The 120,002-nt window shown below is 42.3% G+C and overlaps 1 protein-coding gene and 1 long non-coding RNA gene across 3 annotated transcripts; one reads left to right on the top strand and one right to left on the bottom strand.

The window, feature by feature from the left end:
• Positions 1 to 57,277: 57,277 nt before the first annotated feature.
• LOC116512215 lies at positions 57,278 to 59,500 on the bottom strand. The gene is made up of 2 exons (XR_004255853.1): positions 58,653 to 59,500; positions 57,278 to 57,605 (listed from the first exon to the last, which is right to left on the bottom strand). It is a non-coding gene; the product is annotated as an uncharacterized LOC116512215 (long non-coding RNA).
• A 1,568-nt stretch (positions 59,501 to 61,068) lies between these two features.
• Positions 61,069 to 104,545, top strand: FAM91A1 (family with sequence similarity 91 member A1). 2 transcript variants are annotated; one of them, XM_032222565.1, is made up of 24 exons: positions 61,071 to 61,402; positions 64,925 to 65,009; positions 66,371 to 66,522; positions 67,464 to 67,521; positions 68,448 to 68,515; positions 70,403 to 70,516; positions 73,312 to 73,402; positions 75,630 to 75,692; positions 78,233 to 78,339; positions 83,009 to 83,047; positions 83,171 to 83,283; positions 84,515 to 84,633; positions 85,755 to 85,867; positions 86,075 to 86,161; positions 87,531 to 87,663; positions 88,960 to 89,108; positions 90,448 to 90,582; positions 92,748 to 92,861; positions 94,820 to 94,892; positions 95,314 to 95,463; positions 98,584 to 98,691; positions 100,848 to 100,971; positions 101,084 to 101,153; positions 102,161 to 104,545. In XM_032222565.1, the coding sequence occupies exons 1-24, from the start codon at positions 61,331 to 61,333 to the stop codon at positions 102,365 to 102,367; spliced, it is 2,544 nt and encodes an 847-aa protein (XP_032078456.1). In that variant the 5' UTR covers positions 61,071 to 61,330; the 3' UTR covers positions 102,368 to 104,545. The 2 variants fall into 2 exon arrangements, with proteins under 2 accessions (XP_032078457.1, XP_032078456.1); XM_032222566.1 differs by lacking the exon at positions 101,084 to 101,153 and having other exon boundaries at positions 61,069 to 61,402; positions 102,161 to 102,321.
• The last annotated feature ends 15,457 nt before the right edge of the window (positions 104,546 to 120,002 follow it).

Here is a 120,002-nt window from a genome sequence, read left to right as displayed (position 1 = left end):
TTATTTTATCAATTTCATATATACATTCACAATTATATGATCTCATAACTGTTATTAATAATATGTATTTATAACAAATTTTCCCTACTGTTGACAATATATTTGAAGATTGCTTTTTTATTATCCCATAGATCCATCTTATCTTACAACGGTCCTACTTCTTCTTCCCTCCCTCCCTCTTTCCTTCCCTCGTTTCTTCTCTCCTACTCCCCTTCCTTCCCCCCTCCTTCCCCTTCCCTCCTTCTCTCCTTCCCTCCTTCCTTCCCTCCTTCCTTCCTTCCCTCCTTTCTTTTCTCCTTCTCTCCTTCCTTTCCCCCTTCCTTTCCTCCTTCCTTCCCCCCTTCCTTCTCTCCTACATTCCCTCCTTCCTTCCCTCCTTCCTTCCCTCCTTTCTTCTCTCCAAAAGGTGGTTTTTCAAAAGGCAACTGCAGAGGTGGTATTCTACCAGTTGGGACCAGTTCTCTCTATGGCATCCCATTCGGGCCCTTTTTAGCAAAAAGTACATGCACATTCACATTTGCGAATCGGTAGGGAAGGTATGTAAATGCCACCCCTGGGCAACTGGACTTTCTTTGTTTATTTTTCCTTTTTGAAGAAGTTTCACTTCTCATCCAAGAAACTTTTTCAGTTCTTCAGACTCAACTGAAGAAAGAACTGAAGCAAGTCCAGTTGCAAAGAAACAAAGAAAGTCCAGTTGCCTCTTGAAAAAGCAGCTTTGGGACAACCATGACCTGGATGACTGAGAATCTCCATAGACATTGTAGGAAGTTATCACCCGGCCCTCTCCCAGAAAAAATGAAATAGCCTAGGAAATATTGAAAAGGCAGAATATGTCTCTGGATGTGAAAAGAAAGAAACATGTTTTAAAAGACAGAATAGCTGCCTGCAGCTTCCTGCCCATCCCCCTTTGTCAATGAGGCATTAAAGCCTGAGCTGGACCACTTTACATAATAAAGAGTTCTCCCCTTCAGCTCGAGAGTGATGGGATTAAGGCATGATAATATTGGCCCTTTACCCAACTTGCCACATGGCATCTGAGAACTCAACCAAACCTGGATTCAAAACGCAGCCTAGAGAGTTGCCCCTGCATGGCCCCATGGGAGTCTGACAACCAATCAGAATACAAGCTCAAGATCAAAGTTCAGAGAGGGCATAAAACCAGGGACTCAGCTTCTCTTCCTCCTTTTCCTTCCCTTCTCTTCTCCACCAACATTGAAGCATGTGATCACCTTTTCTGTTCAGGAGCTCAAGCCATGTGGTCCTGTCCACCATTAAAATCATCTTTCCAAGCAGCCTCCATGTCTCCAGTGTCTTTTTCCCCACTTGGAGCCGAACCCAGAAGGACATTTCTTCCAACACTATATCATTAATATCTCAGCAAAAACCATAGGGGACAAAACAAGCATCTTGCTGATCCAAGGTGAAGATTCCAAACTATACTAAGAGCTACCCACCCAACTGAGCATTTTGCTTTTGGGGCAACTCAAAGCACATTTGCAGAACAAATGGCATGTTTGGGCAAAACAGTTGGAAAACATGCCTGCAATCCCACCATCTCCGTTCCCGAGAATTAGAACAGCCGGTAGCTTAGCAGTTCTTTCTAATGTTGTAAAAATGTAAAGAACACACCCTGATGATTAGAAATAGAGGAGCGGAAACAGATGAAGCAGCACGGAAGCACAAATCCCTTTTCTCTGTTTCTATTTATTTTTTTATTTATATTATACAACTTAGGCACTACCCAACAACTGATGACATTTAACCTTTAAAAAGGAGGAAATAATAGCATAGAAAAACAGATTGTGTACATACAGAAGGAGAAAAAAAAACATACACCTTAAGCATACACAGACACATTGTATGACAATGGCTACTGCATAGAAGGAAAATCTTTATAAAATGTTTTACAGGTGGCATTTGCCACCGGCAAGACTAGCATAGGAAATTAGCACCCACCCCTCTCCTAGAAAAATGAAATATCCTAGGAAATATCAAAAAGGCAGAATATTATATTTCCCTGAATCAGAAATGGAGAAACATGTTTTTAGGCAGGAAACAGACTCACTCTTAATAGCCCTCACTTTCCTTAATGGGCCATTAAAATGCCCAAGCCACTCTATTCTACATAACAAACAGTTCCCCCCTTCAGCTCCAGGGTGATGGGATTAAGGCATGATAGTATTAGCCCTTTACCCATTTCACCACAGGGCACCTGGGAAAAAGCAATGCTCAACCAAACTTGGACTCAAAGCACAACCTAAAAAGTTGCCCCTGCATGGCGCCATTGGAAGTCTGACAACCAATCAGAATACATTTCTTACACAGGAACAGGAAACAAAGAGGTGGGGCCAAACAGAGAGTATAAAGTCAGGAACTTTCTCTCTTTTCTTCCTCACCCAACATCTTGTGATCCCCCTTTTCTGTTCAGGAGCTCAAGCCATGTGATCCTGTCCACCGTTAAACCATCTTTCCAAGCAGCCTCCATGTTTCCAGTGTCTTTTTCCCCACTTGGAGCCGAACCCAGAAGGACATTTCTTCCAACTTTAGCAAAAATATTTAACAATGTGTCCATCAAATGTTGGACATGTAATCAGACTCCGGGTACTTATTATCATCTGTGGTGGACATGTATGAAAGCAAGAAAATATTGGATGATAATACACACCTGGTTGGAAAAGATGATTAAGCTGCATATAGATTTAAAACCAAATTTTTTTTTGTTAGGTATAATATCAGAAAGTTATGATAAAGGGATTATATACAATGTTACATATATTAATAGCAGTGAAAATTGTATTTGCACAATATTGGAAAAATGAGAACACCCCACCCTATTATGAAAATATTATCTGGAAAATAATGGACTGTACAGAGATGGACAGGTTGACATTGAAAATAAAAGATAAAGGAGATACAGAGAACTACTCAATGTGGAATAGGTTTTATCAATAGAGATAAAATTAGGTAGAAATTAGATGAAAGATTAATGTTATGTGTAAGTAAAATATGAATGTTGTCTATAACTAAGTATGTTAGTATAATTAATATGATCATAAATACGCTAGTATACTTATAAATATGGTTATAATTATTACATGTATTATCATTAACACTATATCACTATATCTGTTACTTTTTTCTTCTTCTGTAAAACAAAATGCCTGGACAATACTCTTTCTTCAAAATATTTGCCGTGTTTTCCCGAAAATTAGACAGGGTCTTATTTTCTTTTCACCGCCGAAATAAGAGCTTGGCCTTATTTTCGGGGAGGTCTTATTATTTTTGAGGTGCAGCAGGCAGCAAGCATGGTCACCTCATGACTGCTGCTGTGTTGCAATATTTTTAGGAAGGGCTTATTTTCAGGGGAGGGCTTATTTTAGCATCTGCACTCAAAAGCCCGATTGGGCTTATTATCCGGGGAAGTCTTATTTTCAGGGAAACAGGGTATATATAAATAAAAAAACTTGACTTAAAAAAAAACACAGATGCTCACAACACCCTACTCCATGATTTGGGAGAATAAGTTTGAAATACTTTTTCATACCTCTCTTACTTTTTCTGAGGAAAACGCTCAAATAACTCAAACCCCATTTTCATTCAATTTCTTGCACAATGTAATCAAAAGTCAAACAAATAGTAATGGATTCATATTGCTGGGATATCTGCAAAAGCTTACTGTAAGGAGAATTTATAATATCCAGGTCTTTTTTTAAAAGCTGCTTTAAATGACTATGTGCAGATCTTAATCATTTTTATTATTCTGGCCGTATCTTGCATTTTTGCTTCCAACTGTACACCGGAAGAAAGTTTTAATGTGAATAAAACTTCTTCCAAGGAAAGATAGGAAGGTGAGGAGAAAGGAGAGGAATAGGAGAGAGGGAAAAGCAGAGGAAGAATTGGAGGGAATGTAAGAGTAGGAGAGAGGGGAGATAAGGGAGGATGAGGGGAAAGGTAAAGGGGAGGAAGGGGAAGGAGAGAAGGGAAAGGAGAGGAGGAAGGAAGGAAGGAGAGAAGAAAGAGAAGAAAGGGGGGAAGGAAGGAGGGAAGCAAGGAGGGAAGGAAGGAGAGAAGAAAGGGGGGAAGGAAGGAGGGAATGTAGGAGAGAAGGAAGGGGGAAGGTAGGAGGAAAGGAAGGGGGAAAGGAAGGAGAGGAGGAGAGAAGAAAGGAGGGAAGGAAGCAGGGAAGGAAGCAGGGAAGGAAGAGGGAAGGAGAGAAGGAGAGAAGAAAGGGGGGAGGGAAGGAGGGAAGGGGGAAGGAGGGAGGGAAGGAAGGAGGGAAGAAAGGAGAGTAGGAGAGAAGAGAGGGAAGGAAGGAGGGAAGGAAGGAAGAAGAAGTAGGAATGTTGTAAGATAAGATGGAGTTATGGGATGGTAAGAAAGTAATCTCAAGTATATTGTCAACTGTAGGGGAAAAAATTGTTATAAATACATATTATTAATAACAGTTATGAGATCATATAATTGTGAATGTATATATGAAATTAATAAAATTTTCAAAAAAAAAAACTTCTTCCAAACGTTTTATTATGTTGCAAACAAAAATTTGATTCGCCAGCTGGAAAATACAGCCGATTGTGGGCTTTTGCTGGTAGTCCTGCACAATGCATATGCCTTTTAGATGAATACGCTATTCTATAGCGTTTTTCAGTCTTAGCAAGATGGTTAGCTGGGGAATTGTGGAATTGAAGTCCATACATCATAAAGTTGCTGTGATTGAAAAATATTGCATCCATTCCATCACTTATGTACTTCAGGACTAGTGCATAGCTTCGCTGACTATAAAAAGAAAAATAAAGCAAGCAGAAAAATATATATTGCTATGTCTTAGAAAGTGTGTTTCCTTAATTTTAATAATGCTAAATACTGATTTTAGAAAATTCTAGCATTTATTTTTCTTAAAGTTCCTAGAAAGTTCCCACAAATTCAAAGTATATAGGAAATATTTAGCTTAGTGAATTTATTACAGGTGAGTCCAAAATGTCCATTGCTGAGCAAGGCAGTTGTTAAGTGAGTCTTGCCCCAGTTTATGACCTTTCTTGCCACAGTTGTTAAGTGAATCACTGCAATTGTTAAATTAGTTACATGGTTGTTAAAGGAAACATACTTCCCTACTGTCTTTGCTAGTCAGAAGGTCGCAAAAGATGATCACATGACTCCGGGACCCTTCAACCATCATAAATACATGCCAGTTGCCAAGCATCCCAATTTCGATCATGTGACCGTGGGGATGTTGCAATGGTCGTAAGTGTGAAAAATGGTCACCTCACTTTTCTCAGTGCTTTTGTAACTTTGAGCAGTCGCTAAAGTAAAGGTTGTAAATTAAGAGCTACCTGTAGTCATTCGGGGATTAAGGATGTTTCCAAAAGGAAGCAACAGGGTAGAATTAATTGTTGAATGCAAATGCATGCCATTGTGAATGAAATTTAGTTACATTAGAACAAAGCTTATTCGCGAACAATCCAGATGTTCTTCTCATTGTCCTCCTTCTCCTAAACAAAATTCTACAGATCAAGAATCCTGAAACCTACGCTGAGTAGTGTATAGCCCTATTTAATTCATATTTCCACCATTTATTTCAGGAAGTTGGAATAAATTCAGACTTCAAATCAGTGGTGGATTGCCCACCGTTTTACTACCGGTTTGCTCGTGCTTGCGCACAACACTTCCGTGCATGCGCAGAAACGTCCGGGCGGGTGCGCGGAGCCTCCCACCGCCACCACTATCGGTTTGGCCAAACTGGGCCGAACCGGCAGAAACCCACCTCTGGTCTGAATACAGTAAGAGTCACAATTTATTAAATAAACTTGAAAAGGAAGAAATTCCTTATGACCAAGAGCATGTATTTTCATATTTAGATACCTAATTTACACATTTAAAGTCAACATTTAAAGTCAACAACTTCCTTAACATTCTTAACATACATTCTGACAGTTTGGTAAATGTTAGCAAGAAGTACAGTTTGTTTTTTCAAGTAACTTGTTCAGATAAATTGGAAATCTCAGTTATTTACTAATTCAGAATATATTGTTGCATATACTGTATATATAAAAATAGGTCCAACCCCTACATAAGTAGATTAAATCAAGCCAGTCTTAATGGGCAGCTCAAAACTTAAGAAAATGGCTAGAATGGAACAGTGAGAAAATTAGATTATTAAATTTATAAAGTAGTAAGGCTGGATTCACACATTAACTCTTTTTTTAAAAAAAAAAACTACGGTTTACTAAGTATATTTCAATTACGGGTTCACCACAATGCTAGTCATAAATAATACTTTAAAAGCCACAACTGTTGAATTCCCACATCCCCAAACCAATCCAGGACAATATTGGATTAAAAGGCATCATCTGCTTGCTTGTAACAAGTTTATCTATATTTGATGAAGCTTAGTCTTAAATAATTACCCAGTGGGCTGTAATCATCATTAGATACACACAGAACAACTAAAAAATCACTGAATAATTCTAACATTCACCTGTGGGATTCGGGGCTGTTTCCTGAAGAATCCATCTTCCTTGTGGATGGTTGTCTTTCTTGCCTTGTCTGTTACATCGGGCACAGGTTTTCCAATTAATATATTTGCATTTGAACATAGCTCTGCCTCTCAGTGATAAGTCAGTGAGATCTAAGAACAACTCCCTACAAAGTTTAACCTGTTTCTTGTGCAAACAACAGGCTTCCTCAGGTTGGTACAGCTGAAAACTTGTATTCTTCAAACATTAAATATATAATTTTCAGCTCAGCTTTTCTTCCTAATCATGTTAAAGTAAAGGTAAAGTTCCCCTTATATATATTTGCTAGTCGTCTCCGACTCTAGGGGGCAGTGCTCATCTCTGTTTCAAAGCCGAAGAGCCAGCGCCATCCAAAGATGTCTCCATGGTCATGTGGCCAGCATGACTAAACGCCAAAGGCGCATGGAATGCTGTTACCTTCCCACCAAAGGTGGTCCCTATTTTTCTACTTGCATTTTTACATGCTTTTGAACTGCTACGTTAGCAGAAGCTGGGACAAGTAACACGGCGCTAGGAATTCAAACCGCTGAACTGCTGACCTTTCTGATCGACAAATTCAGTGTCTTAGCCACTGAGCCACCACATCCCTGATCATGTTAAATACGGTTCCACCACAAAACCGCGGAGGACAAAATCGCGGTTGACGAAAGCGCGTATGTGACGTCATCACAGCGCGACGAAAAAGATAGAAAAATGTAAAAATAAAGCGAAAACCTTACCCTAACCCCCCCAAACCTAACCCTAAACCTAACCCTAAACCTAACCCTTAACCTAACCCTAAACCTAACCCTAAACCTAACCCTTAACCTAACGAAAAACCTAACGCTAACCCTTAACCTAACGCTAAACGTAACGCTAACGCTCTAAACCTAACCCTAACCCTAACCCTTAACCTAACCCTAACCCTAACCCTAACCCTAACCCTTACCTTTATGTGAATCGGCTTGCTGTAATTTAATTTTTATTTCAATTTTTCGATCTTTTTCATCGCGCTGTGATGACGTCACATACGCGCTTTCGTCGACCGCGCTTTTGTGGAACGCGGTTTTGACGGGTCACGGTTAAATACATGGGTAAATCCCATTGGACAATAAACCCACTAAGAGTTATGCATAGGTTCCCTTGAACTTGGAGAGCAAAATGGATGCCATCAATGAACTTACAGCACATTGATATACTTAGGAGGCGGTTGACATTTTTAGCCCAACATTTCTACCTGTCCATGTCAAATACATGGGAAAATCCCATTGTAGGGTAAACCCATAAACTCATAGAAGAAAATGGATGTTGCCAATGAATTTGCAGTGCACAGTATCGTTAGGAGGGAGCATAGTTTTAACACCACCTTTTTCTACCTGTACATGTCAATTACACAGGAAAATCCCATTGGACAGTAAACCCACTTAGAGTTAGGGTTAGGTCTCCCCTTGAACTCGGAGAGCAAAGTGGATGTTCCAATGATTTCACAGCACATCATTATCTTTAGGACAGGGCATAGTTTTTTAGCCCTGTATTTAACTTAGGCAGGTAAAAAAGGTTGGCTAAAAAACTATGCTCCGTAATAACCATACCAATCAGCTATGAATTCATTGATGAAATCCATCTTGCTCTCTGGGTTCACGTGGACCTAACCCTAAGTGAGATTTTTCCCATGTAATTGACATGGACAGCTACAAAAGTTGGGCTGAAAACTATGCCCCTTCTAAATATACTGATACGCTGCAATTCATTGGCAACATCCATTTTGCTCTCTGAGTTCATGGGGACCTAACCCTTACCCTAAGTGGGTTTTCCCTCCAATGGCATTTTGCCATATATTTAACATGGACAGGAAGAAAAGGTGAGAGTTGAAGTCCACAAGTCTTCAAGTTACCACGTTTGGAGAGCCCTGCGTTAAGGCATCAGGCTAGAAACCAGGAAGCTGAATTCTAGTCCCACCTGAAGCATGAGGCCGACGAGATCACATTGGATCAGTTGCTCGCTCTCTCAGTCTTGGGAAAGAGGCAAGGACCAACCACTTTTGCATTATGACAAGAAAATTACCTGCTTTTCTTATAATCACAGAAACTCAAGGGAGACATATCACTAAAAGAGAACCAGTTTGGTGTAGTAGTTAAGGCACCAGATTACAAGGCAGGAGACTGCGACTTCTAGTCCCACCTTGGACACAAAACCAGCCAGGTGACTTTGGGACAGTCACTCTCTCTCAGCTCTAAGAAGGAGGCAAGGACAAACCACTTCTAAGAAATCTTGGGGGGAAAAACCCTGCAGGGATTAATCCAGGCAGTCTCCAGGAGTCCAAAACTGACTCAAAATTAGAAAAAAAGAATGTTAGCATCTAGACCAGGGGTTGGCAATCTTAAACACTCAATGAGCCATAAAGGTCCTAACCGGAAGCTCTCTGTCCAGTTCTGGAGCTGACCGGAAGTCCGGTTCCCCCACCATAGAGTGTCCTCCTAATGCGGCATCCTTTTTCCACTACCTGTCCTAACCGGAAGCCCTATCAATTGTGGAGCTGACTGGGAACAGGGAGCCGCAGCAGAGGGATGAAAGAGCCACATGCAGCTCCAGAGCCACAGATTGCTGATCCAGACTATTTTGCCTTGTTCATTGTCTATTGGAAAAGAAAACCTTTGGCATGAATTCAGACCTATTCACTGTCATTCCACGGCGAGAAACAGAATAATGGATTTAAATTCTGGAGAGATGGAGTATGAAGGCTGGGGAAAAAAGAGTAACTTCCTAACAAAGCAAGGCAAATTAGCCAGAAAAACAGTGGGGTTCCTCTTTATTAGACAGCCGTCTGCATCTTTGATGTTTTAGGATTTTTTAAAAAGAACTCTGTGATTCCATCAGTTGACAGAGTTATTTGAAAGAACGGAATGAAGTGTCATGGCAATGTTGCAATTATCTCTGCTCCCCCCCCCAAATTCCTGCTGATTAAGCAGATTAAAAATCAGTTAATTATACAATGATGAATTAATCCCTGCCATTCATCACCATAAATGCAGGTGAATCTCATTCTATTATTTTATATTCTTCCCCTCTGTTTTTGCAGAGCGAGAGAGGTGAATACGAAAGTTGAACAGAAATTTCTTTGTTGACAAAGGAGGCGTTTCATTAGGCGCTATGATAAATTTAAGTGGGGGGGTTCCACCCAGCCACAAGTCATGGGCTGTGAAATTGAAAAAACTTTGTCACGAAATAGTGTTCCCACCAAAACCGAAAGATGAATATCAAATTATGAATGCCTGAGGAGTTCTATATTGCATTACATCATAGTTCTGCAACATCTTTTACCAGTCTGCCTAAAGTATACAGCACTTCTGGAAAAAGGGTGCTTACCTTCATTAAAGTAGATATTATTGATTAAGAAACTAATCTAGCTGTATACTACATGAAAGAAAGAAAAGCCATGGGATCTACTAGATCAGCGGTCACAACTTTTGTGGCTTGGTGGCCTGAGGGGGGGGGAGGGAGGGAACCGGGCCACATGAGAGATGGACCAGCATGTACACACATATGAAATTCAACTTGTTGAAGCAATGGGTCAGCAAGCATGTGCATGCGCAAACAGGTCAACCTGCGTAAGTTCAGCTGTGCATGAGTGTGCATACACACCAGCCCACTGCTCATGCAAATTGAGCTATGCACATGTGCACACCAGCCTGTCAATCTCAGGGCCTGGTTCCAAATAGGGCCTGGGGGTTGGGGATCCCTGTACTAGATTACTTAAACCTGACATTGTATTTATTCCGGTATGCAAAGAGAGAGAAGATATGGCAATAAGAACTGGAAAAGGTGACAACCCTAAAAACAGAAGCATCCATTTTTTAAAAATATATATATATTTATTTGTGTTGCTTTTAAAATAATAACAACAATAACAATAACAATAATATAAAAATAAAAAGAAGAAAGCATTAAATAGTTATTATGCAAAAAAAATACTTAAGAAGGGCTTTTAAAAAGTTTAAAAATACAATTAGAAAAGAAATCTATATCACTGTTAGTTATAATTCATATATACAGTACTTATCTAATGTAAATATTATTCAGGCACATATGAGAATAGAATAGAATAGAATAGAACGAGAGAAGGGGAGGAGAGAAGAAGGGAAAGGAAGGAAAGGGGAGAAGAGAAGAGAAGAGAAGAGAAGAGAAGAGAAGAGAAGAGAAGAGAAGATAAAAAATGGTTATTGGCTAAGTGTGATTGGACACACACAAGGAATTTGTCTCCGGTGCATAATCATAATCATAAAATACTGTATAATCATCATAAATCATGGATACAACACCCAGTAGTAGTCGTAACAATCAACATAAATACTAATGGGATACTAAATAAAAGCAATCAACCTAAATCATGAGATACAACAAGAAGTTATAATCATAAGAATCTAAGGAAATAGGTAATGGGGCAGATGAGAAGGTTACTAAGTAATACAGCCCTACAGGTGATTTGTTTCACCGACAATGCGCGCATAATAAATGCGTGCTGACAAAACCGCAGCGAGAAAACCGCGACGTCGAAATTGCGCCCACAACAGCGCGCTGACAAAAGCACAACATCAGCAAACAACGCGAAAACAAAGTAATAACCCTAACCCTAACCCTAAACCTAACCCTAAATCTAACCCTAACCCTTACCTTAACCCTAATCGTGCATTTGTCGGCGCGCTGTTGTGGGTGCGATTTTGACATCGCGGTTTTCTCGCTGCAGTTTTGTCGGCGCGCATTTGTCGGGTCACGAGGTGATTTAACATCCCATGGCATAGACAATGTTGTGGGAATTAGTTATTCAACAGAGTGATCATTCTTTTTTAACCTGTTGTATTTTGTATAAATGAGTACCATATTTCATCCTACTTGTCCATACACGAAGTCTACATCAATGGTCAAGCCATAGAAGCATATCAAGTTAGTTTGTGTTAAATAGTATCAAGAGAAGCAATATAAAGGAATCATAGAGGGTTAGGGAACCTTAAAGATCTATAGGAAAGATACAATAAGATAATGCAGAAATGAGTCTTCTAATACAGGTAGTCCTCAACTTATAACCACTCATTTAGTGACCATTCAAAGGTACAACAGCCCTGGAAAAAGCGACTTATGATTGATTTTCACACAACCATTGCAGCATCAAAATCCGGGTGCTTGGCAACTGGCATGTATTTATGACAGTTGCTGTGTCCCAGGTCATGTAATCACCATTTGTAACCTTCCAACAAGCAAAACCAATGGGGGAAGCCAGATTTACTTAACAACTACAATGATTCACTTAACAACTGTGGGGGGAGGAGGTCGAAAAATGAGGCACAGCTCATTTAACACCTGCTTCTTTTAGCAGTGGAAGTTCCGGACACGATTGTGGTCATAAGTTGAGCACTACCTATATATCATCCCTTCCTTATTTTTGAATTACATTTTCAATGGAATGGACCGTATCCTCCATAGTGTTGGAGGATGAAGAATCACTGTTAAAAGCCTCTGTCAGGCCTTCAAGGTAGACTAGACTAGGAAACCAGAGTCGTATGTGCTAGTGCTACTTTTATGATAAGGTTATAATAACAGAATCTTAGAAGTCTGAATGCTTCCAAAAGGTGCTTTTTCAAGAGACAACTGCAGAGGTGGTATTCTACCGGTTGGGACCAGTTCTCTCTATGGCATCCCATTTGGGCCCTTTTTAGCAAAAAGCACATGCACATTCACCTTTGCGAACCGGTAGGGAAGGTACGTAAATGTCACCCCTGGGCAACTGGACTTTCTTTGTTTATTTTTCCTTTTTTGAAGAAGTTTCACTTCTCATCCAAGAAACTTTTTCAGTTCTTCAGACTCAACTGAAGAAAGAAGGACAAAGCAAGTCCAGTTGCAAAGAAACAAAGAAAGTCCAGTTGCCTCTTGAAAAAGCAGCTTTGGGACAACCATGATCTGGATGACTGAGAATCTCCATAACATTGTAGGAAGTTATCACCCAGCCCTCTCCCAGAAAAATGAAAAATCCTAGGAAATATTGAAAAGGCAGAATATGTCTCTGGATGTGAAAAGAAAGAAACATGTTTTAAAAGACAGAATAGCTGCCTGCAGCTTCCTGCCCATCCCCCTTTGTCAATGAGCCATTAAAGCCTGAGCTGGACCACTTTACATACTAAAGAGTTCTCCCCTTCAGCTCCAGAGTGATGGGATTAAGGCATGCTAATTTTGGCCCTTTACTCAACTGACCACATGGCATCTGAGAACTCAACCAAACCTGGATTCAAAACGCAGCCTAGAGAGTTGCCCCTGCATGGCCCCATGGGAGTCTGACAACCAATCAGAATGCAAGCTCAAGATCAAAGGCCAGAGAAGGCATAAAACCATGGATTCAGCATCTCAGTCTTTCCTTCTCTTTTCTCCACCAACATTGAAGCATGTGATGACCTTTTCTGTTCAGGACTCAAGCCATGTGGTCCTGTCCACCAATAAACCATCTTTCCAAGCAGCCTCCATGTCTCCAGTGTCTTTTTCCCCACTCGGAGCCGAACCCGGAAGGTCGTTTCTTTCATCAACATTAAGTCTGAATGTGCTTCTACCCTCTCTCCCTTAATCTTTGTGAGAACCAGGAAGTATCTTGTCTGAGATGTTTACTCAGGCTACAATTCTAGCCCAGACTCCATTTTCTTTTATGTGACTGTTGACTAAGTTGCGGCTTTTCCTCCTCCAGGTTATTCCTTCTTCCCATTACAGTACAGTTTCTGCTAAGTATATAGGGATCACTTTATTCCCCATAGACAAACAACCAAAGATGGGTTGTTCCCGGTTGGGGCCGGATCGGGGGAACCGGTAGTGGCGGCTCCGTCTACCCGCCTGGACGCTTCTGCACAGAAGCATTGTGTGCACAAGCAAACCAGTATTAAAAAAACGGAAGCCCACCACTGCAAAAAACAATAATAAGATCTGGTGAAATGTCCCAGCTAGTTTGTCTTTTCACCCGCATAAGCTAGCCATGAATTAAAGCTCTCCATTTTGTAAGGTGCATAGAATTCATTTATGTAAAGATAAAGACCACATCTAGAATACTGCATCCCGTTTTGGTCATCACATTACAAAAAAGATGTTGAGACTTTGGGAAAAGTGCAAAGAAGAGCAACTATATAGAGCCGAGGTGGCGCAGTGGTTAGGGTGCAGTACTGCAGGCCACTTCAGTACTTTTATCTGTAAGATAAAAATAAAAGTTACCTATCCTGCTAATTTAGACACAGCACAGCGAAATAAAGATCTCATCATTTGCTGAATAATAAGAAACCTCAATCTGGAATTATTTCCGGCCTGGGCAAAGACTCTACTTAGAAGAGCCCTCAACACAACTGAGGAAATTTGGTTGCTGTCTTCCATTTTGGAAGTGTGAAATGTAAAATCATGTCTTAGAAAAGCTGAGGTATCTTTGCGCCAAGCAGAGGTTAAAGCTTTGTGCCAAGCAGAGGTGAAAGAGCCGAGGTGGCGCAGTGGTTAAAGTGCTGTACTGCAGCCACTTCAGCTGACTGCTATCTGCAGTTCAGCGGTTCTAATCTCACCGGCTCAAGGTTGACTCAGCCTTCCATCCTTCCGAGGTGGGTGAAATGAGGACCCAGACTGTGGGGGCAATATGCTGACTCTGTAAACTGCTTAGAGAGGGCTGAAAGCCCTATGAAGCGGCATATAAGTCTAACTGCTATTGCTATTGCTATTGCTAACTAAGATGATTAAGGGCCTGGAGACAAAAATAAAAACATATGAAGAACAGTTGTAGGAACTGGGTATGGCTGGTCTAGAGAAAAGAAAAAATAGGTGAAATGATAGCAATATTCCAGTATTTGAGGAGGGGGTGTCACAAAGAAGAGGGGGTCAACTTGTTTTCCAAAGCACCAGAAAGTAAGGCAAGAAATAATGGATGGAAACTACTCAAGGAGAAAAACAACTTGGAATTAAAAAGAAACTTCCTAATAGTGAGGATAAGTTGCAGATGCTTCATCACTGGAGGTTTTTAAGGAGAGGCTGAACAGCCCCTTGTCTGAAATGGTCTAAGGTCTCCTGTTTGAGCAGGGGGGGTTGGACTTGAAAACCTCCAAGGTTCCTTCCAGATCTATTCTGATTGATTGATTGATTGTGCTCTTTGGTATAAGATGGTTCTTCATGCATGGGAAGTAAATGGTTCTCCTCCTACTTACTCTACAACAAGAGATTGCTCCTGCAGGATTTTGAAAAAAAACATTCACATAATCTAATCTTCTCCAATTGTGGACACTTCATATGTGAATACGTCAACTCCTAGAATTCCCCGGTCAGCAAATGATCTATTTTCCTCAAATTTATGGGGAAACTGCAATAGAATATCATCTTATCAGTCAATAAGTTTACTTCTCTGTAGCAGCTCCGGCCCTTTGGAATGAACTCCCCGCGGAGATCCGGACCCTCACCTCTCTCCAGGCCTTCCGGAAAGCCGTCAAAACCTGGCTGTGCCAGCAGGCCTGGGGTTGATGAGTTCCCCTCCCCTCTCGACTTGTATGGCTGTGTGATTTTCATGTATTTTAATTATGTGTACTGTGTTTATGTCCCCTTTCCCCACTGAGTTGTTCGCCGCCCTGAGTCCCTCCTGGAGAAGGGCGGCATACAAATAAACTAAATACAAATACAAATACATTGAAGCTCTGCATCAGTGCTCCTGAGAACAGAGGTGAAATTAAATCTACTGTTGTCATGTCTTCTTTGTGCATGTCATATACGTATACCATGAAGTATATCTACTGCTCTCTAAGTCTCCCAAAAGAAAATTGACAACTACAAGACATTTAAGGTCATTATGAGTATAGGCTTGTAGACTGAATTATTAACCCATCTCAGTCCATCCCTAAATCAAATAAAGGCTAAACCAAACAAACATGCCATCACTTTTGATTAAGGGGACATCTGTCATCAGCATTACCACATTGCTGTGAAAAGACAAGAACTGAAGTACCGTATAATGAGCCATCTCTTGACATTGCTATGTTTTTTTTATCTCATCCAATGGGGGAATAGCAATAGCAGTTAGACTTATATGGAAATGTCAATATTCTTGATTTTCAAGTGCGCAGACTGATGAGTAAGCCAAGGGGGTAAGATAGAGCTAAAGGTTTATAGATATTTCAAATCACACTGCACAAATATTTTGAAAATGAAAAGAAGGGCTAGATAACAGTGTTCCAATATCTAAGGGGCTGGCATAAAGAAGAGGGAGACAATTTAACCTCCAAAGGGCAGGACAAGAAGCAATGGATAGAAACTGATCAAGGAGAGAAGCAACCTACAATTAAGGAGAAATTTCCTGACAGCTAGAATAACTAATCAGTGAAACGACTTGGCTCCAGAAGTTGTGAATGCTTCAACACTGGAAGTTTTTCAGAAGATGTTGGGCATTTGTCTGAAATGATATAGGACCATAATGACAAACCTATGGCATGCGTGCCAGAGGTGCAGAGGTGGGTTCCTACCAGTTCGCACCTATTCAGTAGAACCGGTTCATCAAATCTACCGAACCGGTTAGAAGAGGTTCCACCAGTGGACCCAGAAAGCAGGCCACACCTACAGAAGAGGTTCCAAAAAATTTTGAAACCCACCACTGCAGAGGTGGCACACAGAGCCCTCTCTGTGGGCATATGCACAGTCACCAGCTCCTCTTCCAGGTTTCATCATGCCCATGCGTGCCAGACAGCTGGTCTTTGCGCAAAGACCAGCTGGTCAGTGTGCATGTGCATGCCAGGCCCTGGAAGAGAGCAGCTGACTGGCGCGCATGTATGACAAACCAGTTGTCTGGCATGCATGTGTACGACGGGACCCGGAAGAGCAACTGGCCACTGAGTGCATTTGCACCAGCCAGCTGCTCTCTTCCATGTTCCAGTGCTCCAGCGCATGCACATGCACACATGTGTTCCAGTTTTGGCACTTGGTGCCGAAAAGGTTAACCATCACTGGTATAGGATTTCCTGCCTGAGCAGGGGGTTGGACTAGAAGACCTCCAAGTTTCCTTCAATTCTGTTATTTTGTTCTGTTAATTTCATCACCCTTATTTAACATGAAATCAATGGGGAGATAAAACCTCCTATCAAACAGATGAGAAACACACTCCAAGTCCCTTCCCTTAAATATTATCATCTATAGCATATTTACTCAGGATTATTTTTCTCTGTTTCCTGGACTCTTCAGCAGAATGCAGCAGGTCCCAACCCTCTTTATCTTATGGAAGGCCTTGAAAAGGTGCTTCTTCCCACAGGCTTTGGGATAGGATGAAGTTGGAGCCCACCAAGATGGTGCGTGGTTGTGTGGAACAGTGCTGCCTTGGGATGCCATAAGTTTTTATGGAGTTTTATTTTGATGGTTGGGGGTTTTCTATTATGTTTATTCTTTTGTTCCTCACACAGAGCTGCTGTGTCAATAAGGGTGGTTCTTTTAAAACAAATAAACAATATTACTGTTTGTTGATAAAAGCAACAGCCACAATTTTTTTTCCTCCAGATACACATATGGAGCAGAATACACACACACACACACATGTATGTATATGTATATGTATAGAGACCGTCTTCTGCCACGTACCTCCCAATGACCGATAAGATCGCACAGGGTAGGGCCTTCTCCAGGTGCCGTCAGCCAGACAATGTCAGCTGGCGACCACCCGGGGGAAGGCCTTCTCTGTAGCTGCTCCGACCCTATGGAACGAACTGCCCCCAGAGATCCAGACCCTACCCACTCTCATGGCATTCCGAAAGGCTATTAAGACCTGGCTATTCCGGCAGGCCCCGGGCTGTTGACCCCAATACTGAGGTCCAGCCCCGATTAGTTTGGGTGTATGTTGTGGTTTTTTTTAATCTATGTTTCTCTGTTTTTTAACTTTTCTATTTTTTAAATGTATTTGTTGTAAGCCGCCCGGAGTCCTTCGGGATTGGGTGGCCTATAAATTCATTAAATCTAATCTAATCTAATCTATACAGTATGTGTATGTATATGTATAGGTATAGGTATAGGTATAGATATAAGTGGTGGGTTACGACCCATACGCCCCTGTACGGGCATACCGGTGCCTGCCGGGAGCATCAGGTACTGTTCTGGTATGGTGCTCCAGAGGGCCCACCTGCCTGCCTGTGCTCCTTACCAGTATTTGAGCTGTTTGGGGCTTCCACGCACACGCATGGAGCATACGGTGCCTGTGTGACACTCCGCCGAGCAGCTGGAGCATCACGGAGGCATCGCGGAGCTGTGAGTGTGTGCCCGCGTGCTGCGTGTGTTTATGTGGTGGACGCCTGTCCCCGTTGAACTGTACTGGTTGCAACGGGATCCAAAATCTACCACTGATATATAGAAGTATGTAGAGGGAGAGTTAGTTTCAGAAGAAAATGAAAAAATAAGAAACAGTATTTTCTCTTTAGATTCACTTCATGTTTTAAGATGGCCAAATCCGATTGGTTATTTGGGATTATGAATCATCTTCATGAGGTAATCTCTACATAGATCAGGCACCCCTTGGAGTCTGAAAGAACCCCAAAAATCAGGAAACTAAAGGACCGTTAAAATAAAGGATCATGTAAATCCTGATGATCTATATAGATCAGTGTTTCTCAATGTTGATAACTTTAAGATGAGCCGACTTCATCTCCCAGAATTCCCCAGCCATTTTCATGTTGTGGATTTCAGCACCCATTATAATGTTCCAATCTAATGCAATACCAAGAGAATGTAACACCCCAGAGCTTGAAAGCTGCAGCAACACATATATTTTAATATCTAGAAGACAGCAGTGCATTCTTTAAGCAAGCGGGTACAAAATATTCGCTCTTATTTATTTCCCTCTTGCCTTTTCATTGTCCCATTGCAAAATTACTCTCTTGCACCCCCAAGGGGCCTCAGACAAGCAAAGAAAACCAGCTAACTTTTCATGCGCTTTTGCTGTTGCGCCTTCTCAAGGAAAATGTGTTAATAACTTGCCTTAGATGACAAGAGTCTAGTTGTTTTGCTATAAATCACATGAGTCAGGCGGTCATATTTTTCTTTCATTCAGTCTATCAGTTCTGTTTGTTTGCTATTAGCCAAAGCCACTCAGTAAGTATGAATTGCTGAAAACACCGTCAGCACAATTAGACAAAGAGGAAAAGGAGCACATGGGGAACAACCAACCTTTCTCACTAGAAATGTAAGAACTTTTTCTAACCAAGAAAGAAACCACTCAACTCCATTTTGCAGAATTAAGAGTAGTTTTACTGGTTATGAGTAGATAGTAGCTAAGCAAAGCAGGATCTGAGGCAAAAGTGTGCGTAACCATAGATATCAATATGTGACCCATTCCCCTCCCCTTGGTAACCCCATCCCATAGTCCAATCCAAACACTCCACAGGTGTTATGTGGGAGACATCTTCAAAAATCATCATCAGGTTGGTATGCTGGAGAGTTGGCCTTGGAGGGAACTCTTCTCCCTGCCACATGCGCAGTAGATGGTGAGAACAACTCCGTTCTTACAGTCACTTCTGCACAGAACATTTAGCAATAGCAATAGCAGTTAGACTTACATACCGCTTCATAGGGCTTTCAGCCCTCTCTAAGCGGTTTACAGAGTCAGCATATCACCCCCACAGTCTGGGTCCTCATTTCACCCACCTCGGAAGGATGGAAGGCTGAGTCAACCTTGAGCCGGTGAGATTAGAACCGCTGAACTGCAGATAACAGTCAGCTGAAGTGGCCTGCAGTACTGCACCCTAACCATTGCGCCACCTCGGCTCTTCCCACCCCCAAATACCATGCCCCCCTCCCCATTTCAATGGCAGCCGAAAAGCAAGCAGCAAAACAGAGGCTGACAATGACATCTCACATGCCTTTTCTTCAAATCTTGATAGTTCTTGGGGACCCTGGGATGACCCCTATTACATGGCTGTTCCATAAACTAATTTGGTTCCTCGTTTGCTTCAAGGTACAATTCAATATGTTGGTAATTACTTTTAAAGCCCTTCATGGCATGGATCCAGGCTATCTGAGGAACTGTCCACATTGCCACCTGTGCCAGCAAGTAGGGCATGTTGTGGATCCCATTATTCAAGAAATTTCAGCTGGCAGAGTCCAAGAGAAGATACTTTTCTGCTGTGGCTCTTTGAGACATCGTGTTCCCCAAGGTGAGATCTGGTGCCTCCACCATTCTGACCTCCCATAATGGCCAGAAGACCTGGCTCTGCCAGTAGGTCTGGGGTCCCAATGAGAGTGCACCATCCTGAAGGTGGCAATCAGATGAAGAGAAGATTCCACCTCTAGATATCTTGACCATGGTAGATAAGCTGAGAAGGAAAGATCTTTTCCACTCTACAGCTCCCAAAGCTGCTATTTCAAGAGGCAACTGGTCTTTCTGGTTTTTCTTTGGAGACGTTTCGCTTGTCATCCAAGAAGCTTCTTCAACTCTGACTGGATGGTGGGGAATTTCTTCAGTCAGAGCTGAAGAAACTTCTTGGATGAGAAGCGAAACATCTTCAAAGAAAAACCAAAGAGTCCCGTTGCCTCTTGAAAAAAGCACCCTTGGGACAACCATGACCTGGATGACTAAGAGTCTCCACAGACACTCTACAGCTCCAAAACTCTTGTCAATGCTACACTAAACTTTGCACATATTACTTACATCTAAGTATTCTTTTTTTTTCTATGCAAAGTGTCAATTTAGATTGGGGCTATAAAGCAGGATAAAAGTTAAACATAGTTTCTCCTCTTTCCTCGCTCCCTTCTTCAGGAAAATAGAGTGGCAAAAGCTCATTCTTAGATTAGATTATTTGTTGACAATATTCAACCTCAGAAGGAGTTTCCTCTTCTCTGTTAATTTCTGATTCCCTCACTACAATAACGTCAAGATCAATTAGATGCTGCAGGTATGTCTAATCACCCCCACTCTTCAAAGCCATCAGATTATATTAAATATGAGGAACCCCTAACTCTCTAGGTCAGGAGTCTCCACGCTTGGCAATTTTCAGGAGGTATTTCACACATTTCACGAGAAGAGTACTCCACTCCTCTGCTCACAATAGAATCCCTTACGCCACCAGGCTTGAAATTTTAGGCTTGGACAACCTGGAACTAGTCCGCCTACAGTCTAACCCTAAGCATAGTACTTCAGCTTCAACCTCAATAATACATGGGCAAACAATAGATACAAACTCAAGGTAAACCGCTCCAAACTTGATTGCAGAAAATATGACTTCAGCAACAGAGTGATCAATGCCTGGAATGCACTACATGATTCTATTGTTACATCCTCAAACCCCCATAACTTTAACCTTAAACTGTCTAGCGTGGATCTCATCCAGAGGTGGGTTCCTATCGGTTCGCACCAGTTCGGTAGAACCGGTTCGTCAAATCTACTGAATTGGTTAGAAGAGGTTCCACCAGTGGACCAGGAAAGCAGGCCACACCTAAAGAAGAGGTTCCAAATTTTTTTGAAATCCACCACTGATTTCATCCTATTCCTAAGAGGTCCATAAAGGGGACGTGCATAAGCGCACCAGGGTGCCTACCATCCCTGTCCTACTATTCCCATTTATTTGTACTCATTTCCTTGCTCGTGTCCTTTTTATACTTGTACCTGCTATCTTGTACATGTTCGAGAAACTGAATAAATAAATATAAATAAATAAACTTTAAGACTTCAATTCCAAAATTCCTTAGCCAGTTTAGTCCACAAGTTTTAAAGTTGTCAATTTTGGAAACCCTTGCTCTAGCGGTTGCTGACCAACATGTTGCAGCATTCTAGGTCAAGATAACCAAGAATAAAGTATGGTGAGAATTTTCATCTGATAACTCCAGGAACTAACAGGCTTCTTTCCTCTAATGTATGCCGAGAAATCTACTTAATAAGAAGAAAAGTATTAAGTCACTATTTTTATCAGAGCCAGACTGGTTGAACAGGTACAGCTACTTCAGCAATTCTATTATTCTAGAATCCAGTCTAAAACCACAGAACTATACAGAATCTCTTAGAGAACATCTACAGTACATTAAAATGCTCTCTTTAGTGTTATGCAATTCAGAAGAAAGTCCCAGTTATATTACGCTCGAATAACATGCTTCCTTTCAGCTAATTGAACCCTGCTTTATTCAACCTAATTTTTTATCTGTACACAATACATTAAGCCATAAAGAAACCAGGTGGGCCAGCTGTATATCACAAGATGGGCTAAATTTTTTCTCAATTGTGGTACCAGCAGAACAGAGCCACAGAATGCATTCAACCTAAGCTGGCCACTCTAAAGCATCTACCTACCCTTGTATTCTTTAACTATAGCTGTGTGCCTTTGTTTTGCTATGGGTATCATACAGGAGCCATGCAGACACTGCAATTATTATGAGAGTCTTGCCCAGCCTACTTAATTCCAAATGTGAGGACTGCAAGTCTCAGTGTTCCCATCCAGGATGTTGTAGTGCCTCCTAACACTTGTAGATGGCTAAGTTGGGCTGATTCCTCTTCTTAAACTCCCAAGGCAGATTGCAATCACCAATGCATTCACTTACTTTGCTGACTTCTCCATGGTCCTCCTGAATTCCACACTTACTTCCCAGTAGCCCACTCCAGACAGAATCTCCTGTGACTAATTCAAGGAACAAGTCATTCTTTTTCTGCTCCCGTTCGTAATTAAGTTCCCAAAGAATCAGCTGCTGCAACAGGGTGGGGCTGTTCAAACATACAGTTATTTTCAAGCCTTTTGACCTTAAGCCCAAGAGCATCCAAGACCATGCAGTTAAATGAGGCAAAGCACAACTGTTTGATATTTGCTTTCAGTGAAAAAGCAAAACAGAAACCAGTCACATTTCTCCAAACAGTTCCAACTTTATTTTGAGGGGGATGACACCAGATAAATCTGTCTGTCTGTCTGTCTGTGTCTGTCTGTCTGCCTGCCTGCCTGCCTGTGTCTGCCTGCCTGCCTGCCTGCCTGCCTGCCTACCTACCTACCTACCTACCTACCTACCTATCTATCTATCTATCTATCTATCTAGTATCATATTATCTGTTTGTTTGTTCGTCTGTCTGTCATCTGCATCTATCTATGATGATAGGGGAAAGGGCGGCCTATAAATGTTAATAAAATAAAAATAAAAATAAATAAAATCTATCTATCTATCATCTCTGTCACTATCTATCTCTTTCTAACATCTATCATATTATCTATCTATCTTTCTATCATCTATTATCTATCATCTATCTATCTATCATCTCTGTCTCTATCTCTTTCTAACATCTATCATATTATCTATCTATCTTTCTATCATCTATTATCTATCTATCTATCTATCTATACCTTTCTTTCTATCATTTATCATATTATATCTATCTATCATCATCAGTCTGTCTATATCTATCTATCATATTGTCTGTATATCTATCATATCTATCTATCTATCTATCTATCTATCTATCTATCTATCTATCTATCTATCTATCTACCTTTGTTTCTATCATCTATCATATTATATCTATCTATCATCGTCAGTCTGTCTATATCTATCTATCATTTATCATATTGTCTGTATATCTATCATATATCTATCTATCTATCTATCTATCATCTATCTATCTATCTATCTATCTTATCTATCTATCTATCTTATCTATCTATCATTTATCTTTCTATCTATCATCTATCATGGATCAGATACTTAAAAATGGAGATAGGGATTTTGTGCCTTCTGATTTGCAAGTTTCTATAAATGTAGCCTTACAATTAAGTAGAATTAGTTCATCTACTCATGTTTCCTGTCTGCTTTACCCAGGAGGACTGATGGGGAGCAAAGAATCATGACTACCACCTTGCGATAGGATTATTATTATTACTTGCCTAGGCAACCAATACTTCTAAAGGGTCCAGCTTTTTTTGTACAGCTCAAATGTAGTAGATTTCTTTGTAAAAAAAAATGGAAAGCCATTGAAATTTTAAATACTGAAATAAGAAAGGAAAACTATCAGATTTACAGTTTTTAGCTCTAACTGCAAGCAAGGCAGGTTGATGGAGAAGAAGTAAAGAAAAAGGAAGGGAAATTTGTATCCAGCTTTTTAAACCTTTTTTTTTTAAATTCAAAATACACTATTTTAAGAAAAGGGAGTGTGCTATCTTTACTTGCCCTAATCAAACAGGAGAGGGAAGATTAACACAACAGGTGTTGAGCGCAACCCACAATCACCATTCCTGACATGAATACCTGTTCACTTTTTATTGCACCATAAAAGCAATTTAGAAGAAATCCAGCACCATCCCTGGGAATCCATGGGTGGGTATCAACCCTTCTAGGTAAATCAAATTAGGAATCCATTATCACATAATTCAGAGATGGGGGGCTATGGCCCCGTTATGACTTGTGGACTTTAACTCCCAGAGTACAAAGCATGGCTAGGTCAGGAATTCTGGGAGTTGAAGTCCACAAGTGATAAAGGGGCCATAATTCCCCACCTCTGAATACATCAATGCTATTTTTATTGTAAAACTATAATAACAGAATCTTGCAAATCTGAACCCACTTTCCTTCTCCCTCCCTTTATCTTTGTGTGAACCAGGGAGATTCTTGTCTGAGATGTTTTTTTCAGATTACATGTTCATTCCAGATTCAGACCTCTTTTATCTGACCATTGTTTTGGCAGCAGTTCTTCCTTCTATCCCCCAAAGCTGCCCTCTACAGTGGAAGAAAAGTATAAGAAAAAATCAGTTTTAGTTGGAACTCTAAACCGTCTTTGGAGACGCAGCCACAGTGGTGTCCATGACAGTTCAAGGTTATGTTTTGGTGGCAAATTCTAGATGGGCTCTGCAGTAACGTTCAAGTGATTTGGAGGCTGCAAATATCTCTTGAGGTTTCTGGTTATGTACCCACAGCACTAAATACAAATTTTGGTTTTGCAGGGAGCTCTGGAGAAAGTTAAACAAGCTGCAATGTGGCCAAGAAACAAGTCACGCATTTCATGGAATTTCCCAGAGATTAACAGCTGTCTTTGCCAATCTGGTGCCTTTCAAATGGTTGTATTGTGAGTATAATTTTTCAGAATGTTGCATGCTGGGGAATCGAGAGGCTATTAATCTCAGCCTCATAATGGGGAAGACTGCTCTAATAGGCACAACTAATATGCACAAGCATGAATACTAACTTATGTTTAGGTCAAGGTGACATTAACAAAATCTTTCAAGCTTAAAAAGTATTTCTCACTTCCTCTCCTTTTATTCTGTGGACAACTAGGGAGGGTCCCTTCTGAAATACTTCCCACACCCTCTCTGTTTCTGTGGACTGAGATGTCTTTTGCAAGATCGTTGCCTAGTCTATGATTCTTCCTCCTGTCTCCCAAGGTCATTCCCACATAACATTACATCTCCTGGGAAGCCCTGCAATTCCATAATTGCCCACAGAGGCGCACAACTTCCCATATAGTTCCAACAGAGGTGCACAATTCTCAAGGGTAGCTGCTACGTGAATTTTCATGTCACATGGAAATTAAATGGAAATTCACGTAGCAGCTACCCATGAGAATTGAGAATGAAACAATGGATGGATGGATGGATGGATGGATGCTCATTAGCTAGGGTTAAGATCTGACTGGTACATATTTCTCTTTCTAGGATGACCCTTACTTCTGTGACAGAGAGACCCACATAAAAATGATGATGTGCCTGCTACTTCCAAATGCCTTTCATGTTGTATTACAGCATGCAATAAATAAGAAAGACATTTTTTTCTTTTAACCCAGCTTTCCCAGACTTTGTGCCCTTCAAATATGTGCAATTCCTATTATCCTCAGCCACAATGGCCTATTTAGTTGCATTCTGGAAAGTAGTGAGATGACTTCACTAATGAATTGAGCACGCACACAACCCACTCTCTATGTTGGCTAGAAATGATGGAGATAGTGGTCTGACGTAAATCAGGGTTGAGATATTTGTTCTAAAAATTTTGACTATGTTGCAGAATTGACACTGATTTTAACATGTCATAGGGGAAGGGGTGAAATCCAGCAGGTTCTGACAGGTTCTGGAGAACTGGTAGAAGAAATTTTGAGTAGTTTGGCGAACTGGCAAATATCACCTCTGGCTGGCCCCAGAGTTGGGTAAGAATGGAGATTTTGCAGTATCCTTCCCCTGCCACACCCATCAAATCACACCACACCCACCAAGCCACGCCCACAGAACTGGTAATAAAAAAATTGCATTTCACCACTGCCTCGGGTGACATTTCCATTCCTATAAGACAAAGCAATTCAATCCAGTTTCAATGCAATGCAATGCAATGTCAAGCTGGCTTTGTGTGTGAGATAGACAGTCTCTAAAGTTGATAAATAAATAAATAAATAAATAAATAAATAAATAAATAAATAAATAAATAAATAAATAAATAAATAAATTCGGTATCTCTTGTAGATCATCCCTTTCAAGTGCAATCTCCCAAGCCTCTATTTCAGCCAAACGGGAAAAACATGATAATATTGATTTCAATTCTATCTGCCACCTGTTGTTGTTTCTGGAAAACCAGATATTTCCTCCCACCTAATATCAGCCCAGTTAATAATCTCTTGTTTAAAAATGATCACAGCTGAGTCAGTTGTAGGCATGAAGACAATACTCTTTCCCCCCTCAGACAATTATATACATAGTGTGGTTAACCTTTAAGTCGCTTCTACTATAGCTTATTGCTCTTTTGCACTCCTACAGATGCCTCTTTGAAAATGGCAAAATCAGAACAAGTTGGGTGGTAACTCTTGGACAAATTCAATTTAAAAAAATCAAGAAGTTCATGTCAGATTTTCAGGCTTCTTGCAACAATATCAAAGGATTTATTGAATTCCACCACTGGTTTTTTTGATTTGACACATCTCCAATATCTGCAAAAACAAAAGAAAACACGCATTTGGAATGCTTAATCTTATTCTAAGGATATGAATCTCACCCCCGCCCTATTATCCTGTATTTTGTATTTATATTCTCTGAAATGCCTTCCCCTTCATTAGTTTTTGAACCAGAAGAAAAAGTGGGCCAGGTCGCTGCAGTGATAAAAAGAGATTTATTTCTCAAACTGGACAATTCAGATACATTTGGAGCTATATCTCCTATTGCCATATAGAGAACCAGACCATTAGCCTACCTAGAACAAGGCTACAGTGCAGGCAATCCTCAAAATTCAGGTTGCTAAGCAAGGTATTTGTTACGTGAATTTTGTCCCATTTTACGACATTTGTTGTCATAGTTGTTAAGTGAATCACTGCAGTTATTAATAATAATGTGAATCTTGAGCTCAGCAGTTTAAATCTCACTGGCTCAAGGTTGACTCGGCTTTCCATCCTTCCAAGGTGGGAGAATCCATTCAAGAGAAAAAACGGAGAGGAGAGAAGATTAAATAGCAGCGATGGGCAACTTGGCATTTCAGGGCTGTGCACGGACTGAATCTTCCTTGGCGATGATTATTCCATCATCTTCTGGCAGGAAATATATGAAAACAATGAAAGAATGCAGATGCAACTATCCTCAACAGCTGTTTGTCCAGCCTCTAACTGAACATATCCCTGGAAGAGAAGCTCACAACCTCCAGTTAGGAAATTAGTTCTACAAGCAACTTGTCATTACCTTTAAGAGGCCTTTATTAATATTCTTGGAATATGTCTTCCTATAAAATTTGTACCCTGAGACTATAACAAGGGGAAAAAATATTGAAAACTCTGAAGTATTTGAAGAGCATTATCATACTCCACATTATTTTTTAAAAAACCTAAATTTACTCAATTTAGTGATAATAATCACTAAATTTAGTGATAATTTAATAATGATAATCATCATCATCATCATCATCATCATCATCAAGAATTGGACATCACCTGGAAAGGACCAATTACATGGTTTCTGGCTCAAATATCTGACCAGTTTACATGCAATATTGGCCAGGCAACTGAATGAAATTTTACAAAAGGGCCAAATTGATGAATGGTTGACAACTGGAAAAACATACTTGATTCAGAAAGATGCAACTAAAGGAACAACACCTGAAAACTACAGACCAATAACATGCTTGCCAACAACCTTCAAATTACTCACAGGCATTATTGCAGATAACATGATGGATTATTTGGAAACAAACAACATCTTGCCAGTAGAGCAAAAAGGCAACAAAAGAAGGAGCAGGGGCACAAAAGATCAGCTCCTAATTGATAAAATGATATTAGAAAATTGTAAGAACAGAAAAACGAACTTGAATATGGTCTGGATTGATTACAAAAAGGCATTTGACTCACTGCCACATAGTTGGATCATAAAATGCTTAGAAATAACTGGCATTAGCAAAAATATTACATCCTTTACTGAAAAGGAGATGAAACAGTGGAGAACTGAGTTGGCAGTAGGGAATGAGAACTATGGAATGGTTAATATCAAGCGAGGAATTTTCCAGGGTGATTCACTTTCACCTCTTCTCTTCATCATCGTGATGATCCCACTATCAGTAATCTTAAAAAAAATGAAATTAGGCTACCAAACAGCCAAAGAAGCTGAAAAAATTTCGCATTTACTATATATGGATGATTTGAAACTCTATGGAAAGTCAGAAATAGAAATCCAATCATTGACAAACACAGTCCAAGTATTCAGCACCGATATTTCAATGCAGTTTGGCATGGAAAAATGCACCACTGTATCCATAAAAAGGGGCAAAATCACTACATGTGAGGGAATTGAAATGCCCAATGGCCAACTAATTAAATGCAACAAAAATGAAGCCTACAAATATTTAGGCATTCTACAGTTGGATAACATCAAGCAAGGAGAAGTAAAAACTATTGTCAGGCGAGAGTACACCAACAGAGTTAGGAAAATTTTGAAATCTAAATTGAATGGTGGAAATACAATTAAGGCCATAAATACCTGGGCAATACCAGTTATGAGATACATAGCTGGTATAGTTAACTGGACACAAGCTGATTTGGACATTTTGGATCGAAAAACCAGGAAACTAATGACAATGCACTACAGTTTACATCCACGTGGTGATACTGATAGTCTGTACCTGAAAATCAGGTGGCAGAGGATTATTACAAGTGAAGCAAATAGTTGAAGAAGAAAAACATGCACTGAATGATTATTTAAAAGAAAGTCAAGAACATCTATTAATCGAAGTAAAGAACAAAAATCTATTGAAGGTCCAACAGACGAAACAAGAATACAGAAAAGATGTGATAAAATCAAGAATGGAGAGTTGGCAGAACAAAGCATTGCATGGCCAATTTCTGGAAAAAATAAAAGATAAAGTGGACAGTGAACAAGGATTAGGATTTAGGATTAGGATTTATTTCATTTATATGCCGCCCTTTTCCCCGAAGGGGACTCAGGGCAGCTCACAATTCGGTCAGGGAAGGGGGTACAGACAGGGGATAAAAAGACGAAACATAACAATACATAATTTAAAAACACACAACAACCATACCATTCGAGGAGGGGGGCAAAAGCTCTTTAGCCCCAGGCCTGTCGGAACAGCCAGGTTTTAAGGGCTTTGCGGAAGGCCTGGACAAACTTGGCTATGGTTAACAACAGGTACATTAAAGAAAGAAACAGAATCACTAATCCTGGCTGCGCAAGAACAAGCTATCCGCACAAATGCCATTAAGGCCAAAATCGAAAAATCCTCTGATGATGCCAAATGCAGACTTTGCAAAGAAGCTGATGAAACTGTTGATCACATACTCAGCTGCTGTAAAAAAATTGATTATAAATTGTGGCACAATTCAGTAGCACAAATGATCCATTGGAATTTGTGCAAAAATTATAATATTAAAACAGCAACAAACTGGAGGGAACATCAGCCTGAAAAAGTCACCGAAAATCAAATGGTCAAGATCTTGTGGGATTTCCGCATACAAACGGACAAAATACTGGCACATAATACACCAGACATCACACTGGTTGAGAAAAATAAGGTCACAATCATAGACATCGCAATACCAGGTGATAGCAGGGTCGCCGAGAAGGAACATGAAAAAAATTGCAAAATACCAGGACTTAAAAATTGAAATTTAACGACTATGGCACAAACCAGCAGTGGTATTCCAGTGGTAATTGGCACACTGTGTGTTATTCCAAAAGCACTGGAATTACATTTAAAACAGTTAAAAATTGACAAAATCACCATCAGTCAAATGCAAAAAGCCGCACTGCTTGGATCTGCACGCATATTACGAAAATACATTACGACGTCCTAGGCCCCTGGGTGAGGCCCGACTAGTAACCAATGCCAAATCCGGCGAAACAACTGGCCGCTGTGATACAATTGTATAATAATAATAATGTGAATCTTGCTTTCACATTGACTTTGTTTGTCAGAAGGTTGCAAAATGTGATCACATGACCCCAGGACACTACAATGGTCATAAATATGAGCCAGTGGCCAAGCATTTGAATTTTGATTACTTGACCTTGGGAATGTTGCAATAGGTATGTGAAAAACGGTCATCTCATTTTTTTCCAGTGCCACTGTAACATTGAACAGTCGCTAAATGAATTGCGGTAAGCAGGGGTGGGTTACGGCTGCCGCTACTGCCAGTTCGCTCAGGGACGTGCCCCGCACGCACATGCTTCACACACTTGATGTGCGTTTTATGCGCATGCGCAGTACAACAAGAAATTGCTCTGCACATGCACAGAAGGCAAAAACAAGATTGCGGCACCTATGGCGCCACCCAGATAACTGGTTTGGGGATGTGGCAGGCCTGGGTCGCTGCCAGTTCCAGTGACCCAGGCCACCAAGTTACTACCGGTTTGGCTGAACTGGTCCAAACTGGTAGGAACCCACCTCTGGTTGTAAGTTAGAAAGGCCTTTAATCTCATTTACCAGTTTCTTCTTTTGTTTATCAACAATATGTACCTTAGTGTTTCTGTGCTTTTTCATATCTTTGTTTATCAAGTATATTCTATTTTTGCCTGTATATTTTCTTTTTATTTCTATAGCTCTCCCCCCCCACACACCCAGGGGTGGGTTCCTGCCAGTTCTAAGCTCTTCTACAGAAGACGTTCCACAAATCTACAGTGCCGTTTAGAACCAGTTCCAGCTCCCTCCCTCCTCCCATCTACACATCATCAAGATGAAGAGCGAGAGGATGAATTCTGGGAATTGAAGTCCACAAGTCTTAACGCTGTCAAGTTTGAACACCCCTGGGGGGTTTTTCCTAAAGGGTTAGGGGTGCGAGGGTCTTGTAGCTTGGCAGCTTTAAGACTTGCATGCTTCAAATGCCAGAGTTCCTGAGCCAACATTTTGGTTGCTAAGCAAGAGCGTTGTTAAGTGAGTTTTACCACATTTTACAAGTTAGCCATGCCCACCCAGTCACATGGCTGGCAAGCCACTCCCACCCAGTCACATGGCTGGCAAGCCACTCCCACAAAGCAGGCCACACTTACAGAAGAGGTTCCAAAAATTTTTGAAACCCAGCACTGCACACCCCCGTAATCCCGTGACACTCTTATTTTAATTTTATGCATTCTTTTTCAAAAGGTCTGCAATCTTAAAGGAATAGGGATCTGAAACGAACTGAGATATATACAGAAAAAAACACACCATGCATCATTTTAGGGAACTTCCGCTACATGGCAGCTAGTTTCAAGAGTCACCTGATTCTTCTTTTTTTGTTGAACATATCAGCATTAATTTCTTGCTGCATCTTTAGCATAATACAGGATTAATACTGAGAAAAAAATGAAGACGCTGAAAATAAATGAAGCATTTCAGAAGCCTAAAAAGCCAGTACATATTTTGATTTGCAATTCCCAGGCATCTTTACAGAAATTGTCCAAAATATATATGAAGCAGAAGTGTCTCATTCATTTTTAGTACTTACTTTCCAAAGGCCATCTCCTACACCCTACACCCTATAGAGCCGTGATGGCGACCCTATGGCATATGTGCTAGAGGTGGCACCCAGAGCAGTAGGTAGTATTCAGTAGGTACCGACCTGGAGAACTGGTAGTGGAAATTTTGAGTCATTCAGAGAACCAGTAAATAGCACCTCTGGCTGGCCCCGCCCCCATCTATTCTCTGCCTCTCGAGTTCGACCTGATCGGGAGGGAATGGGGATTTTGCAGTAACCTTCCCCTGCCATGCCTACCATGCCACGCCCTCAGAACCGATAGTAAACATTTTTGAATTCCACCACTGATGCAGAGCCCTCTCTATGGGCACATGCGCCGTTGCCAGCTGCACTTCCGGGTTCTGTCATGCATGCATGCGCGCCAAGCTGCTCTCTTCCAGGATGCATTGCACGCATGTGCACTGGCCAGCTAGTCTTCGTGTATGCATGCGACGGAACCTGGAAGTGCAGCTAGCAATGGAACACATGCATGCATGGCCAGCCACTCTCTTCTGGCTTCCATCGTGCACATGCGCAAAGACCAGTTGGTCAGCATGCAAGTGCACAATGGAACCCGGAAGTGCAGCTGGCCGCCACACACATGCGCACCAGCCAACTTCTCTTTTCTGGGTTTCGGCGCTCTGACACATGCACACACACATGCTCCTGTTTTGGCACCCCATGCCAAACAGTTAGCCACCACTGCTATAGAATACATGAATTCTGATCATTTATTTGTACTACAGAGCTGGTGGATATCTGTGCATTCATTTGTGCAAGAAATAATACATGAAAACCTTCCCTATGTGCAAGACTTTCCTTGTATGTTTCAGCCCTAGTAAATCTTACATCAATCTATCAACGTTAGAAGCACTTTAAGAATTCAGAGAAAAGGGGGAAAATACCTGCCCTTCCAAAGAGGTCAATGGTATGTGAACCTCTTCAGGATTGTAAGTACAAGGACATGATCCAAGTCGACCCTTTTTGAAGAGGCTTTCAAAATTGTTATCAGCCCTTCGAGACAGGCAAAGTCAAGAAACAAGCATAGCCGAGATTCCGGGAATATCACTTCATTACTGTAAGGTAGAATCACAGAATGTTGACGTTTTCTCTCTGTGACTGTCCCGTCTCCTACCAAACAAAATCAAGGTGGAGCTATGTTGAGTTTCTTTTTCACGCTTCCCCTTTTCCTGGACTGAATAGTTATTTTCTGTCGTTCCCTCCTTAATGGATTGCTCATTCCTTCCTTGTCCTCCACCCCCACCCCCACCCCAGGTCAGAGCCACGTACTTTCAGAAATGGGAAAGAAAATTAGAAATCTGTAAACCAATAAATGCTTTATAGATCCTCCTGTCAATTCATGGCTATTTTGAAAATGATTTATATAACTTTGCTGCAGGGATAGCACCATTTCTGCCCCTCCTACAGCATTTTACCTGCACCACTGTTCTGATTGGGACCAGAAACCCCTTGTCTGCATTTTCAGTTCCAGTCATGCATGAAACCAGGTCATTATCTAGTCCGCCTCACATGGAGCCTGACAGATCACAGATGAAAAGGGGGAGTGAAGGAGATGTTTTCATCGAATGCATTCTCTGGGTCTATCTGTTAGCTATTTTTTGGACATATTCAACACTCTTCTGAAAGATTGAACACCTATGTGGAGAAATAGCCTAACATAGCGAGGATAGACCTGTCCCAAAGGTGCTTTTTCAGGAAGCAACTGGACTTTCTTGTTTTTTACTTTTCAAGATGTTTTGCTTCTCATCCAAGAAGCTTCTTCAGCTCTGACAGGATAGTGGGGAATGGAAGGATTTAGATTCCTTGCAGACAGCTGGTCATTTGCATCCTTTTAGAAGGTCGTTGAAGCACTTGGAGGTTTATCTGTGTCTTCAGGGTCACCTGAGTGGGGCTTCGTACCCTCACCACCCTCCAGACCTTCCGCACAGCCCTTAAAAACTGGCTATCCCATCAGGCCTGGGATTAAAGACTGTAACCCACCCGAATAGTATGAATGTCGTGCTTTTAATGATGTATTGTCTTATGTGTCAATTGTTTGTTTCCCTCCCTTTTCGAGTTGTAAGCCGCCCTGAGTCCCCTCAGGGAAAAGGGCGGCATATAAATAAATTACTCTAAACTCTAAACTCTAAACTCCTGGTTCCTGTAATCTGCAATCCCCCCACTCTGAAAATCCATTCCTACTCCCACACATTCCAAGGGTGTTCATCCCAAATTGTACAGCTAAAAGTCTACAGATTCTCAGTCATTCTGGTCATGCTTGTCCCAAGGGTGCTTTTCTCAGGAGGCAACTGGACTTTCTGTTTTTTTCTTTTTCTTTTGGAAGACTAACCCATGGGTGTCAAACTCAAGGCCTGGGGGCCGGATCCAACCCACAGGGTGCTTAGATCTGGCCTACGGGGCCGCCCTGGAAACAGTGAGGATTGGCCGGTGGTACCTCTGCCAGAAAAAACGGCAGAGAGCTGCACGCAGCCTTCCTGGGCTTTGTTTTTTTCTGGCAGAGGGTTGCAGGAGGCCGTCACGGCTAAAAACAGAGTTCAGGAGCCCATTTTCACTGGCAGAGTGCTGGGGTCGCCACAGACACCCCCGATACAAGCTGGCCATGCCTACCCTGTCCACGCCCACTCTGGACCCCCAGGCCAAACACAACCCTCAATGAAATCGAGTTTGACACCCCTGCCCCCTAACCCTATCCTGTCAGAGCTGAAGAAGCTTCTTGGATGAGAAGCAAAACATCTTCAAAAGAAAAAAAAACAAGAAAGTCAGTTGCCTCCTGAAAAAAAGCACCTTTGGGACAACCATGACCTGGATAACTGAGAATCTCTACCTGTTCATTGCATAACTTAACAAGAGGCTAAATCCATTTTTTTTTTATTTTAAACACATAAACACATCAACAAAAACAAACACATGACTTAAAACAACATAGGAACAAGAAGTTCCATCGTATATCATACAGCAGTTCCGTATCGGTTTCTTTACAGTTAGTGTTTTCCCTTCTATACATTTCTATCTTGCGTTCATGGTCCCCTTAATCGTTATCCATTTTTATGTGCTATTCAATATTTATTTATACTTAGCTATTTATAACAAAATATTGTTTACCTATATTATGCTTTATATTCTTACTATCATTTATTCTCCTACATACAATTATAGATATACTTTCCCATGGTTATTCTTTTTCTTTGCCATTCTTATACTTTTGTTATTCCATTTAAAAGGTTATAATATACAGTTTGGGTTGCTTTGTTTGCTATCCCTAGCACCTGTTGTAACACCATCTTATTTTCCCTTTCTTTTCTCCCTTCCTTCCTTATCTACTTCCTTCCTTCCTCCTCTCCTTCCCCTTCCTTCTTCCCTTACCTCTTCCCTACTCCTACCCTCTCTCTTTCCCTTCCTGCCCTCTCTCCTTCTCTTTCTCTTCCTTCCACCCACCTCTCCTTACCTCTTTCTTCTTCCCTTGCCTCTCCTCCACTCTTCCTCTTCCCTTCTTACTATCTCTCCTTCTCTTTCTCTCCCTTCCACCCTCCTCTTCTTTCCCTTCCTTCTTCCCTCCCTTCCCTACTTCCTTCCTCCTCTCCTTCTCCTCCCTTCTTCCCTTACCTCTTCCCTACTCCTGCTCTCTCTCTTCCTCTTCCTACCCACTCTCCTTCTCTTTCTCTCTCTTCTACCTCCTCTCGTAAATCCATTTTTTAAAAGCACCTACCAACACTTGTCACTACCCATTAAGGCAAACAACCAGTGATTTTTTTCTCTCTCACCAGCAGTTGCTGATTTAATAGGAGGGAAAATGATATCAGAGATCCACCGATCACTTTCCTTGTCTCCCATTAATGACAGACTCACTTATTGGGTTTGTTATTGATGGAGAACATGCTGAGGCATCAAGAAAGCAGATTTTATGATGACAGTTCAGATTGTCCAGATAAGATGGACTGCAAATCTTGGACTTTTTATAGCTCAGCACTTAGATTTGTTGCCCAGCATATGCAGAGGGCACCAAGACCAGAAAAAGCAATATAAGGACTCAGTTGTGACATTCTGGCCAATCTTCGGTCTTATCCAGGCAGAGGTGGGTTCCTACCAGTTCGCACCTATTCAGTAGAACCAGTTCGTCAAATCTACCGAACCAGTTAGAAGAGGTTCCACCAGTGGACCCGGAAAGCAGGCCACACCTACAGAAGAGGTTCCAAAAAATTTTGAAACCCACCACTGGCAAGGATCTTGTAACTTGACAGCTTTAAGACTTGCATGCTTCAATGCCAGAGTTTCTGAATAGCTACTTGGACCGACCTAAGTACTAATTCATAATTTCATATCCGGTCACATGGGCGGCAAGCCATTCCCATCTGGTCACATGGGTGGCAAGCCACTCCCACAAAGGAGGCCACACCCACAGAGTAGGTTCCAACAATTTTTGAAACCCACCACTGTATCTAGGGTACGGAAGGGCTTAGCCTTCATGTGTAGATAAGCATCAGAATGCCAGAGGAAAATGTTTTAGACTGGAAAACGTTAGTAACACCACAAACCATTTCCTGTTTTGGACAATGTACTTTGGGAAACACACAAAACACACCAGGATTGCTAGGATTGTCCTATTTTGATGTTGGTGGTGAAAAAGGAAACATTTCAGAGGGGAGGAAAAGGAAGGTTGCAGAGCAGAGGTGTCAAACTCACAGCCCACGGGCCAGATGCATTACGCGCTGGCCACGCCCACCCCTAGTTTAGCAAAGGGGGGGAATTGTGATACGTCATGTGATGACAATGTGACTGCGCGATTTTGACACCCCTGTTCTAAAATCAGATTCCTCCAACACATAATCTTTTGCATGTCTCTAGTGAACATAGTGTGTTCACTATACAGTACATTAGACGGTATTTTTCTCCCTTTTAGTTGCTGAGCCATCAGTTGACTTCATACAGCTGCATCTGGATCTTCCAAGCAATGCTTTCTTTCCCAGCCAGTAGCATCAATGGAGGAAGCAGAGCAAGGAACAAATGAATCAGAATACGGTTGGAAGGGACCTTGGAGGTCCTCTAGACTCTATACCAGTAGTGGCGAACCTATGGCACGCATGCCAGAGATGGCACTCAGAGCCCCCTCTGTGAGCACATGTGCCATCGCCCCAGCCAGCTCCATCGCATTTCTCCCACAGCGGGGGGGAGAGAGAGAGAGAGGAAGGAGAGAGAGGGGGAGGGAGGGAAAAAGAGAGAGTGAAGGGAAGAGAGAGAGTGAAAAAGAAAGAGAGAAAGGGGAAAAGTGAAGTGGGAGGGAGGGAAAGAGAGGGGGAAGAGAGAGAGAGAGAGAAAGAGAGACGGAGGGAAAGAGAGAAATGATATTACTTTTTTTATTTTTTATTGTTGCTAAATGTAATATTTCAAAAGCAGAAAAAAATGAAGGGGCGTAAAAGTGCCTTTATCACATTTTCTTAGAACAATTAGCTGAACTCTGCCCTGTTTATCATTCTTTTAGATAGTAAAATCTCATTATTCAGGTTAAATTGCCATGCTGGCACTTTGAGATAAATAAGTGGGTTTTGGGTTGCAGTTAGGACACTCGGTCTCTAAAAGGTTAACCATCACTGCTCTATACCATTTCAGATAGTGGCTCTCCACCGTCCAGTCTTTTCTTAAAAGCCTCCAATGATGGAGCGTCCACAACCTCTAGTGGCAAGCTGTTCCACTGGTTAATTGTCCTCACTGTTAGGACTTAATTCCAGGTTCCCTCTCTCCTTGATTTGTTTCCATCATTGTTTCTTCTTTTTTTCCCCTTCTGGTGCTTTGGAAAGTAAGTTGGACCCCTCTTTAAGTTTTAGCTATCTCTGAAGGTATCTAAAACTATGCTTTGTGCAGAGAAGATAAAGCTTTTCTCCTTCTGTAACAATAGGAATTCAGAAGTGTATGAAAAAGAGAACATTCTTCACCAAAGGCTGATTACACTCTGGAGTCCAACTGAATGATAGATAGATAGATAGATAGATAGATAGATAGATAGACAGACAGACAGATAGATAGATAGATAGATAGATAGATAGATAGATAGATAGATAGATAGATAGATAGATATCAAAAGCTTATGCAACAATAGGAATTCAGAAGCGTATGAAAAAGTCAACATTCTTCACCAAAGGCTGATTACACTCTGGAGTCAAACTGAAAGATAGATAGATAGATAGATAGATAGATAGATAGATAGATAGATAGATAGATAGATAGATAGATAGATAGATAGATAGATATCAAAAGCTTATGCAACAATAGGAATTCAGAAGCGTATGAAAAAGTCAACATTCTTCACCAAAGGCTGATTACACTCTGGAGTCAAACTGAAAGATAGATAGATAGATAGATAGATAGATAGATAGATAGATGATAGATAGATAGATAGATAGATAGATAGATAGATAGATAGATAGATAGATAGATAGATAGATAGATAGATAGATAGATAGATAGATAGATAGATAGATAGATAGATAGATAGATAGATATCAAAAGCTTCTGCAACAATAGGAATTCAGAAGCGTATGAAAAAGTCAACATTCTTCACCAAAGGCTGATTACACTCTGGAGTCCAACTGAATGATAGATAGATAGATAGATAGATAGATAGATAGATAGATAGATAGATAGATAGATAGATAGATAGATAGATAGATAGATAGATATCAAAAGCTTCTGCAACAATAGGAATTCAGAAGCGTATGAAAAAGTCAACATTCTTCACCAAAGGCTGATTACACTCTGGAGTCCAACTGAAAGATAGATAGATAGATAGATAGATAGATAGATAGATAGATAGATAGATAGATAGATAGATAGATAGATAGATAGATAGATATCAAAAGCTTCTGCAACAATAGGAATTCAGAAGCGTATGAAAAAGTCAACATTCTTCACCAAAGGCTGATTACACTCTGGAGTCAAACTGAAAGATAGATAGATAGATAGATAGATAGATAGATAGATAGATAGATAGATAGATAGATAGATAGACAGACAGACAGACAGACAGACAGACAGACAGACAGACAGACAGACAGACAGATGATAGATAGATAGATAGATAGATAGATAGATAGATAGATAGATAGATAGATAGATAGATTGATGATAGATGATAGAGAGATAGATGATAGATAGATGATAGATAGATAGATAGATAGATAGATAGATAGATAGATAGATAGATAGATAGATAGATAGATAGAGATAGATAGATAGATAGATAGATAGATAGATAGATAGATGATAGATAGAGAGATAGATGATAGATAGATGATAGATGATAGATGATAGATAGATAGATGATAGATGATAGATGATAGATGATAGATGATAGATGATAGATGATAGATAGATGATAGATGATAGATGATAGATGATAGATGATAGATGATAGATGATAGATAGAGAGATGATAGATAGATAGATAGATAGATAGATAGATAGATAGATAGATAGATAGATAGATAGATAGATATCAAAAGCTGGGACCAAAGCATGGCAGAGAAGACCCAGCGGCTACTAGATGTTGCTTTTAGTATCAGAGGCCATATCTCAGTGAAAGAGTTTTGGTATAATCTCGTGATGGCAAATCTATGGCACACGTGCCACAGGTGGCATGCAGTGCCCTCTCTGCGGGCATGCCAGCCGTTGCCCCAGCCCAGTTCCACCACACATGCATGCGCCCCTCCCACCAGCAAGCTGTTCCTTGGGTCTATGTCATGTATGGGGGGGGCGCATGTGGGGATGCATATGCATGGGATCCATGCATGGGGGTGTCAAGTGGAGGTGTCGCACACACATGCACAGGGGGCACGGGGCGGGGGTTGCTGACACATTGCATTATGGGTGTGGGGGCCTGCACGCACGCTTTCAGCACACACTGACAAAAAGGTTAGCCATTACTGGTCTAATCCCATCATGGCTGTGTTTACATTCTGGTTTGAAAATAATGAAGTAGTTTAGTCCCTTCCAACTCTGCTATTGTATTGTATTGTATTGTAATTTAAACTCTGCAAATGTGATGGCATTTTTTCCTATGGGAAGAGGGTAAAAAGAAAGAAAAAAATACTTTCACAGACACTATATTAGAGATGCACTGATACAGGTCTGTAATAAAATTAGAGAAAAACATTACATGAAAGTACTAACATGGCTTTTCACTATGGAAGCCACGACACATCCCAATACACTAGATCTATCAAAAATGGTTAGATATAGTGAAATTTTAGACAGCCAAGGGAATTTGAAAACAAATCAAGAATTAAAGGAGCAAAATATAAATATAGATTGGTGGCCATATCTCCAACTACAATCAAAATACAAAAAAGATGTAAAAGAATATGGAATATACACTAAGGTGACCAGATTTTCAGATTGGTAAAGAGGGACACCATTGACCGGGGGGGGGGAGGGCGGGGGGGGGGGGGGCTTGAATAAAAATTTTATATTTTGTCAAACATGACCCCAGGACACTGAAACCATCATAAATACGAATCTGTTGCCAAACATCAAAATTTTGATCACGTGACCATGAGGATGCTGCAACGGTCGCTAAGTGTGAAAATGGTCATCAGACACTTTTTTCAATGCCATTGTAACTTTGGTCACTAAATGAACTGTTTGAGGCTTGCATTATAATGCCTTATGCCAGCTTACATTTTCAAGAGAGAGAAGCTAAACTCCTTGTTAGAATTGAAATAGAAATGAATAGAGTAGAGTAAAATAGAATAGAATAGTTTATTAGCCAAGTGTGATTGGACACACAAGGAATTTGTCTTTGGTGAATATGCTCTCAGTGTACATAAAGAAAAATAAAATAGTAAGATAGTGGGATCCTTGCTGCACCAAGCCTTCACTAATCCTCTCACTTTCATCAAAAACAGTAAAAATCAATCATGCTTTTTTATTTCTATTTATTATTTTGCTATGGCCACATATGAATATATATGCACATTCCAAACAGATTTTCTTACTAAACAGCCACCATTCTCATCCATAGGCCAATAAATGCCTCACCAACCTTTTCTGTATTCTTTCATTTCCTTCCATCCATTTTATTTATTTAATACAGAGTAGATTAGGCTGTCAGACTTAGTCATTCTTCTAACATGACAACAATTCTTACCAACAAGGATGGTATTGGCACATTTTAGCTAATGCAACCTAAACATAACCAAAGCCTATTTCACTTCAAGTATGCTAACTTTATTCTATGCCTTCCCACGCATTACATGGCTTGAACGTTCGCGGATCGCCACCAAATTGCACAGGTGGTTGTTCTACCAGATGGACATCCTTACTTTTTCTTGAAAATGGGAGAGAGGCTGCCTTTCCTAGTCTAGCCCCGTAACAACAACCCTACGAGGTAGGCTGGGTTTAAAAAAAAAGCGAGTGTCGGGGAATTCTGTGACTGCACCACCTCTTTGCTGCTCTTGCTTCTCAGGGAGCCCCCTTTCCTCTCGCCGAGCAGCCCGTTCTCGGAACAAAACGCTTCCCCGCCACCGCTGTCCTTCCACCAAAACGGAGGGAGAGAGCTTGCACGGTCCGCCGCACGCCGCCCTTCCCAGCGCAACCCCTCTCGGCACCGTCCCCACCAACTGCCAGGCGTATCCGCCTCTGAGCTCTCCGCGCAGTCACCCCCTTCCCCGCCGTGCCCCCCCACCCCAAAAACAAACCACCAGTGCTCCTCCCGCTCCCCCACTCCCCAGGCCTGCAGCGCCCTGAAGCACGCCTCGCTCTTCAGCTGGATGCCGCCGCACATTTCCCCCCGAAGTTCTGCACGCGAGGGCTCCACCCAGCTTCTAGCTCCGGAGACTGCCGGAGCCCGAGAGCCGAGAAGGAAAAGACCGGAGGGAAGCCTCCAAGCCTAAGACTTTTCAGCAGCTGCCCGCCTCTGAGTTCTCGGCGGCGGATGGGCAAGAGGAAGCGGGCAGGCTAGCTCGGAGCGCAAGAACCACCCTCCGCGCCGCAGCCGTGTCTGGATCAGCCCTCTGGAATTCTGCTCACTTTCTGCCTACTTTCTCCTCCGCTGGACCCCAAAGTTCAAATCCTCCCTGCTGGAGGAATTCCACTTATGGCCTCAGGTCTATTTACCAGTTAGAGGGTCTGGAATTGATCGTTGCCAGTTGGGGGGCGCAGAGGAACCCAGCAGACAGATGGGAGACCTGGGGAGGGGGGAAGGAAGAGATCCCATCCAGGGTAAAAAGAGGGAAAAGCGGAGAGCCTACCCTGGACGGGATCTCTTCCTCCCCCATCCCCCGGTCTCCCGTCTGTCTGCTGGGTTCCTCTGCGCCCTGCGATGCCCGTCTGGGTTGGCTTCCTTGGACACTCAGCCTCCACCCCCACCTTCCCTCCGAACTGTCAGTTTATTCTTCGCTACAAACAAAACACGGGGAAGCTGGCATCGACTTTTCGGTGACTCCGAGGTGTGCTAACTGAAATGCGGTCTTCCTTCAGTCTCTGCTTGGAGCCTCTGGGATGATCGTTGGCGGGTGGGGGAAGCGAGGGCGCAGCTGAGCCGGGGAGGCAGAGATGAGAAGTGAGGGCTAAATGCAAAGCGCGCCGAAGAGAGCAAGCGAAGCATCCCCAAAGCGAAGGACAAGCGGGAAGCGCTTGGCCAATATGTGGGGAGGCAGGCTGGAAGTGGCTACGGAAGGGAAAAGAGGCGGCCACGGGTATCGGTTCTCCTTGCGGTAGATAAGGGAGGTTCATAGCAAGGGTCCACCGGCAGGTAGGCTTGGGCGGGGCGAAGGCCTCAGGTTGGGGGAGCGAGAATTGGCAGGGAGGAAACAGAGATGGCCAAGCCTGGGGAAAGCACCGGGGAAAAAAGAGATCCCGTCCAGGGTAGGCTCTCCGCTTTTCCCTCTTTTTACCCTGGACGGGATCTCTTCCTCCCCCCCCCCGTCTCCCATCTGTCTGCTGAGTTCCTCTGTGCCCTGCGATGCCTGACGCCTCGTGAACATGGGTGGTGTCGATGTGATGCCTTTGCAGGTGCCTCAGTTGCCCCTGATCGTGGGCGGATCTCAATTGATGAGGAACTCAATAATCCTGGCACATAAAGCTTTTTTCCCCCCTCGGAAACTGAAGCTCGTTTAAAGAAAAAGGGAAGGACGGGCAGCTTTACATGAGTGAGTATTTTCGGCGGTGGGAATCGGGAGGCTTCGGGTGGGTGGCAGCTCTTCCCTTGCAAATGGGGATCAGTGCACTCGCCGCCTCCCCCTCCCCCGGGAGGAGCTCTGCAGCAGGACAGACGAATGGAGGGGGAGATCACCCCTTCCTCCTCCGAGCCCCCAAACCCTGTCTTCCCTGGCCTGCACCCCTGTGCCCAGGCTCCTTTGGGTTTGGGGCTAATCCGAATGGGTGGAGCGGGGGATCCCCGGGGCGGAGGCCTCCCGGTGCAACGGTCTTCTGCAGCTCCGGAGCTAACCTTCGCCTTCCCCGCCCAGGATTGCAAGGCTGGAGGCCTCGGCAGCAGCCACCCCCACCCCCAGCCGGCCAACCCTCGCCCGTACCATGAGTTTACTGGCCAGGTATCCATTGAGCTGGAGGGCAGGCACCGTGGCTTCCTCGCGGCTAGTCTCGCTGCTTTACCGGGCTCGGCTCTGTTTCCTCCCCGCCCATTCTCGCTCCCCCGACCTGAGGCCTTCGCCCCGCCCAAGCCTACCTGCCAGCGGACCCTTGCTACGAACCTCCCTTATCTACCGCAAGGAGAACCGATACACGTGGCCACCTCTTTTCCCTTCCGCGGCCACTTCCAGCCTGCCTTCTCACATGCTGGTCAAGCGCTTCCCGCCCGTCCTTCGCTTTGGGGATGCTTCGCTTGCTCTCTTCGGCGCTCTTTGCATTTTAGCCCTCACTTCTCATCTCTGCCTCCCCGGCTCAGCTGCGCCCTCGCTTCCCCCACCCACCAACGATCATCACAGAGGCTGCAAGCAGAGACTGAAGGAAGACCGCATTTCAGTTAGCGCACCTCGGAGTCACCGATGCCGGCTTCCCCGCTGCGACTGGCGGGAACGGCAATGAAAGCTCGGGCTTCGCTCCTCCATCTGGGGCTGCGGCTAACAGGGACGGCCAAGCGCTTTCCTCAAAAACCCCGCCTTCCACACACACCCGGCTTCCAAAATCCGGGGAGTTGCGGGGAGGGACGATCTTCTTCCCCTCTCTCAGGTTGCCCGGTTCCCCCCCAGTTCCTCTCATGAGTAGCTCGCAAGGGAAGGCCTTCCCTTCCCTTGCTAAAGGCCGCCGCCGCCCACCCGAAGCGGCGAAGCCTCCCGATTCCCACCGGCACCGGAGTTACTCACCAGGGCAGTGCAGCAAAAACAAACAGCGAAGGTGAAATGAAATAGAGACTCGTGAGAGTCACGACTCGCACGGCGTGCTTAAGCGGACTCCAGCCAATCAGTGAGCTGGCTGGGATGGAAAATTTTAAACACGCCTCGTGCGTGCTTAAAGTTTTCCATCCCAGCCAGCTCACTGATTGGCTGGCATCCAGGCCAATCAGTGAGGGGCAGGCTGGGCTGGCTTAGATTGTTAGTGTAGATAGAATAGATTGGGGAACGGAACGAGCGAGCTAGCGGCAGCTGATGATGGGCGGGGGAGCCAGCGAGCGCCGAAATAAAGCGGGGTTTTTTGAGAAGCGGGCGGGACGCGGGAAAAATGATGAAAAATCGTGCCTGTCCCGCCAAATGCGGGACGTCTGGTCACCCTAATATATACAGAATTACAACAAATAGATAAAATTTTAATTGGCCCGGAAAATAAATTCATAACAAAAATTTACAAATATTTATTAGAAGTAACATTAGAAGAAGAAAAAGTTAATGGTTGCATGATAGCGTGGGCCAAAAACTTTGGTTACAACATAGAACTAGTGGATTGGGAAAGAATTCGGAACACAAATTATAAACTAACACAATCAGCAGCACTTAAAGAAAATATGTACAAAATGTTTTATCGTTGGCATTTGCCACCAACAAGATTGGCTAAAATGTACCCAAACATGAATCCGACCTGCTGGAAGTGTAAAAAAGTACAAGGGACTTTTTATCACATATGGTGGGCCTGCCCGGAAACACAAAAATATTGGACAAAAATTTGGAAATGGGTGCAAGAAATTACAGGAGAACAGATAAAATACAAACCCGAAATCTTTCTGCTGGGAATAATCAAAGGGAAATATACAAAGAAAATTAAGTACATATTAACACATCTGCTAACCACAGCTAGAATAGCATTTGCCCAATGCTGGAAACAAAATAATACTCCCTCGGACGAATTAGTGATACAAAAAACTTTGGATTGTGCAGAGATGGACAAATTAACACTGAAATTAAAAGATAAAGAAAAGTCAGAATATTATGAAATTTGGAACAATTGGTACAAATGGCTGCAAAACAAGAATAAAATTAAGCCAAAAAACAATATATATATATAAATATTTATAGAACTGTGTATAAAAGTGTGTAAATATAGAAGCAAAATATTATATACATGTACAAGTATGATGACATAATAATGTTGATATAATGACTGTAAGGTGTTGTAGAAGGGAAAAAATAAAAAAAAATCTTCTAAAAATAAAGAAATAAATAAACTGCACAATCCCTTCCCTTGGCAGTTTTCCAAATCTACCTGCTATAACAGAAGCTCAAAAAGCTCCTTATCGGCAGAATCCTTCTTGTGCTAGAATTATTTTCCACACATTTCTGTAGATGTAGGCACCGATACATTCTGATAAAGCTTACCGATCTCAGCAGCACTTTCTTCTAGGAAAAAAAATATGGATAGAACTGGGCTCTTATCAATGTTATTTACTAAATCATTAACTCCAAATTACTACCAACTGATTGCAATATAAAAAATAGGACAAAAATCTGATGAGAGCCGTGGTGGCACAGTGGTTAGAATGCAGTATTGCTAACTGCCAATTACCAGCAGTGGCAGATCAAATCTCACCAGGCTTAAGGTTGACTCAGCCTTCTATCCTTCGGAGGTGGGTAAAATGAGGACCCAAATTGTTGGGGGCAATAGGCTGATTCTATAAACCGCTTAGAGAGGGCTATAAAGCACTGTGAAGTGGTATAGAAGCCTATTGCTATTGCTATGATGATATTGGTGATGATTATAACAATTACAACAAAGTATTTGAGTTGGTTTTACACAGTATACTAAATCAAAACTCAACCACATTATGGATTAGCAGCCCATTAAAACCCAATAGTATAGGTGCATTTATGCAACATTATTATCTTCCATTATATACATGTTGTTGTACACACAGCAGTTGTGCAACAATATTTGACTGGTATATAGACAGAACCCTTCATCTGAATGCTCCTTATTTCATCCATATTGTTATTAACCATCCCTACCTCCATCCTAAATTTAAGAACAGTATATCTGTACTGCAAACCAAAGGCAGAGCTAAAATTAGAAATTTACTTTACAGTTTCTATCCCAAAGTTTCTTTCCAGAGGACGAGACACTATTAAAAGATTAGAAATTTGACCATTGTGATAAGGTGACAGCAGAAAGGAAGAAGGGAGATAGTACAGTTATTCTTTTTGAGAGAAAGAATGAAGGCAGAAAATGATTTTTTTCCCAGTTGCATTTTGGGTTGTGAAGGAGTCTAGAAAGAAAGTGTTGGCTGAACATGAAGATAATTTTTATCAGAACTAGAGCTGAACCTTTAGAATGAATGAGTTGGAAGGGACCTTGGAGGTCTTCTAGTCTAGCCCCCTGCTCAAGCAGGAGAACCTATATTATTTCAGATAAGTGACTGTAGACTCTTCTTAAAAACAGCCAATGATGGAGTGCCCGTGATTTCTGGAGGCAAGCTGTTCCACTGGTTAATTGTTAACCTGTTAGGAAGTTTCTCCTTAATTCCTTGTTGCTTCTCCCTTTGATTAGTTTCCAACCATTGTTTCTTGTCCTGCCCTTCAGTGCTTGGAAAATAATTTGACCCCCTCTTCTTTGTGGCAGCCCTTCAAGTACCTGAATACTGCTATCATGTCACCCCGAATTCTTCTTTTCTTTAGACTAGCCCAGGGGTCGGCAACCTTAAACACTCAAAGAGCCACAAAGGTCCTAACTAGAAACTCCCTGTTCAATTCTGGACCAACTGGAAGCCTGGTTCCCCCACCATAGAGTCTCCTCGTAGCACAGCATCCTTTTTCCTCTGCTGACCAGAGGTCCGGTTCCTCCACCATAGAGTCTCTTCCTACCACGGTGTCTTTTTTCCTCTACCTGTCCTAACCAAAAGCCCTATCAATTGTGGAGCCGACTGGCGACAGGGAGCCACAGCAGAGGGCTGAAAGAGCCACAGGCAGCTCCAGAACCACAGGTTGCTGACCCCTGGACTAGCCAAACCCAAATCCTGCAGCTGTTCTTCATATTTTTTTAGTCTCCAGGCCTTTGATCATTTTGGTTGCTCTTCTCTAAACTTTTTCCAAGATCTCAACCTATTTTCTGTACTATGATGACCAAAATTGATTGCAGTATTGCAGGTGGTTCCACCACAAAACCGTGCTCAACTAAACAGCGTCCGACTTAACCTCGTCGCTGACATCATCAACAGGGCGACAACAGCGCGGAGACAGAAGCACTCTGTAAACCCTAAACCTAAAATTAACCCCTAAACCTAACCCCCCTAAACCTAACCCTTAACCTAACCCTAAACCTAATCCTAACCCTTAACCTAACCCTAAACCTAACCCTAACCCTAACCCTAACCCTTAACCTAACCCTAACCCTAACCCTAACCCTAACCCTAACCCTAACCCTAACCCTTAACCTACCCTAAACCTAACCCTAAAGCTAACCCTAAACCTAACCGTTACCTTAAGTTGAATCGGCTTGCTTTCAAAGTGCTATTTAAAGCGCCCTTCTTTGTCCACGCTGGCTGTTGTCGCCCTGTTGATGATGTCAGCGACGCGGTTTAATCGGGCGCGGTTTAGTCGAGCACGGTTTTGACGGGTCACGTTGCAGGTGTAGTCTGAATAGGGTTCTATATAGTGGTTGTAATATTTCACGTGATCTTGGCCTTAACTGGGACATTCTTTGTTTTCTGTCCCAAGAAGCAGGAATATTACAGTTCTTAGATCTTATGAGTAGTCTGAACAGCTGGCGGGGAGGCGCTTATAATTAGTATTGTACCAGTGGTGGGTTGCAGGCGGTACGCCCCGGTACGGGCATACCGGAACTTGCCTGGAGCACCAGGTACTGTTCCTGTATGGTGCTCCGGAGGGCCCACCTGCCCGCCTGCGCTCCTTCCCGTGTTTTAAAGCTGTCGACGCTTCTGAGCACATGCATGGCGCCTACAGCACCTGCGTGACACTCCGCTGAGCAGCTGGAGCGTCACGGAGGCTTGCAGAAGCGTCATTTCCAGCTACAACGCATGCGCGCGCTGGAACCCACCACTGTATTGTACCATACTTGAGAGAACAATCTGCAAGTTTTTCTTAACCATCAAAATCTGGAGATTTCAAGTCAGTGACAACTTCTTAACCCCATCATGGCGAACCTACGTCATGCGCTGGCCAGCTGATTTCGGCCTTCTTTTTTGGCTATTTTTTGCCCTCTGGAGGGCGAAAAACAACCCAACGTGCAAACCGGAAGTTCAGGAACAGACGTCCAGTTTGCGCATTGGGCCGTTTTTTGCCCTCCGGAGGGCAAAAAATAGCCCCGTGGGCAAACCAGAAATCACTTCCGGGTTGCCCATAGCGCTGTTTTTCGCCCTCTGTAGGCTTCCAGGAAGCCTTCTGAAGCCTCCAGGGGAGTGGGGAAGGCTGTTTTCACCCTCCTCAGGCTCCTAGAAAGCCTCTGGAGGCTGGGGAGGGTGAAAAACAGATCCATCGCGCATCAAAAGCGGGGGAAGGATGGCGGGGGTCGCATGTGCATACACACGAGGGGGGAGTCACATGCATAGCATTATGGGTGTGAGTACACCTCGCACGACCCCCCTGCGCTCCCCCTGCTTTTGGCATGTGATGGGAAAATCGTTAGCCATCACTGTCTTAGCCTAATATATCTCCCAGAGCTATTGTTATAAATATAGAATTGGAAAAGGGAATACAGGAAGCCCTCAATTTATGACCACAATTGAACCCCAAATTTATGTTGTTAAGTGAAATGTTAAGTGAGTTTCGCCCCACTTTACAACCTTTTTTGCCACAGTTGTTAAGTGAATCCCTGCAGTTGATAAGTGAGTGAGATAAGTGAGAATCTGGCTTCCCCATTGACTTCACTTGTCAGAAGGTCGCAAAAGAGGATCACATGACCTTGGGACACTGCAACCGTTGTAAGTATGAGTCAGTTGCCAAGCATCTGGGATTTTGATCATGTCATCATGGGGAAGCTGCAAAGGCTGTAAGTGTCAAAAACAGTCATACGTTTTTCAGTGGCATTGTAACGTCGAACGGTCACTAAACTAAATTGTTGTAAGTTGAGGACTACCTATACTCTGTATATCGCTGTGGGCTTCTAGTGGAAAGGAGGAAGTAGGAAGGGGGAGAAGGAGGAAGAAGAGGAGGACTAAGACCCATATGAAATAAAACCCAAGAGTTGTATAGAGCTGTGGAACAAGGGGTCTTCAACCTTGGCAACTTTAATAATACAATAAAATACAATAGTAGAGTTAGAAGGGACCTTGGAGGTCTTCTAGTCCAACCCCCTGCCTAGGCAGGAAACCCTATACCGTTTCAGACAGATGACCATCCAACATCTTCTTAAAGACTTCCAGTGTTGGGGCATTCACAACTTCTGGAGGCAAATTGTTCCACTGATTAATTGTTCTAACTGTCAGGAAATTTCTCCTCAGTTCTAAGTTGCTTCTCTCCTTGATTAGTTTCCACCCAAAATAGTTTGACTCCCTCTTCTTTGTGGCAGCCTGGAGGACTTTAAAGCTGGCTGGGGAATTCTGGGAGTTGAAGTCCTCCAGCCTTAAAGTTGCCAAGATTGGAGACCTCTGTTCTAGAATACTCAACTGCCCAATTCAAAGGGAAATCTATAAACTAAAAAGAGAAAATTTCTCTCCTGATAGCTACCTAAGTGGAACCATCTATGTATAGTAGGTTTTTTGGGGTGGGGGGTGAAATATGGAAATGCTTCCCATTACCCCTGGGGAATTTCAAGTTTCCAATCTGCTTTATTATCTCTAGGGCTTCCACAGTCTCCCCTCCAAATCCTGATCAGATCTGAAGCTTTAACAACTTTCCATCTATTCTTTTCTCTCCTGTTTTAGTTCTGCCTTTGTAGTTTTTAATGCTTGTTTAATAGCTATTATATAATGGCTTTAGGCAATGAATGTTTCATATATTTGCTGTTTTATTGGATGGTTGGATGCCACCCAGGTCACTTTCCATGAGATAAACAGCCATATAAAATTGATGAATAAATAAAATCAGTCAAGGTCAGCTAGATGCTGCCACCTGCTGCAACAACTGAGACTTTTAGAATATAAACTTCCACAAAAAAAGTTTTATGGCTTACCAGAGAAAAGTGCAGATATTTTTGTCATGATTAATAGTTCTTCTTAAAAATAAGAAAAAGCTTAGGTGCTGTGGGGGAAAATTGAGGAAGAGTGGTAGGCAAATTGCACTGTTTAGTTTATTGCTGTTCACTTTAGCTCAAAGTCTGTCTTCCAACTTCTAACCTTGACATACACATTATAATTGTAATAAATTATTTTATATATCCATGTGTATGATACTATTTTCCCAATTTGTGCTCATAAAAATTACTCAATGTTCCACTATAATTCTGATCGGTCCGGATCAGGCCAACTGGTAGTAGCGGAAGTGGGAGACTCCTCCCACCTACCCGGATGCTTCTGCGCATGTGCAACATGCACGCGGGCGTGTGCAGGAGTGTACCTGAACCGGTAGTAGAAAAATTGGCAACCCACCTCTGATGTATGGATGATGGAAGTTAAAGGAAAATTACAAATAATATATAGATACACACACACACACACACACACACACACGAACTCACCAATATGAAACCCCACACTTGGGTCATGTTTAAAGAAAGCATAGATCAATTAGGTGAATGTGCCATGTAAACACAGCAACATCTGGTAAGGGGAAGAAGAGACAACATTGCAGTTAGATAAACACAGTACAATTAATACACCCTTGTGCCTCTATTAGGGAAAGACATTATTGCAGCTGCACACTGGATAATTGAGAAAGAAAAAAAAAACCTACCCCAAAGAAACACTAACTGGAAATCCATATGTGCTTCACAATTATGAAAAGCCTTTGTTGTGTCAACAATGTCAAACTGTGGAATATCTAGGAGAACTAAGGAGAAATGTTCTGACAGTTAGAACAATTAATCAGTGGATAGAGTTGCTTCCAGAAGTTATAGGTGGAGGCTTTCAAGAAGAGACTGGATAATCATTTGTCTGAAACTATATAGGGTTTCCTGTGTGATGACCCAAGGCACCGCACAGAGGTAACACAGGCAGCTGGCAGTTCAAACCAGCCCATTATTGCTCCAAATTTCCCTGAACACTCCAGGGGTGGGTTCCTGTCAGTTCTAACCTCTTCTATAGAAGAGGTTCCACAAATCTACAGTGCCGTTTAGAACCAGTTCCAGCTCTCTCCCCCCGCCCATCCATACATCATCAAGATGAAGAGCGAGAGGAGGAATTTTGGGAGTTGAAGTCCACAAGTCTTAAAGCTATCAAGTTTGAACACCCCTGTTTTTTTTCTCTAAACGGTTAGGGGTGCAAGCAGGGACGTGCAGGCAGGGGAGGCAGGGGAGGCAGAGCTCACCACTGTCATCATGAAAAGAAAACAATGTAAAAGGAAAAAGGCTGAGGTAGTTGCTGCCAGAATCACAGTGGATGACTCTGCTTAGTGCTTAACTGTTTAAAAAAGCCTCTAAAAAAGTGCCCTCTACAGGAGGAGGCGGGAGAACCACATGCCTCATTTAGTCTATCTTTATGATCACGGGAGCAGAGTTAAGCAAGGGTTAAAAGCCAAAAAATTCCTTATGTAGATGAGGCACGTGATTCTCTCGCCTCCTCCTGTAGAGGGCACTCTTTTTAGAGGCTTTTTTAAACCGTTAAGCAGAGTCATCCATTGGAGATTCTGGCAGCAGCTAACCCAGCCTTTTTTCTTTTACATTTTTACATTTTACATGGCAGGCAAGAGCAGAGTTGAAATCCTCTGTGATTGTGAAACAGCTGGAAAAGATACGTGGGTCGGAGGAAGGGGAAGGAATTCAAAATTAATGTAATTTTTAAGTAATTGTATTATTGTAAGTAATTTGTGTGTGTGTGTGTGCGTATGCGCACGTGCGTGTTTGTTTCTTCACTTCACTCAAACAAACTCTCTCTCAATTTGAGAGTTTGTTTGAGAATAGAGGGAAGGGGTAGGAGTCTGAGAGACAGGGAGGGCAGCCTTGTTTGAGAAGAGAGGGGCAGCTGGTGGGTACACCTACTGGCGGGCTGGCGCTTTCTTTCTTTTGCCGCAATATATAACATATCTCACACACACACACACACACACACACACACACACACACACACACACACACATATATATATATATATATATATATATATGTTGTATTTGTGCTGATAAATAAATAAAGGGAGACTAGTATAGATCTAGCTCTCATCAGCTAGCCATACCCTTACTGGGATTTGAACCTGGGCTGTATTACATATTAGGCAGATGTGTTAACCACTAAGCCACAAGGTTCTCCTCCTTTATCAGCTGAGCCAGGGAAATAGATATGTATTTAGTTTCACAACCCCTGGTATGCCCAAATATGGGAGGAAGTCTACTGCTTCCTATCTCTGTCTATCGGCTCGTCACAAGAGACCCACACAAATGTAACAAAGGCAACAGTAAAAATATTGGGTTTCTGTCTGGATGGTCTCTTGTGACGAGCTGATAGACAGAGATAGGAAGCAATAGACTTCCTCCCATATTTGGGCATACCAGGGGTTGTGACACTAAATACATACATATATATGGATATATATATGTATTTAGTGGGGTATGATGGAAGGAAAGAAAGAGGATGACCAGCAACAAGATGGATGGACTCAGTTACTGTGGATAATTAATTGATAATTAGGATAAAAGAACTGGAAAATCAGAAGGGCCACTTTGAGGTAGATCAACCTGGAGAAAATCTATCTAGTTGATTGCCAAGAGTTGACACTGACTTGATGGCACATCTTCTGTCACTGACTGTGCACTTTCTGATAGCCCCTCATTCATATATGACCGCGTGAATTTGTTTGTTAGAAGACATTCATGAAACCCTTAAAATTATAATGCTTTTCCATTCACCCACAGTTCAGTTAAAATTGCTCAATGAAGGGGAAAATCTATTTTCTGGGATTAATTATTCGGGGACATAAGAATCTGTCTATGGGAATTAGGATGGATTACATTAATTCAAGGTCCCAAACTGCTCCTTCAGTTCTTTCTAAGTGGAGCAGAAGCCCAAATGAGCCTATTTCAGAGGGCGTCTTCGAAGGACAAGGCTTTTATCCTGAAAGATGGGTTAGGTTTTCACCTAACGATTAAATTAATTAAACTGAATGGTTAAACCTTAGTGCATACTAGGCAACTCTGACCCACTGGGTCATCCTTTGTCAGTATTTACTTACCTAAACAGAATCACAACAGGCAGACCAAAAAATAAAAATGGGAGCAGAAGCGACTTCTGACTTCCTGCTGGCTTTCCCATTGATTTTGCTTGTGGGAAGTTGGCAGGGAATATCAGAAATCATGACCACATGGGCGTGGCTGACCACGACAGCACCGCAGGGGCCACAGTTTTATGAACACAACTGCTCTGAATATCCTTGAAATTTCAATTCCATAGGAATCACAGGTCCTGGATTTTGGATGCATTTTTTAAGTTAGTGTATTTGAGGTACCTTGATTCAAAAATTGCTGTCCTGTGATACAACGTTTTGGCTAATTAAAGGCTACAAACAGACAGCACCAAGACTTTTAGTAGTAACTAGGGAGAAAATGTAGGGACGCGGTGGCTGTGGCTAAGACGCTGAGCTTGTCGATCAGAAAGGTAAGCAGTTCGAATCCCTAGCACCGCGTAATGGAGTGAGCTGGTTGCAGCTTCTGCCAACCTAGCAGTTCAAAAGCATGTAAAAATGCAAGTAGAAAAATAAGGACCACCTTTGGTGGGAAGGTAACAGTGTTCCGTGCGCCTTTGGCATTTAGTCGTGCCGGCCACATCACCATGGAGACGTCTTCAGACAGTGCTGGCTCTTTGGCTTTGAAACTGAGATGAGCACCGCCCCCTAGAGTCAGGAACAACTAGCACATATGTGCAAGGGGAACCTTTACCTTTAGAGAGAAAATGGATAGTGGGAAGAGAAGCATTGATCATCAGAAGGATGGTGTTATATAGGTTTCCTTCCAACATCATCTGAGAATCCCGTGACAATATTTATTTTAATCCTGCCTTTATTATTTTTTAAATAAATAACTCAAGGTTATTTATTTCCCCGCAATAACCCTGGGTTGAGCTGGGAGGGAGTGACTGGTCCAAAGTCATCCAGCTGGGGCTTGATATCTAAGATAGGACTAGAACTCATTCCCCTGCTTTCACTACTAACAATAGCAATAGCAATATTACTTAGACTTATATAGAATAGAATAGAATAGAATAGAATAAGTTTATTTATAGGCCGCCCTTTTCCCTGAGGGGACTCAGGGCGGCTAACAACTTATATGGGAGGGGATACATACAATGACATATAACATAACATGTAATTAAAAAATAAGCAACATTCATTCAGCATTCGGGTGGGGGGGAATTATAATCTTTACCCCCAGGCCTGAAGGGATAGCCAGATCTTGAGGGCTGTGCGGAAGGTCTGGAGGGTGGTGAGGGTACGAATCTCCACGGGGAGATCGTTCACACTGCTTTACAGCCCTCTTTAAGCAATTTACAGAGTCAGCATATTGCCCCCAACAATCTAGAACCTCATTTTAACAAAGGATGGAAGGAGGAGTCAACCTTGAGCCACATAGGATCAAACTATTGGCAGTGGGCAGAGTTAGCCTACAATACAACATTCTAACCACTGTGCAACCACTGATGGCTGTTGACAATAGTTTCCCAAAGGCTGGATGCTGGAGCCACAATGAAGTATTTTATAGCTAGTGAATACATTAACGCTCAGAAATATAAATTCTGCATTTAGAAAGAAGGCCTGGAATGGCTGGAGATTTGTGAACTTCCCAGCCAATGTCTCACAAGCAAAGTGCATGGAAAAGGCCAGATTCACTTAATGACTGTGTGATTCGCTTAACTGCAGTGATTCGATTAGCCTAGTTAGCCTTCTCCAATCTGCTCCTTTGTAAAATATAGTGAGAATGCAAGTCTATCAAGCTAGTTAGGACTTCTGAAAACTTGTAGCCCAGACGCATCTTGACAACATCAGTTTCAGGAAGATTGGCCTAATAGGCAGTTTGTGTGCTGTAAATATTTAGTAGTATATGCAGCACAAGTATTGCTCTTTGCTCAATGCTTCCTGAGAAAGCTATAAATCTTAATAAATTATTACATCCCAGTTGTCAACCACCATTATGGCCAGCAGTCCAACCAGAACATATTGCTATAGATTTATGCTTCACTGACTCTGCAGCTGGAAGTGCTCCAAAAGTGTTCATTATACTTGCACTTCTAATGGCTTATCCGCATCTTTTTAGTGTGCATCAATCACTTACACATTTCAACAGCTGCAGAGCATGACTGCAGCATAGCTCCAGAATGGGGAAATGAGAGGGCTGCAGTTGTCCTAAAAATAGACTGATGCACATCAAGATTCTTGAAATCCGGAACAGCAATGGGAAGCAAGAAGTTTCATTTCCCATCTACGACTGGGTTGCTCCAAAATACACACACACACACACACACACACACACACACACACACACACACACACACACATCTCCATCGTGTGATCCCCTTTCTAAGAAAGCAACATTATGCAAAGTGCAGAAAGGAACTAAGGGATACTAATCCAAAGAAATTCAGATGACAGATAGATAAGAAAACACAGCTAAACCCAATTTATACCAAGACCCCCTAATACCTATGCCTAAGCAGGGGGGCGGACTAGAAGACCTCCAAGGTCCTTTCCAGCTCTTATTCTATTTTATTGCTTGCTTCAACCACCTCCACACTCTGCTTTGTAACATTTTCTTTTATTGATTAAACTTCTCACTTCTCCTTTGTCCAATCATGATTTTCTGTTTCCCTCTTCCTTCCTGTCCACATATTCATCAATTCTACTTGCAGGATCAGAGCCTCATTTAAATCACTTACGGTGCATCCTTCCCTTTCTTTTAATTTCCCAGGTACTCATTGAACCTACTTTTATTCATCTTATTCATTCATTGATGCTCTTCGTCATTCATCTACTCCTCTTACATTACAAAGCTGTAATCATCCATTGTCATCTTCAGATAATCGTATGTGCTGAAAAGCCACATAACCTTGCCCAGGCTTTTCAAGTTGGAGACAAGTTAGAAATCCAAGCACAAAAATACATGTTGTTGCTGGATGTTTCCAGCATGCTCTGATTCTCACAAATGAAATACTATATACAGTATTTTGTGGGTAACCTTCCCAATTATTTTGCTATTGGTGCACATTGAAATATATTAATCAGCCGCAGGTTGAAAAGCAACATTCCAAGTCCAACCTTGATAAAATGAACTGAGATGAATGTGGATCAGCCTGTTGTGGCCCGACAGCAGCCAACGGAGCTGGTAGCAGATTCGGACAGTGAGGAGGTTGGGGAGGAACATGGGCCAGTCCTGGAGTCTGGGGAAGGCTCTGATGAGGGCTCTGTGTCAGAGGAAGAGAGGGGGCCAGGGCCAAATGCCAGTTATCAGCTGCCTTCAGAGTCAGACATCAGTGAGGCAGACGAACAGCTGGAGCCTGTTCCCAGTGTGCTCATGTGCAGAGTTGCCAGATTAAGGAAACAGCTAAAGGAAAGGGGTCGACTTGGGAGTAAGGCCACAGGTAGACCATGAATGTCCCCTCCCAGAAGAAATAAAAGAGGAGCGAAAAGGGAGTGGAGTTTGCAGGAGACAATTAGCTCGTTTAATTGGTTCGTGATTTTCCGAGACTCCTTGACAAGTTTTGCAGATATCGGCCTGTCAGCTCTCCAAGCCAGATAAGGTCTGTGACTATAAATCCTTCCTTGGAAGACTTTGCTGGATGTGAATGAGCAGAGGGCTGCAGAAAGCTGTCACAGACAAAAACAGAGTCTCGAGTGAGTTCGAGCTCAACACACCCACCCTCGCCACTGCCACCCCTACACCCACAAGGTCAAATATTACCCTGATGCGGCCCTCAATGAAATCGAGTTTGACACCCCTATTTCTACTTCTGCTCAATGCAGGAATGCACAAGTGCAGCATCTCTGAAAGATGGCTGCTCAGCTATCTTTGAACCCCTCCAGCAAAGGAGAGTCCACCTCCCTGCCAAGGCAGGTTGATTTACTACGGAAGAGTTCTTACCCCTTACTGCAAGATTCTGTTTCTGCTGCTCAAGCATAAATTACTCCCTTGTCATTTCTTATCCGGCCCTATGGAACAATTCTGTCCTGGTTTTACATAACAACCATTCAGATACCTGTAATCGGTTATCCTATTTCAGTGTACGGTAGTATTCTTGTATCCAGGCAAAAGATACCCAATGACTCCAACTATTCTTAATTTTTTTTCCTCCTTTTGGATTGTTTATTCAATTCTCTGGATATGCTCTAATAATTAAGTCAATTTCCTTCCCAGAATTCAGTGCCCAGAGCTGAGTGGTATTTTTATGTCTCCTCTCAATTATCGAATGACTGAGGAGACGGTGGTTGAAGCAAAACTATTTATTAACCTTAATTCAATCAGTAACAGGACAACAACACACTCCCATCTGACAGCTATTTATACGGAGGCTGTCAGACGGGGAACCAATAGAAAAGCTGCACTTCTTCCGCCAGCCCGACAGCGCGTCACAGTCAATCCGGATTTTCTCTGCATTTCTTGACAGGCGCCGGTCGTATCTCCGAGGACACAACAGGTATATTTTAGATTTGGTCTAAATTATCCAGAAGAAAGAAGACAATGACTTCCCTTGATGCTTTGTTAATGTATCAAGCCATCTTTTGCATTGGGCCTTCCAGCCTGCCACATTTTCTGCTGTGGGAAAATAGGAGGGGGAATTATATGGAGTATGGGAGATATATAGTCAAAATAACATTCCTGTCAGCCTCTGCTTCGCTTACTTGCTATCGGCTGCCATAGAAATGGGGAGGGTGGGGCCATGGTATGGGAATAAATGGTACAGGAGGTGATATGAAAAAGGGAGTTTTCTTCTCACCATCTTCTGAGCATGCTAGTGGCGGGTGTTTGGACCTGGTCAAGGTCAACTGTCCTGCATACCAACATGATGTTGCCTTATGGAGATGCAATCCACAAGACACCTAAGGGAGTAGCAGATTGGACACTGGGGTGGGGTCATTGGAGAGCGGGCCCTGGGTTATCATTTGATATGTACTTGTTCGCGCCTTTCTGGCTCAGATCTTGCTTTACTTTCGCTGCTATCTTTTCATAACCAATCAAAGTATTTTAATTCCATGAACAATGGAATTGGGAGTTTTCTTTCTTGGTTATTGATGGAGGCACGCCTGACATTAAGCAAGATCTGAACCAGAAGGCACGAACATGTACATATCAAATGATAACCCAGCCCTCTCCATGCCTGACAATTCCTTTCTCAGAGAGCCTCAGAGTATCAGGGACATTTTTCCCTGCACTTGGAGTGGTGTGATTGGGAGGCATCTCCATTTGGGACAGGGTCTGATTGGACCATGTAATGGACATGTGGGCAGGGAATTGAATTTTCACTTGGGTGGGGAAAACCTGGAAGCTTTCAGATTCGGGTTTTCCCAAATGTGCCAAAATGACATCTCTAATAAAATGGAACTTTTAGGAAATTCAAGCCTCCGAGTCTTCTTTCGTTGGGGGTGTTACTTGGAACCCTGGCATAATGCATGCCAAGATTTTATCTTGGGAGGTGTTTTTTTGCATCTGCCTTCCTGTGATGACTCATGTTCATCAAAGCCATTCTCTGTATGCTGCCACCCAACATGTTCTCCCCACCATCCGACTTTGGTTTGTGCAAACGCTGTGCAAGTCATTCCATTTTTAATTTGAAAAATAAAATAACACTTTTAAACAACACACCATTCAGGACTGCTTCCACAAGAGTAGCTGATGGTAGTTTGAAAACAGGCCTGAAGAAACAGGTGGCAGCTATCTGCAATTTCCAGTTATGGGAAGCAAATCATCAAGTAGGAGACTATGAAATATGCTTTGTACTTCACTGCCACCAGTCCTGGGGTGCTACATTCATGTGCTCCAAAGAAATAGGAATGGAACGGAGCAGAACATAACAGGATAGAATTCTTGATTGGCCAAGTGTGACCATTTTTTAAAACCTTGCCATGAAAACTGCAGGGATTTGTCCAGGGAGTCATCAAGACTGACTCAAAGGCACACCTACAAGATATACAAAACCAAAATGAGTTTCACTGGGATTTAGTATATTGCCATAGGCTACACAATAAGATATAATACAATTTGCTTGATTTGGACTTAGTCACTGAGCTTTTTAAAGTATGAATTATGGTTTTGCAAACCGTCGTTATTAGGTAATATTCAAAGAGCAAGTCTTTTTTAATCTTTTAAGTCATTCTGACTAATTTGTATATGTGCCTATATCAGAGTGAGGAAAACTCTATGAACAAGCAAAGAAAACTATCAGCATTTCCATTAGAACACTTTTTTTTAAAGATTTATTTATGAACATTATCTCTTGAGGGACAACAGCATCTCTGCACTTCTCTCTGTACATGCAACTATAGAAAACACCTGTATTTGCTTTGCCTCTTTCTGCAGGAAGCAGAACACTTGTTCTCTAGCTCATCCTTGAATTTGTAACATTTCTTTCAAAGTCTTTAAAGGAAAACAAGAAAGTCCAGATGCCTCTTGAAAAAGCACCTTTGAAACAATCATGACCTGGATGACTAAGAATCATGGTGTGTTTTTTTTTAAACTATTGGCATAGAAACATAATATGCAAACAGAGCAATAAGCCTGTCAGTTTTCAACAGCCTGACAGACCATAATGCCCTCAGTCAAGCATGACAGGACTAGTACTCCAAAGAATACAGGTAGTCCCCAATTTACGGCCACAAATGAGCCCAAAATTTATGTTGCTAACTGAGAAGCGTCTGAAGAGAGCTTTTTTAATTAAGCCCCATTTTATTACTTTTCTTGTCACATTTGTTAAATGAATCACTTCACTTCTTAAATTAGTAACCCTGTTGTTAAGTGAATCTGTTTTCCCGTTGACTTTTGCTTGTCAGGAGATCGCAAAAGGGGATCATCACATAATGACACTGCAATCATCATAAATGTGAGTCAGTTGTCAAGCATCAGAAGGTAAATCACATGACCTACGGGGAAGCTGCAATGGTCATAAGTTTGAAAGATGTTCATGTCACTTTTTTCAGTGTCGTTAACTTTGAACAGTCACTAGATGAACTGTTGTAAGACAAGGACTACTTGTAAAGGTGAAATAAGGCCCTTAGATTCCACCTTCCTTCCATTCTCTACTACTTCACAAATAAAAGGGCGGAGGATGCCCCAAGCATCATGGGAAACATAGTTTCACAGATATCATGTTGAGAGACGTTCCACCGGTCCCATTTCTCGGCTTCTCATTCTCATAAAGTTAAAGGGTATGCATTTTTTGTTCGTTATTCAGGTTCTCCTGCTTGAACAGGGAGCTGGACTAGAAGACCTCCAAGGTTCTGTTCCGTTCCATTCCTAGTCTTCCTATTCTATTATTCTTATTCTATTCCATTCCATTCCTTACGTTACCTTTCTTCTTCATATTCTATTCTATTCTATTCTACTCTATTCCTATTATTTCTATTCTATTTCTATTCCTATTATTCCTATTCTATTCTATTCCTATTATCCCTAATCTATTCTATTCCTATTATTCCTAATCTATTCTATTCCTATTCTATTTCTATTCCTATTATTCCTATTCTATTCTATTCCTATTATTTCTATTCTATTTCTATTCCTATTATTCCTATTCTATTCTATTCCTATTATTTCTATTCTATTTCTATTCCTATTATTCCTATTCTATTCCTATTATTCCTATTCTATTCTATTCCTATTATTTCTATTCTATTTCTATTCCTATTATTCCTAAGCTATTCTATTCCTATTTCTATTCTATTTCTATTCCTATTATTCCTATTCTATTTCTATTATTTCTATTCTATTCTATTCCTATTATTCCTATTCTATTCCATTTCTATTATTCCTATTCCTTATTCCTATTCTGTTCCTATTTCTATTCTATTCCTATTATTTCTATTCTATTTCTATTCCTATTATTTCTATTCTATTTCTATTCCTATTCTTTCTATTCTATTTCTATTTCTATTATTCCTATTCTTTCTATTCTATCCTATCCTATTCTATTCCTATTATTCCAATTCCTATTATTCCTATTCTATTCTATTCTAGTCCTATTTCTATTCATTAGATAGGAGAACCCCATAGAGCCGCCGCGAGCGTTTCTCCTATCTCCCCCACCATCACGCGCGCTCGCACCTTCCAGCGCTCCTCAGAGCCGGAACTGACGTAGACGGAGGGGCGGGGCCCGCCGGCTTCCACAACGCGGAAGCGGCGAAGGGGGAGCGGAAGGCAAGTTTGAGCAGTTGCGTGGAGTCGCCTCAGAAGCGGGGCTGAGGCGGCCGCGAAGAAGACCTGGGGCCCGCCAACCCTCCGTCCGTCCTCCCTTGCTTGCTCCACCCCCCGATCCCGGGGAACCTGCCATGAATGTGGACGTGGAGTTCCACATTCGCCACAACTACCCCTGGGCCCGTCTCCCCGCCAGCGTTAAGCAGGTACCGACTGACTGACCCCTTCCGGCACCCATACGCAAGCAACGCCCCTCCGACTTGCCGCGAAATTGACCCCTCGAGCTGCTCGTAGCCCACTCAGTCTGAGGCAGAAGTCGTTTCCCCCCCGTTTGTCCATGCTGGAAATTCCTCTTCTTGTCCTCTTTCCTTCCTTCCTTCCCGATGTAGCACACCGGGCTGCAGTTCCCCTTTCTCCTGAGCAATAGGTTCCCGTTGGCTGGGAACGGGGTGAGCCGCAGTCCGAGGAGGGTTAAGGCAATCCCGGTCAATGAGCCTTGTTCCAGGGCAGTTCCGCAAGTGGCCGCCTGCGTCCTCTTTGCTGGCTGGGGAATTCTGGGAGTTGAAGTCCACATGTCTTAAAGTTGCCAGGTTTACTGAGACACATTGCCTTAGGGCAAAGGTCTTCAAACTTGGCAACTTTAAGACTTGTGGACTCCAATTCCCAGAATTCTGGGAGTTGAAGTCCACAGGTCTTAAAGTTACCAAATTTGGGGACCCCTGCCTTAGGGCCTCGTTAACCTGAAAGTCAGTTCCCTTTTACTGGAAGAGCGTTGGTTGAACCTAAGGCACTGCAAAGGATTAGCTAATGATCTTCCATGAGCCATTAATGAGGTGGCCAGGAGGACAGTCTCTCAAGTGTCCCAAAGGTGTTTTTTTCCCCAGGAGGCAACTGCACTTCCTTGTTTTTTTCTTTTGAAGACGGTTCACTTCTCCAAGAAGCTTCTTTAGCTCTGATAGGATAGTGGGGAATGGAAGGATTTATATTCCTTTGCAGACAGCTGGTCATTTGCATCCTTTTAGAGCAGTGGTTTCCACGCTGGGAGGGGGGGAACAAATTGATTTTTAATGGCAATTTGAACCTTGCTTAAACTACGTTAATGACCTTTTAGGCTTCCTCCATATGTAGAGTTCATTTTTTGAGTAAAGTAAGAATTAAATATGGGGGGGGGATCATGATTTTAGAGATGCTTAGGTGGGGCATAGCCAAAAAAACGTTGGGAACCACTGTTTTAGAGGCTCGTTAGACTACAAAAACTACTCAGGTGATCCTGAAGACATACATAAACCCCCAAGTGCTTCAACGACCTTTGAAAAGGATGCAAATAACCAGCTGTCTGCAAGGAATATAAATTCCTTCTTTCTTCAAAAAAAAATATCAATAAAAATAAAGTCCAGTTGCCTCCTGAAAACGCACCTTGGGGACAACAATGCCCTGGATGACTGAGAATCTCTGTAGAGTCTCTCAGATGTTTCCTCAGCTCCAGGTTACCTCTGGCTCTGCCACAGGAGCATATTAAGAGTCGTGTCTAAAATGAGTTCACAAAAACCGCTCTATATTAAAATGTGATTAGCTCACTTGGATTAAGTAGTTTGCGCGGACAGCATTATTAGTTAAGATCACTTAAGAACTGGATTAGCTCAATAAAGTATGGTTAAGCCAATTATGGCTTAGGGAGTTGAGCAGACATAACTTGAAATTACTAAATGTTAACCAATCAGAAGTTGTAGGTGCTCCATCACTGGAGGTTTTTTAAGAAAAGACTGTCTGAAATGGTATATGGTCTCCTGTTTGAGCAGGGAGCTTCCAGCTCTATTCTGCTTGATAGATTGAAGTGCTACTGATTATATACCATAAGGTCATTTTTTACTCCTAGTGACCACATAGAAAGAGTCCCTCCATCATGATCTGTCCCTCACCTGGTCTTTCAGGTCTTCCAGTCACCTGTCATTCAGGTCATCGTCACTGTAACTGGGTCCATTCCCTTTATTACTGGTCATTCTCTTCTCTTTTCTACCACCTTTCCCAGCATCACAGATTAAAAGAGATGAGCATTCTTGTATACAATCTAATACACATGATGTGAAACAGTTAAAAATCAATGCTGTTATAATCTTTTTATGCCAGAATTGCATGTGTTTGTTTTGCAAGCCAGTAACTTTATATCATTCGTATCAGTGCCATATTGACATCCTAATTAATGTTAGTGTTAAACTTAATTGTCTTAATGTTTTCAGTAGTGAAAACATTTCACTCTATTACATTGCAATAGAAACAAAGGCAACACCAACAAAACATGACTATACAGTGAGAAAAGAACATTATAGTAATTAAAATAATATACCAAAACATGGAAACTTACAAAAAAGTGTATATCCATGTTGTATTGAGATAAAATTAATTTTGATTTTTAAACTTAGTACTAAAAAGATCTGAATTTTCATTTTTAAGAACATAAAGACTAAAAACTAGAAAACTCAACTCATATCTTGAATACACTTCTTATTATCAAGACATTTATTTCTGTTTACTTAAGTTTATATTCTTTGTCAGCACCAGACAAAGTTCTTCATGAAGTGGCAAAGTCCATGTTTTAGAATACAGACATAGTTCATCTTTACACCTTTAGCTATTGCATTTCTTTCCCAAAGTATATTAACAAATGCGATGATTTGAAACAAAAATAAAGTTGAATATCAAATTTGTTACAATTCTTACAGAAAAGACCAAATGCCCAACAATTTCTAAACTTTCTTTGAAAGTTCCAAAAGTTATGAAAGAATACTTTCTAATGAGTTAATTTCATTCTTAAATCATACATATTTTGTGTTTTAAAAGCTGGATCCATTGATTTTCCAAGATTGGATATTCCATTTTTTCATTCCTCGGTTCCAGGACAATGAATAATAAATTTCATTCTGCATTTTTGGCTTCTTACAAAAATCTGATTATTGGTTTAAGTTTAAATATTGCATTATAATTGGTATGTTGTCTTTTGCAATCTCAGATGCAGACTGCTCTCAAGAACCCATAGGTAGACAGTGGCAACATTTAGTAGTGACATTTAAAAGGGTCATGTGAAGACCTTTTTTTTACACCGTTCTTAAAAATAGGTCTGCAATATTGTTCTTTAAAATCATGGATATGTTTCAAATGATTTTCAATGATACGTTTGATATATCATTGATACTTTATGTTGTATAAAGGCATTGGTTGAGATGGCTGGCTATAGAAATTGAATATCTATAAAAATCATGTGATATTTGAATGTTAGAAACTGCTACAGTTTTGAGATACATGCTGATTCCATTCTCAAAATTATATCTCTACACATAACAAGTTCTGTACCTAGTCCTTACAGTTTTTACCCTCATAAGACTAATGGGAAGTAATTGAATCACAGCCAGCCTCAATAAAATCAACAGTATTTCCAGTAATTTTTCCTGCAGATGTTTTTTTCCCCAAATTACATGCACATTTATTCTATAAATTGGTTGTATTTGGAGAAAAATGTCCAACTACTTTTTATCATCACATTTTATAACAATTCCTTTAGGTAGAAATACATTCATTTTATTACAAGTCAATCATGCATCTTCTTGAAAAGTAATCCATTAAGATGAGTGATTTTTTCAAGTTGAAAGAGTGGATGTTAATCTCTGAAGATCCAAATGTTCATCAAATTTTTATTAGCTTATCTTAATAAATGCAATTTATTTGCTTCACAGAGTCTTGGAAACTCACAACGAGACTATGAAAAGCAGGTTATACTGTACAGTATCCGCAATCAACTTCGGTACCGAAATAACTTAGGTGAGTAAAAAAAAAAAAAGAAATTTGGGAAAGGGAAAATATTTTGCAACTATGCTATCAATACTGGTCATGCTGGAAAAAAAGATCCCTAATAGATTTTTTTTGTTGCTGAAGTACATTGACCAATTTATGAAGGAAAATCAAGAAATTACACCAATTCTTATGATTTTCTGTAAAACATTATAAACAAAGACAGCAACTAAAGACAAGGTGTTTTGTTAGAATTTGACAAATGTAGATAGAAATAAACCCAACACTTGTGTTTGTAAGCAGTCTCCAATCTGAGCAAAATGGATGAGATGCTAGTATCTGAATACCAGCAAAAAAGTATTTACTAAGGCTTTTCAGTTACTTCTCTATTGATTATTTATAGGAGAAAGAAAGGTCATATCTGTCAAAAATCTAGAAACTTTAAACCATTCTCTCCCTCTTTTGCACCCATGAGTATGGACACATCTTAGATCAGTGATGGCGAGCCTATGGCACAAGTGCCACAGGTGGCATGCAGCACCCTCTCTGTAGGCACGCAAGTCGCAGTGGTGGGTTGCAGGCAGTACGCCCTGGTACGGGCATAACGGAGCCTGCTCGGAGTACCAGGTACCGTTCCGGTACTATGCTCCAGAGAGCCTGCCCGCCCAAGCTCCTTACCTGTCCTTTAAGCCTTTGGGGCGTACAGCGCCTGTGCGACGCTCCACCGAGCAGCTGGAGTGTCACGGAGGCTTGCAGAGGCGTCGCTGGCAGGTATGACGCATGCGCGCACTGTAGGTGAGCCGGGCCTGTTCCAACCATACCGGTTGGAATGGGATCCGGAACCCACCACTGGCAAGCCGTCACCCCAGTTCAGCTTTGACATGCATGCTGGTTGTCGAGTCTCTGTTGTGCATGCGGGGGGCATTTGGCAGGCACACGCGCATTGCATTTGGGGGGGGGGGGCACGCTCCAACATGTGTGCACGCTTTGGGCACTGGGTCCGGAAAGGTTAGCCATCATTGCATTCCCTTTGTCATTATACTCTGCCTTTTTAGTATTGCCAAAAATAATCTTGCTGTAGGCAGAGGTAAGGTATTAGAGTCTCTCTTTGAGGGAGATGGGCAGTTCATATAGATGAAGCAAAAAAAACAATTCAATAATAAATTAAGAATATAATTTTTCTCCCGCTGGGCCCCAGATTTCAGTATAATAATAATTCTGTCTTGTCTTTCTTACTTATACAGATGCATAAGGTATTGTTCAGATTTGTGTGCAAGTAAAGTAGTTTGCATTGACATATTTATACCCCATTAGTACCCCATTTAAAAATGGGATTCTGTTATTAAATAATTTAAGAAGACAGTTGTTCTAACATTTCATTTCTTCCCCAGTTAAGCACATCAAGAAAGATGAACGCAAATACTATGAGGATCTGTTAAAATATAGCAGAGATCATCTTATCCTGTACCCCTACCATTTGTCTGACATCATGGTGAAGGGTTTGAGGATAACACCTTTTTCATATTACACAGGAATAATGGAGGTAAGTTTAGATAAATACTTAAAAAGAACTGCACTGTTTCCTTCTATTGCCCTGTAATATTTACCTACTGGAAACACGTGTCTAGTGTTTGCTTTTTCTTAGGCTGTTACACATTGGGAAACATTATATCCCTTGAGCTGCATTAGTACAGATGGTGCTCGACATAAGACCATAATGGAGCCTATCCATTATAGCCATATGTCGTGACGGTCGTAAAATGGGTCAGTCACATCACACAATTTTTTTCAACCTGTTTTATATTGGCTGTTAAGCAAGCCCTTTATTCACTATGACCTGGTTTTGTCAAAAATCAGAAGTAATTTCCAGTTTTCAGCAAAACTGTTGTAAAATGAAGTCATGTGACATGCAGACATTGCAGACTGCCCTAAATGTGGCCAGGTTGGTGAGCGTCTGAAATGAAGTCACATGACTGCAGTAAGGTACCCAACTGTAGGAACTTCATAGCCGAGTTGCAACCCCCTTACCTTGTTTAGGTAAGTCATGAGTTTGGAATGGTCGCCAGTGGTCATAAATTGAGCATTACTTGTATTCCATTTGGGGCTTTCCATTCAATTTCTCCAATCAAAGAAGCTGCTTTGAAGGAATTAACATGTATAATGGGGAAGAAATTGAATTGGCAGTTAATTCCCAGGATTTTTTTTAGTGACAGTAATCAGTCTTTAATCAGAATAGAGGTGGAAGGGACCTTGGAGATCTTCTAGTCCAACCCCTTGCTCAAGCAGGAGACCCTTTACCATTTCAGACAGGTGGCTGTCCAGTTTTTTCTTTAAAACTTCCGATGATGATCAGTAGTTTTCTGAAATACAAGATTTAGGATTTGCATTACATACTGATGTAGCATCAGTGTACAGCAATAGAACTTTAAAAGTACAGTGATTGGTTTGAATTGACCTTGCACTTTTCTTTTTCTTTTCACAAAGGACATAATGAACAGTGAAAAAAGTTATGACTCATTGCCTAATTTTACTGCTGCAGACTGTAAGTATAAACTTACATTCTGTTTACGTATGTTAAATAAGTGCCTAGTTTTTAAAAAAGAATTTCTTAGTTTTGAAAGTCCAGTTGCCTGATAGTTCCTATTTTTGAAGTTGCAATACTTGTTTAAGAAAGCTTTTGAAGTTAAAAGTAAATCTCTCCCATCTGAAAACAGAACAAAAGAGACAGTGATAAGAGAATAACATTGAGAAAGTTAACAAAATAAATTTTCTGCATGATCATATGACTGTTAAAGGGTTGTTTATTGTCTTAGCTGAAAGCCAAAATTTCTATTTAGAATTATTTAGGCCATTCAATCAGTCACTTTGCAGTTAGTCATTGAAGCAACTGCTCTGAGTAATGTTTCTATCTTTGTTTAGTTTTCTGATTATCTAATGTTTTAGTTAGATTGCTATAACTTGTAATAAATGTCTTCTGCAGGTATACCCATTCTCTTTTCCATTGCACAAATACAGATCTTGGATTAAAAGCTCAGAATTCCAGGACAAACTTTTAAAACAATGGTTGTCTTTGATAAAAAGCTGCTACAAAGGATATATATCCTGTTTGAAATCTTCAAGTTGTTAGGAGAATTAAGGAGGCCTTCTTTGTTCCAACTTAAAAATGACTGCTTTCAAACGTAGATGTCTTTCAGATAAAGTTTTTACATAACTTTTGCATCAACGATGATGTTTAGATTATTAGATTTAGAAAAATGCATAATTCCAGACAAAATGTTTGTTTTCAGCCAACCAGAATATAATGACTATCTTCAACTGAATGTTATTTTAATGACAAATGACATTGTTCAGATAAATCTACTGTTTTTGCCCATTTAAGGGTGCCTTTTTGGGTTATAGAGCAAAAAGGGGGCATACTTTCTCTCAAAATACAATTCTGTTTTTAAGAGATTTATCTTCCCTCCCCAGGTTTAAGACTTCTTGGCATAGGAAGAAACCAGTATATTGATCTGATGAACCAATGTAGGTCATCAAAAGTATGTATTCTGCTTTCTCCATTTGATCTACTATTGGCCTCTTGTTTAGAGGTTGATATAAAAACAAATACCCAGTTTCCCCGAAAATAAGACCTCCCCGATAATAATGTCTTATTTTCAGGGAAACACAATATGTTCATAGTTTTGAGCACTCATAGCCAGTTGCCTAGCCAGTTTTTAAAAAAAAATAACCTAAAAGGAGTGTTTTCAGATTTCCAGTTCTTTTGCTTAGTGAGTTATGAAGCTGCCCACAAGGACAGTTTGTTTTGGCAGGTTACAGTTGGCAGTTTATGAGTTACTGGCTTGCCACTGTTTGCATCTGGTCATCTGTAGTCTTTGCCAAGTTACAAGGGCCATTTTTTTTTTAGTCTATGATTTTCCTTCAATTTCTGTAGGGAAAGTAAATATGGCAATAAATATCCTGCCATCATCATCCTGCCACAGAATCGATACACTTTTTTAAATTTAAAAAATATACCCTGCCCTCCAACAGAACGCACTGAAAATAAAAAAAGAGCACTGCAGCACTGATCAGACAATATTATAAATGTGTGACTGAATGATATTCCCAGAAATGAAAGTGCTCCAATAGGGCGATGGATTCAATTTGGCTGAAAAGTTTTAAAGTCTTGGGAAATCAAAAAGATCTCAGCCTTCAGAGACAGCTTGGAAAATGATGTGAGAAATTTCTGAAGCCAGTTGCTTGCTGAGTTTCCCTGGAAAAAGTCTTCTGATAAGTCTCAGCACATGGAAATCTTTCTTTCTTTCTTTCTTTCACTTGTGGCTTTTTAAGGTAAACCTCTGCATTTTTCAATTACAGGAAGTCCTCAACTTAAGACCACAATTGAGCCCAAGATTTCTGTTGCTAAGTGAGACAGTTGTTAAGCGAATTTTCCTCCATTTTACAACCTCTCTATCCACAGTTGTTAAATGTGGTTGTTCAATTAGTATCTCTGTTGTTAAGTGAATCTGGATTCCCCATTGACCGCTTGCCAGAATGTCAAAAAAGGTGACCCTGGAACACTGCAACCATCATAAATATAAGTCAGTTGCCAAGCATCTGAATTTTGATTGCTTGACCATGGAGATGCTACAACAGTTGTAAGTGTGAAAAAAGTTCTTAAGTCACTTTTTTCAGTGACGTCATAGCTTTGAACGGTCACTAAACAAGCTGTTCTAAGTTGAGGACTACCTATGCACATCCTAAAATGAATGGGCAGCTAATAAAATTATTTCAACATTGGCTAAGACGAGCTCTCTAATGATGGCCATGGCAAGCCCATGAATGATACAGTATAGTAAGGAGAACAAGGGTGTTTAATGTGACCAAGAAAGGAAGGGTTCTCCAGAATGATCAGCTCCAAGAGTTGAAGGGATTATCCCAAAGGGTTGGTATTCTTATCATTATTAATTAAAGCAGTGCTTAATGAATTATTTTCATATAATAAATGTCTGGGAGTTGGTGACCAATTTAATACATCACAAAGGGATCAGTGAGTTTGGTACCCCTGATTCAAAGCTTACTTTGTAGGCTCTGGAAATCTACAATTGGTAATCCCTATGCCTATGTATTTATTATCATTGTCTTTGGCTTCCCAAAAAGGTAAACAAGTACTTTTTCCTCAGATGGATGCATGTGCTTCAGTTAAAAAGAACTTAGAATTTATGTGGGTGAAACTGAAATACGGACCAGAACCTACTACAGTTGCTCACTTTCAGTCTACATTGGAGGTCTCCAAACTTTGCAACCATAATACTTGCGGACTTTAACTCCGAGAATTCCCCAGCTGTATGATAAGGACAATCTTATCAGGGGGAAGGAGTGGTATGCTTAAAAATTTGAGTGTTCTGTATTTGAGAACCTAATTTCTTCTTAAACCATTTCAGAAATTTTTTAGAAGGAAAACTGCCCGTGACCTGCTACCCATGAAACCAGTAGAAATTGCCATTGAAGCTTGGTGGGTAGTACAAGCCGGTTACATCACAGAGGACGACATTAAGGTATAAATGAAATTATTTTTTTCCAGCTCAGTTAGATTTACACTTTGTAGGCGGGCTGCTAAAAGTTTACTTCCACTGGAAGTGGAAAAACCTAAAAACCTGAGCTGTTATGATCAGAAACTATTTTTTGGTTAATTATGTTTGATAAAGTTGCTTGAAAATTGCAACAGTAATAAGCTGTGGTTTATGCTTAATTTCATAAACTAATTATGTAGTGTTTGCAAAAAAAACTTTTATCTATCTATACCTTCCTATTAAGTACAGTCTCCAAAGTGGGGCGTGGGAGGAGTCACAGCTGGGTATTGTCACGGCCCATCTGCCCAGAGACTAGGGTAAATCTTGAGGCCACACATCTACCCCTCCTCTGACTCTCCAGATTAACCTTAGTCTTCAGCCCAGAAGGAGCTAAATACCTGGCTCTCCTTGGAATGAATTTTTTTTCCTTTTTTGCTTTTCCCCTTTTTGCCTTTTTCCCTTTGGAGTTTTTACCTCAATAATTTTTTTCCGTCGGACGAATCTCCTCATGCGCTCCGCAATCGGCCAGTGGTCATCAGGTCTTCTCTACGCCTTTCCCCTCCCCCTCTCCTACACGGGGTGCTCAGAAAACTAGTACTAGAGAGGCCAGAGGTCATTCTGGTGGCACCATACTGGCCCCGACACCCCTGGTTCGCAGATCTGATAGAGCTGTCTATCACCCCCCATTGGAGGATCCCTCAGGAGGAGGTAACCCTTACCCAGGGAAATCTGCTTCACCCACTGGCTCCAATTGACCATCTGGAGATTGAGTGGACACAATTAAGAGAGGCCCAGATTTCCACCAAGGTCATAGCGACCATAGAGGTAGCCAGGAGGAGATCCACCACTCGCATCTATGACGCGACCTGGGTCTCCTTCCCGGCCTGGTGCCACTTGGCTCAGGTAGAACTGACAGCGGCCACGGTTCCGCAGGTCCTGGACTTCCTCCAGGATGGCCTGGAGAAGGGCCTGGCCCCTAGCACCCTTAGAAGGCAGGTCTCAGCCTTGACCACCGTCCTGTGGGGAGGGGGCACATAGTCCTTGTCCCAACTTCCCATCATCAAACGGTTCCTCAGGGGAGCAACCAACCTCAGACCCCCGGTGATTCAGCGTTTTCCCGCGTGGGACCTGCCCACAGTGCTCCAGGCACTTCTGGAAGCACCCTTCGAACCTCTAAGGGAGGTGAGTCTTCAGTTGCTCACACTCAAGGTAATGTTCCTCGTGGCGATTACCTCAGCCAGGAGGGTCTCAGAGATTAATGCACTGTCAGCCAGGGCGGATCTCTGCATCTTCCACAGAAACAGGGTGGTCCTAAGACTCGACCCTGCCTTCATGCCAAAGATCAATTCTCCCTTTCATAGGGCTCAGGAGATTAAAGGAGAGGTCCTGGCATTGCCTGGATGTCAGGAGGGCGCTGCGCATCTATTTGAAGCGCACGTCGCCCATCAGGCGGTCGGAGGCCCTTTTTGTTTCCTACCACCCGGCAACCAAGGGAGCGAAAGTCTCCCCAGCCACCATCAGTAGATGGATCAGGCTAGCCATCTCCAAGGCCTATGAGGCACAGGGACTTCAAGTGTCCGAGGGCATCACCGCGCACTCCACCAGGAGTGCAGCCACTTTGGCGGCCTGGGCCACCCAGGCCCCCATCGAAGACATTTGCAGGGCGGTGTTGTATAGTAAAAGTTAGTCCTCGCTGTTACGAATGACAGCTCGGCAGCAGCCAGGCGCGTCTTAGCCAATCAGACGCGCCTGTCAGTTGCCGAGCTGTCAAGCGCGAGTCTGCTGGAATATAAAAGGGCAGACTCTCTCCAACCACCACCCCGGTCTACCAGAGCAGCCGAACAACCCGGTCTACTCGGAACTGCTTTGCTGCCTCTTCTCCACAGACTACCCGGTCTACTTCTTGTTACATTCATTTAGCCGCACACACAGCCCGGTCTACTAGAGTTACTTGTTGCAAGTTACTGTTACTTTCACTCAAGTTACTGCTACATTAAAATTGGTTACAGTGTTACTGAATAAAGAGCCTCTGTCTTCATTCTCAAGTTATAATAGGCGGCAGCATGGACTTCGCCCTCTCTGCTCATCAGACACTATAGACTGGACGCCTTCGCCTCCGCGGAGGCATCCTTTGGGAGGAGAGTCCTCCATAGAGTGCTGGATACTCGGGGGGACTCAGGCCCTATGGTCCCTCCCAGAGATACCTAGCTTTGGTAGGTCCCAGCTGTGACTCCTCCCACACCCCACTTTGGAGTGTCAGTTGGTCTTACCTGAACTGCCTGTCTCGAGGGATGGCGTGGGAGCAGTCACTTCCCACCCGTAGTGCGCCCCGTGCAGGGTGGGCCTGAATAGAGTGTTAACAATCAGTCAGGGACCAGGAGGGGAGTGGGGGGGGGGTTACCCTGTTCCCTTCCTTCTAGAGTCGCCTTGACTGGATCATTGGTTAATCTGGGAGAGTCAGAGGAGGGGTAGAGGTGTGGCCTCAAGATTTACCTCAGTCTTCGGGCAGATGGGCCGTGACAATACCCAGCTGTGACTGCTCCCACGCCATCCTTTGAGACATGCAGTTCAGATAAGACCAACTGACAAATTCATTAAGTGATCCTGAATTAAGGTGATAGAAAATATGCGTCTTTTTCTAATGGGAAATTTATTCCAGCATTGAATTCAACGGTGGGTTTTCAGCATAGGCATAGATTGTGTTCTTCGTTGACCACTCTACATCAAATAATTTTTAACGTGTTATGCATACATTATTTAATATATCCTTTTCTCATTAGATATGCACACCCTGTGAAAAAACTGCAGTTGATAAAATCATTGATTCAGGTCCTCAGCTTGCTGGAGTCCTAGACTACAATGTTGTTCACAGTGAGTTACATGTTTTAATTCTTCCAAACAAAAGAATAATTTTTGCATATTATTTTTGTTACAGATTTAAATTAAAATATTGGAAAGCATCCATATTAGAATCAATGAGTAGAGAATAATTTGGGCATTTACCTTTTGCTGTATGATTTCCCCCCTTTTTTATCAAGATTATATGAAGCATTAATACCACTTTATAATGACTTGGTAAAACCACCTAATCATCTTCGTTGCTCTTCTCTGTACTGTCTCAACATCTGCATCCAGATATATTGCATCCAGTTTTGGTCGCCATGATGTAAAAAATATGTTGAAACTCTAGAAAGAGTGCAGAGAAGAGCAACAAAAATGATTATGAGACTGGAGGCTAAAATATATGAAGAATGGTTTCAGGAACTGGGTATGTCTACTTTAATGAAAACAAGGAATAGGGGTGACATGATAGCATTGTTCCAATATCTCAGGGGTTGCCACAAAGAAGTGATGGTCATCCTATTCTCCAAACCACCTGAAAGCCAACAAGAAGCAGTGGATGGAAACTGAACAAAGAGAGAACTAAGGAGAAATTTCGTGACAGAACAATTAATCAACGACTTGCCTCCAGAGGTTGTGGGTGCTCCAACACTGGAGGTTTTAAAGAAGAGACTGGACAACCGTTTGTCTGAAATGGTATAGGGTTTTCTGCCTGAGCAGGGGGTTGGACTAGAAGACCTCTGAGGTCTCTTTCAATTCTGTTATTCTATATCTTTGTTAGAACAGCTGATCCCAATGGCTGAATTAGGTATTATTTCCCTTCAATTTAGAAAATGGTTTTGCTGTGTCATATTTGCAAATAGCCTTAATAATTAAAAACTCTTCCATCACATAGAATAAGTGTCTCAGTCATCTGAATCATGCTGATGGAATTTACTTGCAAAATTTAATCTATTGGAAATATTTGAGCATGGCACAGAACCAATAAATTATTTGTTTAACACTTGAGCTTTTGACATAATTATGTGTGACTATTGTGTGAAAATAATGTGTGGCTCATTTTATTCTATGTTTGTCTACGTCACTGTTTGTATTTCCCTCCCCTGATCCTATGTAAGCCGCCCTGAGTCCCCTCAGGGAAAAGGGCGGCCTATAAATGTTAATAAACCTTAAACCTTAAACCTTATTGATAAACAGTGAAACCACAATTTAACAAAACAAATTTAGTGGATTTTGAATGCAGTTAACCAGATTTCTGTCCAGGCATCCTCCTGAAGGAATTTATATTAATTTCACAGCATTTCTGGCAATTGGCATAATGATATAATTAACCCTAAATGACATCATTATGCAAATGAACATAAGATTGTAAATTGCTGCAAATAACATAATTGAAAAATTTAACAGGCATTTGGAAATAATGGACATAACCCCTTTCTATTGGTCTGTTACAGCAAGGTTTCACTGCAGATACTTTTTCAGCTAAAATGTCTTTTTCCAAGCTGTAGAGAACACGGTTACATGCATTAAAAGTGCATGTAATTCATTACATATATGTACATGTAATTCATTACATACATGTACTTTTAATTCTTGTTCAGAGTTGGATTTGGATTTTGGTGAATCCTATTTTAAGCAAATATGCATAAGGATAAAGTTGTAATTATAAATTTTCACCCGCTTTTTGGGGGGGGGGGGGTCATCTGAATATGTTCAAAGGAAATCTCTCATCAAAAAAGCAACATACTTACATTGTGTGTGAGTGTATGATTGTGTGTGTCTGTGTGTGCACATGTTTCCTAGTCTTAATTTCAATCTTGAAAGAATCATTAAGGAAAGATACTTTAGAGCTGTGTTTCTCAACCTTGACACTTTTAAGATGTTTGGATTTCAACTCAAAGAATTCTTAAAGTTAACTTTAAGAGGTCTTAGAACCCAGACATCCTAAAGTTGCCAAGTTTGGGAAGACTGCTTTAGAGAATGAGTTTTGTGTCTCCCAGGTCTGTGCCACAGATGTATCCTGTCTTACTAGCATCTCTATCCAATACTATGCCATGAGTGTAGTAATTTGGGTTAATTTTCAAAACAGCAACTGGATTTAATTTGAAATAGAGAAAAATGTGGACATAACTGTCAGTATTCCATGTACCATTTTCTGAACTCTGTCTCACATTCTTTGTTCCTCGGCACAACAAATTGATTGAAGACACCGCATGAAAAACTGTTACGATAATGGGGTTCTTTTATGTATCCCTAGGCTTATATAATAAGGGGTTTATCTACCTTGATGTACCAATATCCGATGACAGTTGCATAGCAGGTATGTGTGTGTGTGTGGTTTTTTTTAAAGCCTTACAGTATGTGTGATGAATATTGCTACAGGTAGTCCTCAACTTACGGCCATTTGCCTAGTGACCAAAGTTACAACAGCACTGAAAAAAGTGAATTATGACCTGTTATAAAAATGTCCCAATAAGGAGGAACACAGATAAACCACAAGCAACAAATCTTACTTTAAGATTCAGATGTTTATTTCATGAGCAGTTTGGAACATGAATAGCCAACATAGCAATGTAATTTCACAACAAAACTTACATTATTAAACCATTGCAAAGGGGTCCAATGACACATAGCATGTCCTACAAGGACTGCTATTGGGCAAAGGACACCATTCTCATCTCAATTCACATTTCTTATGCTTTCTTTTTTTTAATAACATGCACATTCCATAGGTTCACTCCCTTGTTCTTTTTTACATTCTTACTGACCGTCACTCTCTGCAAACACCTGTGTACATTTGAAACTCTCAGCCATTAATTACTTTCAGTTCCTCATTTCCCACAGTCTCATTTTTTTCCTGCTGTAAATATATCCATACAAGTACCTGCTTTGCAGAAAATGCAGCACACAAGTCAGCACATTAGAAATATGTCTGGTACATTCAGTGGTGGGTTTCAAAAATTGTTCCAACCTACTCTGTGGGTGTGGCCTCCTTTGTGGGAGTGGCTTGCCACCCATGTGACCGGATGGGAGTGGCTTGCCGCCCATGTGTCCAGATATGAAGATGCCGACGACACTTGTCAGAACCACCTTAAATTACCTCACACACAGCACTGGCATGCATAAGAATATGATGTAAACTTGTTTTTTAAAAGGCATCTTTGGTTTGCGTTAAAACAACTTCAACACACGCAATGTTCTGATTGCACCGCAAACGCAGTAGTCATCCTTACCTTTCACAGAGGCACTGAGTTTTATAAATATGAGCATGATAGTGTAGAATAATCATATCCAAGGACCAGTGGTGGGTTTCAAAAAATTTTGGAACCTCTTCTGTAGGTGTGGCCTGCTTTCCGGGTCCACTGGTGGAACCTCTTCTAACCGGTTCGGTAGATTTGACGAACCGGTTCTACCGAATAGGTGCGAACTGGTGGGAACCCACCTCTGGGTACATTTTTCCATTATGTTACCGTATTTTTCAGAGTGTAAGACGCACCTTTCCTCCCCCCCCTAAAAGAGCGTGGAAATGTTGGTGCGCCTTATACACCGAATACAGCCATTTTGGGCCTCCTAAAGCCCCACCTCCACATCCCATTTTTACGAGAAACAGACAGTTTTTCGCAAAAACGGGCTTTTTTGCCTTGCCGCAGGTCTGCTGAAGCCTTCAGAATGCTTCTGGGGGCTGAGGGAAGGCAAAAACTTTTTTCTTACTTACCTATTCGAAATCTTGGTGCGTCTTATACACCGGTGCGTCTTATAGTCCGAAAAATGCGGTAATTTAAAACTTTGGTTCAATGAGGCCTGCAAGCTCACTCCTAGGCCTATTACCTGCAACTTTCCAATGGATATAAGTCTTTTCTCCTAGACCGTTTTTCACACTTAATGACCATTGTAGCATCCCCATGGTCATGTGATCAAAATTTAGACAACTGGCAACCAGCATATATTTATGACCGTTCCACTCCTGGTGTCCCAAGGTCACCTATTGCGACTTTCTGACAAAAATAGTCATTGGGGAAGCCAGACTCACTTAACACCCATGTTAGTAACTTAACAAGTGCAATGATTCACTTAACAATCGTGGCCACAATGTCCGTAAAATGGGGCGAAACTTAATTAATTGTCTCAACTTGGCAAACAGAAATGTTGGGCTCCACTATGATCAGAAGTCAAGGACTACCTGTGTTTGGTAAAGTACAAGTAGAAGAATAAGTCTGTGACTGTATCTCATTCACTTATCAAAAGCTACCATATTTCTCAGAGTATAAGATGCACCTTTTTCCCTCAAAAAAGAGGCTGAAAATCTGGGTCCGTCTTATACACTGAATACAGCATTTTTTTGCCTCCCGAAACCCCGCCCCCCTTCACCAAAATGGCCATGCAGAGCCTTTAGGAGGCTTATAGAGTGCTCCTGGGGGCTGGGAAGGGCAGAAATGAGCGAAAAACGCACCGATTTTTGCTCAATTTTGCCCCCCCCCCCCAGCCCCTCGGAACACTCTATAAGGTTCCTAAAGGCTATTCATGCCCTTTTTTTGACAAAAATGGGCTAGCTTTCATGGTTTTTGCTCATTTTGGGGGGCCCCAGGAGCACTCTACGAGCCTCCTAAAGGCTATTCATGCCCTTTTAAAAAAAAGAAACGGGCCTATTTTCGCGAAAAATGGCCAATTTTGGGGAGGTTTGCAGAGTACAAAAACATTTTCTTTAATTTGCCTCTTCAAAATCTTGGTGCGTCTTATACTCCGAAAAATTTCTCTCCTGAGACAGGAGAAGCAGAAGTGATATTGTATTTTCTTATTTCGATAAATGGCATTTCTTTTTTTACCTAACAATATCCTTAAAAACATAGCTTTTCTTTTCAGTGCCGCCACTGGAAGGGTTTGTCATGAACAGAGTTCAGGGAGATTATTTTGAAACGCTGCTGTACAAGATATTTGTTTCCATAGATGAACACACAAATGTCGCAGAGGTAAGGCATTTTTTTAAATATTCCTCTGAGGCTACATATCAACACCTGCTTGGAAGCTTTTATTTATTTAGATTTTAATTCAATTTTCCTTTCATTTATATTGTAGTGAATTTTAATTTCTGTAGCTGCCCCGAATCCTGTGGATGAAATGAGCAACTGTTCAAATATAAATTGTAAAAATATAAAGCAAATAAACAATTGGTTGTTGTTTTGGGTTGGCAACAGTTTTCCAGGACTGCAGACAGACAGTCGCCCTCTTAATCCTCAGTACAGGTAGTTCTCAAGTTACAACAGTTCGTTTAGTGACCGTTCAAAGTTACAATGGCATTGAAACGTGACTTACGACCATTTTTCACAGTTACGACCTTTGCACCATCCCCATGATCATGTGATCAAAATTCAGAGGGTTGGCAGCTGGTTCATATTTATGACGGGTTGCAGTGTCCTATGGTCATGTGATCCTCTTTTTGCGACCACCTGACAAGCAAATTGCCGATTCACTTCACAACCAGGTTATTAACTTATCAACTGCAGTAATTCACTTAACAACTCTGGCAAGAAAGGTCATAAAACGGGGCAAAACTCAAACTTAAACATTTCACTTAACAATAGAAGTTTTGGACTCAATTGTGGTCGTAAGTCGAGAACTACCTATATACATTTTCTACCAGAGTGCTACAGCCCTTTTTCTGCCTCATGTTAATTCATTCAATATTGATTTACAAGTAGTCCTTGACTTAACATTCCTTTGGTGATCATTCAAAGTTCGAACGGGTTTGCAAAAAGTGACTTAGGATCAGTTTTTACACTTAACAACCATTGTAGCTTCCCCATGGCCGTGTGATTAAAATACGGATGCTTGGCAACTGGTTCATATTTATGGCGGCGGCTGTGTCCTGGGGGGGGGGGGGGGTTCATGTGATCCTCACTTGCGACCGTCTGACGTTCAGTGTCAGTGGGGAAGCCAGGTTCCCTTAACAACCGTGTTACAAACTTAACAACTGCAGCAGTTCACTTAACAACGATGGCACGAAAGGTCTTAAAATGGGTCAGGACGCACTTCACAGCTGTCCCACTTAGCAACCAAAATTTTGGGCTCAGTTGAGGGTCATAAGTTGAGGACTGCCTGTATTACCTTTGTTCACTACCCAAGTCCATCATTTTATGTTGATGGTGAGCAAATATAAAAAACATGAAAGCAAACAATACAGAAAATAAGTACTTAGAAAAATAGCATCTTATGAATCAGTCCTCCCCAAAGGGATCTTTAACCAGTCTAGTCCAAAGCCTGGGGATAGAGCCAGATTTTCAGAGCTTAAATTAATTAAATAAACTAAGGTTCAGGGGGCATATATGAATTTCCAGGGAGGTGTCATTCCAGAGGTCAGGCACGTAATGACCAAAAAGGCCCACTTCCTGGCTCTCACTAGGTGACCTTGGAACAAGACCTTGACAGCATCATCTGCTCAGATCCCAAATCAAGATTTACAGGCAGTGGAGATTTTGTGACAGTTGTAAGTGCAGGGACTGGTCAGAAGTCACTTGTTTCATTTGTAACCTTGAAAGTTGATAAACGAATGGTTGTAAAGAGGAAGGCTAGTGCCACAGCAAGAAAACCCAACTACTCCACAGTGTTCAACTAGAGCATGGGTGTCATATTCACGGTGTCATGTTGCTATCAGATGACATTTTTTCCCTTCACGAAGCTGGGGTGGGGGTGGCCTGCACACGACGCATCCAGTCCGTAGGCTGCCAGTTTGACACCCCTGGAGGGTCTCGCACGTGATTATATAGATAGCTGAGCCAGTAAAAACCATTAAGGCAGGGGTGTCCATCTCTATTTCATTGAGGGCCGCATCAGGGTTGTATTTGACCTGGGTTGGGGCAGGGGGGCGTGGCCAGCTTGATGTAACTCTTTTGGGGGTGCCTGTGGTGGCCTGAGCACTCTGCCAGCAAAAATGGGCTCCTGGGTTACGCTTTCAGCTGTGACTCTGCAACACTCTGCCAGCAAAAACAGCCTGGGAGGACCACCTGTGGCTCTCCTGAGCTCCATTTTTGCTGGCAGAGGCACCACAGGCCAGTCCTTTGATGTTTCCAGTGTGGCCCTGTGGGTCAGATCTAAGCACCCCGCGTGTCAGGCGTGCCTCCATCAATAACCAAGAAAGAAAACTCCCAACTCCATTGTTCACGGAATTAAAATACTTTGACTGGTTATAAAAAGATAGCAGTGAAAGTAAAACAAGATCTGAGCCAGAAAGGCGCGAACAAGTGCATATCAAATGATAACCCAGGCCCCTCCCTCCAATGACACCCCCCCCCCAGTGTCCAATCTGCTACTCCCTTAGGTGTCATGTGGGGTGCATCTCCATAAGGCATCATCATGTTGGTATGCAGGATGGTTGGCCTTGACCAGGACCAAACACCGCCCACCAGCATGCGCAGAAGATGGTGAGAAGAAAATTCCCTTTTCCATATCACCTCGTGTACCATTTATTCCCATCCCAAATACCATGCCCCCACCCTCCCCATTTCTATGGCAGCCAATAACAAGCAAGCATAGCAGAGACTGACACCGCGGGCCAGATCTGGCCCCCAGGCCTTGAGTTTGACACCCATGCATTAAGGTCTTAGAGCTGACAACTTCCTCTCTATCTTCTCTCCCTGGTTGTTCAGTGCGAAACTCCAAAGCCAGGTAAGCATATTCCTGAGAAGGGAGCTTCACCTTCCAGGCTTATCCAAGTCTGTTTTTTAAACGCCAGCTTGTCTGCTCTATCTATCATCAGATCATGGACGAGGATAGGACATACCGACCTAATAGCAGCCGAATCTTAGTACCACCAAGGGTGTGATGATCTTGCTTGGGAATGAATAAGTCTCAACCATTAGATCCCACCATTCTCATGAGGAGCCGGTCCTCAGTTTCCTGATCTAGGCTTCCCCCAAAAGCATGAAGCCAATTCCTGGTCCCGACAAAACCCCTTTTATTAAATGAATGTGAATTCCTCTCATTCACATTCAGCAAAGGCCCGGCAAACAGTCTTTCAAAGGTGAATTTATGACCACAGACCTTATCTAGCTTGGAAAGCTGCCATGTAAATATTTTCCAAATGAGGTGCTGTGCAAGGAAAGACTTGGCACAGAGTCTCTGAGATTCACGGACAGATCTTCACACTCCTGAAACGAATGAACAAATTGTTTCCTGAAAAAGCCCACTCCCCTTTCACTCCTCTTTTATTTCCTATGGGAGGGGCCATTCACCGTCCACCTGTGACTTTACTCCCAAGTTGACCCTGATTTCTGAGCTGTTTTTTTTTTTCCTGGCAGCTCTGTGCATACGCACACTGGGAACAGGCTCCAGTTGTTCCTCTACCTCACTGCTGTCTAGCTCCATAGGCACCTGATCACTGCCAGACGGCCTCAGCCCGTCTCTGCCTCCAAAGCAGAGCCTCGTCCAAGACTTCCCCAGCCTCCAGGACTGGCCCATGTTTCTCCCCAATCTCCTTACTGTCCATCTCTGCTGCCAGTTCCGCTGGCCACTAGCAGGCCACAATACTTCCCATCATCTTCCACTCAATCTCTATTATGGAGGTGATGATACTTGCTGTTCTAAATTGGAGAAATAACCAGAAGAACGTGCTGCTTTTCTTTTTCCTTTTTGTACTAGTGGAAAACACTTTCCAATAGAATGTAGGATTAACTCAGATTCCTAGCTACATATCATAAATCCTTGAAATGACAGTGAAATGAACTGTAGCTCTGAAAGTACTTCAACTTTCTCCTCTGAAATCTGCCTTCACATTTACAAACAAAGCTGATTTATGCTGGATCAGACTATCAATCAAACTTTGGGCCAAGGGACCTTAGATTCCAAAGTATATATTGTGCTGCTGAACTATGGCTGTATTCCAATTCCATGAAAACCGCTGAGATTGTGAAATTGCATAAGAATGCATTTTCCATAAGGTGATGCAGATTTACCATTGTGGAGTGTATTGATATCTTAAGCCTCTGCTAAATACTTGAAATGTATTTACTGTAGTATTAGAACTCTAGCCAGTTGACCAGTTCATTGGTTGCTTTTATTTCACCATGATGAAATGTTGTTAAATATTCCAAGAAAACACTATATAATTCAGTCATTTGGCTCTCTTAAATGGTCAGTACTGAATAAGTGTGACATTTTTAATGGAGCTTTATTTATTTAGTGTATGGCAAATACATGGACTTATAGTAGTTCAAATGTTAATTTCCAGTCCACCCAGCCATTGTATGTTGAAAAAAATCAGACCTTGGACCAATGTAACCTCTTGATGGGCCATCAGACACAATGTGTTGGATATTTTGTCAAAGAGCACCATAGTCACACTGAGGGGTAGAGGCAAGACCCCACTTAAACAATGAGTCCTGGGAGACACCATGTTGGGTACGGATCCTGTTCCGAGTTGACCAATGCTGGTGAGGAAGGTCAAAACCTGGCACATTTTGTGTAGGGTCATCTACGTAGCTGCCAGTATCTGGGCGTTCAGCAGCCCATTTGGCTTTCCATTGTGGGTTGATGTCAAAGTTGTTAGACAGCTGTTGAGCGAGTTGTAATTTTGTTGTCATGGAGCTGATGTAAACGAACACACATTATCATTAGTAACCTTTACTTATTTTGTGTATTTTTCAGCTAGCAAATGTCCTTGAGATTGATTTGTCGCTTGTGAAGGTAGGCCTCAACTCCATTCAATTGTATGAGCGAAAAGATTAATTGTTCTATTGCTCAACGTCTCTCTCTTTTTCTCTTTCTTAAAACAACTTGCTGATAAAAGGATCGTGTTTTCTTTTCCAGAATGCTGTTTCCATGTATTGCCGGCTAGGGTTTGCCCATAAAAAGGGTCAAGTAATAAACCTGGATAATCTTCATTCATCATGGCGGAACGTTCCCTCCATAAACAGGCTAAAGTAAGTATAAAAATACAATTTTACACTGAAAGCAGAAGAGGACGATTTCCTCAGCTTCCTACCTCAGTTTTACTCTGTGTTTGTTTGAGCATTTATTCAAATGCTGTTCTGAAGCATTTGATAATACTCAATAATAGTAGATAATACTCAATAATATGCATAGAGCAAGGCTTCTCAACTTGGCAATTTTAAGATGGCTGGCTGGAGAATTGTGGGAGTGGAAGTCCAGGTGTCTTAAAGTTGCTAAAGTTGAGAAATACTGGTGTGGAGAATTGTGTACAATGTTTTAGATTCAGTTGCAAAAAGCTGCTTCAGGAAACCTTGAGGTAGAAAAGTAACTCTCGTTTCCAACTTTTAAAATGAGCTATATCTTTCGCCCGGATTGCACAGTGGCCCTGTAGTGATTCCAGAAAAAGACACCGTTGCCTTGAATTGGAGTCAGGTGGTAGCTTTATGTTCTTCTAAAAGCTCTTGATCTTTTTGGAATCAAAATATTTCTAAAAAGTGGATGGATATTTTGCTTTTCTACCAACTGATCAGTAGATGGTGTTCAAGGCAGCCCACAAACTAGTTGATAAAAGTTAAGCCCAATGCCATTGAAATATAATTGTGACATGTGCTAAGAAACAAATACCAAATATGGTATCCCTTCCTTCCTTCCTTCCTTCCTTCCTCCCTCCCTCCCTCCCTCCCTCCCTCCCTCCCTCCATGGCCACAAATAAAAGCCTTTGAATTCAACGGAGCCTCGTTAAACTTTCAAGCACACAGCTAAAAAGGCTGCTATTCATTGTCACAAAGAAAAGGCACCTTTAAATATTTCCCTTTCCAAATTTTTTGTTTCACTATAGGAGTCAGAATTGCTTCAGAAAACAAATAAAGCTTCCCTTTTCACCGATTAAAACCAGTTCTCCAGAGAAGTCTTAATTTAATCTGTGGGTTCAGTGATAGTAAGCTAGAAGCTTGAGCAGTGAACCCTGGAACTGCAAAGCCTAAAAATGTACCTCAAATCTTTGCCGAGAGGCTGTGGACTCCTAGAATGGGATGCTATTTTGAGATGACCGTTCTGGCCAGTTTCACAACCTCAGTTACTCAGATCAGTTGCTGGAAGGGATCTGCTGTCCTCAGATCCTGCTTGTAGACTCCTCGGGAGGCAGTTGCTTGTCTTACAAGATTCCAGATTTTGATCTGATCCAATAAGGCTCTTCTATGACACGTTTTTCCCCCTTGTCAGAACAACTTTGGACCCACAGAAGATGCTGTTGTCCTGGGAGAGTGGTGAAAGCAGGAGTCCGGTACAAGAGGCCGGGTCTTCTGCCACCGATACAGATACCAACAGTCAAGATGACCAAGGTGAGCAATTTGAGTGCTGACCGCTAGTTTATCAGTTGCAGTTCATATCATCCCATGCCTCTCATTAATACGGCTGGCATCTTCTGATCTCTGCTAGCAGCATATCGCAGGGATTCTTTTCATTTACTGCAGGAATTGCAAGGATTTGTTTCAAATGTGCTAGTCTCTGGATTCAAGAGGCATTTAACGAGGGGGAAAAACTAGCAGTGAAGGGGGAGCCATTGTTGTTTGAGGGGAAAAATCAGGCAATTGATTATATTTTGTGGATGAATCTCCCTGAATTATTTTAAGGTGAAGATGTATTCTTCTTTATCTCATGCTACACCACTACATTTGTAGAACTCTGCCTGAAAGATGTGTCTTGTCTTATCTCCAGCTGAAAGCCAAAGGAAATGCGGCTTTTCTGGGAGTGTGCTAGGTTATTCAAATCACCTTACCCAAATAAGATAACACTCAATGTAGTCTCTCTGCTAAAAGAGGGTGAAAATTTGGGTGTGTCTTATACACTGAATGTAGCCCCACCCACCAGCCCCCACCCTTTGCCTCTGCCCCCCAACAATTTGCCTCCTTGCAGAAACCACAAACAGCCCGTTTCAGCTTAGCCTGATTAACACAAGGAGCTGATTGTCGGTTGGATTGGCCTCTTGACCATAAGGGGGGTAAAAAGAAAATAATACCCTGTCTTATTTTCGGGGAAACACGGGTAAGTAAGTAAGTTGTAAGCTATCTGTAGTATTTCAGGCTTTAATTGCAAGAATGACACATACCTACAGTGACATCATAGCACATCGGCTGATTTAGAACAAGGGTCTCCAACCTTGTCAACTTTTAAGACTTGTGGACTTCAACTCCCAGAGTTCCTTGCTGGCTGAGAAATTCTGGGAGTTGAGGTCCACAAGTCTTAAAGTTGACAAGATTGGAGACCCCTGATTTAGAGCGTGTCCCAATGGCTGGTGGGTGAGGGCAGTAGAGGGCGGTTCACTCAGTTTGGCAAGCTGTCCGTTACATTCTTTGACGCCACCCCAACGAGGTGGTGAGTCCAACACTAGTACGAGCAGTTCTGATTAGTAGAATTCCATTTCGATTGGTTTGATCGGGTTTTTTTGGTTTTGCTTTCCAAGGTGACACAGCCAGCGTGAACAGCTTAAGTCTGTCTACCGCACACACGAAGAGGATAGCATTCCTCTTTGATTCAACTCTGACTGCCTTTTTAATGATGGGGAATCTTTCGCCGGTAAGTTAACTTGCTCAGTCTTGATTGAACTCAACATGTTGAAAGTGTTCTTGGATTACTTTTATTTTAAATAGAAGTCAGTTTTAAAGCACTGGTTTTTCACAAACGGCATTCAAGAGGAGTTTTTAAATCTTGTGTTCTTCTTCCTGGTGCTTTTTACCTCGAATTATATCTGAAAATGAGTAACGGCGCGTTTTGGCCTTGCAGAATTTGAAAAGTCATGCAGTCACCATGTTCGAAGTGGGAAAACTGTCCGATGAATCACTGGATAGTTTTCTGGTGGAACTTGAAAAGGTAAAAAAAAAAAAAAAAAACCTGACCCCTGTGATTGTGTTAAATTTATGTTTTACTAACAAAGAAATAAAGGGAGACTAGTGTAGATCTCTAGTGTAGAATAGTATAGATTTCAAGCTATTTAGCTCTCATCAGCTAGCCATACCTTTCTAGGATTCAAACCTGGGCTGTTTACATATTAGCAATAGCAATTATATAATAAAGCAACTTATATACCGCTTTACAGCCCTCTCTAAGCGGTATTCAGAGTCAACCTATTGCCCCCAATAATCTGGGTCCTCAGTTTACTCACCTCGGAAGGATGGAAGGTTGAGTCAACCTTGAGCCTGGTGGGATTTGAACTGCCAAATTGCAGACAGCTGGCAGTCAGCAGTAGTAGCCTGCAGTACTGCACTCTAACCACTGTGCCACTGTGCTGAACAGATCACTTGGTGAGGGGCTTTGAAATTAGGCTGAGAAGGTTTGCACACCACCTCTATCCAGATCCATTTATATAGGTAAGCTTTCTGTCCATGGTCATATATACACTATATTGCCAAAAGTATTCCGCTCACCCATCCAAATAATCAGAATCAGGTGTTCCAATCACTTCCATGGCCACAGGTGTATAAAATCAAGTACCTAGGCATGCAGACTGTTTTTACAAACATTTGTGAAAGAATGGGTCGCTCTCAGGAGCTCAGTGAATTCCAGCGTGGAACTGTGATAGGATGCCACCAGTGCAACAAATCCAGTCGTGAAATTTCCTCGCTCCTAAATATTCCACAGTCAACTCTCAGCTGTATTATAAGAATGTGGACGTGTTTAGGAACGGCAGCAACTCAGCCACGAAGTGGTGGGCCACGTAAACTCGTCCAACATCAGTGTGTGACCTCACAAATGTGCTTCTGGAAGAATGGTTAAAAATTCCCATAAACAAGACTCCTGAACCTTATGGACAGCCTTCCCAGAAGAGTTGAAGCTGTTATAGCTGCAAAGGGTGGACCGATGTCATATTGAACCCTATGAATTAGGAATGGGATGTCACTTACAGTAAGTTCATATGCGAGTAAAGGCAGGTGAGCGAATACTTTTGGCAATATAGTGTCGCTATTTAGGTGGATCCAAAGCTAACCCACAAAAATGAATCCAGCAGCATTAACTAAAGTACTGAATTTTGCCTTCCATTTTTCATATGGTACAGGTTGCCCAAGTACTAGGAATATAATAGCTTCGAATGTAATAGATGTTATTTTTTTCTTTATAGAGCGTCATAGCAGCTGACACATTCCTAATCCCTGCGTTGGGAATGTTGTGTAATAACCTTAATTCAATTTGTTGTGGCAACCGTATTTGCGTAGATAGTACATATTTGTCTTCTCTTATTCAGGTTCAGAGTACAGGAGAGGGTGAAGCTCAACGATACTTTGATCATGCTCTTACCCTCAGAAACACTATCCTGTTCCTGAGACACAATAAGGACCTCGTGGCTCAGGTTTCGCAGGCTGAGCAACCCACTAATGGTACAGTGAAAACATCTGTTTTAGTAGAAAGCTGTTATTTTATGTGCTCAGTGCTTGCTTTCTTGTTGGGCAACTCTGTTCCAAATACGTGGTAATATCATTTGGGAGCGGAGAATTGCTGATGTGGTTTTTCTCCTCTAAAGATTAATTTTTGTGTGGTATTAAAATTGCAGGAGAAGTGGAATAGAATCTAACTAAGGCCAGAAAAGAATTCAAGCACTAAGATGTAGAAAAAAATTCAACACGATATAGACACTGATGTTCTGACCCAGCCTTAGCAGAAACAAGAAACAGACTCCTTGTCCCGAAAAAACCCTCTTTATTAATCTCCTGTGAATTAATGGCATTCACACATAGAAAAATCCAGGCAATAATCCTTCAAAGAGGTAACTGTAGTAACAGACCTTATCAGTTCCTTGAGATAATTGGCAGGCCGGAGCCAAAACTGTAAATTAAATTCTGGCAAGCAGTCTCTGAGGCATGAAACACCATGAGCCAAATCTTCAGAAATCTGAACTGGTTGTCTCCTACAATCACCACTCCCCTTTCCTTCTATTTATTCCCTAGTCAGAGAGGGGCCATTCAGCATCCACGTGCGCCTTGCTTCCCGAGTCGACTCCTTGTCCTCAGTTATTCTCCTCTCCTAACAGCTCTGCGCATACATGCATCTGGAACAGGCTCCATCTGTTCTTCTTCTCCACTTATCTCAGCTATCTCTCCAGTGGCTGGGAAATGTTGAACGGGCCTGGCTCTATCTCTGCGTCCGACGCAGAGCATCCACCAGAGCCTTCCCTAGACTCCAGAACTGGCCCAAGTTCCTCTCCAACCTCCTCATTATCTGAGTCTGCTGCCAGCTCCACTGGCAGCTGGTGGGCCACAACAACTGAGGGGTCCTTGGTGCTCTCTGAGCTTGCTTGTTTTCCTGCAGACATTTCATTAACCTAACTAGGTAACATCATCAGTACCTACCTAGGGTCATGAAACTTCTGTAAGAAAACAAGCAAGTTCAGAGAGCACCAAGGACCCCTCATTTCAACCCTGAGCTACAAATATTCTCCTTTATTGATGCAGACACTTCCATAAAGTTTAGCTTAGGGTTTGTCCATATATTGACCGACAGCATTTCTAACAACAGGAAGATGTTTGTGCAAATACTCTGAGAACTTTATTTAATTTTAAGAGTAAATTGCAATCCCTAACTAAGATTTTTCCTTCCCCTTTCCCTCTGCCCCTTTCACTTGTATACATGTTCGTTTGCTATCTGTATTCCAAGTGTCTTTGGCATTGTTAATGTAGGTTTCCCTCTGGATTTACTACGCTGCGAAAGCTTGCTTGGCTTGGATCCTGCCACCTGCAGCAGAGTTTTGAACAAAAACTACACACTGCTTGTCTCCATGGCACCTCTCACCAATGAAATTAGACCTACCAGCAGCTGCACCCCCCAGGTAAGCAAGATCCTTTAAACAAACACATTTTTTAAATGGCAAGGTCAAGCTAGAAGTACAGCACAACACAATGCTATGTAAATTTAAAAAGTGTTTTGTTTCTCAACTCATTCAGAATATCTCATAAAAGTCTGAACGGGTTGAGAAACAAAACACTTTTTAAATTTACATAGCATTGTGTTGTGCTGTACTTCTAACTGGACCTTAAACATTTTTTATTATGTATTTATTTAAATGCCTATCCTGCCTTTTTTTTAAAAAAAAAATCCCCCACCACTATTCATAGCCATTTATAAAGATCTGCAGTGTTTCTATTTTTAACAAACATGCACACTTTAAAAAATTTGATTAGAGCTTCCAATAGAAAAAAATTCAGCCAAGAGATACCAAAAGATCTCTCATAATAAATACCCAGGAATTTACACTCCCTGTGTATTTATTATGAGAGATCTTTTAGTATCTCTTGAGTGTTTTTTTTTTCTGCTTGGAAGCCCTAATCAGATTTGTTTTTAAGTGTTTTTAAAAATGTTTCAAAATGAGCATATTTTCTTTTCTTTAATAGATAACAGTTCCAAAAGTCATTCTGGAAAAAAAAACGTGTTGGAATATAGGACTAATTCCCACAGTGGAAGAATGGATGTTAAAGATAATGCAGTTGTCAGAGATGTGAACTGACAACCAATTTCGTTGTATTTTAGTACAATGACAATAAAGATTATACTTACTTTTGTTAATCCAAGAGAAGAATCTTACCTAGTTTTGTTTCTACTTGGAAACCACTTCTGGATTTTTTTGATTTAAATTAGGAAGGGGTGTGAAACTTTGATTTTAGGTGTTTGTGATTAGAATGATTTTGTTGTTATAGAAATCGCTTGAAATGTGTAGAAATGTAAAGGAAAAGATTAAGGTTGTAACTTTTTTATATTCTACTGCACTGAGAAAATTTACTTCTTTCCTTCCTTCCTTCCTTCCTCCCTCCCTCCCTCCCTCCCATCTGCTTCCTTCTTCCCTCCCCCTCCCTGCCATCTTCTTCCTTCCTCCCTCCCATCTCCTTTCTTCTTCCCTCTCTCCCTCCTCCCTCCCTGCCACCTCCTTCTTTCTTCCCTCCCTCCCTCCCCCTCCCATCTCCTTTCTTCTTCTCTCCTCCCTCCCTCCCATCTCTTCCTTCCTTCTTTCCCCTTTCTAACATCTATATTTTTATCTTATAATTAACAATAAAAAACACATGAAATTGTCTGAGGACCACTGCAAATGCTGATGGCAGTTGCTCTGTTCTTCCTGCTGATTCCAAATTAGCTGCCCTGTCTGCTTCCATTCTGACTTTTCCATCTTTTCACAGCATATTGGGCCAGCTATTCCAGAAGTGAGCTCTGTGTGGTTCAAGCTCTATATTTACCACATAACCGGACAGGGACCTCCATCCCTGTTATTATCTAAAGGCACAAGGCTTCGAAAACTTCCAGATATATTTCAGGTAGGTGTTCCACACTTTCAGGGTCTGAGAGTCTTCTGAAATTGGGCCTCAACTTCAGAACAACTCAACAACAGTTGCACACTGAGGGAAACTGTAAAAGTTTGAAACAACTCTGAGCTTGGTTGTTTTCTTGCAGATGTTTCATTCTCCAAACAAGATAAAGTAAAAAATGCAGCCCTGGGCTACAAATATTCTCCTTCATTGTAATGGCAAAATTGCTTCCAAATCAACCCCTTTTTGAGTTCAAATTGGGCTCTTTTTAATTCTTGCTTACTCCCTTAAAGGCAAAGGTTCCCCTAGCACATAAGTGCTAGTTGTTCATCTCTGTTTCAAAGCCGAAGAGCCAGCGCTGTCCAAAGACATCTCCATGGTCATCTGGCAGGCATGACTAAATGCCAAAGGCATACGGAACACGTTTACCTTCCCACCAAAGTGGTCCCTATTTTTCTACTTGCATTTTTACGTGCTTTCGAACTACTAGATTGGCAGAAGCTGGGACAAGTAACAGGAGATCGCTCCATTACATTGTGCTAGGGATTCAAACTGCCAATCTTTTTGATCAATAAGCTCAGCATCTTAGCCACTGAGCCACCGCATCCTTCATTAGTCCCTTACTTATTCCATTACTTCTTACCAAAATAACCTGGTGGGAATTCAAAATATTTTGCACCCCTTTGAGAAGTTATTGGTGTTTGAAATCTAGAGGATTTCTAATTCATGGTAGAAGAGAGGTGATTCCAGAGATAAATCAATATAATTAATCTAAGCCATTTATCATTTGGCAAAAGAAGAATGTTGAAAACATTGCGTTTAGAGAACTTTGAAAATGGGTTGAATCAGACTCTTTAGTGGTTTTATTAGATAATATACACTTTTTATATTTATTGTTACTGCTTTTTAATTAATAAAAAGAAGAAAAGGCAAAACACAAAGCTAACAGTGATAAAATATACATTCATTGTTCAAGAATTGAAAAAAACACATCAAAATGTTATATAATAAAATGAAATAATATGTCAAGAAACATAAATGTCATAAACTCCTTGGAGGTAAATGCAATCAGGTCTTCATTGAGTGTAGGGGTGGCATACATTTATTTTTCCAGTGCTGCAATTTCAGTTTTTTGACCATGGAGAATCTCTTTACATTGCCCAGTTATTAAATTCCATGTATTAGGTATGCAGTTCAAGAAAATATTATCCTCTGAGAATTTTAGCTTCTGACGCACAATCAGCTACTTTCTCCCAAAACTTGTTAAGCAGAGGATTATTGTAAAAATGTGTGTTTTAAAGAAGCATGATCCTTATTACATCTCCATTTACTGTTTTTGACAGTCCTTTTATATCCAAATGTAATGGAGTCCAATACCTTCTAAATATTATTTTTGGTTACATTAGCCATAATTTGAGATCCACTGAAACACTTGCAACAAAAGTTAAGACCCTTTCCCGTTTTCTAGAGAATATACCTCTAATTCTTTATATTACAAGTGTGTGTGTGTGTGTGTGTGTGTGTGTGTGTGTGTAAAGTGTATGTGTGTGTTCCAGCATAACAATAGCAATAGCAATAGCTATTCCAAATAGCTTTGGAATACCTCCAGCAATTTACCTAGGGGTGTGTGTTCTGTTAAGATACAGCCTGTTGTGCCATAAAATGGCTTCTGTTGTACTGCTGTAAAATGGCTTCTACTGTACAGTGCACTGGAGCTGGTAATGGCGTCAAAGTACTCCACAAGGGGGCTCCGTCTGGTAAGCAGAAAAATCCAACATTAGAAATTACGTTTGGTCCAGAATTTTTCCCCCTATAAATAAATATCCGTGCAACGCCGGGTTATTGGCTAGTTGATAATAGATAGATTACCAAAAAAAAAAAAAACATTTCTGTATTACTATATTAAACCTTTCCACCAAAGATAATACCTCCAGCAATTATAAATATAGCATTAACAAATATATTACTTGAAAAAGTATATTAAATAAATACAGATCAGGTTTTGCAGAAAAAGATTTAAGCCAGGTGACCAGGCTGAAAAGAGAATGGGAAAATGTGGGGGGGAAATACAGACCCTGAATTACACTGCTATAGATGTAATATAAATAAATAGATAAATAAATAAATGTCTTGTTAATTGGGTCTTAATTTGTCTCTTTGCATTTGATTCCCAGGGCTATGACCGTTTATTAATAACATCTTGGGGTCACGATCCAGGAGTAGTCCCCACTTCGAATGTGCTTACTATGTTGAATGATGCTTTAACCCATTCTGCTGTCCTGATTCAGGTACAAAGACTTATACAAAAATAGACTAAATAAGTTTGATAATTTTTTTCTATTTTGGCCAAGGTAGAAGCAGAAATATGAATAGGCAATGGGTGGCTGGTAGGCTGTTCATTTAAGTGTAGCTTATTAGAATTTCCTGGTCATTTATTATCATAGGATACAAAGGACACCTTCCAGCTGTGTTGGATTAGACACAAAATACATCAACTCAGCAAATAATAATCTCTTCCATAAAGTTCAATTTGAAAAATCATCACATTGTTTTGTATGACATGAACCACCAAGAGATGCTGCATGACCACTTTTGTTTTTATTGGAAATTGTCAGATGTGTGTAGCTAGATGTTATTCTGTGAGGCTCTATTGGAGTTGAACTCACAACTCTGAGATGACTAGATATAAACCTAATTTTAGGAGCTCTGCGGGTCCTGATGCTCAGCAGTTGCAGGACAGGATATCTTAGAAGTGCTGGATCTTTAAAATGGCTTAGAAACCAGGATACAGACAAACATTTGTTTCATTTGTATAGGTAGTCCTCAACTTATGACCACTCACAGTGACCATTGGAGATTACAATGGCATTGAAAAAAGTGGTTTAGAACCAGTCCTCATAGACGATTATTGCAACATTCCCATAATCATATGATCAGAAATTGGGCACTTGGCAAACAGCACATATGATGGCTGCACTGTCCCAGGGTCATGTGATCGCCATCTGTGACTTTCCTAGCCAACTTCCAGCAAGCAAAGTCAACTGGGGTAGCCGGATTCACTTAACGAACGTGGGGATTCACCTAACCACAACAGCAAAAGAGGTTACAAAATTGGACTCAACTCACTCAGCAACCGCCTCGCTTAATGATGGAATGTCCAGTCCCAACTGGGGTCATCATTCGAGGATTACCTGTTTTTCTAAGATGTCCTGGAGCAGGGGTGCCAAACTCAATTTCATTGAAGGCCGCATCAGGATTATGTTTCACCCTGGGGGGCAGGGGGGGCATGGCCAGTTCCACATCACTCATGTCAGGGGGGGGGCTGTGATGGCCCAAGCGCTCTGCCAGCGAAAACGGGCTCCCGAGCTCTGTTTTTGGATGCGACAGCTTCCTGCAACCCTCTGCCAGTGAAAACAGAGTTTGAGAGGACTGCCCACAGCCTTCGGGAGCGCCATTTTCCGCTGTGACAGCCTCCTGCAACTCTCTGCCTGCAGGCCTCTCAAACTCTGTTTTCACTGGCAGAAGCACCACAGGCCGGTCCTTTGCTGTTTCCAGGACAGCCGCATAGGCCAGGACTAAGCATCCTGCAAGCCAGATCCAGCCCCCAGGCCTTGAGTTTGACATCCCTGTCCTAGACGTTCCTATCCTACCTGTATTTTATACTGACAACCACTGTTAGCTCCGGCCAGCTCAGAGGCTTGGAGCTGCCATTCAGGGGAGAAGACTGGGCCAGCTGCCAAGACTCACCATCCCACCTACACAAGCTGAAGAAACTCCTGCTAACAATCCATGATTAATTGCCGGGTGGTTTCGCTCTGGGTCACAAGGTGATGGGTGTGCACATGTGCAAGTGCAGCTTATCTTAATTACCAATGTAGCTATAAAAGGTGGTGGAAAGCACAGAGTGACAGCTCTGAGAATATATTTATTGCCTTAGTGCTTTGTTGGTCAGTTCGTGCCGAAGGAAGAATACAAACTTCATTTACAAACCGTTTCTGTTTTTGGCTGGTTTCATTAACCCTTCAGAACCTGACACCACTTTGTAAAATAGCGCTGAGAGGCAGAGTGACAGGCCCAGGGTCCTTGGGAAATTTATGGGCCCAGAGAGAGTTGTCCCTGGACTCTCTGAACCCAACAACTCTTACCAATATTCCAAAATCGCAGAGGGGTGGAGAACTCAGAACCGAAAGTTGTCAGAAGGCTGCCAATTTTTTACCTTACTGTACCTCTTTATCTTGGCATTTAGGGACACGGCATACATGGCATGGGAGAAACAATCCATATTCCATTTCCACTTGATGAAGCAGAACAGCAAGGAGGTATGGTGGATTTATTTATTTATTAATAGTTCATACGTCATTAAATCAAGACAGAATTTTGTTCTTGTCACTTCCCGCTTCATGTTTCTAAGAAGCAGCCTTAGACTTCAAGTCTAAAGACTCCTGCAAAGTCTTGTATCCTGAGAAGAAAGTCTGCTCACCATCAGTAATCGGGTTTTTTTAATTATTAAAAGTTTTGACTGCACATTTTCTTTCCCTATGAAAACACTGTAAACTGAAAAAAACAAAAACGGAAATCTCAAATGTGAAAATACACTATGAGCACATCAAATCCCAAACTTGGACATTATATCAACATTCAGTAATTCTCCAAATCTTCTTTATATTTTTCCTGTTATCGGCGGTGGTTTAATTTAATACATTTATTTAATATACTCTTTTCGGGTGGGGTTATGTCTAGATTTTTCCCGTCTCAACATGGGTGTCCATAAAGCAATGAAGATGTTGAGGGAAAAGATGGACCTGCAGCACTTCTGCGGCTACATCACTATGTTGAACCCTTTCAGTCACCCCGTGAAGAGGAAGCTGAGCGATGCGTCTGAGGAAAAAGGTTGGTCCTGGCAGTGGTGGGATTTAAAACGTTTTAAGCCATGTCACGCCCACCGGTTCTGTGGACATGGCATGGCTTGGTGGACATGGCAGGGAAAGGTTACTGCAAAATCCCCATTCCCTCCCCACCCCACTAACCTGCTTTCCAGCTCCATTCTCCCATTCAGGACAATAAAAGAAGATCAGCTGGGGGGGAAGCGGGGCTGATGTAGCAACGATACAACGTGCGATCTTGAAGCTCCAAGATTGCTATGGATATCTCTGCCGCTGGACGGTCCGTTTGGACCTAAACGGCCCCATAGAGACAGTGATAGAAAAGGGCACACCCTGCTGATCCCAGGGACATCGCAAAGTCCCTGGTAGATCCAGGAGAAGTCCTTTTTTCCGGCGACAGAGAAGCAGCCATTAAAGCTGCTGAAAGTTGGGACAGCTCCAGAACGGAAGGAAAGCGGGAGAGAAAGTGTGTCGAATTGGTGAGATAAATTTTATTATTAGAGAAGAGAACACCCAAAAAGATCAAAAATAAAGTTAAAATTGAAGACAGAAGAGATTAAGGGGCAAGATTAAGCCTGAATCAACTTAGTGTGTTACTTTTCTTTAATCTTTTTATTGATGGAATTTTTACAAATGCTTCTTATTGTTTAAACTGGACTAGTTTTCTTCTTCTATTTCTCCTTTTTTAAATAATACTTATTGACTAAGACTTTTTTTCTTTTTCTTTGTTCAACGCTGTATTGCATTTTCCTTTTAAGAATTTTTCTTTTTTCCCCTAAATTTGGAATATAAAGAGGGGAGTAAAAGTAGAGGAAAAGAAGTAACATTTAGAGACTTGGAGGCTTGGAAATATTGTTTTTATTTTCTTCCTTTGAGCATTTGATCTACATTTCAAGGTCTCTGAGCTTGTTTATTGAAAATGATAGCGGGATGAGCACAGATTGTTTATAGAGGTGCTCCTCTGAGGAGCTGGACTGGAGTGAAAAGAAAGCTTGACTTGAAAGAGAGAAGATTGCAGTGAACTTGTTTGGAACTTAATAAAAAAGCCTGGATTCTATATAGTGGCAGTGTTTACTATCTGGAAGAAAGGATCAATATAGATGATGTCGCAGCACGAAAAAGAAAAGGAAGTGACATTGCAGATGATATGCAAGAAATTCAAAAAATATAAGAACAGAGATCATTGAAAAGAGAATGGAGGGTATTGAACAAAAAACAGTAAAAATAGATGAAAAAATTGAGAATATTCACCAAACGATGATGAAATACAAGCACAGATTTCAAAAAATTGAAGAAAAAGATGAACAAAGAGATAAGAAAATTGGAGATATTGACAGCAGATTGAGCGTGGTTGAAAAAGACAGAGTGGAATATTGGAATGGGAGAGCGGCAGATCAGAATTTTATCTCAGATTCCAGAATATAGAAGAAGAAAAGGGAGGAAATTTGGTAGAAGTAATGATAGAAATTCTGGCAGAAGCACCGGTGATAACCAGAGGGAAGTTGATGGAAGGAAGGGATGGAAGACGAGGGGTTTCGAGTCTTAAAAGATATGCAGTGAAAACAAGTTGCCAAGAGAAGTCTATATAAGATTTACCAAGAAAGCAATTAGAACACAAATACTACAAATGGCAAGAGATATAAGATTGCACTACTATTGGATGGATACAGGATGATGTAATGAAATGCTATAATAAAAATTAATTTAAATTTAGTTAGAATATTACGCATAAAATGAAGTAATAATAGTTACAGTCAAATAAATTATTAACAAAGATAATAATGAAATATATATATATATGTGTGTGTGTGTTATATTTATGCTGATAAATAAATAAAGGGAGACTAGTATAGATCTATTTCAAGCTATTTAGCTCTCATCAGCTAGCCATACCCATGTTGGGAATCGAACTGGGTAACTGTCTGGATGGTCTCTTGTGACGAGCCGAAGACAGAGAGTGGAAGTGTGACCTTCCTCCCATATTTGGGCATACCAGGGGTTGTGACTTTAAATATATATATATATATATATATATATATATATATATATATATATATATATATATATATATATATATATATATATATATATATATATATATATATATATGTTATATTTGTGCTGATAAATAAATAAAGGGAGACTAGTATAGATCTATTTCAAGCTATTTAGCTCTCATCAGCTAGCCATACCCTTGCTGGGAATCGAACCTGTGCTCTATTGCCTCTTAGGCAGATGTGTTAACCATTGAGCTACAGAGCTCGACTCCTTATCAGCCAGGCTGTATGTAACTGGAGGATGGTTTTTATGTTTGTTTTAAAATATTTTTTTTTTTTAAAGATCAGCTGGGAGGCAGTGGGGGTGGGCCAGCCTATTTACTCAGAATTTCCGCTACTGGTTCTCCAGAACCTGTCAGAACTGGCTGAATGCCACCTCTGGTCCTGGGTTGTCAAACTAGTAGGGTTGTTGTTGTTTTTATTTGAATCTGTGTGCATTCTTGCAAGTGGTAGAAAGATATCAGAATGGTTGCAAGATTCTTCTGCATTCGTTAAGATGTATGCAGCTAAGAAACATATTCTAGAACCTTACATCCAGGTATAACCTTTAGGTAAAGCAAATGCAGTTCATCTGTATGTTGTTGTTTTTAACCCAGGGGTGTCAAACTCAATTTCAATGAAGGTTGCATCAGGGTTGTGTTTGACTTGGGGGGGGAGGGGCAGGAGAGGGGTGTGGCTGGGGTGTGTGTGGCCAGGGTGGGCATGGACAACTCTATGGCCTCCTGCAGCCCTCTGCCAGTGAAAACAGAGCCCAGAGGGGCCAGCACGGGCAAAAACGAAGTCCAGGAGGGCTGGGCACCACCCTCCCAAGCTCTGTTTTCGCTGGCAGAGGTTTCCAGGACTGTCCTTACGAGCCAGATCTAAGCACCCCACAGGCTGGGTGTGGCTCACCGGCCTTGAGTTTGACACCCCTGTTTTAACCATTCAATCGTGTCCAACTCTTGCCAACTTTATAGGCAAGTGCTCTCCATGCTAAGCGGTCAATCACAGCATCTTTCAGTTGTTGGTTGCCCATTTTCGGGGAAACAAGGTATATGCGTATAATTTTAAGTATTGATTTTCCTCTTCAGGTGAGCCAGAGCTTGCCCTGGGCTCAGATGTAAACGGAAGCACAGAGTCCTTTGAAATGGTCATTGAAGAGCCTTACGTAGATCCTGCTGCTAAACAAGGCCCAGAAGGTAACCTCATGGAAATGGAGAAGATTGTATTATTAGGACACGGAGAACCTTAAATGGCATGACACCAGAGGTCTTCAAACTTGGCAACTTTAAGACTTGTGGACTTCAACTCCCAGAATTCTGGGAGTTGAAGTCCACTAGTCTTAAACTTGCCAGGTTTGTGGACCCCTGCATTACACTGTAGTCCATGATGTTCTCTGCAATCTCTGGGTAACTCATAACAGTGGCCCTCAACTTCTGGGGCACCAGGGACCAGTTCCGTGGAGAGAGGTTTTTCCATGGACCACAAAGAGGGTGTGGTTTTGCATGTTGCCTGCATCCCACAGATGGGACTTCGCTTGTTTGCACAACGTGGTTGCTTGCATGCCGCAGGCCGTTGCCGGACCAGGAATTGGGGACCCCGACCTATAACAAGAAGCAGAAGTTCCAGTCGTAGATTGGTTGGGCTTTGTGGTAGAACAACTGGCAGAAGGAGGAAGGGCTACATTGAACAGTTAGTCCTCGACTTACAACAGTTCTTTTAGTGACCATTCAAAGTCACCAGGATTGTTTTTCACACTTACGACTTTTGGTTGTAAATGTGTTTTTATTTTCCATTTTCATTTCATACAGTCACATATATACTGTGCATAACCGGGGCCATATAACCTTAAACAATAAACACAGCCATTCCTCTTGTCAACAATACCCCCCAAAATAGAAACCCAATGTACCTCTTCGACCCTCCATACACCCTTTCTTTCGCCCCCCTCCAACTTTCCATCTTCCCTCCAACACTTACGACTTTTGCAGCATCCCCATGATCATGTGATCAAAATTGAGACACCTGGCAACTGACTCATACTTATGACGGTTGCAGCATCCCAGGGTCTTGTGATCCCCTTTTGCGACCTCCTTACAAGCGAAATCAACGGGATAGCTGATTCACTTAACAACCTTGCTACTAATTTAACAACCGCAGTGATTCATTTAATAACACTGGCAAGAAAGGTTGTTGAATGGGTCAAAACCCAATTAACAAATGTCTCAGTTAGCCACAAAAATGTTGGGCTCGATTGTGGTCGTAAGCCGAGGACTACCTCCCTAACAAAAAAATGCAGAGGATAAATTATTTTTATTGTCTATGATGAATTTTCTGAATGCAGAGAGTGAATTATAAATCTGCTTTGAAGGGTGATTCCCAGATGCTGGTTTTGGGGAAATAATCAGAAAATGCGTTCCTTTTCAGATTTGCTCAGTTGCCCAAATGGTTGGACTGATGGTTATGGATGAACCATCAACCAGAAGAAAAATAGACAAGGGTCATGACTGCTGTTTTTCCACTGTTCATTTGAGTGGAGTTTATTGCTTGGCCTAAGCAGTTCAACCTCTTGAAGGTACAGGTAGTCCTCGATTTACGACCACAATTGAGCCCAACATTTTTATGTGGCTCAGCGAGAAATTTGTCAAGCGAGTTTTGCCCCATTTTACGACTTCTCTCGCCACATTTGTTAAGTGAATCACTACAGTTGTTAAATTAGTAACCCAATTGTTAAGTGAATCTGGTTTCCCCCTTGACTTTGTTTGTCAGAGGTTTCTCAAAAGGGGATCCCATGTCTCCCAGGAACATTGCAACCGTCGTTAAATATGAATCGGTTGTCAAGCATCCAAATGTAAATCACGTGACCATGGGATGCTGCAACGGTCATAAGTCTGAAAAATGGTCATGTCCCTTTTTCAGTGTAACTTTGAATGGCCACTAAGTGAACTGTCGTAAGTCAAGGACTACTTGTACAAGAGGAAGAGATCATCATTGCATTATTATTGTTATTACTGTTGTTGTGCAGTCGTCATTCATTAGCCTCAGTGGCGCAGTGGTTAGGCTACTTCTGCTGACTGCCTGCGAATGGCAGTTCAAATCCCACCAGGCTCAAGGCTGAGTCAGCCTTCCATCCTTCTGAGGTGGGTAAAATGAGGACCCAAATTGTTGGGGGCAATAGGCTGACTCTGTAAAACTGTTTAGAGACGGCTGTAAAGCGGTATAGAAGTCTAAGTGCTGTTGCTATTACTAACAATGTAATTTTTGAAGGTTCCTAAATTCACAGAGGTGTTTAAAAAGTCATAAAAATTGGCAGCTGAAGTCCCTTCCATTTTGCCCTTCCTTGGTATCTTTTCAGTCCCTACCACAGAACCGGAGTGGGTTCCCTTGGAACTGAGCTTCGGAATCCCACTGTTCAGCTCGGACCTCAACCGAAAAGTCTGTCGAAAGATCGCCAGCCATGGATTATGCAGCAGAGACAGGTGAGGCTTTGGTTGGATGATGCCGAAGAAAAAAGAAAGCGAAAAATAAAATGTTCACAGTTATCAGATACGGCCCATGACTCTTGTCGCTTTTTCTGTTGTCTTTTGGCAGCCTTCAAAAACTGTTACATTCCAGCAGAAAACTTTCCCTGCAGGTCCTTAGTTTTGTTCATTCATTCCAGGTAAATGCACTAAGAACAATATTCATTTATTTATTTACATGCCGATCAACTCCCAGCCACTCTGGGCAGTTCACACATTTCTGTCAGGATTTGCATCTGGGCTGATGGAGAGTCTTTGTCAGGAGTCAAAATGGGAGCATGTATCTCATGATCTTTTGACTCGAGATTCCTAGTCATCCAGGTTGTCCCAAAGGTCATGTTTTTCAAGAGGCAACTGGACTTTTCTTGTTTTTCTTTAAAGGTGTTTTGCTTCTCATCCAAGAAGCTTCTTTAGCTCTGACTGGAGGGTGGGGAATGGAATGATTGATGCTGCTTGCAGACAGCTGGTCATTTGCATTCTTTTAGAGAATTGTTAAGGCCACCTGGAGGTTTATCTGTGCCCTCAGGGTTACCTGAGTGCTGCAAGTGGGTGTGGAGCCTTCTTGGAACTGCTGAAAGGGCTGTGTTTTAGACTGGAGACAGATGATGTCTCCCCCTCTGTCAAAGAGGCCATCTATATTAAAGTTGAACAGCCCCCTCTCTACAGAGGGGGAAGCATACGGCATACAACCAGGGGTGGGATTCAGCCAGTTCGGATTGGTTCGGGCAAACCAGATGCTAATTTTTCATCTGGTTCGCCAAGCCAGTAGTTGCAAGGACGGGCCCACCCCTCCCTGCCCATCCCAGGAGTCTCCACGCGGCCCATTTTGGATGCTAGGTAAGTGCAGGGCCCGCACGGAGGCTCTGGGGGGGGCAAAAAACGGGTCTTCCAGAACTCTGAAAATGGGCCTCTGGAGGGCCTCCGGAGCCCAGGGGAGGGCGGAAACCACCACTCTCGCCATGGTGCAGGAGGCCGAGTAAGCCACACCCACCATGGCCACGCCCACCCAGCAACCAAGCAGAGAACCGGTTGCTAAAAATTTTGAATCCCACTCCTGCATACAACAGTCATCAAGTGAATGGTTGTAAGATGAGGACCACCTGTAGTCAAAACTAGAATCCTATTGAACCCCTTTCTTCTCATTTAGGAAAATATTTCAACCATGGAGTTGCTTTCAGAGGCCAGTTTTTCTTCTTCTGCGTCAAGTTTACTTTCTCCTCTAACCTCTGCCGACGCTGGGGTCCCGCTGCCTGCCAAGAACCTCATGTTTAAGGATGGTGTGTTATCGGAATGGAGTGGACGTTCTCCTTCCTCGGTCCTAATTGCAGCCATGCCCCCAGAACACGTAAAGTAGTGCAGCCTTCACAACTTGCCTTTGGACTCCTGGTAACCAACTGCATTCAACTCACAGTGCCAACCTTCTGAAACTTGTGATGCCGTCACAACACGTTCCCCTGCAGTGAAGGTGTTAATAAAGCGTGCGATGTTACATTTCAATGGGGGGAGGGGGAGGAGGAAGAAGAGGCATTCGGTCTCCCAGTTTCTTGCATGTTCTGCCATAACGAAAAAGCTTTGGTTCATTGTTGGCCTGTCTCTTTATCTCAAGACAATCGATCTTTCATTATTATTTTTTAACAGACCGTCCCCTTCCGAAGCTTTCTGATCATTGATTGAATTTCTACGCTGTCGCAAGGGATAATAGCAATTTTATATATTAGTATATATATATTAGTAATGCTGACCTTAAATTTGCCTGGTTCTTTTGTATTACAATAATACCTAAACAGCTAAAACAGTTTTTGATGTTAGAAAGGCACAAATTATACTCAAATAATGCTCCATGTCTGTGTCGGTGGTTCTGGCAACGCTCTTGAGGACTAGCAGTACGAGGGACTGTTGCCAATCTAGTCTAATTTAACTACCTGATTAAAAACAACGGTAGGAAGATTTTGGCACCGAAACATTGATGCTATTTTGTACTGGGTTTTAATCTGAAATTTTGTAAACATCTGCCAATGCATTAAGAGATTTGATTAATATTCTCCTTTCTAACTAAAAAAATCTGCTCGCCCCACGGGCACGTCATTGTAGAGTTAGCTATGCAAAAGTTTTACATGTAATGGATTTCAATCTATAAGTCCTCCTTTAGTGCGAATTCAATGTCCTGTGTGGAATTTGTCTTTGGAAAGCGCCAACAAGCATCCCAAAAGCTGAACCTGGAAAATTTGATTCTGTTCCCTTGGGTTTCCAAGCACATTTCTTCGGGCAGCTTGGGGGGGGGGGGGGGGGGTTTAGGTGAAAAGATCTGACTTGATGAACATAGGTGACAACAAGCTTTTTTTGACTGTGGACATGGTCCACAAAACCTTTGCAAACATACCAACGGTGTTCTGTGTTTTCAAAGGCGTCATAGGAAAGTTTTCAGTCAATTCTGTTCAGGGGTAACCGAGACTCAAGGAAAAGGCCAGCCTCAAGAAAACATTTACCTACCATGTAGGAATAGGCAGATAAAGGGAGATACTCGGATTATAAGCAAGGTATTAAAAAGGTAAGTCCGGTTTAGAATGGGGAAGCTTTGAGGATAAACCCTCCAGGGAATTTCCTAATGCTTCCGAACAAATTGTCGTACAGGTTGCCTTTCTCTACGGCTTTCGCTCGTTTCAGAGGAATAGATGGAGAGGGGCGTTTTAGTGAATGGCCACTACAGTTGAGGTGCTTTGTTCGCTATTTAAAACGTTAATGGAAATGATTCGTACTGGAGTCTTTCTAGAATATATCAGTGTTCCCTTCCTAGAAGGGCAAGATGAAAACGTGCACAGTGTTGTTTAATAATTAGTTCGGTAGGATCGGTAACACATTCTGTAAATGCAGTTCTGCTCGCTTCAGGATGATCTCGGCAGTTGCCGAGTCTTAAAAACGCAGCTGTAAGAAGTTAGGAATTGGAATTGTTTCCTAAAATCATTGTGGCCTAAAAGTTGAACGATCCCAGGACTTTGCAGGAAGCCTTGCTGGTTTCTTTAACTGGATTTTTTTCTTTGTTTCTTTTTAATGCAAATCAGCTGGCTCGAATGGTGAAAATGTTGGAGGGACCAAGAATTTAGAGAGCACTTATTTGACATTCCAGGAGGATATAGCAGGAAATGTTTTTTGTTTTTTTTCAAGGATTTGCTGTCCATATTTTAAAAATTAGAACTTAGGTCATTGGATATTGTTTCATTTTCTTTCCTTCCCTCCCTCCCTCGCACACACACACAAACACACCACATAATCCCCTTCCATTTCTATCCACCAATTCTGATTCTATTCTTCTGAAGAGCAAGCACAGACAAAATTTGTATAAAGAGCCCTATTTTTATCAACCTTTCTATCATTTGTCAGCATTTTATACCTTCCTTTCCCTCTTTATATTAGGATGGACCTTTAAGATTATAGTTAACACGCAACTTCACCTAAAAATGTAATTTATCACCCACCATGACAGTACTTCAAATGCCACAGCTGTTACTTAAGAACCTTGCAACCGAGAAGGAAACAAATAGGAAGAGGGTAAATATGAAGATTGATTATAGTTCAGAAGCCAGTTATTGGCCAGTTATGTTGGGAAGCCAAATTATTTAGGAAGCAGGCCCCATTTCTGGGCATAAACATCAGCTTATGATGTTGAAATCTTCAGGCTGAAGGCTCTCTCATGGAGATAATGAAGATATCTTCTGGGTTCCTTCCAGATTCGATTACAACCATCCCAGTTGTGGGTTACGACCGGTACGCCCCGGTACGGGCGTAGCAGTGCCTGCTGGGAGCACCAGGTACCATTCGGGTACGCTGCTCTGGAGGGCCCACTCGCCCGTCCACTCTCCTTACCTGTATTTGACCAAACCGGGCCATTTGCGCATGCACACGGAATATACAGCACCTGCGCGCTGCTCCGCCGAACAACTGGAGCGTCATGGGCAGTTGGTACGCATGCGTGCATGCACATGGTGGGCGCCCGGCCCCGTTGCAGTGTACCGGTTGCAACGGGATCCGGAACCCACCACTGAACCATCCCTAGTGACTTGCCCGCTCTGAATTGCCCCCCTTCAGGGCTCCTGTGAACCCTATATGCCACCCTAAAAGACAGCTGATTTCGGTTTCAATATACAGTTACAATGTGTAGAAATGAGGGGTCCTCTCTAAGCCTGTTTGTTTTCTTACAGATGTTTCATTATCCAAACCAGGTAACTGATGCTGTTACCCAGTTGGGTAATGAAACGTCTGCAAGAAAACCAGCAAGCTCAGAGATCACCAAGGACCCTTCATTTCAACCCTGAACTACCAACAATTCTCTTTTAAGGTGTAGAAGATTCAGTTTCCCCCAACACACACTCCCCACGCTATGACAAAATTCTGGCGTTTTCCCACGCCCTGTATATATGTTTGTATATTGACAACCTAGTGGATTTCCCACATGTTAGAAATTTCTCGGAGGTGGGACAGGAATGACAGCCCCGTAGTCTTCTTGTTTTTCTTAAATGTAGGATGGAAATTCAGTACCTAGAAATTCAGCAGAAAATCCTCAAATTTCAGAGCTATTCAAGAGATGGACTCCCATCTCTTCTTGATTCAGGATGTCAGATAATGCATTCCCTAATTATTATATTTTTAAAGTCCTATAACTAACCTTATAGCTTCCATAAAACTACTGGTAGGCCAGGTATCTTTTTGGATGCAGTTATGCAAGGCATGAGAATCCAGAAAGGTAACATTTAAACTAGATATGAAGGAGGTGCAGAATGGGGTCCTGGATGGGTTATTCTAAGCCAGGTCTTTGCTTCACTGACAAACACCACCTTCTATAACAGAAAACAGAGATATACAAAGCAGAGCCTTAATTTGTCATTTTGTGTGTGTGTTTTTTTAAATATGTGCTTATTCTATATTTTAGGGCGGGGGGGTTGAATGGTGATTTAAATATACTGTGAACAAAGGCAAAATTTTAACATCTGTGGAATCCATTAATTTTTTTTTAATCTGGTTTTTTTTTCTCAGCAGCTTTTACTCGTCCAGAATCAAGTTAGTCATATTTTAGGCCATAACATTTCATGGTTTGTCTTTGTGCTTCATTATTAAGATGTAATCTGCTTTTTGAATTTAGAGTAAACGGGGCATCCAGAAACAATATTTTTATTGGACTTGCTCTGTGAGTTTCTCCAGAATGTGTTTTATTTCTGTGGTTCTTTTTTTTTTTATACACCCCCCCCCCCTTCTCTCAGCTACCTAATCATCTAAATTGTTCCTTTCGATAATCCTGTTACTTTTCTTTGCATTTCCTCACTGTTTTTAATGCTGCTTGTATTTTAGAAGGTCTTAAAACACGGGACAGTAACAACCAATGAAGCAATCCAGTTTCTTTCTTCTTAACCCAATTTTGACCATATACAGTGAAATGTACAAATACTGGAATTCAGTTAACTTATTGGAACATGTAACATAAATGTTTACAAATAAAATTGTGTTGCTAGTCTGGAACTTTTGCAGTTGCCTTATTCCGAAGTTTGAGCATTTTGACAGGAGATGAATTTACATGTACAAGTAGTCTTCAACTCACAACCATTCATTTAGTGACCATTTGAAGTTACAAAGGCAATGAAAAAAGTGACACAACCGTTTTTCACACTTACAACCTTTGCAGCATCCCATCCCCCCCCCCTCCATGGTCACAGGATCGAAATTCAGATGCCTGGCACGTATTTATGACGGTTGCATAACAATAATCTTATCTGCGACCTTCTGACAAGCAAAGTCAGTGGGGAAGCCAGACTCACTTAACAATTGTGTTACTGACTTAACAACTGCAGTGATTCACTTAACAACAGTGAAAAGAAAAGTGGTAAAAGGGGATAAAACTCAATTTCCGTCTTGCTTAGCAACAAAAATTTGGGCTGGATTGTGGTGGTAAGTCAAAAGCTCGCTCTATGTCTAGTTTCTATATATTACTAAACCGCTAATCTAATGCTTATCAGAGATAGGGTTTTTTCACGTATAGCAGGAATGTCAAACTTGATTGTGTTTAACCTCGCGGGGTGGGGGAGCCTAGGGGGGCATGGTGAGCTCAACATCACTTGGGTCGACGGCGCCTGTGGTGGCCCAAGTGCTCTGCCAGGAAAAACGGGCTCCCGAGTTCCATTTGTGTCTCCTGCAACCCTCTGCCAGCGAAAATTGAGCTCACAGCCCTCGCAAGCTCCATTTTTGGCTGGAACGGCCTCCGCAATTCTCTGCCAGCGAAAATGGCGGTCGGGAGGGCCATGTGCAACCCTCATGAGCTCCATTTTCTCTGCCAGAGGCATCACGGTCAGGTTCTTTGTTATTTCCAGGACGGCCCCACAAGCCAGATCTAAACACCCCGTGGGCCAGATGTGGCCCCGGGGCCTTGAGTTTGACACCCCTGATTTATGGGATTGAATCTCAAGCTTAAAAATGAGGAACTTCTTATCTACGTTAGCTTTGGATAACAATTGAGATGTAGATGGACAAAAAAAGATACTCTGGTTAAAATAGAAAAACGCCACAGAGGCTTGAACCACAAACCACCAAATGTGGGCAGACTTTATATTTTATCTCAATTGCCACACTTTGTGTATACTGCAAATGTGAATGTGTGTTTTATTTCTGTCTCTACTTTTTAAGCAGATTTTATTTTTTCTCTCCAGTGTGGATTTCTGTTGCTGAGGTATTTGACACGAGTTTATTAATCACAGTCAAATAAATGAAATAAATTGGAGGTGCACATTCTACGGTTGTGAAGCTGTCAATTGACTTCACTGGGGGGAAAAAGGGTTGAATAGAGTACTGCACAAGTAAAGGAGTAGTCCTGTTGATTTTGGCTAAATGTCTAGTTCAGTTGGTTTCCACCTTGCAGCTTTCAGATGCATTGACTTCAATTCCCAGAATTCCCCAGCGAACAGAAGGTTGGCTGAGGAATGCTGGGAGTTGAAGTCCACACGTCTCAAAATTGCCAAGGTTGAGAAACACTGTTCTAGTTACTACAGTGTGCATATTATTTGTACTGCAATATGAACACTACAATAAGCATGTTATGCAATGCCAGCCTGGATTTTTTTTTTATGTGATCCATCTGAATTTTTATTCACAGTATTTGACAGATTTCCAGGACATTTACATATAAATAAGAAATGGAAAAACAAAGTTGAACACTTTTCCATATGATTACCTCTGGGAACACGGAAACCACCTGGAGTTTATACATGAAGGGAGGCTATATATTAAATAAATAATCTAAATTTATTTGATATGGACAGGAACATGCAGAACACAAAATCTTTAGATCTCCTTATCCCTCCAAATATTTTTCCTCTCTATAAAGGCTTGGAGATTTTGGTTTTTTGGGGTGTTTTTTTATGAAATACAGTTTCTGAATCAGCAAGACATCTGTAGTATTTGCCTATCCATTTCTATTCCATGCTTTCCTGGATATCATCAATCTTTGTGTGTGTGTGTGTGTGTGTGTGTGTGTGTGTGTGTGTTATGTCACCCAAGTGGAAATCTGCGCTAAAATGTTTGATTTAGCCATCATTGCTATTGAAAAGGAAGGGACCAGGGTCACTGGGATGAGATAGCTTTTGTTCTCCAGTGCATCTCCTGATTTCTCTCATTTCATCCCCTCTTCATCTCAAGTTGCTTTTTTCTCCCTCTCGACATTCCTTTTGTGTGAATTCATAAGAGATTTTTCCCCAAATATCTTGGAACTTCAGGATTTCTGGAATCTGCCAATGTTCTCCCACGTGAAGCTTGGCTGTTCAACTTGGAGATGTGAGAACTTGAGTTAAATATAGATTTCTTTTTCCCCTGATCTCGCAGCTTGATGCTATTAGTCAAAGCCAGACTGCTATCCCTGACCTAGTTTTTGAGGTGCATAATTTTAATTACTTTTAGGGTTGAGAGACATACAAGGCCAAAATAAATGTAACATGGTTTAAGTTCTGGGTCAGACCTTGTGAGTTAACCTGTGTGGAGGTGAACTAGTAGAATAGAATAGAATAGACTTTATTGGCCAACTGTGATTGGACACACAAGGAATTTGTCTTTGGTTCAGAAGCTCTCAGTGCACCTAAAATATATCTGATAAATCATAAAGACAGTCATCACAAATGCATTCAGTGCCAGGATGCTGGAGAAAGAGAATTTAGTTATCTCTTAACTTTTTCTCTTCCCCTCTTAAACTAACCCTTTAATAACAGGTAGTACTTGTGTTAACGACATAGTTGGGACCAGCAATTCCATTGCTAAGCAATGCGGTTTTTAAGTGCGTCATACCTGATTTTACAACTTTCTCTTTCCGTGGTTGTTAAGCGGATCTCTGCCAGTTGTTAAGTGAATAACACGGTCATTAGAAAATCAAGCTTTCCCTATTGACTTTGCTTGTTGGAAGACAGACGATCGCAAATGGTGATCAGTGTAAAGTGTTAATACCACTTTATAATGCCTTGGTAAGGCCACACTTGGAATACTGCATCCAATTTTGGTCACCATGATGTAAAAAAGATGTTGAGACTCTGGAAAGAGTTCAGAGAAGAGCAACAAAGATGATTAGGGGACTGAAGGCTAAAACATATGAAGAACAGTTGCAGGAATTAAAAGAAGGACTAGGGAAGACGTGATAGCAGTGTTCCAATATCCCAGGCGCTGTCACAAAGAAGAGGGAGTCAAGCTATTCTCCGAAGCACCTGAGGGTAGAACAAGAAGCAATGAATGGAAACTAATCAAGGAGAGAAGCAACCAAGAACTAAGACATTTCCTGACAGAACAATCAGTGGAATAACTTGCCTCCCGAAGTTGTGAATGCTCCAACACTTGAGGTTTTTAAGGAGAGATTGGATAACCATTTGTCTGAAATGGCATAGGCCAGGGTTTCCTGCCTAAGCAGGGGGTTGGACTAGAAGACCTCCAAGGTCCCTTCCAACTCTGTTACTCTATTCTATTCAAATGACCCCTGGAAGTTGCAATTCTTGTGAATACACGCCGGTTGCCAAACATCCAGATATGGATCAAGTGACTGAGAGGATGCTGTGTTTGGTCACAGCGAAGATTGGTTGTAAGTTACTTTGAAGGTCTAAACCAGGGGTGGGGAATTATGGCCCAACTGGCTCAGGAATTCTGGGAGTTGAAGTCCACAGGTCATCAAAGGCCATAGTTCCCCCCACCTGTGGTCTAAATACAATACAACACAATACAATACAATACAATAGAGTTGGAAGGGACCTTGAACATCTTCTAGTGCAACCCACTGCCTAGGCAGGAAACCCTATACCATTTCAGACAAATGGCTATCCAACATCTTCTTAAAGACTTCCAGTGTTGGGGCATTCACAACTTCTGGAGGCAAGCTGTTCCACTGATTAATTGTTCTGTCAGGAAATTTCTCCTCAGTTCTAAGTTGCTTCTCTCCTGGATTAGTTTCCACCCATTGCTTCTTGTTCTGCCCTCAGGTGCCTTGGAGAATATTTTGACTCCCTCTTCTTTGTGGCAAAACCTGAGAAGTTGGAAGACTGCTATCATGTCTCCCCTAGTCCTTCTTTTCATTAATCTAGACATACCCAGTTCCTGCAACCGTTCTTCATATGTTTTAGTCTCCAGTCCCCTAATCATCTTTGTTGCTCTTCTCTGCACTCTTTCTAGAGTCTCCACATCTTTTCTACATCGTGGTGACCAAAACTGAATGCAGTATTCCAAGTGTGGCCTTACCAAGGCCTTATAAAGTGGTATTAACACTTCATGGGATCTTGATTCTATCCCTCTGCTTCTTTAGCCTAGAACTGTGTTGACTTTTTTGGCAGCTGCTGCACACTGCTGGCTCATATTTAAATGGTTGTCCACTAGGACTCCAAGGTCCCTCTCACAGTCACTACTATTGAGCAAGGTACCACCTATACAAATGAATGTTGTAAGTTGAGGACTCTCTGTATGCAGGAGAGGGAAATCCAGTCTGTCTTGCCTTGGATTGCATATGATTTGTGTTTGCCTTAAGCAGCTGTGAGGACCTTGCCCAGGCATATTGAGGGGCTTATGAAAATTTGGACTCAATTGCTAGAATGGCAACAGTTAAATCAGCTAAATGCAGCTTTCTCTGGGCTTGATGTGACTCATCCGACTGAAACGCAATACTCTGGGGTCGTGCACCTAGAAGGAACTGTCTGCTATTGATTTGGTGTGCTAAACATCCGATAACAAAGATTTTAAAGCTAATTAAGCCAAGAAAGACTCTCTAAACACCACAAACAAAAGCCTACAACAGCCATCCCACAGTTCCTAACTTGCCTGTGTTGTAGTTACAGATAGTCCTTGATGTTCAACCGTTCATTTAGTAATCGTTTGAAGCTGCAGTGGCATTGGGAAAGTGATTTACAACCAGTCCTCACACTTATGACCACGCCGGCATCTCTATGGTGACATGATCAAAATTCATATGTTTGCCAGCCCTGTGTTATGTGTTCACCATTTAACCACCTTCCCAGCTGGCTTCTGATAAGCGAAGCCAAAGAGCAAGCTGGATTCACTTAACGATCAAGTGAATCACTTTAACAACTGCCGTGGTTTGCTTAACAACCATGGTGAAAAAGGTCATAAAATTGATCATGGCTTACTTAACAACCACTTTCCTTAGCAATATTCTCTCCCAACTGTAGTCGTGTCAAATATTACTGTGCTATTAACTCTTAACTTACATTTTAAATGTGATTTCTATATGAAATTCTCTTCTTTCCTCTCTTGTCTTCCCTTCTCTTGTCTCTTCTCCTCTTTTCCCTTCCCCTCCCTTATTTTCTGTTCCTTTCTCTTTTCTCTTCCCTTCCCTTCTCTTTTCTCTTCTCTCCCTTCCCTTGTCTTTTCTCCCTTCCTCTCCCTTCTTGCTCTTCCCTTCTCTTTTCTCTCTCCTTTTCTCTTCTCTTCTCTTCCCTTCCCTTGTCTTCTCCCTTCTCCCTTCTCTTCTCTTTTTCCTTCCCTTCTCTCTTCTTCTCCCTTCCCGTCCCTTTTCCCTTCCCTTCTCTTTTCCCGTCCCTAACTCTTTTCTCTTGTCTTCTCTCCCCTTCCCTCTTCCTTTCCCTCTTCCCTTCTCTCTTCCCTTCTTTTGTCTTTTCCCTTCCCTTCTCTCTCCTCTTCCCCTTTCTTTTCTTCTCTTCTCTTGTCCTTTCCCTTCTCTTATCTTTTCCCTTCCCTTCTCTCTCCTCTTCCCCTTTCTTTTCTTCTCTTCTCTTGTCCTTTCCCTTCTCTTATCTTTTCCCTTCTCTTCTCTTCCCTTCCTTTTTCCCTTCCTTTCCACAACAATGCAGCAATCTAGACAGGATTCTACATCAAAATGAATGGTGATGGGAAATATTATTATTGAGTACAATAAATCTATTTCCTGGCCTACATCTCCTCCTCTTTTACAGTTATTTCTTCTGTGCTTGAAAGAGTTATGTATATATCTTCAGCCAGAATTCTCCCATTGCCAATTAATCCTTATTTATAGTATCTGATTATTATTTTTTTACAGTAACTCCTTTCCTAATCTTCCCCCCCCCCCCCATGTCTGTACAATTCCTGGAAAGGAAAAGCCGTTTAATCTTAAGAATGGGGAAAGCAGGACACAAGAGAAGATTGCTCTTAATTCTTTAATGCCTAGTAGATTTCGTACTGAGGTCCCATCAATATCAGTATAAAAGCCCTTTACGCACGAAGATATAAATCAGATGCTCTCTTCACAGGTATCCCAAATGATGGCTAAAGATATAGGATCACACCCTGCCTTGATCGTATAGAGAATTGTAGAATTGAACCTCAAAGATCACCTAATCTAACCCTCTGTAACGTACAGGACAACCCACTAAACCAGTGGTTCTCAACCGTGGGAACTTTAAGAGGTGTGGACTTCAACTCCCAGCTGGCTGGGGAATTCTGGGATTTAAAGTCCACATCTCTTAAAGTTCCCAAGGTTGGAAATGCTGCATTAGACTATTTATCAGAGGTGACATTCCATCCTCTTCTTAAAAACCTCCAAAGAGATTTGTACAAATTGTATCATCAGGCTTTTCCTTGTGTGGAATGAAATTTATACCTATAGAGGTTTTTTATAGAGGTTTTATTTGCATTTGTAGGCCGCCCTTTTCCCTGAGGGGACTCAGGGCGGCTCACAGAAACCAGGGAAAGGGGAAATACAACATTGAGACAACGACACATAATAAAATAATGAGCAACATGCATACAACATTCGGGCGGGGTAGAAATCCTTATCCCCAGGCCTGACGGGCGAGCCAGTTCTTCAAGGCAGTGCGGAAGGCCTGGACGGTGGAGAGGGTACGAATCTCCACGGGGAGCTCGTTCCAAAGGGTCGGGGCTACTGCTGAGAAGGCCCTCCTCCTTGTGGTTGCCAGCCGACACTGGCTGGCCGATGGAATGCGGAGGAGGCCTAATCTATGGGATCTTATAGGTCGTAGGGAGGTAATTGGCAGAAGGCGGTCTCTCAAGTATCCAGATCCACTGCCATGTAGGGCTTTATGGGTGATCAATAGCACCTTGAAGCGCATCCGGAGATCGACAGGTAGCCAGCGCAACTCGCGGAGGATAGGTGTAATGCGGGTGAATCGGGGTGCACCCGCAATCACTCGCGCGGCTGCGTTCTGTACTAGCTGAAGTCGCCGGATGCTCCTCAAGGGCAGCCCCATGTAGAGCACGTTGCAGTATTCCAGCCTAGAGGTCACAAGGGCCCGAGTGACTGTTGTGAGGGCCTCCCGGTTCAGGTAGGGTCGCAACTGGCGCACCAGGCGTACCTGGGCGAATGCCCCCCTGGTCACAGCCGCTATATGATGGTCGAATGACAGCTGTGGATCCAGGAGGACTCCCAAGTTGCGGACCCTCTCTGAGGGGTGTAAAATTTGACCCCCCAGCCTGAGTGTTGGATTATTGGCCAAATCTTTGGGAGGAAAACACAACAGCCACTCGGTCTTTTCCGGGTTGAGCACAAGCTTGTTAATCCTCATCCAGTCCATGACAGCTTCAAGCCCCCGGTCCATCACGTCAACCGCTTCATTGATTTGGCACGGGGCGGACAGATACAATTGAGTATCGTCCGCATATTGATGGTATCTGATCCCGTGCCTACGGATGATCTCTCCCAGCGGTTTCATGTAGATGTTAAATAGTAGGGGGGATAAGACCGAACCCTGCGGCACCCCATATTTTAGGGGCCTTGGGGACGATCTCTGCCCTCCCACTAACACCGACTGCGACCTGTCCGAGAGGTAGGAGGAGAACCACCGTAACACGGTGCCCCCCACTCCCACCTCCCGCAGTCGTCGCAGAAGGATACCATGGTCGATGGTATCGAAAGCCGCTGAGAGGTCAAGGAGGACCAGGATGGAGGGATGTCCTTCATCTCTGGCTCTCCAAAGATCATCCATCAATGCGACCAAAGCGGTTTCCGTGCTGTAACCGGGTCTGAAGCCTGACTGGAAGGGGTCTAGATAGTCTGCTTCCTCCAAGGACCGTTGGAGCTGGAAGGCCACCACCTTCTCAACAACCTTCCCCAGAAAGGGGAGGTTGGAGACCGGGCGATAGTTGTTAAGGACAGCTGGATCCAAGGATGGTTTCTTCAGGAGGGGTCTCACCACCGCCGCTTTCAGTGCGGCGGGGAAGTTCCCCTCCCGAAGGGAGGCGGTTACAACCGCCTGGATCCAGCCTCGTGTCACCTCACTGCAGTTAGAAACCAGCCATGAGGGACACGGATCCAGGACACAGGTGGAGGAACTCACAGCTCTCATGGCCTTGTCCACATCCCCGGGGGTAACCTCCTGAAACTCAACCCAGAGCTGTTCTACTTGGTCCCCCTGTGCCTCGGCTGGAACTGCAGGTGTGGAGTCCAAGTCCGTCCGAAACCGAGCAATTTTGTCCGCTAAGAATTGGGCATATTCTTCAGCTCTGCCCTGCAAGGGTTCCCCCGTCTCCCTTTTGTTCAGTAGGGAGCGGGTTATCCTAAACAGGGCGGCTGGACGGGACTCAGCGGATGCGACCAGGGAGGCTATGTGTGATCTTTTAGCTGCCCTAAGTGCCCTAGTATATTCCCTGGTGCAGGTGGTTACCATTGCTCGGTTCGATGCGGACTTATCGGACCTCCAACGGTGCTCTAGGCATCTCCTCCGGCGCTTCATCTCCCGGAGCTCCTCGGTGAACCAAGGGGGTCTCCGGGATCCGCCGCCTCGGAGGGGCCGCAGTGGCGCAATCCGGTCGAGGGCCTCTGACGCTGCCAGGTGCCACGCAGCAGCCAGAGTCTCTGCCGGACTGTGGGCGAAAGTGTCAGGAATAACCCCAAGCTCTGTCTGGAACCTTGCTGGCTCCATAAGACGCCTGGGGCGGAACCACCTGGTCGGTTCCTCCTCCCTACAGTGGGGGTTTGGCCTCCGGAAGTCGAGCCTCAGTAGGCAATGGTCTGACCACGACAGGGGTATGATGTCACTCCCCCTCAGACCAAGGTCACACATCCACTGCTCCGAGAGAAATACGAGGTCAAGCATGTGTCCCGCTGAATGGGTTGGGCCTCGGATTACTTGAGCCAAGCCCATGGCTGTCATGGAAGCCATGAACTCCTGCGCCCCATCAGAGTTTTCACCGAGCGACGGCAAATTAAAGTCCCCCAGGACCATCAACCTAGGGAACTCAATTGCCAGCTCGGCTACCGACTCGAGGAGCGAGGGGAGGGCTGCTGCAACGCTGTTGGGAGGCAGGTACGTTAGCAGCAAACCCACTTGACCCTTGAGGTCCAACTTTAACAGCAAGGACTCACACCCGACAATCTCCGGAGCAGGGACCCTACGAGGAACTAACGACTCCCGGATAACAACGGCCACACCCCCACCCCTTCCCTGGGCTCTCGGCTGATGTAGCACCTGAAATCCTTCTGGGCACAGTTCTACAAGGGGGACTCCTCCCTCTGGGCCCAGCCAGGTCTCAGTAATACATGCCAGGTCTGCCCTCTCGTCTAAAATTAAGTCCCGGACGAGAGGTGCTTTATGTACAACAGACCTGGCATTTAGCGACAACAGCCTGAGACCAGGGTCCTGACTACTTGCGCCATCTGGTCTTGGAGTGGGACTCCTAGGGCCGGAAGGAGGGATCTCTGTGATGTAGCGAACCCTCCTTCCCCGGTATTGGCCTGCCCTAAAGTCCCCGCCGTATCTGCCCCTCCCTGTTACGACCGCAATACCCCGACCCTCTCCCGTGTCTTTAGTCCCCTCAACCACCCCCATAGCTCCCGCAATTCCCGGCAGGTCCTCCGAATCAAGCACACTCATTTATACACTCAAGCAATCCCCACGTAATAATTAAAAACACATAAAAAATACAACAATCATGGAATAATAAAAGTGGGATCATCCAGTTCACACATACAGTCACATGCACTCACCATACCATTTAAAAATTTGCGCAGCGTGCGTAGATCTTATAAAAGAATATATATAGAAGGGGAGGTAGCATTTCTTCCCTTCTTACGTAGTTGGGAAGGTCCCAAAAGTCCAGGCGATTAAAAGAAATCGTCAAAGATGTTAAAGTCCGGTTTGTCAATAATGTCAGTGAAGGCAGAGTCTGGGTAGTTGAGATGGTTTCCCTGGGACGACGAGGGGCAATATTAACCAGATGGGTACAATTTGTTCGTACGTGAAGAAGCCCAACAGATGTAATTGTAGATGTAATTATAGGAGGGGTGGGTAGATGGTAATTAAAGAGGCGGTAAAGATGATAAAGATGGTAAAAATGATGAGACCAGCCAAAGGATGGAGGAAGTGCCAGTAATGGCCACTGGGGGGAGTCTGAGGTCCACATACGCTGCCTTTCCGGAGCAATGGCGTCCAATACAGAATGGTCCGGTGGACGATTTTGCCTAACGTGGCCCTCCTGAGGCAGCAGCAGCAACAGATGATACCCAACACAACAAAGAGCCTGTCGTTGAAATCCTGGGATCACAGTCCAGGTGGATAGATGATAAATAAAACGTTGCAGAGCCCAGTGGAAGCAACGGCAAAACACAAAAAGGATGCCGTGCCAGGGGGAAAGGAAGCAATCAGCAGGGCCGCAGTACAGAGCAACAAAGTTGCGGTGGGGGTAGAGAGCCAGTCCTCCAGTCCAAACAGGCACTTCCATACAGTTCCCTACCCTCTGTTCAGGGCACAAATCAAGCCTCCCAGGGTAGCGGGGCAGCCTCCTAAGGCAGCGGGGCCGAAGCCGCCGCCGCTCGCGCAACGCCGCCACCGCCGCCGCCCAGCTGTTCGAAAAAATCACCGAGGGAGGTAATACCGTCCAGGGGCCACCCGAAGGCAGCCCCCTCCTCAAATAATTACCTCCCCGGGAAGCCCGAATGTTGATCTCTTGCAAGGACCCCTCCGTTGTCATGTTCGGGGTCCTAGTCGCCTGGAATCTATCGCTATTATTTCTCAATAGCCGGAGCGTTGAAACTCGGCGGCCATTCCCATTCTCACGCATGCGTATACCTATTTATACTGTTGCACTTTACACCTATTACTGAATTTCTTGTTTCTCTGGTCATAGAAAGCCATCCGTGACCATCTTCCCTGTAGCTTTCTTTTATGGATCTGAAAGTGAACTAAATCATTTTGGTACATTTGGATCTCCAGACTATGCTTATTGTGTCCTGCCAGGAGCCAGTGGAGCTGGCAGCAGATTCAGACAGTGAGAAGGTTGGGGAGGAACATGGGCCAGTCCTGGAGTCTGGGGAAGGCTCTGATGAGGGCTCTGTGTCGGAGGCAGAGAGGGGGCCAGAGCCGTATGCCAGCTATTAACTGCCTTCAGAGTCAGACATCAATGAGACAGAAGAACTGAGTCTCTCGGGGATAGGGCGGCATACAAATTGAATTGAATAAATCCATGAATAGCTGGAGCCTGTTCCCAGTGTGCGCATGCGCAGAGTTGCCAGATGAAGGGAACAACAGGGGTCAACTTAGGAGTAAGGCCACAAGTGGATGATGAAAGGCCCCTCCCGGAAGAAATAAAAGAGGAGCGAAAGGGGAGTGGAGTTTGCAGGAGGCAATTAGTTCGCTTAATTGGTTTGTGACTCTCTGAGACTCCTTGCCAAGTTCTGCAGATATCAGCCTGGCAGCTCTCCAAGCCAGAAAAGGTCTGTGACTGTAAATCCTCCCTTGAAAGACTTTGCTGGATGCGATTGAGCAGAATTCACAGTAAATTAATAAAAGGGTTTTTTGTCGTGACCAGGAGTTTGCTTCATGCTCTTGGGAAGCCTCGGTCAGAACAACGCTGTTTTATATGAGGGATTTAACCCTCTGCTTTTAAAATGTAAGCCTTCGTGTTAATCAAGAAAAAACGATCTGTTGGCTTGCCATTTCATAAGGCATGCTTGTGCAACAATATGGTGGTGCTCACTGCAAATTCAAGCTCAGGGACAAGCCAGGACGTTGAAGTTGAAGAAAAACAGTCAGAATGCTTTGAAGAAAAAAATTAGTGATATAATCCAGCAAGATTCAAAGCACAGGTAGCCCTCAACTTAACAACCACAATTCAGCCCAGAATGTATGTGGTTAAGTGAGAAATTAGTGAAGTGAGTTTTGCCCATTTTACGACTTTCCTTGCCACACGTTTTAAGTGAATCACTGCAGTTGTTAAATTAATAACACGGTTGTTAAGTGAATCTTGCTTCAACCTTGGCAGGAGGTCGCAAATAGGGATGACGTTACCCAGGGACACTGCAACTGTCATAAATGTGAGTCAGTTGTCAAATAACTGAATATAAATCACGTGACCAGGGGGATGCTGTGATGTTCATAAGTGTGGGAAACGGTCACAAGTCACTTTTTTCAGTCACTAAGTGAACTGTTGTAAGGCGAGAACTGCCTGTAAAGAAATCTTATTCCTTTAATTAAAGCATACTGCTTTTATTCTGTGGCCTTAACCAGCTCTCTGCTCAATTAAAATTTTTACAGGTAGTCCTCAAGGTATGACCATAATGGATCCTGCCCATTATGCTCGTAAGTTGTTGTAAAGTGAGTCACCTATGTGACCAAACCGATTTTACGTACACTTTTGCAGTGGTCATTAAGCAACCACTTTGATTGTTAAGCAAAATCACTGTTAAGTGAACCACTGATTCATTAGGGACTATTTTGTTGACCCAAATATGCAACTGCCCCCACAAATTTGAAAAATCTCCGTTTCACAGCAAAGCAGAAGGATTTGGCTATAGTGGCAATGAGTGCATTGCTAGCGCTGATGATGTTGCTTAGTTGGGTAATGAAACGTCTGCAAGAACACCACCAAGCTCAGAGAGCACCACGGACCTCACAGTTCAACACTGAGGTACAAATCTTACTGTCAGCGTTCCAAGTATCATGTAGAATTAAATCAGAGTCCAAGGCAAAACGATCCTTAAAGTTTCAATTTAATAAAGCAGACATCTTAGCACATCTGTGTTAATCCCAATTCTGGAAATTACATCAGAATTCCACCCAGTTAAAAGTTCATGATCCTTGTCCCCACACCCATGATCCATCACATGGTCCAATCTTCTTCTTCTCTCCACCCAGCTACTTCTGGTCAGGTGTAAAAGTGCGGAGACAAAAGATGACCTTGGCTTCTGGTAAAGAATGACAACAATACATTCCACAATCCTACTCCTGTCTATTCCCCCCTCCCATCAACTATACTAAAGAAACAGCATAATGAAATAAGAGAAAGTGTGGCAGGCCAAAATTCTAAAAGGAATATAATTGCAAGCCTGACAATTACTTTCTATAAGTGCACTACTTGAAAATTAGGTTATGGTCAGATTGTCATGGAGAAAAACTGGGTCCCTCGGAGTCAAAAAAATGACTTAATTAATTGTTCACAATCCACCTATTAAAAGCATTCTCTGGAACAGATATAACGTACCAAATGGATGAGAGGATTCACAGAGCTACCTTAAGCCTGATGCTGTAGCCTCGGGATAAAATACT

This window comes from Thamnophis elegans, chromosome 8, assembly GCF_009769535.1.
Source record: "Thamnophis elegans isolate rThaEle1 chromosome 8, rThaEle1.pri, whole genome shotgun sequence".
NCBI lineage: Eukaryota > Metazoa > Chordata > Lepidosauria > Squamata > Colubridae > Thamnophis > Thamnophis elegans.
This window is presented reverse-complemented; position numbering and strand designations above follow the sequence as displayed.

Bases quoted from the DNA above. Each gene is read 5' to 3' on its own strand.
- FAM91A1 (XM_032222565.1), top strand. From the start codon at position 61,331: ATGAATGTGGACGTGGAGTTCCACATTCGCCACAACTACCCCTGGGCC. The intron at 85,868-86,074 runs GTAAGTTAACTT...TTGGCCTTGCAG, and splicing joins TGATGGGGAATCTTTCGCCG to AATTTGAAAAGTCATGCAGT. The intron at 94,893-95,313 runs GTATGGTGGATT...GGTTATGTCTAG, and splicing joins TGAAGCAGAACAGCAAGGAG to ATTTTTCCCGTCTCAACATG.